The sequence below is a fragment of the Zophobas morio genome, unplaced genomic scaffold (assembly GCF_036711695.1).
Source record: "Zophobas morio isolate AGI-343-1 ecotype UQ-CSIRO unplaced genomic scaffold, CSIRO_AGI_Zmor_V1 ptg000031l, whole genome shotgun sequence".
Classification (NCBI taxonomy): domain Eukaryota; kingdom Metazoa; phylum Arthropoda; class Insecta; order Coleoptera; family Tenebrionidae; genus Zophobas; species Zophobas morio.
The window spans coordinates 5,631,494-5,773,508 of record NW_026972136.1 but is presented as its reverse complement, the minus strand read 5'-3'; the positions used below and the strand labels follow the sequence as shown (position 1 = coordinate 5,773,508).

Below are 142,015 nucleotides of genomic sequence, written 5' to 3'. Positions count from 1 at the left end.
AGGAGACTAATGTTAAAACATGTAAAAAATTGGCTTCATTAGACCGAACTTCCCTAACTTCTGAAGTACAATCAAACAAATCCAGATTTTTCGAAAAAAAACCATAGATTACACCAGTTACAGTGTAAAAAAGAATATTGGCCCATAAAGATATCGAACCAGAGACTTTTGCGTTATTAGCATAATGTCCGTTCCTCAACGTTCCTCTTATATTGTTGTAAAATATTGTTATACATCACACAAATCTAGATGCCCACGGTAAAAACTCAAGACGGATTCATAAACCACTGGTACAGGAGTATGTTATTTTGTAAAATTTAAATAGCATTTGCTATGAAAATTTCGAAGTGGCATGTTGTGTTTTTGTATTCTATGAACTGTGAAATAAATTATTTGTCAAAATGTACTCCATACTGATTGTTGAAAACGAAAAAAATTATCAAAAAGTTTGAATGGACAGAAAAAGACCAAATTTTCATAAGCTTAACAAAAAAATTAAAGCAATGAAAAAACTGACTGAAAAAAAAGAGGTAATGATAGTGTAAAGAATTGGCAAACAATATTTTATGTGAATTTTTGCAGAAGAATATAAGCTTAAAGTAATGTAAAATCCAAATTTATATACTTTATATTAATAAAGAGTTATTTATTATTTAAATGTTTACCAGTTTTTCGTCTTGTTGAAAATACAACAAAATGTGACTCAGAAAAGTTGCCCAAAATAAGTGAATTTTTTGATATATGTATATTATTATCAACGTGAAATAAAACTTAAACAAAAAATTGATGAAAAAAAAACTGAAAAAACACAAAAGAATAAATGTCTTCATCTGCAACCTAGTACACTTTTTTATAAATCCTTCAAAATAACTTGAGATGAAACATCCTGTATAAAGCAATTATTAAAAATGAAAACGAAAAAAGTTGAACGAACTGGAGACATCTCACTAGTTATTGAAAAATTAATTTCGCTAAAAGTGCGTATCATGCGTATATCAATTTTGTCCCTAAAGACATAAATCATCCTAGATCTCATCTCCATTAGTAGATCGCATGTGCATGTTTCTGTGTAGACATCAAGTTCAAAAAGCGTCAAAAATGTCTCCTCTGAAATTTATTTCGTCCAAATCTTGAGGTTGTTAAAACAGCATTTGATTCAGAATTTTTCGTTTTCGTGTCTTTCACGTTACTCATGTTGAGTGCCCTGTTTTATAAATAAGAGAAACACTACATACCATTTCCCCGACACAAGAAGTAATAAATTCGCTACAAACAAGCCGTTTCTTTCTTTTGTATAGAGAATAGTACATTTTAAAAATCGTTACAGCACTTGTGGGAAATGTTACTGGCTCTAAATAAAAGAAAACTATTTTTACAGCACACTTTGCTCATTTTTAGAGCGTGACTTACGCCTACGGAAAGTGGATGAACAATTACTAGAAGAAAAGCGATTGTTAATGTGATGGATGACCCCTTTATGTGTAGGTTTTAAAAAAAATGTTCATTCCAGGAATGATAACTATTCATTTCTAGATCAAACAGTCACTGTTGATAAATTTTTAATTTAATTGTTGTTGATAAATATGAAAATCATTATAATGTTAAAGCAAATCTCTATTATTTCGTCGTAAATGCAGGGAGTTAAATTCGGGCGTGAGTTCAACCTGTATTTTCATAATTACATGCAAATTTATATTACTACATGATTTTGTTATGTCAGAGTCCATCCACAATATCCACAATGATGATACGGATGCTAAATCTCGTATGCATAATTAACCAGTTAAGTATTAAAAATTAATGTATGAATCTATTTATTTTATCGATTATCTCAGGGAAGGTTCATTTAGTTGCTCTAAAATTCAGGATATACACCTACGTTTTCACTAGCGTTACTTTGTAGTTAAATTACGCGTTTATTCCCACCAAAAAACTGATGACGTCACTTCAAAAATTTACAAGTGTATTACTATTTTCAAATAATTGCCACGACGTATACAGATTAAACCTACGTAAAATAAACGATTTTCGATAGTCAATAATTGCGCCAGCGGCGAACATTATTAATATTTTACACGTTTGTTGTGATAAATTATGTATGATAAATGTTGTTCTAGATACAATTCGAAATATATTTATTGCAAAACCCGTTTCTGTAACGTTACAATGTTGTCGCATATTTCACTACACATATGTTAAAATTAAATGAAATCAGGCAATTAATTTATTATATGTATGTTGTTTAAAATTGGTAAACATAAAAGACGTGTACAGTTTTTCAACAATTTCATGTTATTGCATGAAGTTTTGCTGTTTATGGTTCCGTGTTTGAAAAAGTGAACACTGGCCAAATAGTTTCTGATGTGGTTTATTATTGGTATTGTAATCAAATAAACCCATAATGAGTCATTTCGTTGGGTTCACTAGTTCGAAACCGGCACAATACATGTGAATTTTGAAGGTAAAATTAAATGTAATTCATTTGGTTATTTTACTGCAGGGGTACGGCTGTATTTGACAATAAGGATGTTCAACTTTCATAAATATTCTAAAAGATGGCGCTCGACTTGACAACAATTACTCCGAAGAAAGTAAGCGGCTTAAACACGCTTAAGCGGCTTAAAACACATCGATATAAACGCAAACGGATTCAACTGAATCGGCTTAAACGCTCTAGTCCAAGCCAAAATTCTAGAATAATTGGACTAAACGAAGCTAAACTAAACTAAACATGAGTGAAGTTAGAGCTGACAAAGAAAGTTACGGTAACCCAAATATCCCGCCTTGGAATGTGATCGTCAACTAACTGGAAACTTACGTTGTCTGATTCACTTGGGTTAAATAATCCACTGCAGATAAACATTGACATGAAAACGGCAAGGAGAGAAAAATTTTCAATTCGAGTCATTCCACCTCACCTCCGCCATGTGAAATTGAGTACTATAATTACAATACAGGACACAAGAAAAATTAAATAGTGCCACATATGAAATAAACACAACAAGGCACAAATTAATTGCTGTCAAAGTCAAAATAATAATTCCGGAATAAATGCTCAAATTCAAGCTGTCGAAAAGAATTAGAATCTAAAAACATTAAGCACGCCTCTCATTTCTGGCCATAATGATACTAATTTAACTGATGATAATTCCCAAGGTCCTTTGTTTCAAGCAGTGGAGCAACGTTTAAGATCAATTTAAATGCCATTAATGAACTATTTTAACTTTCCAGTGAGAGGTAATAAAATGTAGATCATATGATAACTTTGAGTAAAACAACAAGAACTGTGTGATGGAATGATGATGTCATCTTACAATTTTGTGGAATAAATGTTATTTAAATGTTAAAAGGTAACATAGTCCTGAACTTGTGGTTTATGAATTCATGTTGAATTTTTATCCTAGACGTTGAGATTTTTGGGAAAAAATCAAAATTGTAGATTGTAGAAATAAAATGTTTTCCATGTATCAATTTTTCGGTTTTTCGATGTCTCAATTTTTTATTTTTGATTTTTCACTTTTTCGATATTTCAATTTTGGGATTTTTCAGTTTTGAGTCTTCAATTCTTCGATTTTTCAGTTTTTCAGTTTCTCCATTTTCAACATTTCGATTACACAATTTTTCGATATTTCAGTTTACGGGTTTTTCAATTTTTCGATTCTTCAAATTTTTGATTTCCAGATATTTTCGATTTTTCAATTTTTCGAGTTTTTAATGTTTAGATTTGTCGATTTTTCAGTTTTTCGATATTTTAATTTTTCAATTTTGGTTGGTTTTCAGTTTTTAGATTTTTCAGTTTAGAGATTTGTCAATTTTTCTATTCTTCAAATTTCCGATTTCTCGATATTTTTGTAATTTTCGATTTCTGACATTTCCGATATTTCAGTTGCCCTGTTTTTAATTTTTCGATTTAATTTTTCAATTTTTGACATTTCCAAATTTCGATATATCAGTTTTAGGATTTTTCAATATTTCGATTCTTCAATTTTTCTATTTTTCGTTTCCTCGATTTTTTACTTTTTCGATTATTCTGTTTTGGATTTTTCATTCTCGATTTTTTATTTTTTGGGTTCTTCGATATTTCTATTTCTCAATTTTTCGATTTTTTTAATTTTAGATTTTCTCGTTTTTTGATGTTTCGATTTTTCGACTTTTCGATTTTTCGACTGCTTGGTTTTAGGTATTGAGGTTTTTTAATTTTTCGATCTTTAAAATTTTTGATTTTTCGATTTTCTAATATTTCAATCTTTTTTATGTTTCGTTTTTCCATTTTTCTGATATTCCAGATTTACGATTTTTCAACAGTTGGATTCAATTTTTCAATGAAATTTTAGATTATCCTATTTTTTGATGTTTCGATTTTCCGTTTTTCTGATATTCCAGATTTACGATTTATCAATTGTTGGATTCAATTTTTCAATTTTTGGCATTTCTAAATTTTCGATTTTTCGATTTCCCAATGTTTCGATCTCAGTTTCGGGATTTTTCAATATTTCGATTCTTCAATTTTTCGATTTCGAAACTTTTTAATTTTTCGTTTTCTCAATTTTTTACTTTTTCGATTATTCAATTTTAGATTTTTCAATTTTTCAATTTCTCGAATTTTTTATGTCGATTTGCCGATTTTCCAATTTTTCAATTCTCCAATTTTCTGATACTTTAATTTTTAAAATTTTTTCGATTTTATACTTTTCGATTTCTCGATTTTCTTATTTTTCAGTTCTTCGATATTTCTATTTTCAATGAAATTTTAGATTATCCTATTTTTTGATGTTTCGATTTTCCGTTTTTCTGATATTCCAGATTAACGATTTATCAATTGTTGGATTCAATTTTTCAATTTTTGACATTTCTAATTTACGAATTTTTGATTTTTCAATTTTTCAATTTTTTTATTTCAATTCCTTTCTGAATTTTCATTTTTTCGATTTTTTACTTTTTCGATTATTTAATTTGAGATCATTAAATTTTTCGACTTTTTGATGTTTCGATTCATGGATTTTTCGATTTTTCGATATTTTCATTTTTGAATTTTTTTTCAATTTTACATTTTTCAATTTCTTGATTTTCGATTTTTCAGTTTAGAGATTTTTAGATTTTTTAAATCATTCAAATTTTCGATTTCTCGATGTTTCTGTATTTTTCGATTTCTCACTTTTCCGATTTTTTAATTTGTTCCATTTAATATTTGTAATTTTGACATTTCTAAATTTTCGATTTTTGGATTTCCCAATGTTTCGATCTCAGTTTCGGGATTTTTCAATATTTCGATTCTTCAATTTTTCGATTTCGAAACTTTTTAATTTTTCGTTTTCTCAATTTTTTACTTTTTCGATTATTCAATTTTGGATTTTTCAATTTTTCAATTTCTCGAATTTTTTATGTCGATTTGCCGATTTTCCGATTTTTCAATTCTCCAGTTTTCCGATATTTTAATTTTTCAATTTTTTTCGATTTTAGACTTTTCGATTTTTCGATTTTTTTATTTTTTAGTTCTTCGATATTTCTATTTTTAACTGAAATTTTAGATTATCCTATTTTTTGATGTTTCGATTTTTTGACATTTCGATTGTTCTACTTCTTGGTGGATTATATTCGGTTTTTTAATTTCTCAGTTTTTAAAATTTTTGATTTTTCGATTTTCCAATTTTTTAATTTTAAAAATTTTTAGTTTTCTATTTTTGAAATTTTTCTATTAATGGAGATTTCAATATTTCTGTTTTTTGATTGTTCAATTTCCCAATGTTTCAGTGTTCCGATTTTTTTTAAATTTTAAATTTTCGAATTTTTCAATTTTTCAATTTTGGGTTATTTCAATTTTTCAATTTTTAGAATTTTCGACTTCTCGACTTTTCGATTTCTCGATCTTTTGATATTTCGATTTTTCGATGTTTCAGTTTTTAATTTTTTTGATTTCCCAGTTTTTCGATATTTCGACTTTTGAGCTTTTCGATTTTTCGATTTTCCAATTTTTCAATGTTTTGATTTTTCAATTCTCCGATTTGCCAGATTTTCGAAATTTTAGTTTTGATTTTTCAGTTTTTCGATTCTTCAATTCTTCGATTTTTGAAATTTACGTTTTTCGATTTTACGATCTTTTTATATTTCGATTTCCCGATTTGAAATTTTTTAATGTGTTTGTCAATTCTTCGTGTTTTCAAATTTTTGATTTTTAGATTTCGCAAATTTTTCGATATCTCAGTTCGGGGATTTCTCAATAATTCGATTTTTTGATGTTTCGATTTGTTAATTTTTCAGTTTTCCGATTTTTCAGTTTATGGATTTTTCAATTTTTCAATTTTTCGATTCAATTTTCCAATTTTTGACATTTCTAAATTTTCGATTTTTCGATTCTTCAATTTTTCGATCCCTCAACTGTTCGATTTTTCGTTTTCTCGATTTTTTACTTTCTCGGTTATTCAATTTTGGATTTTTCAATTTTTCAATTTCTCGATTTGTTGATGTTTCGATTTGCCGATTTTCCATATTTTCAATTCTCCAGTTTTTCGGTATTCTAATCTTTCAATTTTTTTCATCTTTCGATTTTTCGATTAATCGTTTTTTGATTTTTCAGTCCTTCGATAATTCGATTTTCCATTTTTCGAATTTTTAAACTTCAGATTTTCCCGTTTTTTGATGTTTCGATTTTTCGATATTTCGTTTATCCGACTTCTTGGATTTAGATTTTTTGGTCTTTTAATGTTTCAGTTTTTAAAGTTTTATTTGATTTTCCAATTTTTCAATTTTAAAAATTTTTGATTTCCATTTTTGTAATTTTTCTATTAATGTCCAAATTGTCCAATTTCTTAATGCTTCAGTTTTTCGATTTTAAATTTTCGAACTTTTCAATTTATCGATTTTGGGTTATTTCGATTTCTCAATTTTTAGAATTTTCGACTTCTCGACTTTTCGATTTCTCGATCTTTTGATATTTCGATTTTTCGATGTTTCAGTTTTTAATTTTTTTGATTTCCCAGTTTTTCGATATTTCGACTTTTGAGCTTTTCAATTTTTCGATTTTCCAATTTTTCAATGTTTTGATTTGTCAATTCTCCGATTTGCCAGATTTCGACATTTTAGTTTTGATTTTTCAGGTTTTCGATTCTTCGATTTTTGAAATTTACGTTTTTCGATTTTACGATTTTTTGATATTTCGATTTCCCGATTTGAAATTTTTTAATGTGTTTGTCAATTTTTCGCGTTTTCGAATTGTTCGATATCTCAGTTTTGGGATTTTTCAATATTTCGTTTCTTCAATTTTAAAAATTTTTGATTTTCAATTTTTGCAATTGTTGTATTAATATCCAAATTGTCCAATTTCCCAATGTTTCAGTTTTTCGATTTTAAATTTACATTTTAAATTTTCGAATTTTTCAATTTTTCGATTTTGGATTATTTCGATTTCTCAATTTTTAGAATTTTCGGGTTCCCGATCTTTTGATATTTCAATTTCTCGATGTTTCAGTTTTGCGATTTTCTAATTCGTCGATGTTTCGATTTTTCATTGTCTCGAGGTGTCAGGTTTTCATTTTTTGAAATTCACGTTTTTCGATTTCCCGATTTGAAATTTTTTAATGCGCTTCTTCGAATTTTCAATTTCCCAACATTTCGGTTTTTCGATTTTTAAAATTTTTCGACTTTTCATTTTTTTTGCAATTGTGGGAATTTTTGAATTTCTGGTTTTTTCAATTTTTTGATTTTTTAAATTGCGCTCCTCATACCAATTTTAACTAAAAATCCAAGTTTGCCAACAAACTCAGTCATGTCTAATCACGCGGTAGATTCTTCGATTTTTTGAGTATTCGGATTTCGATTTTTCAGTTTTTCAATTTTTAAAATTTTGGATTTTTCGATGACGCAAACATAATATGCAAAGTAAAGAAATTTTCAAGTTTCAAATGCTCAGCACGATAGTGATTTTAAGCGCTCAAGGAAGTTCGGTTATGACCATGTTATCACATTTTAATAATTATTATCAATGACAAATTTTAGGTAAATTAAATGTCACTTGTTCTGTGACGTCACTGGCACGTCAGGTTTAACAAGTAGGTGGAGCAACAGGTTTACCAAAATCAAAATTCATTGATACCAACTGAAACAGTCTTGTTAATCACGCTGTATTTGTTTAAATAATACGATTCTTCAATTAAAACACATTTTTCCATTTATTTAAGAAAAATTGAATTTTTATTTTTAGAAATCGGCAACTTATTTGGTGTAATCAGTGACACCAACGTAACGATTGACGTCATTTGACAGCACGTTACTGGGTGGTGGTGGTGGTGTGTTGTTTTGCGATGGTTATGTTTTGATTGTTATTTCTGCTTTATACGTTATTGTTATTGATTTATTAGAAGATTTCGCAACCTGCGTTGACTCGAATTATTTATTGCGTAGTTAAATATAGTCAGAAATATGAGCCAAGATAAGGTGTCTTTGTTACGGGATCCAGCCGTTGGGGTTTCCACGTCTTTGGAGGGTGCTAGAACATACGATTCAGTGGTAAACCGTAAAATAACATACGTAGTTGTTTGATAACAGTAACAATATTGTTATAGGAACCTCAGCCAGCGCAAGAGCACAACAGTCAGATTAACTCTGGCCCTCGAAGGCTTCCTCAATATGTGGCAACTGTAACAGGTAACGGAGTTTTTTAAGTAACGTATGTACGTAAAATAAAGGTTTTGTTTTTTGTAGCAACTCTGTCAGCACTGTCAGCTGGAGCTGTTCTTGGCTGGACTTCACCCATCCAAAGCGACATCGAGCATGGCCAATTCCACAATATTACGGTAAATAGCGACCAGATGGGCTGGATTGGATCCTTCGTAACGCTGGGGGGCATGATCATGTGCGTCCCCACGGGTTTTCTCTGTGATTTAATAGGCCGCAAAAAAACACTCCTCCTCCTCATAGTTCCTTTTGCAATAGGTTGGTCCTTAATTTTATTTGCCAAGACTATTGTAATGTTGTATTTGGGGCGTTTTTTCACTGGAATGGCGGCGGGAGCGTCATGCGTTGCCGCCCCTTTATACACCAGTGAAATCTCCCAAAAAGAAATCCGGGGTACTGTAGGCAGCTACTTTCAATTAATGGTAACAATAGGAATTTTCCTGGCTTATTTCTTTGGGAAGTTTTTAACACCTATGAACTACACGATTTTTTGCGCCTGTCTTCCCCTAGTATTTTTAGTTACTTTTGCTTTTCAACCAGAAACCCCCGCTTATTGTTTAAGTAAAGGCCTGTACGACGACGCTTTGAAATCTTTAGTAAGGTTAAGAGGGACCAGTCATAACAACGAAGCCGAACTAGCGGAAATCGAAGGCGCGCTAAAAGAAAGCCTTGAAAACACAATTTCGATGTCACAAACTCTGCGAAAAAAGGCAAACTTGATGGCTTTTCTCATCGCTTTCGCGTTAATGTTTTTCCAACAGTTTAGCGGAATTAACGCCGTTATTTTGTACACGAGCGACATCTTCACGTCGGCTGGTGCCAACCTGGATGCCAAAACAGCGGCAATTATAGTCGGAGCATTCCAAGCTGTAGCCACTTTTGTATCGTCTTTAGTTATTGATAAACTCGGCCGAAAAATCCTACTTTTCGTGTCATCTCTAGTCATGGCACTGTCGAGTTTCATTTTAGCTATTTTTTTCACTTTGAAAAGTCGCTCGTCGATAGATGACGATGTTTTAAACGAAATCGGTTTCATTCCTATCGTGTCTTTGTGTGTTTTCGTTGTGGTGTTTTCGATCGGTTTGGGTCCGATTCCCTGGATGATCTCTTCAGAAATTTTCACGCCGGAGATTAAGAGCGTAGCGAGCTCAGCTGCGGGAACTTTTAACTGGTTTTTGGCGTTTCTGGTCACGAAGTTCTACCTCCAGGTGAACGAAGCCGTAGGGGAGGATTCTACGTTTTACGCGTTTTCGGTGATGTCGTTGTTCAGCGGGTTGTTCGTTTATTGGGTGGTCCCTGAAACGAAGGGGAAAACTGTCGAACAAGTCCAGGAGGAACTCGAGCGTTAGGATCTTATTCACTGATCTGTATGTTGTTTCACAATATACCCACGTTTGTCAGTGTTTAGATTAGTAATACAGACGTATTTAGTACTTAAGTGGCCCTAAAAACTTTTTTTGTATACGAGAAGTGCAATGAAGCTGGGTCGGATGTGCGCGAAACTCGCGTTTTTGTGCACTGCGCAACTCGTAATAAAGTCTTTAAAAAAATTCTATTGATTGTATGAAAAACGGAACGGAGTTTTGCTGACGTCCGAACCGAGCTTTCCAACAATGAAAGTCTGACTAAATTACTCTAAGCCAGGGTATCGTTAGCATTTTTGTGATTTGTATGTGTTAAGGAAATCAAAGTATTTTTGGACCGTCGTTAAATAATTTTATTAAGTCGAGTTGAAGTGTTTTGAAGCCGGGATCGAAGTACCTTAAATATGTTATTAATATGCATTTAAGACAGTTTGTTTTTGTTGACGTATTTTTATTAAGTCCGCTTGACTGCTGCTGTCAAAATAAAAAATACTTTTTTTTTTTTTTAATTAATAAAATATTACGTAGAACTGCCAACAATGGTGGAATGGTTTGACAATAGAGAAAAAAATAAAATCTAGGGAAATAAATCTCGAGTTTTAATCAAAGTTATGCCGTTTTTAAAGTTGTAGATATTGCGTAAAATACCGAGAGGGGTATTGTTTATAGAACTTTAGCACTATCTATAACTGGAATTTTACGTGAGATTAAATGGATTAAATGATTGAACAGATGTTTGCTACAAAGCGATAAGAACGTGTAACAAAATAATATCATAAAGTAATGAAGTATTTAAAATGAAGTGGCTGGAGATCAAACTTGGCACTAAATACCCATGACTTATTTATAATTTTTAGTCACAATTTTGTGTATTTAAAAAAAAGTGGTTCGATTTCATATTACTGTTGACAAAAAATTCAAACAACGAGTAACTAAGATATAATCAAATGCAAAATTACGTTGGACTTTTTTGAGTTATTATTTATATATTTTTTTAGTAGCATTAAACCCAGTGTAATACGAATAATACGATAAATATAACTGATATTGTACGGATGTTCTAATCCTGAAAATCCGACACAATCATTGACTGTTAATTTGATTGACAGGAGTTTATCTTCAATTTTTTTTTTTTGCTCTACAACATAAAAACAAGTTTGTTGAGTATATGTCATAATAATTAACATCTCAGTGTGTGTTGGAAATTCAAATTTATGTTGGCAAAATCGTCAAAAAACGAGTCAAATATACAGACTTTCTCAAATTTGAATTCATTCATAACCTCAAAATGTTAGGGGTAGTTTATATAAGCATGGCCACCAGAAATGTCAAAAACTCTGAAATGTACTGCAGATGAGTTGCAGAGATTTTAAATAATTTTGGCATATTTTCGACTTCTTCGTAACATTTTACTGTTTAAATTATAGTAGATTTCAGATGAATCTGCATCGCGGGTGGCCTTGACAAGTTGGAGTTTACGTTGGTATCCCTCTTCGTCTGTCAGATTTAGGGTTGCTACAGTTTGCTGTCATTTTGAAATATTAGTACCACACCAACTGTCAAAATCGCATTGTTATCTTTAGGGTTGAGATTTATTTAGGAACTAAATTAAAGTGCGTTCACACGTTTAAAGCCAACTTGATGCAGATTCATTGTATATTTCAAAATCGTGATCAATGCAGATGGCTGTGAAAATTCGAAGTAAAGTTCATCATCAGTCACTCTTATCTTAGCAGGTACTAGCCCCGCTCACTCGCCCGCTCTTTTTTTAGAGGGTATGTGATTTGCCAAAATCAGTTTTATCTTAGCAGGTTCTAGCCCCACCCACCCACCCTCTCTTTTCTTACAGAATGTGTTATTTGCCAAAATCAGTTTTATCTAAGCAGCTTCTAGCCCCGCCCACTAACTCTTTTTTTTTCTTAGAGGGTATGTAATTTGCCAAAATCAGTTTTATCTTAGCAAGTACTGATGTTCATATTAATGTTGACAAAAAAGTAAAAAAACTGGGTTGTTATTTATTAATTTTTTTAGTAGTGTTAATCCAAGTGTAATAGTAATAATACGATAAATATAACTGATATTGTATGGATCTTCTGATCCTAAAAATCCGGTACAATCATTATTGACTGCTAATTTGGTTGACAGACGTTTATCTAAAATCTCTTGTTTTTCAGATTTTTTTTTGCGCTGTAACATAAAAACAAATTTGTGGAGTATATTTCATAATAATTAACATTTCAGTCTACGTTGGAAGTTCAAATTTATGTTTGCAAAATCGTCAAAAAACGAGTCTAGTGTTTTAAAATTTACAGTGGTTCAGTATATAAAAACATAAAATGACGACCATAACCGTCAACTTGTCAGATATTCAAACTTTCTCAAATTTCAATTCATTCATAACCTCAAAATGGGCATTGACAGTTTGATAACCAAAACATAGGATAGTTTTTTTTTAAACAACTTTAAATTTTCTCTCTTTTATTTCCGTAAGTTTTTATGAATTTTGATATGATTTACCTATGATAGAATTAAACTATTTTTGTTTCTTCAATCAAATTACGAGTTTTAACTATTTTTATTAAAATTGGTATAACTTTCAAAAAAGGGTTCGTCTTTATGGATGAGTCAATTAAAACTTTGTAGACTTATAAAAACAAAAAACGTGTTTTAAAACATAAAAACAGATTTTTTTTAAAACCATTTTTTTACATCTCTGTGACCAACCGAGATGTCAAAAATTCTGAAACGTATTCCACATAAGTTGAAGAGACTTTAAATAATCCATTTTGGCATATTTTTGACTTCTTCGTAACATTTTTACTGCGTAAATTATAGTAGACTTCAGATGAATATGCATCGCGGGTGGCCTTGTCAAATTGGAGTTTACGTTGGTATGAACGAAATGTCCCTTCTCGTCTGTCAGATTTAGGATTGCTGCACCTTGCTGTCATTTAGAAAGAGTTTTAACATCTCAAAATCCCTATTGGTATTACAGCAACTGTCAAAATCGTGATTTATTTGGAACTATATTAAAGTGCGGTCACAGTTTAAAGCCAGTTTGATGCAGATTTATTGTTTATTTATTGTGGATGCAGATGGCTGTGAAAATTCGAAATACAGTTAACCCTACGTCAAGTATAGTAACTTTGAAATTATGAAATTCTTTGTTGACATTTCAATTATCTTGTCAAAAACAAGTGTGTATAGAGACGTTGAAAAGCTGGTGTTTATTAAATGGGTTCGTTTTTTGTTTTAAAACCTGTGTTTTTGTTAAAAACATTTATCAGTTAGAATTAAATAAGCAGTTAAAATATAGGAGTACTTTTTAACGTAAACTAGCAAATATTTGTTATCTAATGGTCTCAAAAAAATTAAATTTGACCTACTTGGATGACAACAAATACTTCGAAAATATGCTTGTTCAACACCATGCTATCATAACCTCAAAATTTTAAATACAGATTAATAGGAGAAATAATTTTGTTGTTTTATGGCACGGTTTTATATATTTTATAATATAAGAAATTTATAAAAAATATTTTTTCTAAAATTAAAAAATTTCAGATCTTTCTCATGGTACAAGAGGGCATGGTATGATATTGCGCATTTTATATTTGTATCTATATGTTATTAGGATCTGATTTGAACTTAGCACCTTCGAAGATAAGTTAACCATGATTAAAAACTTAACCGAATCTCAACCTCCGTTATAACCTCACATATCATATCCACTTTCAATTTTTCAATTTTTAATTTTTCCCTGCTTCAATTTTTAGGTACTAAAGTTTTTCATTTTGAATAATATTTCAATTTTTCATGTATTGATTTTTTTTACTTGGCCTAAGTACGAAAAAAATAGTCTCCCGTTTCCGTCTGTCTGTCTGTATCCATTTTTATTAGACACGTAATCTCGGAAACTGCTGGACCGATTGTTGTCAAATTTTGTATGTATGTTAGAAATATCATGCTATGGTTATCTTTGTTTTTTTTAATATACCTATAGATTTCTTTCAACAACAGGAAAGTTAAACATGTTTTCAGTTCTTGTTGGGAAAAAAAGATTTCGTATATTAAGAAAAAATGGACAAAATATAAGCCCCACCCACCCACCCCTTTTCAATTGTGATGAATGTTTTTTCATTAATTTTTGTTTTTTTGTTTTTTTTTTTTTTAATATATAGAGTTTTCTTTCAACAATAGGATAGTTAAACATGTTGTCCGTTTCTTGTTGGGAAAAGATTTCGTATATTAAGATAAAATGGACAAAATGTGAGCCCCGCCCACCCACCCTTTCTCAATTGTGATGAATGCTTTATTCATCGTAAGCTGGAGGGCGGAGTTTTGTTGCAAAATTCTCATTTCTCTACAAGAAATTATCATAGGAAATATGTTTTTGAAAGGGTAGAATTTTTTAGAGAAATAAGTATTGATGTTACAATTAAACTCCGCCCTTCAGTCTAACAACGAATGAAAAATTCACTACAATTGAGATCGGGACGGGTGGGTGGGGCTTAATCTTTTTTTTTCTTTTCTTTATATACGTAGTTTTCTTTCAACAATTTTTTGGCGCCAAGAACAAGAGATATTATAATAAAAAACATAAAGTCAATCTATTATTCAATAATTTTGGGCTGTACTCCTAATGTAAGTCACGTAGAATAACTTTTTTTTCGAAAAACTGAAAAATCGAAAAATTCAAAATTAAAAATTGCAAAGTCTAAACATTTTACGAGTTACATATGTATAAAATTGAAGAAAGAAAAAAGAAAACTTGAAATATTGAAACATTTAAACTTAGAAACTAGAAAAAATGCAAATCGAAAAAATGAAGAAAAAATTCAAAGTCAACTAAGCTGCGGGAATGTTATCTACGCCATTGGTTTTTACTTTATAGAGGTTATCAGAAAACAAAAATCGCCAAAAAAATTATAATTTTCATTCGACCAGTTTTTTATTTTTCGCTCAGTATTTTAATTGTTGGTTTTTTCAATTTTTGAATATTTCAACTTTCAAGTTCACGATTAACAACTTTTGGTTTTCAGCTTCTCAACTTTTGATTTCTGGATTTCTCAATTTTTGGATACTTTTATTTTGTTTTCACTTTTTCGATTTTTCAGTTTTTCAATTTTTTTCCTCTTTTTGTTAATGGAATTTTTTGATTTGTAATTTTTAGATCTTACAGTTTTTCAATTTTTCGTTTTATCAATATTTCCAATTTTCAGTTTCTTGATTTTTCAATTTTTCGATATTTCACCTTTCAGTTTTTCAAATTACAACATCTGGTTCTCGAGTTTTAATTTTTCGATTTTAAGTTTCTTATTTTTTGATTTATAATTTTTTCGTTTCTTCCATTTTTTGATTTACAACTTTTAGTTCTTACAGTTTTTATAGTTTTCGATTTTATAATTTTTGGATCTTTCAGATACTTACTTTGAATTTTTTTAATACTTCGATTGTGTTGTTTCTCAATTTGTCTATTTTCCATTTTTCGTACATGATTTTTCAACTTTAACATTTTTAATTTTTCACTTTTTCAGTTTTTGTGGTATTGTATACAGATGTTTTTTGGGTAGTATTACTATTATTATTTTCAGTTTTGACGGTAACATTGGCATTTTGAAAAAATTATCTTGTTTTTGGAATTTTGGTGACGCTACCATAAAAACAAAGCTAGTAAAAAACTGTGGAAGGGAAGGTTATTTTGACAGAAACAAAAAATTATAAATTTAGATTTTGCGATTTTCGTTTTGTGATAACTGTTAACCTCCATTAAATTGCATAATTAACATCTCCGTAACTTCTGCGTCTTTAAATATGAAATATACTTAAAGCAGATAACTAACGGGAAAAAATATAGACATTCTCAGTTTCTCAGTATATGCTTAACTTCGACTGTTTATGTTTATACTTCGACCGAATTCGAGGTTAGCACGTTCAGATTACAAGATCAGCGGTTAAAAGAAAATGAAATTTCATTGATTTTGTATCCTCGCTTTTGCAATTTTAAAGTTACATTGTAAAATACATTTTTTTATACCAGGCCAATTTTGACGTTGAAGAGTTTTTCTTTTTTTTCGTAAACATCTCGAAGTCGGCGGTTCCTATATGGATCCATTGGAATCATGGTCAAAATCTTCGTGAATTTTCAATCATTTTGACAAATCAAGTGTAGGCCAGAGTCCACTTCAAATTCTGGGTGATTGTTTTGAAGCAAATTTTTGTGTTGGCAATTCTGGATTATTGGCAGGAGTGCTAGTATGTCAGTACAGTTGTCAATTCGACACGCAGGTATGCCAACTTAAAATTTTAAATATGTTCCCAACCTGATAAAAAAAATCACAAACATTTAATGATCCCTCACTATTTATCCAGACTTGTAACATTTGTATTATTAATTTGAAAGTGATAGTTTTTTTGATAGCAGCAGTCAAAATACGAGATCGTAATTAAGTTAGTTTTTTTTATTACAAAACAAATCGTTGTAACATGTTTTTTGTTTTATTAATCAACTTAATACCTCACGTACAAACTCATCAGTTCCTTTACGTAATAAAACGTGTTCATTTCATCCAAAAACCAGTTTAACATAAAAGATTTATTGAGACACTTAGGTACATTTAAAGCTTAACAACATGTGAACATTTTATATCTAGTCATATGTATATTTATGTATGTTTCCTGTACAAAAGTTTGGTCTCTATACAAATAAAATATATATAAAACGTTAATTATTACCGACTCTTAAACCGGAATGGACCCCCTCCTGGAACATTCAGCGGCCAAACTGCCATGGGACAACGTTGAATACGACTTGTGCAATTTACTACAGGTGCAACAACATAAATCCTTCATTATCCCCCCTAGACTGTCGTTAGAGGCAGTCCGAAAAATCCCACTAGAAACATCCTCGAAGTTGGTATCACCGATAAAAATCTGCAAATCGCTACGAGGGAAACCCTCAGTGTAGTACACCTTAATGGTATCATAGGCGTCCATTATCACAGAAATAAATAAACTTAGAATTATGTAAATGTACAAACTGATGAAGGTATACAGGTAGATTTTACTGAACCACCACAACATGGTCGATTTACTGGACATTATCGAGAAAGTGGCAAACATGTCGTCACCGTTGATTAACGAAAACAGACACTCTGAAGTAGTCGACAGAGAGCGGAACTTCAAGTGGTAAGGCCCCAAAATCAGCCAACCAGAGAAAGTAAAACCTGCATAAATAAGTAGAGCACAAAGTAGAAACCTCGCTACTTGTGGAGCCGCCTTTTCTAGAGTTAATATCACAACGTTGTAGTTTTTGAAAAAAGTTAGGTATCTAAGAACCCCAAACCACACCAACATATTACCTAAACCCAAAAACAGACTACAGACATTCCATTGGTCGCTTGTGAATTCCTCACGTTCGATTTGTTCTTTGATCGATGACCCAATCATGATCAAAACGTCGTTAATTATAATCATTATGTACCACAAATTTAAAAATTTGTTCCTGTCGTGTTGACTCAAAGGCCGGCCGAAATTCGCGATGAAGAACGTGTTGGTGACGTTTTTGAGCTGCTGGGCCCGCCAGACAGCCCTACTACACAAAACGAACGACATTATGCAGATGATTATAACGAAATAGTTGAGAACGCTTTGTAAGAGTGAATCGATTTCGTCATCGGTGACGTACTTGACGTCCCCTTTACACATCAATCGCACTGGTTGAGCATCCAACCATAACAACATCTGCCCGTCGTGGTCTTCGTTATCAAAATTAATACTAATGTCAAAGCGGTAACAATTCGGGGGCGAGATTCGACCTGCGGTTTTAAAATTAACAGTTTTAAGGGAAAACTTAAGACTAGCTTGGACTAAAGCGGAGAAGTTGATTTCTAGATTTTCCAAATACTGTCTGGAATTGAGTAAATGCTCTGGGGATTTCGTGGCGTTGCGCGAGATGTTCAAACACGTTTCCACGATTTCGGAATCGAACACGTACGACTCGTTAAAGCCGAAAATGATCCCCTTTTTGTACTGGGACAAACACATCACCATGTCAGTCATCGTATTGTCTTCATTTGCGTATGAATACGAACCCACAGCTTGGCTTAAATTGGCGTAATTGTTATATGCGTAGTTGATGGTCTCGTAGAATTCTTCCACTTTGTAGACGGCCAGAGGCCCCACTCCGGGAGGATACGCGCTCACCTCCCTGCTGGCGTCCCATCCTCGGAGAAACAAATGCGAGAACGAGATCCGGTTGTCCCAGGTGTAGTTCACGTGGTTGTATCGGTTGTAGGCAAACAAACAAAGCTGGATTGTCACTAGTATGATCTTGATCAACTGCACTGTGAACTTGTACGGGAAGCGTTTCTTGGCTTGCCACTTCTCGATGGGGTTCATGAAGAAGAATTGTAGTTTGCGGCGCATTTTCTCCTCGGTGAGGAGGCCTCTGGAGCCTTGACAGGAGGGCTGGTGGGCGATGGCGCAGCGCTCGTCGTCGCTGGCACACACGGAGATGTGGCATTCTGGGGAATGGCCCTCCATGTTCTCCATTTTTGATTATTTTCGCGGCATGCGACTGATAAAACGAAAGTGGACTGAGATTTAACCTAATTGTTAACACTTGACATTGACATTTGAAAAGCCTTTTGTCTGCGACGTACGCATGCGCGCTGGGGTCGTGGACTTTCTTTTATCGTTATCATTCTTTTATGTTTCCGATTATGTTACGGAAAAAATTGGAGCAATCGGGAGATAAGGGGATTTATCGGGGGCAAAAAACTCTGCGACTGACATATCGTCTGGAATAATTAAATCATTGATTAGAGAAATTGCTGCGGCAAATGTCAAGCAGTGACGTACGCAAGGATTTAATCGTGGGTGCCAATGATTCGACAAAAATGACAACGTTGACGACTCTCAGAGTGTTGATAATTTTGACGTTACCGAGAACAATGTGGGCGATTACAGTTCTTAACAAGAAGAACATAAAGGTGAAAACTGTTTTAGGCCCAATAAAAAAAGTAAATAACTGTTCAGATGTATTGAAATAAAAAAGACTTTTAAATGCTTGATTAATTAAAACTGTTAAATGTTTATAACAACAAAAAACACCAAAAACAATTTGCTAAAAAATTAATTTGTAAAAATTGTAGAATTGGAACTAGAAACAGTTATAGAGTTATACACCACTTAACACACAATGTAAATTTTATGTTACATATTTCTCCATACAGAATTTTAATTATGATATAATTTGATATCCATCCATGTGCATTTATTGTCACAGAAAAAAAATTAGTCGAAAGTTATTTCGACAGAACTTCCCTCGCTCCTGAAGCCCAACAAATACCGCTTTTCTGAAAAATTATAAAATTTGGTTTTGCGGACTTTTACTTTTTCATGATAACCTCTATGGGAGCTCCGAGAAGCTGTAATATTCTTAGAAAAAAGACACTTGGGGCCCCAAGAAGGTTTCGCTTGCGTTAAAAAAGGACAGGTTTCACATTTTTAAAACAAGACATGTGGCGCCTCCAAGAAGGTTTTACATTGTTAAAAAAACAGTTGGTACCCCCGAGAAGGTTTCACATTCTTAAAAAATGCATTTGGGGTCCCCGAGAAGGTTTCACATTTTTAAAAAAGACAGTTGGAACCCCTGAGAAGGTTTCACATTAAAAAAAAGATATTTCGGGTTGGGGCCCCCGAGAAGGTTTCACATTTTTAACAAGACAATTGTGGCCCTCGAGAAGGTTTCACATTAAAAAAAAGATATTTGAAATTGGGGTCCCCAGAAGGTCTTACATTTTTAAAAAAGACAGTTGGAATCCCTGAGAAGGTTTCACATTTTTAAAAAAGACAATTGGAAGCCCTGAGAATGTTTCACATTAAAACAAAAATATTTGGGGCCTCCGAGAAGCTTTTACATTTTTAAAAATAAAATTGGGGCCCCCGAGAAGGTTTCACATTAAAAGAAAAGATATTTTGAATTGGGGCCCCTGAGAAGGTTTTACATTTTTTAAAAAGACAGTTGGAATCCCTGAGAAGGTTTCACATTAAAACAAAGATATTTTGGGGCCCCCGAGAAGGTTTTACATTTTTAAAAAAGACAATTGGAACCCCTGAGAAGATTTCACAAAAAAAAAAGATATTTGGAGTTGGGGCCCCCGAGAAGGTTTTACATTTTTAAAAAGACAATTGGAACCCCCGAGAAGGTTTCACATTAAAAAAAAGATGTTTGGAATTGGGGTCCCCGAGAAGGTTTTACATTAAAAAAAAGATATTTGGGGTCCCCGAGAAGGTTTTACATTTTTAAAAAAGACAGTTGGGACCCCCGAGAAGGTTTCACATAAAAAAAGACGATTGGGGTTCCCGAGAAAGTTTTACATTTTTAAAAAACCAGTTGAGACCCCCGAGAAAGTTTTACATAAAAAAAACATTTGGGGCCCTCGAGAAAGTTTCACCTTCTAAAAAAAAACATTTGTGCGCCCCTCGGGACGATTTACATTTTTAAAAAAGACAGTTGGGACCCCTGAGAAGGTTTCACATTAAAAAAAAGACAGTTGGGACTTCTGAGAAGGTTTCTCATAAAAAAAAGATAATTGGGGCCCCCGAGGTTTTACATTTTAAAAAAAGACAGTTGGAGCCCCTGAGACGGTTTTACATTTTTAAGGACAGTTGGGACTCCCGAGAAGATTTCACATAAAAAAAAGATATTTGGAATTGGGGTCTCCGAGAAGGTTTTACATTAAAAAAAAAGATATTTGGAGTACCTTAGAAGGATTGACATTTTTAAAAACGACAGCTGAGACTTACGAGAAGGTTTCCCATTAAAAAAAAGATATTTGGGGTCCCCGAGAAGGTTTTACATAAAAAAAAAGATATTTGGGGTTCCCGAGAAGGTTTTACGTTTTAAAAATCGACAGTTGGGACTTACGAGAAGGTTTCCCATTAAAAAAAAAAGATATTTCGGGTCCCCGAGAAGGTTTTATATTTTTAAAAAGACAGTTGGGGCCCCCGAGAAGGTTTCACATAAGAAAAAGACGATTGGGGTTCCTGAGAAGGTTTTACATTTAAAAAAAACCAGTTGGGACTCCCGAGAAAATTTTACATTAAAAAAACATGTGGGACCCTCGAGAAGGTTTCACATTCTAAAAAAAAATATTTGGCGCCCATCAGGAGGTTTTACATTTTTATAAAAGACAGTTGAGACCTCAGAGAAGGTTTCACATTAAGAAAATAGATATTTGGGGTCCCTGAGAAGGTTTTACATTTTTAAAAACGACAGCTGGAACTTACGAGAAGGTTTTCCATTAAAAAAAAGATATTTGGGGTCCCCGAGAAGGTTTTAGATTTTTAAAAACGACAGTTGGGACTTACGAGAAGGTTTCCCATTAAAAGATATTTGGGGTCCCCGAGAAGGTTTTATATTTTTAAAAAAGATAGTTGGGACCCCCGAGAAGGTTTCACATAAAGAAAAGATATTTGGGGTTGGGGTCCCCGAGAAGGTTTTACATAAAAAAAAAGATATTTGGGGTCCCCGAGAAGGTTTTACATTTTTAAAAACGACAGTTGGGACTTATGAGAAGGTTTTCCATAAAAAAAAGATATTTGGGGTCCCCGAGAAGGTTTTATATTTTTAAAAAACACAGTTGGGACCCCCGAGAAGGTTTCACATAAAAAAAAAAACATTTGGGTCCCTCGAGAAAGTTTCACCTTCTAAAAAAAAACATTTGTGCGCCCCTCAGGACGTTTTACATTTTTAAAAAAGACAGTTGGGACCCCTGAGAAGGTTTCACATTAAAAAAAAGACAGTTGGGACTTCTGAGAAGGTTTCACATAAAAAAAAGATAATTGGGGCCCGCGAGGTTTTACATTTTAAAAAAAGACAGTTGGAGCCCCTGAGACGGTTTTACATTTTTTAAGGACAGTTGGGACTCCCGAGAAGATTTCACATAAAAAAAAGATATTTGGAGTTGGGGCCCCCGAGAAGGTTTAACATTAAAAAAAAAAGATATTTGGGGTCCCTGAGAAGGTTTTACATTTTTAAAAACGACAGCTGAGACTTACGAGAAGGTTTCCCCTTGAAAAAAAAACGATATTTGGGGTCCCCGAGAAGGTTTTATATTAAAAAAAAAACAGTTGGGACCCCCGAGAAGGTTTCACATAAAAAAAGACGATTGGGGTTCCCGAGAAGGTTTTACATTTTTAAAAAACCAGTTGGGACCCCCGAGAAAGTTTTACATAAAAAAAAACATTTGGGGCCCTCGAGAAAGTTTCACCTTCTAAAAAAAAAAAAAAAACATTTGTGCGCCCCTCAGGACGTTGTACATTTTTAAAAAAGATAGTTGGGACCCCTGAGAAGGTTTCACATTAAAAAAAAGACAGTTGGGACTTCTGAGAAGGTTTCACATAAAAAAAAGATAATTGGGGCCCGCGAGGTTTTACATTTTAAAAAAAGACAGTTGGAGCCCCTGAGACGGTTTTACATTTTTTAAGGACAGTTGGGACTCCCGAGAAGATTTCACATAAAAAAAAGATATTTGGAGTTGGGGCCCCCGAGAAGGTTTAACATTAAAAAAAAAAGATATTTGGGGTCCCTGAGAAGGTTTTACATTTTTAAAAACGACAGCTGAGACTTACGAGAAGGTTTCCCCTTGAAAAAAAAACGATATTTGGGGTCCCCGAGAAGGTTTTATATTAAAAAAAAAACAGTTGGGACCCCCGAGAAGGTTTCACATAAAAAAAGACGATTGGGGTTCCCGAGAAGGTTTTACATTTTTAAAAAACCAGTTGGGACCCCCGAGAAAGTTTTACATAAAAAAAAACATTTGGGGCCCTCGAGAAAGTTTCACCTTCTAAAAAAAAAAAAAAAACATTTGTGCGCCCCTCAGGACGTTGTACATTTTTAAAAAAGATAGTTGGGACCTCTGAGAAGGTTTCACATTAAAAAAAAAAAGACAGTTGGGACTTCTGAGAAGGTTTCACATAAAAAAAAGATAATTAGGGCCCCCGAGGTTTTACATTTTAAAAAAAGACAGTTGGAGCCCCTGAGACGGTTTTACATTTTTAAGAACAGTTGAGACTCTCGAGAAGATTTCACATAAAAAAAAGAAATTTGGCGCCCCTCAGGAGGTTTTACATTTTTAAAAAAGACAGTTGGGACCCCTGAGGAGGTTTCACATAAAAAAAAGACAGTTGGGACTTCTGGGAAGGTTTCACATTAAAAAAAAGATATTTGAGGTCGCTGAGAAGGTTTTATATTAAAAAAAAAGACAGTTGGGACACCCTAGAAGGTTTCGCATGAAAAAAAGATAATTCGGGCCCCCGAGGTTTCACATTTTAAAAAAAGACAGTTGGAGCCCCCGAGACGGTTTTACATTTTTAAAGACAGTTGGGACTCCCGAGAAGGTTTCACATAAAAAAAAGATATTTGGGTTTCCCGAGAAGGTTTTACATTTTTTAAAAAGACAGTTGGGACCCCCGAGAACGTTTCACATTAAAAAAAAGATATTTGGGGTTTCCGAGAAGGTTTTATATTAAAAAAAGACAGTTGGAATTTCTGAGAAGGTTTGACATAAAAAAAGATATTTGAGGTCCTTGGCAAGGTTTTACATTTTTAAAAAAGACAATTGGGACCTCTGAGAAAGTTTCACGCGTGTTCGTACATTTCATTTATAGGACTACATTTTTGTATAACAGTTAAATCAAATAAATATAGAACTCTTTGAAATGACGTCATCAAATTGTTGGTGGGGTTGATTAGCAAAATTTTGGTTCGCATTTAACCGTCTACATGATATTAATAATATACATACAAAATTTAACAACAGTCGGTGCAGCAGTTTCGGAGATCACGTGTGTAATATAAATGGACACAGAAATCAGACAGATAGACAGACAGACGGAAACGGGAAACTTCTTTTTCGTACTCAAGGGGTCATGAAACGTCGAGAAAATATAAAAGTGGCCATTGTTCCGATAGACTCGGATTACCTTAGCTTACTTTCCTGGCCCCTGAAATACAATTAAATACAATGATTTTGATTGCTAAACCACCGGTAAAAAGCATTCTGTGAGTATTTTTCAAGTTTTTAGCATAGTTTTTATAATAAAGTCTTGTGATGACGTCATCAACTTTTTACCAGGGATAAGAAAAACCACAAAAAAACAAAAAAGCGACAAGAAACGTAAAAAAGGGATAGACAGCAAACAAGCAAACGCCAACAAAGTTACAAAAAAGAACAAGAAGAATGCAACAAAACATCAACTATAAGTTACTAAGAAATCTCTGGTACCGAATGATTATTATTAATGTTTGTGATTTTTTTGTTGTCAGGTTGGCTACATATTAAAAATACGTTGACGGCATACCTGATGAAGTTGAAATTTTCGGCGCCAATTCAGAAGCTGCTGTCTTCCCACTGCTGCCAATAATTCAGAATTGCTAACTCAAAAATTTGCTTCAATCATTAACCCAAAGTGTTTGACACCAACTGTCAAAATCGTATAGTCATTTTTAGTGATTTATTTAATAACTACAATATAAGACACCACGGCAAATGTGACAAAAAAGCACCGTAAACAGAGGCGGCAAAAACGCGATAAAAATCAGCCACGTTTGGATTAAGATTGCTATTTGATGGGTTAATATGACAATTTGAATTTGATTTGATGATTTTAAAATTGTTGGTCAGAATTCCTCAGGCGCCGCCGCTGTCTTCCCAAACGTCATATGTCAAACACGTCAATCCCCAATGACGTCACGAACCTAACCTTCTGTTATGTTATTTTGCATAAAAACGTAAGAAATTATTTTTTTGTTATGTGAAAATGCCAAGTAATATAGAAGTTAAGCATCTGTTTAAATACAAAAGGTAACCCACGCTTTTAATACGACCAGTAACTCGAAAATAATGCATTTTCAGGCTTCCTGACAATGAGTTGAAATTTTTGTGTTTGGTGCTTTACTTACCTGTTGGATTAGTCCTTTTTATTTTAAGAACAATCTTAGCATTGAGTGTCATTTTAATAGGATGCAGTTTGTCAGACACTCGGATCATTCAAAATGTTGTCAATAAAGTCGCTTGTTTAACTTTAGGTATAACTGTAACGGTAGAGAATCCTGAAAAAAAAGAGAATGTAGAAGTATACGTTAGCAATAACTTGTCGATTTTCGATCACTTAGCTGTCCACACGGCGACGGGATCAGTTTCGGTAAGTCACTTTTCAAACTTTGATACTCTCCAGTTAACACGACGTATTGCAGCCAGGCGCTCAAATGCACCCAGCCTTGTCGAAAGGCTTAGGACTTCACTACTTTGGTAGCCAAAGTAATGCGGATGCGTTCAAGAAAAACGTGACGGATTTTTTGGCAGACCAGCAAACGCCTGTACATTTCATGCCTGAGGACAAAATCACCAATGGCAAAGCACTGCTGAAATTTAAAACTTACCCTTTTTCTGTGACTAACAGAGTACAACCTATTTGTATTAGCATCGAGAGACCTTTTCTTGACTTGTCGGTTACCACCTTAGGGTCTGGGTATTGGATCGATGTTATGTTCTACATGTTTTCACCTTTAACTAACTATAAACTAAAATTTTTACCTTCACTGGAGCGGAAAAGCTTGGCAGAGGCGGAATTTTCAGAAATCGTGCGCCAAAATATCGCCACGACTATGAAGGTGGGTTGATTTTTTTTGGTTTTTTTATTTTGTGTTGTGTACTGTAGGTGGAAACTCCCGAGTTGTCGGCTTCTGATCTTTTGGAGTTCGAGAAGCGACACTTGGTGGAGCGCCAGAGGCCGCCACCGATGCCTCGCCCCACCATAGATATTGAAATGCGGAGAATGGCAACTCAGGTGAAGGAAGTACTGCCACACGTGCCATTAAACGCGATCTATAAGGATTTGAGTAAGTTGGAGTGTTGTGAGTTCGAGTTAATAGCAGTTTGATGGCAGGCAAAACGAGAAATGTAGACTCCACCATTACCAATATCTTAGAAGGGCGTGTACTTTTCGTGCCAGAACAAATTAGTTCTACTTCTGCTAATCCACAGCCTTCCACTTCAGTGGCGACAGCCACCAATGTTACACCTTCTACTTCTACAAGTGATAGGGAATTGTTCAATACAGCCGCTTCTACTTTTGCCAAGTCTGCACAAGAGAGGAATAAATCGTTCCAAGAGAGGAAAGAACAACTCATCGCCAACGCTCGAAGGCGTTATATCGAGAAACATAATTTGAATATACCGTTTTAGTGCTGGTTTTTGATAAATTGTTTTTACGTAGTCGCTAAGTTCTTCTATGGCACTCAGTTTTATGCACTTGAGAATTTTCAGATACTTTTTTACTTTAGGTTCAGTTTTGTTGCGGTTTCTTTCTACTTAAATTGTACATAACGCCGAGTTGTTATTTATTTTTGGTTGCAATAAATATTTTTGAATGAGTCGAAAAGGGCGTTTAATTTTTTTGCTAAATCAAAAAATTGCAAGTTTCGAAAAATTAACTAAAAATAAACAAAATTGTGGGCTACTGAAAGCCAATTTTCTCTGCGTAATTTCACAATTTTTTTAACTTCCAGAAATTGAGAAACCTCGATTAAGTAGGAAATAAGACATTAAATTGTTATTAGATTGTAATTACTTAATAATAAATAATTGAAATGGTTGCTATTCAAATATTTTTCGTAATAAGCGGTTTTTGTATTAAATTAAATAGCCAGGGGAAGTACTGTAGAAAAAATAAAATCACTGTTACGAATGCCATCTAGTGTTTTTTTATCGTTCGACTTGAACAATACGAACAGAGTGTGCGCAAGATTTAAAACTTTTATTAACTGTCAAAAATATATGGTATTGTGAAAACAATGTGGCGAACTGTGTTCTTCAGGATGTACAAAGATGACGTAAAAAATTGAAATATCGATTAGTTGAAGACAGTGCTGCTAGGCAAGCACATGAAGATTTTTATGTTGGTAATATTGAATTATTGGTAGCAATGCTAGTAGTCAAAGTCAATAGCGGTCTTGCGGTAGTGTACAGTGCTGTCAATGAAGGAAAATCCCCTGAAGTAAGAGGGACATTTTTCTGGTTGACAGCACTAATTCCACGAAAATAAAATTTTGATAGTGATAATGAAGTCCACTAATATTAAACTATTTATTCACCTGTTCACCGAAACTCTCATATTCAACATTCTGTCAGTAGGTACTTATGCATTGTTAAAGATAGTTCTCAACGTTTAAATCAACAAGATTTATTGCTATTCATTTCAAAAAAAGATTAGGTATTTTAACTACAAGGGCTTAAATTTTGCCCTTTTTTTTTAATATGTGTCGTGTAGTCTTTTCTTCACAACAAGAAAGCTAAAACATGTTTAAAGTGGTAAATTTTGTGGGAAAGTATCGATTTTGCAATTAGGCTCCGCCCCTCCGTCTGACAACGAATGAAAAATTCATCACAATTGAGCTTGAGATGGATATGGGTGGAGCTTAATTTCTGTCATTTTTTTCTAAATATACGTAGTATTCTTTGAACAACACGATACTCGAAAACATGTTTTTTATTTCTTGTAGAGAAATAAGGATTTTGCAAGGCTTCTGTTTTGGTTTTCTTTTTTAATTAATACATTTAGTTTTTTTTGCATAACACGATTACTTAAAAACAAATTTCATATGATAATTTCTCGTAGAAAAATAAGAATTTTAGAAATAAGCTCCTCCCCTCCGCCCACGACGAATAAAAAAATCATCAGAATTGAGATAGGGTGGGTGGGCGGGGCTTATATTTTGCCTTTTTTCTCTTAATGTACATAGCCATCTTTTCACAACAAGAAACTTAAAACATGGCTAAAGTGGTACATATTTACAAGGAAATATGGTTTTTGTAATTATGGGGCGGAGCCTAATTGCAAAATCGATATTGTCTCATACAAATTTATCATTTTTAACATGTTTTAAGTTTCTTGTTGTGAAAAGAAGTCTACACATATTAAAACAAAAAGGCAAAATGGAAGCCCGCCCACCCGCCCTTTCTCGATTGTGATGATTTTTTTTATTCGGCGAGAACCAAGGGGGCGGAGTTTAACTGCAAATACTTATTTCTTTACAAGAAATTAAAAACATGTTTTTGAGTATCCTGTTGTTCAAAGAATACTATGTATATTAAGAAAAAGAGGCAAAATATAAACCCCGCCCACCCACCCCATCTCAATTGTGATGAATATTTTTATTCTTATTAGAAACTTAAAACATGTTTAAAATGGTTAATTTTAGTTAAGGATTTTACAATTAACGTCCATCCGTCGGTTCACGACGAATAAAAAAAATCATCAGAATTGAGATAGGGCGGATGGGCGGGGATTATATTTTTCCTTTTTTTTCTTAATATACTAATATACTAATTCTTAATAGCTATCTTTTCACAACTTAAAAGATGGTTAAAATGGTACACTTTTGCCAGGAAATATGGATTTTGAAATTATGGGGCAAAATCGATATTTCCTTTTACAAATTTTCAATTTTAAACATGTTTTAAGTTTCATTGTGAAAAGAAGTCTACACATATTAAAACAAAAAGGCAAAATGGAAGCCCGCCCACCCGCCCTTTCTCGATTGCTATGATTTTTTTTATTCGGCGAGAACCAAGACGGCGAAGTTTAACTGCAAATACTTATTTCTTGACAAGAAATTAAAAATATGTTTTTGAGTATCCTGTTGTTCAAAGAATACTAGGTATATTAAGAAAAAAAGGCAAAATATAAACCTCGCCCACCTACCCTATGTCAATTGTGATGATTTTTTTATTGTTAGAATTTTAAAACACGTTTAAAATGGCAAATTTTGTAAGGAAATATGGATTTTGCAATTAAATTTCGCCCGTTTGGCCCTCGACGATTAAAAAAAATCATCAGAATTTAGGAAGGGCGGGTGGGTGGGGCTTATATTTTGCTTTTTTTAACATACGCAGTCGTTTTTTCAGAACGAGAACCTTAAAACTTGTTTCAAATGGTAAATTCTTGTAGACAAATACAGATCTTGCAATTAAGCCCCTCCCTTCGATCTGACAACGAATGAAAAATTCATGACGATTGAAATCGAGACGGATGGGTGGAGCTTCTCTTTTAGTTTTCTTTTTTAATTAATACATTCAGTTTTCTTTGTATAACTTAAGAACATATTTCATATAATAATTTCTCGTAAAGAAATAAGGATTTTACAATTAACTTCCATCCCTCGGTTCACGACGAATAAGAAAAATCATCAGAATTGAGATAGGGTGGGTGGGCGGGGCTTGTATTTTGCCTTTTTTTTTTCTTAATATACATAGCCATCTTTTCACAACAAGAAACTTAGAACATGGTTAAAATGGTACATTTTTGAGAGGAAATATGGATTTTGCAATAATGGGGCGGAGCCTAATTGCGAAATGGATATTTCCTTACACAAATTTTCCATTTTAAACATGTTTTAAGTTTCTTGTTGTGAAAAAAAGTCTACACATATTAAAACAAAAAGGCAAAATGTAAGCCCGCCCATCCACCCTATCTCAATTCTGATGATTTTTTTTTATTCGCCGAGAACCAAGAGGGCGGAGTTCAACTGCAAATACTCTTTCTTTACAAGAAATTAAAAACATGTGTTTGAGTATCGTGTTGTTCATTAGAACATACTCTGTATATCAAGAAAAAAGGCAAAATATAAAACCCCGCCCACCCACCCAATATTAATTATGATGATTTTCTTTATTCTTAGTAACCTAAAACACGTTTAAAATGATACATTTTTTGGAGGAAATATGTGTTTTGCAATTAGGCTCCGCCCTCTTAGCTTAGGACGAATAAAAAAATCATCACAATTGAGATCGAGACGGATGGGTGGGGCTTCTCTTTTACTTCTGTTTTTTAATTAATACATTTAGTTTTCTTTGTATAACACGATTACTTAAAAACATATTTCACATGGTAATTTCTCGTAGAAAAATAAGGATTTTACAATTAAGCTTCGCCCCTCGGCTCACGACGAGTAAAAAAAATCATCAGAATTGAGATAGGGCGGGTGGGCGGGGCTTATATTTTGCCTTTTTTTCTTAATATACATAGCCATCTTTTCACAACAAGAAACTTAGAACATGGTTAAAATGGTACATTTTTTCAAGGAAATATGGATTTTGTAATTATGAGGCGGAGTTTAATTGCGAAATCGATATTTCTTTTCATAACAAGAAACTTAAAATGTGGTTAAATTGGTACACTGTTGTCAGGAAATATGGACTTTTAAATTATGGAGCGGAGCCTAATTGCAAAATCGATATTTCCCTATACAAATTTTAAATATGTTTTAAGTTTCTTATTGTGAAAAGAAGTCTACACATATTAAAACAAAAAGGCAAAATGGTAGCCCGCCCACCCGCCCTTTCTCGATTTTGATGATTTTTTTATTCGGCGAGAACCAAGAGGGCGGAATTTAACTGCAAATACTTATTTCTTTACAAGAAATTAAAAACATGTTTTTGAGTATCCTGTTGTTCAAAGAATATTATGTATATTAAGAAAAAAAGGCAAAATATAAACTCCGCCCACCCACCCCGTCTCACTTGTGGTGATTATTTGTATTCAAAGAAATTTAAAACAGGTTTAAAATGGCAAATTTTGTAAGGAAATGTGAATTTTGCAATTAAATTTCGCCCCTTTGGCTCTCGACGATTAAAGGCGGGTGGGCGGGGCTTATATTTCGCTTTTTTTAACATACGTAGTCATTTTTTCAGAACAAGAACCTTAAAACAAACTTCAAATGATAAATTCTTATAGACAAATGTGGATCTTGCAATTAAGCCCCGCCCCTCGATCTGACAGTGAATGAAAAATTCATCACAATTGAGAATTGAGATCGGGGTGGGTATGGATGGGGCCTCATCTTTGGCGATACTCAAAGACATGTTTGTAATTTTGTAGAGAAATAAGGATTTTGCAGTTAAGCCCCGCCCTCGTGGCTCACGACGAATAAAAAAATCATCACAATTGAGATAGGGCGGGTGGGCGGGGCTATATTTTGCCTTTTTTTCTTAATATGTGTAGACTTATTTCGACAATAAGAAAGACTTAATACTTAATTAGTTTAACGTCATTTGTGGCAATGACAGTGACATTTATTTAAAATATAATTAAACTATTCCGTACGTCTTTCACATCTTTAGTTTCCAGAGCCTCCCCTTATGTCAAATTAAAAAAAAATCATACCGTACAATCACTACTATTTCGCAAAAAATTCTGTTTGAAATATCGTGAAATTATAAGGAAACAATTCAAAGTCAAGAATAACAATTATGTATTCAGATGTATGTAATTTTGCGATGTTATAAACGAAAATACTTACTTATGATATAGCTGTAGCATTTATTAAACCGTGTGTTTAAAACTTTGTTATTTACAATGTATTGTCTTACACATACACACTATACATACATATTAACAATTATGACATTTTCAGTATTTCAAGAACTTACTTGCTGGAGTAGTGCGAAGTAAGACCACGACGTTTTTAAAATCTAAAAAAAATATTGCCACAACCAACTTTATAGTGTTTGTGAAATTTTCACCATCATGAAGGATTCCAAGGATAAGTAGAACACATTTGATGCTGACACTTTCACAGGTTTCTGGGACCTCAGAATAAAGAAAAAAATATTCTTTTGAGTCTTAACAGAGAAATTCGTCCATTTACATTCGTAAACTGCGAAGGGTAAGTTGTTACTCTATACAAAGAATTGTAAATATAAGTATTGAGATTTTTTTTAAATGTTAAACGTAACTGATTACCTTAATTTGCACTTCGTTGCCAAACCAGCAGTACATGAATATTTGTGTTACCGCTGCCATTCCATACGACACGAAAGAGAAAAATTCAGTCGTGAGGGGTTCAACCTAAAAAAACATAAATATTTAGTTAAATAAACGACTAATTTCCAATAAAACTTACAATAGTTAGTTGAAACAGTGTCATTGCTGTAATCGTGGCGCTAACGCAAAATTGTAAAAGAATAATCCAGTTAAAAAATTTGTTCGAGTTGTAGGCGAAACTGAAACAATTAATTATGACACAGTTTTTTTTAATTGAATTAAATTTACTTTAAAATCATCCAGTGGTGTCTAACACATTTGGCAAAATTCGCTCCCACATTGTTACTCAAATGAAGATTCTTCAAGTTATCACACAAAATGTCAAACTGACTAGCAGTGTACACATTTATGGCAGCTATAAACGTGTCGACGTTAATATGAGTAAAGCACGTGTAAGTGTAGCTTAACACTTGATGACCATACGTTATTTCATACATCGGAAAAATTTTCGTGTTGTATGGATACCAAGCTAAAAATGGCAATCTATTACCTTCGCTAGATTTATCCAACAGTGGAAAAACCGCCCAAAACAAGTTAGCCCCGCAACACATCGTCATAAACGCTTTGTAAATCATCTTCCAGACGTCTAAATTTGGTTGAACCAAAGCAACCTGACCGACGTCTCGTGGTTGAAACAAGTCATCGTCTAACATCCTCATCAGTTTTTTCACAATTGACATATTTCTAGCAAGGTAGTAAATTTTCAAAGCGAAGAGAATCTCTGTTAGGAGAATGTAGATTGTTCCAGTGAGGGCGATTAAGTCGTCGAGGATGAAGAAGAGATTGATCAGTTGTGAGAGTAGTCCTACTAGGAGGAAAACCGTGACGAGAATTATGGTGCGTGATGTGTATAAATCTAGCTTGAAAGTATCGTCATTTCTGGGCCAAAATCCAGACATTTTTAGAAACAGAACGTTGAGTTCTATTGTCGCTTTCCAGCTGAATTTTCTACGACTGTCCATGTTTCTGAGAGTTGGTTACTCTTGTCGAAGTGGTTGCTCGACTAGACGACACGGGTTATCAACTTCGAAAATATTGTTCATCAGCTCATGGTTATTTAATTGGAACTTTCGTGTTTTTACTAATTACAAGTCGGAAAGTACTTATTATCTTATTTTTTTTTAAATGACAAGTGCTTCGTAATAATTAGTAGATTTAGTGAAATTGTCTTTCGTTTAAACCCTTAATTATAACATTTATTAATTAGTTCAAAGCAACGTTTTCCTATCGTCTGTAATTATTTTCATGGGTAAACAGTCCGAAGGAGAATATTTAACTCATGAATAAGTGATTAGACTAAAAATTGTTCTAAAAATCGTAAAGTAAGTAAAGTACCTTCTGTCACAGTTTGAAGAAATTCGAACCACGAAATTTAAAAACTACTTTAGGATCTGCTTTGGTTGGGATTTATAATTTCTGAAATATTTCTAAGAACCAATCAAGAAGTGCAACTTGCTTGCAACTGCGCAAGAAAAGCAAGTTTTTAGCTACTCAATTATAAAACAATAGGGAGTAATTATATTCTATTAAACATTTTTATTACAATTGAAGGATACTTACATTCTGTGGTCAAGCTCTTCTAATTACTTTTTCAGGTTCATCTAATAAATAGCCACGTGTATCTTCGTCCGATTCCCACGTGAAAATAATAATTATTACTTAGAAATTCCGATGAATGGGCGTTTTTACGTTTCATACTTGCAGGAAGAGTCCGTAACAGTCTCGATTCCACTCGTAGAATTGCAACTCTGAAGTGCATTAATACTTAAAACCTTAATTGCACGTTTTCGATCAGAGTCGATGTAAACTTAGCTGCAGTAGGTGAAAAGTTCAGTGAAAATATTGTTGTGTGTGTTTTTGTGGGCGTGCTGGTTTTAGTTAAAAAACAAGAAGTGTGGCTTTCGCTTTCAGGTAAGATGAAGTTTAGAACTGTTTTCGTTTTTGTTTAGGGTATTTTGTTAATTTAAATAAAGCGCGATTTTTGTTGAATGATATACAGGATGTTCATTTTATCTGTTCACGCCTGAATATTTCTCCATAGGCAACCCATTTTACGTTTCATAAACAGCTTTGATTAATTATTATTTTTAAATAATAATGAACGCATAGATATTATCCATTCACGATCTTTATATAGTAAAGTGGCAAGCAAACAAATGTTTTAATTTTGTCAGCATATATAATTTGTCATTGTGCCAGATTCAAGGATCATGGCGACATTATTTAAAAAGAAAATGCCTAAAATAGTTTTACTGCAACAAAAAGATGTTTTTTGCAGTTTCGAAAATACAGGCCCGATCTTTCTTTCGAAGAAGTAACTATGAGGGTCTCGAACATATTTTCTATAATGTAAAAATACGTTGTAATATATATATATATATATATATTTTTTCTTATGGGTGGGAACATCAAGTGTGGCGAAAATTTTATCAACAGGGGACCAAAATTTAAAAACATTACTATCTGGCAAGCGAAAACCAACGGATTTATTTACAAATTATATGTTTCGGAAAGACCTACAATGACAAATTTGGCAACTTAATGAAAACAACGAATATTTCACTGTAGATACTCTTTTGGCATATTCTAGGGAACAGTTGCAATTTAAAGGGGGGCGAACCACATTATACAAAATTGTTACGTCAATGGGTTATAAACACAGGGAAGTAAATGGTGGCAAAATTCTATGTGAACAAAAACATGTCGTTGCAGCCAAAATTACTTTTTTGAGAACATATTTACAGTTTCTAAATTCTTAAGAAAATTTGACTTTCGTGTATTTGGATGAAACATGGATCTATCAAAATGGTTCGTCCATTCGTCGCTGGGTGCACGATACTGATCTAAAAAGCAATCCCACCAAAATTAAAAGTGAAGGATCAAGGTTTACTCTTCCCCACGCGGGTTCTTCAACGGGGTTTTTGGATGGTTGTAACAATTTTTTAAATTCAAAAAATAACGATAGAGACTATCATAAAACGATGGACGGGACAATTTTTCAAAATTGGGTGGTTAATCAGCTCATTCCTGTTTTGGCAAAATTGAACCTAAAATGTGTGGTGGTTTTAGACAATACACCGTATCATTCGGTTCAGTTGGATAAACCACCCACTTTTTCTAGTAAAAAATGTGATATTCAGGAATGGCTCTTTAAACATAGTGTTGAATTTGACAAAAAAATTTCGAAGAAACAGTTGTGGGATTTAATTAAACCCTTCAGAAACAATAGAAAAAAAAGATATTTGGTAGACGAGACATTAAGAAAAAGTGGCCATGAAGTTCTTAGATTACCTCCGTACCATTGTCAATATAATCCAATTGAAATGGCGTGGGGATTTTGTAAGAACTATTACAACAAGCATATAAATTCTCAAACTTCATTAAAAAATAGGGTGGAGAATTTATGTCTTGAGGCATTTTCTAAATGTACTCCAAGCATGTGGCAAAATTTTTGTAAACATTGTGAAAAACTTATTTTGGCAGATTGGGAAAAAATATGGGAAATCTTTCGTACGAATCTATACCTCCTTTCATTATTTGGCTAGGTGAATCTGATTCAGAATCTGAATTTGAAAATTATGGTGATGATACAGATTTTCATAGCGAAATAATGGAAATGGAGTGAATTGTAGCTTGTCGGGGGGTGATATTTTTACGCATCTTTCGTTCTAAATTTACCAAGGTCGTATGTGAAAAACTACGTGACGTACAACAAAATAAGTATAATTTTAGTTAGATCATCCACGTTGTTACTTTGCACCAAATTTTAAACATTTTCATTTTTTTTTGTAACTCTTCATGGACCTGGAGAAGGCGTATAGTAACGTTCTTATTAATAAACGTTTGGAAGGACTTAGTAAAAGCAAATAAAGAGCACTTACGTAAGCATTAGTAATAGCTATATGTATAGATAAATCATTCAATTTAAGGCTGGAAAAATGTTTCAGAAGAGCTAAACCCATCAAAGCACTAGAGCAAGGTTGTTGTCTTTTACCAACCCTTTTAGTAATCTTAGAAAAGTGAAAAAAGAAGTTGAAAGATATGGAAATAGGCACTTCACAAAGGTCGAAATTTCCATTTCTAAGAAAAGTGGGCGAGCAGAACGAACTGATGATTGAGAATTAAAGATGAGATGCTAAATGTGGCATGCGACAATAGTCGTATGTAGAACCTTCAATTATATAAAAACAATGTTTAAGTGAAATTTTAGTGTTTGTTCCTTACATATGAAATAAACACTTACAAAAAGCCGAATAACTCTTTTAAATAGCGTAAAGTTTTATGCTTTCTAAGAAATGGATACCGTTAACTTGGTCATTGCTACTGAAAACTGAAAGTATCGGCAACAATGGATATATTTCTGGCATATTTTTTGACTTTTAATTTAATAAAACATTTCAGGGAATTTTTATTCTTCTGCATCGAATACCAACAAACTCACTAGATTTTCATGGCCAACCCTACTATATAAAGATCGTGAACGGATAATACGTGAAAGGATAATAGCATTGTTTAAGTATATTATAGTTGGACAACCTAATACAAACTGACAGAAACTTTCCAAGGGTTTTTAAGCTGGTATAATTGTTTAGTTTTACAAGATTTAGTAAAATTTAGATTCGTGGTGTTACAAAAATATTAACACAAAATGAAAATATATATTCAAAGTAAATAACAGAATGACATAAACTTTCGGCGTTGACATTACAAATAATTACAAGACAGAAGAAAACGCATTAAGAACTTAAGAGGCATGTTTCTAATATCGGGTTGTTAAAGGCTGCTTTGAAGACTGTTTGTTTCTATGAAAAACAATTGCTGTTATCCGACGTTTTGGTAGATTTTGTTCCAAAAATACGAGATAACTAATTGTTTCTTGAACTAGTTTCCGTAACTTCTAAAATTTAAAAAGGATACTTAAAATTTCCTTTCTGCACAGGTCAACCAATTTTTCGTAAACCGCATTTTAAAATCTTTGTTATTGTATTTTTTACATTTTAATTTTCTAAGCCATGAAAAAATCCCATATAGGTTTCTATGAATTTGTTAACGAAATCAACTAATAACTTGCGTGCCATTTTGTGTTAATTAATATCAATAGTGATGATAATTTTATAATTAACATTTTAATGAAATTGTGTTTTTCACTTCGTGAACGACAACAAACAAATTAAAATTACTGCTAGTCCCGCACCTGAAAATCCATCTCTCCCAAATATTTTACACCGATATAAGTTTATTACTTTCTTGGCACGATTTGTAATTCGAAGTCTCCCTCAACATGCAACTTTTCGTCGCCTGAGAACTTGTTTGATCTACAGACCAAAGCACACTCAGGCCAATATCGGCTTTAAGCGATTTATCTATAAGCCGACATTCGTTAGAGTTGACCTGATACACATCCACTACGAAGAACTAACCCGTTTCGACCATTGGACTTTACAATGAATAAGTGAACAAAGTTCTTGAACATCTTAACGATTTAATATATAATGTTCCCGAATGACAAAATTTACATTTCAAATTGTATTATCAAATGGTAAAACACTCACCAAAATTTGTCACCAACAATGAAATGACGCATTCTCCAAATTTTACAATAGTATATCCTCCGTTTACGGTTTATGCATCCGTGTCGAGTTTTCACCTTAGACGTCAAGATTTTTGGAAAAAAAATAACATTTTCCAATTTATAATGTTATTTAAATTTTAAAAAGTAGCATAGTCCTGATGTTGTGATTTATAAATACGCTATTGAGATTTTTCGGCTTTTCGATTTCTCGATTTTTCAACTTTAAATGTCTCAATTTTTCAATATTTCAATTTTGGGCTTTTCCAATTCTTCCATTATTCAAATTTTCCATTTCTCGATTTTTTTATTTTTGGATGTTTCAATGATACGATTTCTCAATTTTTGTTCTCTTCAATTTTACGGTTTTTAAATATTTTGATTTTTCAATTTTTCAAATTTTCACGTTTCTAAATTTTCAGTTTTCCGATTTCTAAAGTATTTTTTCTTATTTATCCATTTCTGGACTTCGATTTTTCACATCTTCAATTCTTCAATTTTTCGATTTTTTAAGCTTACGATTTTTCGATTTTGCTTTTTTAGATTTTCGATTTCTCAATTTTCCAATTTTTTAATTTCTCAATTTTTTGAATATTTCTTTCAGTTATGAGATTTTCAAAATTTATTTTTGATTTTTCCACTTCACATAGTTTCGATTTTTCAGTTCTTCAATTCTTCGATTTTTCGACTTCGCCTTATTGGTTTTTCGATTTCTCAATTTTTGGATATTTCTTTCAGTTTTGCTATTTTTCAATACTTCGATTCTTTGATTTTTCGACTTCTAGATTTTTCGATTTTTTATTTTTGGATTTTCAGTTTTTCGTTTTCTATACTTTCGATTTTTCAATTTTATATAATATATGTAACTTTTCCATATTTTAATTTTTAAATTTCTAGATTTTTGGGTTTCTCGAGTTTCCAATTCTATATTTTATTTTCTCAAATTTCCGAATTTTTAAATTTTTTGAGATCCCAATTTATTGAGATTCGAATGTTTCGATGTTTTGATTGTTGAATCTCTCGCTTTATCAATTTTTCCATATTTAAGTTTTCGATTTTGGCCTATTTCAGTTTCTCAATTTTTCGATTTTTCGACTTCTTTTTTGGTCTTTTGATTTTTCGATTTGTTGGTTTTTCGATTTTTGCTTTTCGGTTTCTCGATTTTTCGATGTTTCGATTTTTGATTTATCCGATTTTTCAATTTTCCAATTTTTTAAATTTTCGACTTCTCAATTCGTTGATTTTTCAGTTTTTCGATTTTTAAATTTTAGATTTACGAATTTTTATTTTTTTGATTTTTTGATGTTTGGATTTCTCCATTTTTAAGTTTTAGGATATTTTAACTTTTCAATGTTTTAAATTTTAGATTTTTCGATTTTTCAGTTCTTCAATATTTTTTTATTTTTCAAATTTTGACGCTTCTGAATTTTTAGTTTTCGGATTTCTCAATTAATCTATTTTTTTATATTCCCATTTCTTCACTTCCCAAAGTTTCGATTTTTCAGTTCTTCAGTTCTTCAATTTTTCGATTATTCAGGTTTTTGATTTTTCAATTTTTCGATTTTTTAAGTTTGCCATTCTTCGACTCTGCTTTTTTGACTTTTCTGTTTCTCAATTTTTTAATTTCCTATTTTGTGCTTTTAAAGTGGAAGTGAAAGGGACGCATATTTGTTAGCCATGCAGTTCGTGGATAATATACCGCGATAATATTAAATTTTTGTTACCTTAACCTTTATTTGTTTTTGTGCAAACATACGTGCTACCACACACATGAAACAGGTATGCACTACATATAAATATATTACATATATGTAAAGTCCTCAACACGTTACGTTTGGTTACTTTGTGACTGCTCCCCGTACAACGTACTGACTAATACGTCCGTTTACTACCTTATCGACATCATGTACTTACAGACTATTTTTACTCCCTTTCGTAAGGTACCGCCACTTCTAGTGAAGCGAGTGAGATGTAAAATATATGTTCATTCTTTTCTACATGGGAAAGTGATTGTCCGTATAGGTTGTCCAACTATAATATACTTAAACAATGATAATAGCGTCATGCAGATCTATAACTCCCGACATGTTAGATAGAGTTCGTAGAAATTTTGAACGTAGGATAGGACTTTGTGGAGATAGTAGAGGCAGGCATTTTGAACATTTATTATAAATTCGTTTTCGTTATAATCTGATTCATTAATAAATTGAGTATAAATTTTTTGTCATTATGTGGATTTGACATATTTGCCATTTTTTTCTGTGAGTGCTATGATTGCTTATTAAGAAATATTGGGCGTGTTTTAAAATCTATCTAAACTTATTTCCTAGAACTCATTTGTTGGAGTAACGTAAAATAGGACCAAGAAGTTCGAAGAATCTGGAAAAATACAAAATTAGTCGTTTCAGGAGTAGGCAACCAGTAATACTCCAATAAATTTTACGACAATTTTGTAAAAGTTATACCAACAATTTTTAATTACCTTCATAAAAACTTGTAGCGACAAGTCGAACAAATTCAAGGGAGATATTTTTAGCGGCCTTTGACATCTTATTATAAAAATTATCATACTTTTCTTTGCTTCCAGAGGCGCATTTATCCATTCAGACTCAAACAAAGCATATGGAATTTTCATGCTCTAAAATACATGAATGTCAATGTAAATCCGTGCTAGTAAAGTGTGATAAATATTAAACTTTTTCCATGACTTCATTAGCAAACCAACAGTACATGAAAATTTCGACAACGATGGCCAACTCAAATGACACAAGCGACATAAACTCTCCACTCATCGGAACAACCTATACCTTAAAATAGTTCCATTACTTAGAACAAATAGTATCACTTACCACAGTCATTTGAAACATCGTTATTCCAATAGAAGTCGCACTTATAAAAAATTGAAAAAACACAATCCAGTTAAAAAATTTAGTAGCGTTATCTGCAAACCTACAACAACTAAAATACACAAAAACCAAAATTTCTGTACCCACTCTAGCATTTGTTTGTGGTGTTCGATGCACTTGAAAAATTCCGCTTCGAAATTTTTACTTCGCAGATGCTTCAAATTGTCGCACAGAAGATCCAACTGTGCCCCTATATACATAGTAAGTGCGGCAATTAAAGTATCCACACCCAGTGTCGAAATGGCCACAAAAATAACCCCAATCGCTTGATACAAATACGTAATTTCATAATTCGGTGAAACTTTGGTATCAAATGGGTACCAAGCGGAAAATGGCAGCTGCCAATTTTTGACCGACTTATCCAAAACGGGCACTGCTATCCAGAAAAAGACAGCCCCTAAACTCATACCCCAATACACGACGTAATTAAGCCTCCATAATTTGAGATTCGGTTCAATGAGTTCTTGCTGTTGTTGGTTTTTCGGTTGAAATATGTCACTGTTCAGAGTTAGCATGAGTTGTTTTAGAATTGCCATGTTTCGAAAAAGGTAGTAGGCTTTCAGCATCCCTAGTAGTTCTGATAAGTTGAGAAAGATTATTGACGTTACTGCTTTAAGGTCGTCTAGAAGAAAAATTATGTTGATTGCTTGAAAGATGTTATGGGCTGAGATGATGCAGATGAACGATATGGCGGCCCAGAGGGTGTACAAGTTTAGTTTGTAGGTTTTATGGGGCCAAAGCCCGACAGCTTTTAGTTTTAAGATGTTGATTTTTATTGGAGTTTTCCAGTCGAACTTCTCCATTTATTTTAATTTAAATTGTATGGTGAGAGTGTGTTTATTACGCGGACTAATATTTGTTCTGAGTTCGTGTACTAGAATTGCGGCTTTTATACTCGACAGTGATTTATAATTTAAGAAATATAAAATTACTTAAGTGTAGTGTGGATGAACTTGATTGTCACGTATTTGCACGCTGATCGTGTTGGTGGATAGATTTTATCAATATTGCAAAGTGTAATTAATGTTTAGTAGGTTTATGTACATTATTTTAGTAAATTACTTATATCTAAACAACTTAAATGGTGTCGTGTTTTCTTTATAAATAGGTTTCATTAAAGCGAGAATTACTGTAATGACAGATTTGGTGGAGGCGCCGGGTTGGGAGACTTGAATCATCGATTTTTGCAGTCAGTTATAAGTATGACGTTAATAAGAATGTTAATAATGAAGTAGCAATAAATTTTACAAAAAAGGTTTATTCAATCAATGAATCAATCAATTAATTAAGTTTTACTTGTACCCATTGGGCTTTAAATGGGAATACTGCACTTATTTTCTTTTTAAGGCGTAAGATTCTTCAGTGCATCAGTATTTTTTCGTTTATCCTTTCTAACACTTTGAACTACCATGCTTTTTCACTGTTGAATAATCTATTATTGATTGTTCTCTCGGTGTTCAACTCAGAAAGTACATTTCTTAAAATAAAAGTGAATTAATGGAGTTTAAACAAGTAACGTCTACATCTGTACAAACCATTATTTTCTAACAAAAATTTATCATGGGTAGATTTTAAATGGGAAGTTGTGTTTTTTTAACAACCTGACTTAATCAGGAATCGAATAAACTGACGAATTTTGACAACTCGAAAATAAAACAAGACGAAACCTCGGTATGAAATATACAAAAATTATCTTCTATTTATGTTAAGTATATTTATTTCAATTTTGGGACTTTTAAATACTTCGATTTTTGAAATTTTCAATTTTTTGAATTTTTAAATTTTAGATTTTTTCACTTTTTTTGTTGTTTAGATTTCTCAATCTTTCGATTTTTTGCCTTCGCGTTTTAAGATTTTTTGATTTTTCAATTTTCGATTTAACGGTGTTCTTTCGATTTGCCTCTCGTTTTTATATCATCACATTTTATACTAATATACGAGCACTGGGTTGTGGAGGACGCCGGGGCTCGAAATTTTAGAATACAGTAATGTTGCGCCCGCCTATATTAATAATGATAAAATAAAAATTGTCTAGTACTTGCCAAGATAAGATTGATTTTGGTAAATAACATACTCTTTGAGAAAATAAAGGGTGAATGGGCGGGGCTAGTATCTGCTAAGATAAGACTGATTTTGCGAAATCGAGAAATCGAAATCGAAACATCAAAAGATCGATAAGTCGAGAAGTTGAAAAATCGAAAAATTGGAAAGTTCAAAATCGAAAAAACTTAAAAACTCGAAAAATTGAAAAATCCAAAAATCAAAAAATATCGAATAGATGAAAATGTTGAAAAATGTAAGATTTAGAAACTCGCAAAATTTTAAAAATCGAGTAAGTAAAAAATCAATCAACACCAAAGTCCAAAAATCTAAAAATTTAAATATCGAAATTTTGAAAAATCGGAAAATTTATAGACGCCAAAATTTGAAAAATTGAAAAATCGAAAAATTTAAATAGGAACATAAATCCAAAAGTTGAAAGGTCGAAATTGGAAACTCGATTATTCGAGAAGACGAATAATCTAATCGAAAAACTGAGATATCGAAATATTTAGCTAAAGATCGAAAAATGGGGAAATTCAAAATCGAAAAATTTAAACATAAAATACCCGATAAATCGAAAAATTAAAAAATCGAAATAACGAAAAACTGAAAAATTAAATCCGAAAGCAAAAAATCATAAGACTGAGATATCGAAACAACAAGAAAGTGAAAAATATGAAATTCAAGAATTTCGAAAAATTGAAAATTTATAAAATCGATAAATCAAAACATCGACGAATCAAAAAATCAAAAAATGGAAGATTTGAAAAGTTGCAAAATTTTGAAAAATTGAAAAATAAAAAATAAAAAAACAAAGCCGAAAGATCTAAAAATTTAAAAATCGAAATACATAGTCAAAAATTTCAAAACGTAAACAATGAAAATGCGAGAAATCGAAAAATTGAGAGATCGAAAAATCGAAAAAACGAAATTCGAAAAGTCAAAAAAATCCATTAATCGGGAAATTGAGAATTCGAAAAAGCCGAAAATTTAGAAACGCCAAAAACTGAAAAATTGAAGAATCAAAAAATTTAAACGTATAAATCCCAAAACTGAATCAACGTTTCCGTTTAATTCCGAAAAATTGGAAAATCGGAAAATCTAAAGAGGAGAAGGCAAAAAATCGAAAAACCGAGAACTCGAAACAACAAAAAAGTGAAAAATCTAAAATTTAAAAATCCGAAAAATGAAAAAACTGAAAAATCAAAAAATGGAAGATTTAAAAAGTCGCAAAATTTTGAAAAATTGAATAAGTAAAAAATCACAAAAAAATAGAAAGTCGAAAAAGCTAAAAACTTAAAAATCGAAATATATATTGAAAAATCTCAAAACGTAAACATTGAAAAATTGAGAAATCGAGAAATTGAGACTTCGAGAAATTGGAAGGACGAAAAATCGAAAAGTCAAAAAATTAAAAAATCCATTCATCGAGAAGTTAAAAAAATCCAAAAATTTAGAAACGCCAAAAATTGAAAAATCGAAAAATTAAACACATAAATCCCAAAACGGAATGAACGTTTCAGTTTAATTCCGAAAAACTGAAAAATCGAAGAATCTAAAACGGAGAAGACAAAAAGTCGAAAGATTGAGAAATCGAAATAACAAAAACGTGAAAAATTTGAAATTTAAAAATTCGAAAAATTTAAAATTTACGAAATCGAGAAATCAAAACATTATCAACGAATCGAAAAATAAAAACAATTGAAAAACTGAAAAATGGAAAATTTAAAAATTCACAAGATTTTGAAAAATTGAATAAGTAAAAAATCACAAAAACAGAAAGTCGAAAAATCTGAAACTTTAAAAATCGAAATACATATTGAAACATCCTAAAATTGAAAAATCGCGAAATGTAAAATTTGAAAATTTGAGAAATCGAGAAATCGGAATGTCAAAAAATTAAAAAATCCATTAATCGAGAAATTAAGGAATGGAAAAATCCAAAAATTTAGAAACGTCAAAAATTGAAAAATTGAAAAAACGAAAAATTTAAACACATAAATGTCAAAACTTAAAAATCGCGAAATCGAGACATCAAAAGATAAGTCGAGAAGTCGAAAAATTGAAAAATCGAGATATCGTAATAGCTGAAGATCGGAAAATGCGAAAATTCAAAATTGAAAAATTTAAACTTAAAAACCCGATAAATTGAAAAATTGAAAAATCGAAATAGCGAAAAATTGAAAAAGTAATTTGGAAAAATTGAAAAATCGAAAAATCGGAAAATGAGAAGGTAAAAATCAAAAGACTGAGAAATCGAAACAACAAAAAAATGAAAAATATGAAATTAAGAAATTTCGAAAAATTGAAAATTTATAAAATCGAGAAATCAAAACATCAACGAATCAAAAAATCAAAAAATTGAAAGATCGAAAAATGGAAAATTTGAAAAGTTGCAAAATTTTGAAAAATTGAAAACTAAAAAATAAAAAAAACAGAAAGTCGAAAAATCTAAAAATTTAAAAATCGAAATACGTGTTCAAAAATTTCAAAACGTAAGCAATGAACATTCGAGAAATCGAAAAATCGAGAAATCGAGAAATCGATAAGACGATAAATCGAAAAGTCAAAAAATTTAAAAATCCATTAATCGGGAAATTGAGAAATCGAAAAATCCAAAAATTTAGAAACGCCAAAAACTGAAAAATTGAAGAATTGAAAAATTTAAATGATAAATCCCAAAACTGAACCAACGTTTCCGTTTAATTCCGAAAAATTGGAAAACCGAAAAATCTAAAAAGGAGAAGACAAAAAATCGAAAGACTGAGAATTTGAAACAACAAAAAAGTGAAAAACCCAAAATTTAAAAATTCGAATAATAAAGAAACTGAAAAATCAAAAATCAAAGATTTAAAAAGTCGCAAAAGTTTGAAAAATTGAATAATTAAAAAATCACAAAAAATAGAATGTCGAAAAAGCTAAAAACTAAAGAATCGAAATACATATTGAAAAATCCCAAAACGTAAACATTGAAAGTTTGAGAAATCGAAAAATTGAGACATCGAGAAATTGGAAAGAGGAAAAATCGAAAAATTAAAAAATCCATTAAGAGAGAAATTCACAAATCGAAAAATCTAAAACTTTAGAATCGCCAAAAATTGAAAAATCGAAAAATTTAAACACATAAATCCCAAAACTGAATCAACGTTTCAGTTCAATTCCGAAAAATTGAAAAATCGAAAGATCTAAAAATCAAAAGATTGAGAAATCGAAACAACAAAAAAGTGAAAAATCTAAAATTTAAAAATTCGAAAAATTGAAAATTACAAAATCGAGAAATCAAAATATCAACGAATCGAAAAATAAAAACAATTGAGAAATCGAAAAATGGAAAATTTAAAAAGTCGCATGATTTTGGAAAATTGAATAAGTAAAAATTAAAAAAAACAGGAAGTTAAAAAGCCTAAAAATTTAAAAATCGAAATACATATTGAAAAATCCCAAAACTGAAAAATCCCAAAACGTAAACACTGATGATTTGAAAAATCGAGAAATCGGAAAGATGAAAAATTGAAAAGTCAAAAAATGAAAAAAATCCATAAATCGAGAAATTGAGAAATCGAAAAATCTAAAAATTTAGAAGCGTCAAAAATTGAAAAATTGAAAAATAGAAAAAATTAAACACATGAATCCTAAAACTAAAATGTTGAAAAATTGTAAAATCGAAAAGTCGAAAAGATGAATTATTGAAAAACTGAGAAATCGTGAAATCGAGATCGGAAAATTTAAAAATCGCGAAATCGAAACATTAAAAGATCGATAAGTCGAAAAATCGAAAAAAATGAGATACCGAAATAGCTAAAGATCGAAAAATGGGAAAATTCAAAATTAAAATATTTAAACTTAAAAATCTCGATAAATTAAAAAATTGAAAAAACAAAATATCTTAAAACTGAAAAAATTAGTTCCCAAAAATTGAAAAATCCAAAAATCGAAAAATGAGAAGGCAAAAAGTCGAAAGACTGAGAAATCCAAACAATAAAAAAGTGAAAAATCTAAAATTTAAAAATTCGAAAAACTGAAAATTTACAAAATCGACAAATCAAAACATCAGCGAATCGAAAAATAAAAAAAATGAAAAATCGAAAAATGGAAGATTTAAAAATTCGCAAAATTTTGAAAAATCACAAAACAAAGTCGATAAATCCAAAATTTAAAAATCGAAATACATATTCAAAAATTTCAGAACGTAAACATTGAAAATTGGAGAAGTTGAAAAATTGAGAAATCGAAAAATTGACAAATCGAGAAATCGGAAAGACGAAAAATCGAAAGGTCAAAAAATTAAAAAACCCATTAATCCAGAAATTGATTAACCGAAAAACGCAAAAATTTAGAAACGCCAAAAGCTGAAAAATTGAAGAATCGAAAAATCTAGAAAGGAGAAAGCTAATATTGAAAGATTGAGAAATCGAAACAACAGAAGAGTGAAAAATCTAAAATTTAAAAATACGAAGAATTGAAAATTTACAAAATCGACAAATCAAAACATTAACGAATCAAAAAATGAAAATAATTGAAAAATCGAAAAGCCTAAAAATTTAAAAATCACATATTGAAAAATCCCAATACGTAAACATTGATAATTTAAGGAATCGAGAAATCGGAAAGATGAAAAATTGAAAAGTCAAAAAATGAAAAAATCCATTAATCGAGAAATTGAGAAATCGAAAAATCCAAAAATTTAGAAACGCCAAAAATTGAAAAATTGAAAAATCGGAAAAATTAAACACGTATCCCAAAACTGAAATGTTGAAAAATTGTAAAATCGAAAAGTCGAAAAGATGAATTATCGAAAAACTGAAAAATCGGGAAATTGAGATCGGAAAATTGAAAAATCGCGAAATGGAAATGGCTAAAAATCGAAAAATGGGAAAATTCAAAAATTGAAAAATTATAACTTAAAAAACCGATAAACCGAAAAAATGAAGAATCGAAACATCGAAAAACTGAGAAATTAATTCCGAAAATTTGAAAAATCGGAAAATCTGGAAACCAGAAAGCGCAAAATCGAAAGAAAACCGTTACATCGAAAACTGAAAAATTAATTCCGAACAATTGAAAAATCGAAAGATTGAGAAATCGAAACAACAAGAAAGTGAAAAATCTCAAATTTAAAAATTCGAAAAAAAATGAAAATTTCAAAAATCGAAGTAAGAAAAGTCCCAAAATTGAAATAGAAATAGAATACAAGTAGAAGATAAGGGGTTAAAGGTTGAATAAACCAATAAAAAAAAAAATCTGGCCCAAAAAATCTTCATTGCTAAAATTACTAGAACCTTGGCTCGGAAACAAAAAACAAAATAATAAACAAACAGAGATAATTTCTGAAGTAACAAAGTACGACCTACACGTAAAGGCAGCGGGAACGAAAAAATAAACAGAACATAATTTTTATATACTTATTTCATTCCGAGGTTTAGTCTACACAGTTTCTACCTGAAGAAGGGATTGTGTAATCAATTTCTGTAATAATTTAATTAGGATAAAAGTGTGTACAATTTACAACTAACAGGAGACTTAATCCTCTTAATATATTCCAGAAAGAGGAAAATGTTTGAGGTTTACGATTTATTGTTTTCCATATTACATCAAAATTAACATAACAGTTTTCGTAGCCTTGGACCACCTAAGAGGACAGATAAATGTGTTTTTCTTCTTACGTATTTACTTGTTGAAGAAGTGCGAAATATGACCATGAAGTTTTCAAAATCTAAAAAATCATTTACTCATGGTAAATTCTTCACTCTTTTGAGAGTTCTTACCGACATAAAAGATTCCAAAGATAAGTAAAAAACATTTAGTGCTGACATTTTAAGAGGTGTCTGTAACCTGAACATGAAAAACCAGATATTTTTTTGGATCTTTATAGAGAAATCGAGCCATTTAGATTCGTACATTGCAAAGGATACATTGTTACTCTAAAACAAAAAACTGAGTTATTTAGACAGAACTTACCTCGCCCCTGAAGCACAGGCACAATTTTGATTTTTTCAGGAAAGCGCATGTGTGACGTTAGATTACTAGATATAATAATTTCCTTGTGATATTGTTTTTATTGTTTTATTTACTAAAATTGATGGTGCTGATTTTTACTTACCTTCACTTGCACTTCGTTGCCAAACCAACAATACATAAAAATTTGCGTCACTATTGCTACTCCGTAAGCTGCAATAAACAAAAATTCCGTTGAGAAGGGTACAACCTAAAAAAGTTTATTACTATTGGTAAGTCAGATTCGTTACCACTACAATTTACAATAGTTATCTGGAATAGAGTTACTCCTACTATGACAACACTAATAAAAAATTGTATCAGAATGATCGACTCAAAAAACTGGTTGGCCTTTTCAGCAAACCTAAGACAATGTATTGAGTTACCTTGTTATATTTATCAAAATTTTACCTTAAAATCAGCCAATGGTGTTTGATACACTTAACCAAATTAGCTTTCACGTTGTCACCAAAGTGAAGTTTCCTCAAGTTATCACACAAAATATCAAACTGACAAGAAATGTACATATTGAAGGCAGCTATCAAAGTATCAATGTTGATATGAGTAAAACAAACATAAGTGTAGGTCAGCACTTGATGGATGTAAGTTATTTCATAAAAAGGCGAAATGTTCGTGTCGTATGGATACCAAGCCAAAAATGGTAACCTATTTTTTTCTTTATCAAGTAAGGGAAAAGCTGCCCAAAATAAGTTACCACCGACAGACATGATCATAAACACTTTGTAGGTGGTCTTCCAAAGGTCCAAATTTGGTTGAACCATGACAACCTGATTTATATCTCGTGGTTGAAACAAGTCATCGTTTAACATTGTCATCACTGTTTTCACCATGGACATGTTTTTGGCAATGTAGTAAATTTTAAAAGTACACAAAATCTCTGTTAATAGCAAGTAGATAATTCCCGTGAGAGCCACTAAGTCGTCAAGAACGAAGAACAGATTTGTTGCTTGCGTAAACAATGGTACTGGAAAAAATATTGTAACGAGAATTATGGTACGTACTGCGTAAAAATCTAGTTTAAAGGCTTCATCATCTTTAGGCCAAAATCCAAAGGTTTTCAGAAGGAGGATGTTGGGTTGGATTGTTATTTCCCAGCAGAATTTCTTGCGAACGTTCATGACTTAACTGTTGGAAGAAAAATTAATTTCAGGTAATTTTCTCCACACATTTTGCTAAAATGAACTAAACTTTACTTTTTTGTTGTGGTGGATAGAAACGTACTGACACTTTCACACCCTAAAACTGAAAAAATATCATTCCACAGGAAACCTAACGAAAAACTTACGAGTGTCAAATTTAAAAATACCAACAAAGCGAGTAAAATACGTACCTCAAGCTCATTCACGGATCAAATAGAAAATTACGCTAACACTTCTTGTTGCGACACAGAATTAAAACATTTTTAGAAGATCTTCAATAGTTGTAACTTTTAAGACATTTTAAAGAATTAACTACGATGTGAATCTTGTTGCCTCTGCGCAAGAAATGCCAGTGGTCTCTTACAAAGTCAGTATTATAATGAAGTTGGTTTAAATTAATAATGAACATTTTTAAAATTTCCCTGTTAAAGAGCTACGTATATCTTTATTAATTTTCTATGTGACGGTAATTATTACTTTTTTGCTTGACATTTGCAAAAAGATCTCGTGAGAGTTTCACTGAACTGCAACTCCAAGGTGCATTAATATTTAAGGCGTTAATTGCACGTTTTCGACTGAATCGATTAAATTTTCTAGAATGAAATGTATTTACGCGAAATATTTATGGACGATACAAAATTTTATTGGGGCAAATAGTAACAAAAATGGTCGACACGACAACGAAAAAACAACAACGAAGAATTTCAAACCTCAGTTTGTCAACAAAACGTTTATAAAACAGAAAGTTGTCTTTGTAAATTAAATTAAAATCGAATAATTAAAAAATCCCGTAGCTTATTTGACTCGATTTTTTTTCACTTTTTCATTTTTTTGTTCCTTCTTTTTTTCGAGTTTTGAAGTTTAAATTTAATTTTTCAATTTTTCAACTTTTCAGTTCAATTTGTAGATTTTGCAAATTTTCGATTTGAGTTTCTCGAGTTTTCAGTTTTTAATTTTTCCATTTGCAAAGTTTTGTTTCAGTTTTTTATTTTCGTTATTTTTACAATTTTTCAATTTTTCAATGTTCCGATTTTATAATTTTTGTTTTTACAGTTTCACTTTTTTCAGTTTTTCAATTTGCAATTTTTTAATTTTTTGTTTTTTTTTCTCTTCTAGTTTCCATTTTTAAATTTTCCAGTTTTCCGACTTTCCAACTTTTGGACGTTTCAATTTTTTTATTGTGCAGTTTTCGATTTGAAATTTCACGAGTTTTCAATTTTTAATTTTTCAAATTCTAGATTTTTTCAGTTTTCGTTTCTTCAGTTTTTCGAGAAAAACGAGGAAATATTCTATCTGACTTACATTAGGAGTACAGTCCAAAATTATTGAATTATGGATTGACTTTATATTTTTTATTATAATATCTCTTGTTCTTTGCGGCAAAAAATTGTTGAAAAAGACATATTCCATATGGTAATTTTTTGTAGAGACATGAGGATTTTGCAACTAAACTCCGCCCCCTTCAGCTCACGATGAATAAAATATTCATCACAATTGAGAATGGGTGGGTGGGCGGGGCTTATATTTGGTCCATTGTTTCTTAATAAACGAAGTTTTCTTTTCCCAACAAGAAACTGACAATATGTTTAACTATCCTGATTTCAAAGAAAACTCTATATATTAAAAAAAAACAAACAAACAAAAATTAAGCCTCACCCACCCGACCGATCTCAATTGTGATAGTTTTTCATTTCTAATCAGACCGAAGGGCGGAGTTTAATTGTAACATCAATATTTCTCTAAGAAATTCTATCCTTTTAAAAACATATTTCATATGGTAATTTCTTGTAGAGAAATGAGGGTTTTGCAGCTAAACTCCACCCTTTAACTCACGATGAATAAAATATTCATCACAATTGAGAAGGAATGGGTGGGCGGGGCTTAAATTTTGTTTTTCTTAATATACGAAGTCTTCTTTTCCCAACAAGAAACTGAAAACATGTGTATCTATCCTGTTGTTGAAAGAAAATTCTCGTATTAAAGAAAAAACAAAGATTAAGCCCCACCCACCCGCCCCGATCTCAATTGTGATGAATTTTTCATTCGTTGTTAGTTCGAGGGGCGGAGCGTAATTACAAAACAGACGACTAAAATTATTAATTAAACCACAATCGAACAAAATGTTATGAACATTATAATTCTTACTTTATGATTATTATATATATGTATATAAAGACGTGCGTTTTCTCATATTCTCGAGCAAATGGGGTAACTGATTCGTTTTTAATTTGACCAATAAAAAATTTGTGATGACGCCATCAACATGGATAATATTAGTCACAGCACAAGAAAAAAGTTGTCACAGCGCATTATCAGGACAAACCCAACCTTAATGATTGCTGAAAAAGGATGGTTATAGATAGAGTAAGAGATGGGCTATACATTTTCAAAAAGTAAGTTGGTATTCCATCCGGTCCCGGATTGAAATTATTTTTTAAAGATACATGTTTTTGGAAAGCAGCATCAAACTTTTTTTCAAGATTGTTCATCAGCTGGAGAATTTCAGAATCATTCGTGATCGAATTCCGGGTATTGTCATTTGGTGTCTGGAAACGTTGTACATAAACCAAAAAAGTCGGCAAACAAGTTACAGATTTGCTGGGGATCATTAGAGCTTACATTATTGTAGGTTACAAAATTAGGAACAGAAACTGATTTATTAACTGATTTAACAAATTTCGAAAAAATTATTAGTGCTGATGATATTATTTTTTTTCTTCACGAGCATTTTTGTAGCTCTAGAAAATCAGGTTGGAAAATTGTTATTTTTTATCATATTTAGATTTACTAATAATAAAAACAGAACAGGTGTTGCTTATCGCATCATAAAAATGATTAAAATTTGTTTCAAGATCCGTTGTACTCAGAAGGCGTTCCAGTCTACGGAACAAAAATAATCATTAATAGAATCGTAAGGTGCATTTTTAAAGTTAAATTTATACAATGGTGGAGATTCGATTCCGCAAAGATCTGAATAGTCTCGTGGTAAAAATCGATTACTTTAGTTCTGAGACCCCTTAATTTTGGTAAAAAATTTGTCGAGTTACTTGTATTTTCGGATGTTTTTTGATATGTCTACAATTTCGGTAGACATTTGCGATAAGTAATTTTTAACAACTTCTAAATCGTTCTGAGATTGCTCTTGCGATGTCGTTTTATCTCATTCCTTGATGTTGAAAAAAATAACATTATTTTCTCTACGTTGTGTATCCAAAATCTTCGTGACGATCGAATTATAAACGAGACCTTCGCTATTATTATCATTAGTAAAAATGTTTTCCACCTTATCAGAAATGACTCGTCGACCTTATAATGATTTTATACGTAAATACTACATTATTTTTGTCAAATAAGTAAAATAAGCTAATTAACAGGCGATTTTTTTCTGATTTAGCGAATTTAATATTTCCAAAGGATAACAAAAAAATATTTTTTGTACAAGCAATGAAATAATAGGTTATGAAGTCGAAACATTTCTGAGGATGCTTATGAATTATATGATATAGTGTCTTATATACGAGTATATACATCAACAATCAGACAAATGAGTTTTTCTTTTTAGGAATTTACTTGTTGAAGTAGTGCGAAATATGACCATGAAGTTTTTAAAATCTAAAAAATGATTTGCTCCTGGTGAATTCTTCACACTTTTGAGAGTTCTTACCGCCATAAAAGATTCCAAAGATAAGTAAAACACATTTAGTGCTGACATTTTAACAGGGGTCTGTGACCTGAACATGAAAAACCAGACATACTTTTGGATTTCTTTCGAAAAATCGGGCCATTTAGATTCGTAGATTGCGAAGGAAACAATATTACTCTAAAACAAGAACTGGTTTAGATTTGTTTACACAGAACTTACCTTGCCCCAGAAGCACAGACACAACTGGTGTGTGATTTTTAATTACTTACCTTAACTTGCACTTCGTTGCCAAACCAACAATACATAAATATTTGCGTCACTACTGCCACGCCATAAGCTATAAGAAACAAAAATTCCGTTGAAAACGGTGCAACCTGAAAAAGTTTATTAGTGTTGGGAAGTCAGATTCGTTATCACTACAATTTACAATAGTTATCTGGAACAGAGTTATCCCCACTATGATGACACTAATAAAAAATTGTATCAGAATGATCCACTCAAAAAACTGGTTGGCCTTTTCAGCAAACCTGAAACAATATATTGAGTGACAGTGTTTTATTTGCCAAAATTTTACCTTAAAATCAGCCAATGGTGTTTGATACACTTGACCAAATTGGCTTTCACGTTGTCACTAAAGTGTAGTTTTCTCAAATTGTCACACAAAATATCAAACTGACTAGTAATGTACATATTTAAGGCAGCTATCAAAGTATCAATGTTGATATGCGTAAAACAAATATAAGTGTAGGTAAGCACTTGATGGGTGTAAGTTATTTCATAATAAGGTGAAATGTTCGTGTTGTATGGATACCAAGCCAAAAATGGTAATCTATTTGCTTCATTAGCTTTATCAAGCAGGGGAAAAGCTGCCCAAAATAAGTTACCACCAAGAGCCATGACCATAAACGTTTTATATATGGTCTTCCAGAAGTCCAAATTTGGTTGTACCAAGACAACTTGATTGACGTCTCGTGGTTGAAACAAGTCATGGTTTAACATTCTCATCAGTGTTTTGACTATGGACATGTTTTTCGTAATGTAGTATATTTTAAAAGCACACAAAATCTCTGTTAGTAGCAAGTAGATAGTTCCAGTGAGGGCGACTAAGTCATCAAGAACGAAGAACAAATTTGTTGCTTGGGAAAACAGTGATACTGGAAAGAAAATTGTAACGAGAATTATGGTGCGCACTGCGTAAAAATCTAGTTTGAAAGCTTCGTAATCTTTAGGCCAAAATCCAAAAGTTTTCAGAACGAGGATGTTAGGTTGGATTGTTAATTTCCAATTGAAGTTTTTGAGAACCACCATAACTGGAAGAAAAATTAATTTCTAGTAATTTTCTTCCCTGTATTTCGCTAAAATGAACCAAACTTAGACGATTGTGGTCAACTAGACAATTTGGGTCTCTAACGTCTGATATACTGTCTGAGTTCATGCTTATTTAATTAAAACCTTCCCGGTTTCATTAATTACATGATGAAGTACTTATTAAGTATCTTAGCTTGTTTAAATTTATAAGTGTTTCATTATTATTGCATTCACTGAAATTATGGTGATATTATTTTTATGTTCAACCCTCAATTATAACATTTATTAATTACAATTTAAGCAACTACTTCTCTATCGTCTGTAATTATTTTCATGGGTAAAGAATCAGGGGAGGATATTTGACTCGTGAATAAGTGATTGAATTAGTTTTTGTTGATTTAAACATGGCTTTTTCTTTCTTGTTGTTGTGGATAAAAACGCACTGAAAGTTTTTCATATCTAAAAAGTGTATTTATGGTGTATGTATTTAATTTAAAGTCATAAGTTGCTGTCAAAATGTGTGAAAGTTCAAGTAAAATATTTTTTTTAGAAAATACGGTTTAGTAAATTTTTGGGTAAAGTGTAATTGGAAAACAAGTTTGGAATAATCACCTGTTCAAGAATAATCGGTTTGCAAGGCAACATTGTTGCAAACATTGCTTAATATATCACATTTAAACCGTAGAACCAATTGACAAGAAATTAAGAAAGAAACGAAGGTCATCATTTTTGGTTAAAAATACGCAAAAACGAGATTTTTATCTGCATAAGAAAAATGGAAAATTGTGGAGGAGGTTTGTAAAGAAAAAATCTTGTTTCCTCCAAACTTTGCACGTTTTCGACTTAAGTCGATAAAAAAATTCTTACATCAAATAGAAATAAGAAGGTTGCCAGGACAACGAAAAAGAAAACGACCAAGAATTTCAAAAGTCTATCTGTTAATAAAAATTTCAGAAAATTGAGAACTCGTCTTTGTAAATCACTTCACTTAAGGACGGTTAATGGTAGGTGAATTAAATAGGAGTATGTATTTACTTCAAATTGAAAGTTATGTGCGATTGGCTCGTCAATCTTGGATTCTGAATGGTTGAATTTTATCATGTGACCGGTATAATTATTATTGTTTTAGATATGACATTTAAATATTTCAATTTTTTATTTTAATAATTAAGTAAATATTTCGTTTAAAATAAATCTTAATTTTAATTTAATTACTTAATTCCATTTAAATATGTTCTCACATAGTATCTAACCACACGCTGTTTTTTATTATTGATAATGACCAAACAATTAACAATAATAATAATTCATTTCAAACAATGAAGAGATCATAATTAATACAATTTTAGTATTATTTTATCATATATTTCAAGAAGCTCAGATTATCTAAAAAAAAAAGAAATGATTTATACCGGGCGATGCTTTCATCTTTTCTTACTCTTTAAGGGCGTTCCAACGCTAAAATCTACAAGAAATTCAGTTATTTTCATCTGCATAAGATATAATGGTAAAGTGTGCCACGTAGTATTCACGTAGCAAATTAATAGCGACTTTATTTTACATTACTTTTTAAATGTGTTTTGTCAACCATAAAGACTAAAAATGAAACTATGTAGGTTTACATAGAACAAAAAGTGTCATAGTCTTTGACATAATGTTATAATTTCATCTTAAATTTTCAAGTGACGTTTTTGTAAATTTATGAAATTATTAAAAAAAAAGTAGCTCTATAGAAACATGCTTTAATCCTTCGGCAACGAGAATCAATGAACAGATAACAAAGTCAGCGAAAGATCTTTGTGCAGTTATTTTTTTCCTGTAAACGTACACGACGAAAATTTAAGCTGGATCAAGTGGCGCGTTCCGCAATTTGCGAGTACGAGTGGAGTCTACAGTACGTATTAAAGAATTTTAGATGTGGGCTCAAAAACAAATGATGTCTCAGTTACGGTTTCTGTGAATGACAATCTGTAAAGTTTTAAGAATATAAAACTTTCTCAGGGCCCCCAACTGTGTCTTTTTACAGAATGTGAAACCTTCTTGGGGCCCCAACTGTCTCTTTTATAAAATTGAAACTTTCTCAGAGGTCCCAACTGTTTTTCTTTTAAAGAAGGTCAAACCTTCAAGGGGACTCCAACTGTTTTTTTTAATGTGAAACGTTCTCGTGGGCGCCAACTATCTTTTTTTCAAGAATCTAAAACCTTCTCAGTGGTCCCAACTGTCTTTTTTTAAAGATGCTGAAACCTTCTCGGGGCTCCCAACTATCTCTTTTTTTTTGAAGAATTTGAAATCTTCTCGGGAGTTTATACTGTCTTTTTTTTCAAGCAGGTGAAACTTTCTCTGGGGCCTCATCTGTCTCTTTTAAAGAAGCTACAACCTTCTCGGGGACCTCAAGTGTCTTTTTTTAAGAATTTAAAACCTTCTCAAGACCTCCAACTGTTTCGTTTTTTGAAGAAGATGAAACCTTCTCAGAGGCTCTAACTGTCTTTATTTTTAAGAAGTAAAAATGTGAAACCTTACCGGCTGTACATATTGATTTCTTTTTTAAGAAAGTGAAACCTTCTCGAGTACCCCAACTGTCTTTTTTTAAAGAAGCTTAAACCTTCTTAGGTGCTCCAAGTGTTTTTGTTTTTTAAGAATTTAAAACCTACTCAGAGCCTTCAACTGTCTCTTTTTTTGAAGAAGGTGAAATATTCTTAGGCGCTCGAATTGTCTTCAGTTTTAAGAAGCAAATATGTGAAACTTCCTCGGGGGCTCCAACTGTCTTTCTTTATGAATTGAAAACCTTCTCAAGGCTCCCAACTGTCTCTTTTTTTGAAGAGGCTGAAACCTTCTCCTGGGCCCCAAGAGTATTTTTAAGAATTTAAAACCTTCTCGGGGCCTCCAACTGTTTCGATTTTTGAAGAAGGTGAAGCCTTCTCAGGGGCTCTAATTGTCTTTAGTTTTAAGAAGTAGAAGTGTAAAACCTTCTCGAGAGCTCCAACTGTCTTCCTTTAAGAATTTAAAACCTTATCAGGGCTCCAAACTGTCTCTTTTTTTGAAGAGGGTGAAATCTTCTCATGGGCCCCAAGTGTGTTTTTAAGAATTTAAAACCTTCTCAGGGCCCCTAACTGTTTAGTATTAAGAACTAGAAATGTGAAACCTTCCCGGCAGTTCGAACTGTCTTTCTTTAAGAAGCTAAAACCTTCTCGACGGTCCCAACTGATTTTCTTTTAAGCTGATTGAAATTTCTCGGGGGCTCTAGCTGTTTTCTTTTAAGGATTTAAAACTTTCTCGGGGCCCCCTACTGTCTCTTTTTTTTTGAAGAAGGTGAAACCTTCTCGGGGGGCAAAAGTGTTTTTTCAGAATTTAAAATCTTCTCAGGGCTCCTAACCGTTTCTTTTTAGAAGAAGGTGAAACCTTCTTAACGGCTCCAACTGTCTTTAGTTTTAAGAAGTAGAAATGTGAAACCTTCTCGGGGGCTACGACTGTCTTTCTTTAAGAATTAAAAACTTTCTCAAGGCTCCTAAGTGTCTCTTTTTTTGAAGAGGGTGAAATTTTCTCGTGGGCCCCAAGTGTGTTTTTAAGAATTTAAAAGCTTCTCAGGGCCCCTAACTGTTTCTTTTTTTGAAGAAGATGAAAACTTCTTAGGGCCTCTAACTGTTTTTATTTTTAAGAAGTAGAAATGTGAAACCTTCTCGGAGGCTCCAACTGTCTATCTTTAAGAATTTTAAACTTTCTCAGGGCTCCCAAGGGTCTCTTTTTTTGAAGAGGGTGAAATTTTCGTCGGGGGCCCCAAGTGTCTTTTTAAGAATTTAAAACTTTCTCAGGGCCCCTAGCTGTATCTATTTGTGAAGAAGGTCAAACCTCCTCAGGGGCTCTAACTGTCTTCTTTTTTAAGAAAGTGAAAGCTTCTTGAGAGCCCCAACTGTCCTTAGTTTTAAGAAGCAGAAATATGAAACCTTGTCGTGGGCTCCAACTGTCTTTCTTTAATAATTTAAAACCTTCTTAGGGCTCCCAACTTTCTCTTTTTTTGAAGAGGGTAAAATCTTCTCATGGGCCCCAAGTGTCTTTTTAAGGATTTAAAACCTTCTGAGGGCCCCTAACTGTTTGTTTTTTTGAAGAAGGTGAAACCTTCTCATGGGCTCTAACTCTCTTTATTTTTAAGAAGTAGAAACGTGAAACTTTCTCGGGGGTTTTTATTGTCTTCTTTTTTAAAATGTGAAACCTTCTCTAGGGTCCCAACTGCCTTTTCTTTTAAGCGGGTGAAACCTTCTCGGGGGCTCAAACTGTCTTTCTTTAAGAATGTAAAACCTTCTCGGTGGCCCCAACTGTCTCTTTTTTTGAAGAGGGTGAAAACTTCTCCTAGGCCTCAAGTGTCTTTTTAAGAATTTAAAACCTTCTCAGGGCCCCTAAATGTTTCTTTTTTTGAAGAAGGTGAAACATTTTCATGGTCTATAACTCTCTTTATTTTTAAGAAATAGAAATGTGAAACCTTCTCGGATGTACTTATTATCTTCTTTTTTAAGAGGTAAAAATTTCTGGAGGGACCCAACTGCCTTTTCTTTTAAGCAGGTGAACCCTTCTCCAGGGCTCAAACTCTCTTCCTTCAAGAATTTAAAACCTACTCGGGGCCCTCAACTGTCTCTTTTTTTGAAGAAGGTGAAACCTTCTCGGGGGGCCCAATTGTCTTTTTAAGAATTTAAAACCTTCTCAGGGCTGCTAACTTTTTTTTTTTGTGAAGAAGGTGAAACCTTCTCAAGGGCTCTAACTGTTTTTATTTTTAAGAAGTAGAAATGTGAAACCTTGTCGGGGGTTCTTATTGTCTTCTTTCTTAAGAAGGTGAAACCTTCTCGAGGGCTCTAACTGCATTTTCTTTTAAACAGGTGAAACCTTCTCGGGGGATCGAACTAATTTCTTTCGTATCTGAAGCACAAGAAATACTGAATATCATTTCGCGATTTAAAAGAACATTTACTTAACTTGCCGTGTTTTGTGATTATGCCATTAATTTACCGAAGAATATGATAATAACAATTATTTTTTTAGGAGTTTCTAATCACCGCGTTTTAAAACATAGTGTGACTATTGCATCCAAATTCTATTTTAATTTAAAGTTTATCAAAGCAATTTGAAATTGTATTCTGAATAATATAGCTATAATGTTAGTATTGTAATTATTACTCCTTAATTAATAAAAATTGCAATTTTAGCGCAAATTGAAACAACAGTCAGTTGCTACATTTTTATTACTGATACATATTATGTAGTGTTTTTTTTTATGAATGTATCATAGGGATTTGCATGGTATTTAAGGGATGGTAAATTGAAATTAAAAAAAAAACAAACAATTTTTATATAATCTAGAGTATCTACAACCTGTTTTAATACTTAACTTATATATGTCGATATAAATAAAAAATTGGTCCAAGGTTACTTCGACAGAACTTCCCTCGCCCTTGAAGTTCAGTTCAGTAAATCCCGCTTCTTCGAAAAATTATACAATTTTTTTTCTGATAATCTTTATATAGTAAAACCAGTGGTGTAAATGACACCTCGAACTTTGTGGATATCCACATATGGACAACATGAAATATATTCAAAGCAAATAACCAACGGAAAAGAGTGTATTATTATCAGTGTACATGCTTAACTTCGATTGTTTATGTTTATCCATCGAAAAAATGTCATGTAGAAATTTGTTTGATTTGAATGGGTTATCTCCTCAAAACAGAGTACTAAAATGGCACAATATTTGGCATTCTTGATCAGTGATGGGGAAGCGGCAAAATAATTGCCGGTATAGTAAGGGTTAAGGAATAGTTATGCGGCACTTATTGCAGATGGTGCCGTGTATATGGAATATCTCTATAGTCACGCATATAAAAAAATGTGATATGTTTGTTTCATAAATAAATTCTCTTAAAGTGGGAATTGCTGCATAATAATAATCTGGTGGATGCGTCGGGTTAATAAATTTATTTTTTTACAAAATGGTTTATTTTAATGTTAAGAATGTGCACATAATTTCATGAAGTGTGAAGATTTTCATTTCAATTTTTTTTTAATTATTTAATTGAGATGAATGTGTCTGAAATTTTAAAACTGGAAGATATATATTTTAGAAAAATGTAATGGTTTTATACGTAAACATTTCAATTTTTTATTAAAATAGGCAAGTAAGTAAGTGTTTCGCTTTAGGAATTGACTTGCTGAAGTAGCGCGAAATAGGACCAAGAAGTTTTCAATATCTAAAAAATTATTTACTAATGATAAATTCTCTACCCTTACGAAAGCTTACCGACATAAAAGATTCCAAAGATAAGTAAAAAACATTCAGTGTTGACATTCTAAGAGGCGTCTGTGACCTGAACATGAAAAACCAGATATCCTTTTGGATCTCTTTAGAAAAATCGGGCCATTTAGATTCGTAGATTGCGAAGGACACATTGTTACTCTAAAACAAAGAACTGGTAAAAACTTATCTAAACCGAACTTACCTCGTCCCTGAAGAGGTCCCGGTTTTTAATTACCTTAACTTGCACTTCGTTGCCAAACCAACAATACATAAATATTTGCGTCACTATTGCCACTCCGTAAGATACAAGAAACAAAAATTCAGTTGAGAATGGTACAACCTAAAAAAGTTTCTTAGTATTGGTTTGTCAAATTCGTTACCACTACAATTTACAATAGTTATCTGGAATAGAGTTATTCCCACTATGATAACACTAATAAAAAACTGTATCAGTATGATCCACTCAAAAAAGTGGTTGGTTTCTTCGGCAAATCTGAAACAATTAGTTCAGTTAGTATGTTTAACTTATCAAAATTTTACCTTAAAATCAGCCAGTGGTGTTTGATACACTTAACCAAATTGGCTTTCACGTTGCCACCCAAGTGTAGTTTCCTCAAATTATCACACAAAATATCAAACTGACTATAAATGTACGTATTTAAGGCAGCTATGAAAGTATCAATATTGATATGCGTAAAACAAATATAAGTGTAGGTAAGCACTTGATGGGTGTAAGTTATTTCATAAAAAGGCGACACGTTCGTGTTGTATGGATACCAAGCTAAAGATGGTAATCTATTTTCTTCATTAGCTTTATCAAGTAGAGGAAAAGCAGCCCAAAATAAGTTAGCACCGAGAGCCATGATCATAAACGCTATGTAGGTGGTCTTCCAGAAGTCCAAATTTGGTTGAACCAAGACAACCTGACTGACGTCTCGTGGTTGAAAAAGGTCCTCATTTAACATTGTCATCAGTGTTTTCACAATGGACATGTTTTTGGCAATGTAGTAAACTTTAAAAGCACACAAAATCTCTATTAGGAGCATGTAGATGGTTCCAGTGAGGGCGATTAAGTCGTCCAGAACGAAGAACAAATTTGTTGCTTGCGTAAACAGGGCTACTGGAAAAAAGATTGTAACGAGGATTATGGTGCGTATTGTGTAAAAATCTAATTTGAAAGTTTCATCATCCTTAGGCCAAAATCCAAAACTTTTCAGAACGAGTAGATTAAGTTGGATTGTTGTTTTCCAGCAGAATTTCTTGCGGACGTTCATGATTTAACTGTTGGAAGAAAAACTAATTTCAAGCAATTCAACTAAATTTTTGTTGTTGTAAAATACGTACCTCAAGCTCATTCTCAAACCAAATAAAAAAATACAATAACACTTCTTGGTTAGGCACAGAATTTAAAAATCGTTACTATCTTCAATAGTTGCAACTTTTAAGATATTATAAAGGATTAATTAGGATGTGCGTCTTGCCGCTTCCGCGGAAAATATGCCAGTATTACTCTCGCCACTTACAAGTAGTTTTTATATTAAAAAGCCACTTGTATCTTTATTAATTTTCTATGTGAAGTAATTATTACTTACGGTTTTGCTTGATATTCGCAAGAAGACTCCGTAAAAGTTTCATAGAACTGCAACTCCATCGTGCATTAATACTTAAAGCGTTAATTACACGTTTTCGATTTGAGTCGATTAAATTTTGCTACAGTGGATTCCGCATTTATGAAATGTGGTAGCTGCATTTACGTCAAATGTTTATGGATAACAGAAAAATTGTATTGATTTAAATGGAAACAAACAATGCTCGACAGGACAAACACTGTATAATAATCAAATAATTTAATGCCAATTAGTTCTAAGGAATGGAAAGATCAGAATTAATATAATAACTAGAGAGCGGATTTATAAGCACAAAAAAATTAAGAATAAGCGCTTAAATAAGCACAACATTTTCAATAAAAAAGTTTTATTTTAAGCAAAAAAGCATTAAAAGCATAATCATATTACAAATCAAAGAACACTTCTTAGAACTTTGGATAAAATATTGTTACAATAATCCTAGACTTTATATTTTACACACGTAATATTCCAGTTTTCTTTAAAACAATTTATGATTGTAATATGTTCCAAGTTGTCCACTGTAAAATTTTTTCGCCGATCATTTAAAATGTGTTTAAAATTGGAGAATGTGCGTTCAACATCCACACTCGTTGTTGGCGCAAATTTGAATTTTGCAACTAATGTTGAATCTAACTCCAAATTTTCCACCTTCTGGCCATGTAAAACACGAGCAACGTCGGAAAGAACACCGAAACCTGCATTTTTATTTAACACTTCTCAAGTTTTTGAGATACTCTATTACCAATATCACCCCTTACTGCGTTTGCTTGGTGTTTAAATTCTTTCACTGAGTTTATGGCATCTACCAACAACATGTTGGGTTTTTCTAACTTTTCTATTACCTCACATACGAATTGGTAATTGCTTTTTAGAAAAGCTAGATCTTGTCGCAAATCTTTGTTTTCTAAAATATTTATGCAATCTTTAACCGATTGAGAAGAATCTTCACTAAACTCCGTAACTACTTCCTCCAATTCATTGATATATTTATCATAATAAAATGTTGCCTGTAACCATGTTCCCCACCTCGTTATAATCGGCTCTGGGGGCAATGGTATGTTTGGAAATTTTTCCTTAAAATGTTGCACTCTTATTGGGGCTTTAACAAAAATCTTTTTACCATTTGCCACTAATTTATTAACAGTAGGAAACTGCAAACGTATTTCTTCAGCCACTCTGTTTAAACCGTGGGCAATGCAAGTAGAGTGAATTAAATTGGGGTACAATATTTTTAGATTATTCCCTGCTTTCAACATATAACGAGCTGTATGCGAGATCATCAATAAAATTTTAATGGCAAAAATAGTGACATAAGACTGTCATTTACAAATCTGGTAATCGTATTGCCATTTTTTTTATCTAACATTTTTAAACTTACCCCCGCTTAGGGAAATTTTCATTTAAGATTCCAACAATTAAACTTTGCCACGTATCTTCCACAACTATCGGTTGCTTCATCGACAGCGAACCATAAATAATTATCTCCAATGCGATGTTTAATTTCGTTGTAAACTTGCTGAAACACTGGGCCTACATAATTTTTTTGGAGAGTACTTTCAACCGGAATATGTCGATTGAAGTGTTTTTCAAGGAATTCTTGAAGAGGGCCTTTCTCCAATTTCTTTAAAGGTATATTGGACTGGATCATCATTTTACATAAATCGAAATTAAACTGAAACGGCTCATCTTTTGTGGAAGTAGATGCAACAGATTCATGTATGGTCTGCTGTTTAATTTTAGAAACTTCAAACATTTTCTTCCTTTCTACATGAAGAGTCGTTCTGACATGTTGCGTCACGTTATATTTTTTATCACTTTGAATCTAAAACAACGTACATATACAGGATTAACAAACGAAAATAGATAAAAAAAATAGTGGGCTTACGGTTTTCACACAAACTCTGCAGAATATTTTGTTGTTTTTTAATTTTAATTCTGGAAAATCCCTTATCCACTCATCCGGCGTCGATTTTACTTTCGGCATTCTTTTAAAATATTAGTAATATTACCAAAAAGAACTCAACATGTAACAAGGGAGAACCACGTATAACACTGTATTACGACAGATGCGATAGACTGATGGTTGTGAAATAAACGGTTCATTTACTTAAAAGTTTCCATTAGAAAAATTTTAAGGTAGGTAGTTGGGTACAATAATCCTTTTTTCTAGAAAATCTTCAACGGTCTTGCCGCAAAATGCCGAAAAAGAACATCTGGTTAAAAGCTTTAATTCATTATCAACGGAAGTAAGGATTTAAAGTCATAAAGTCTATGGAGTATTTTTCCAATCCTATAATAAAATTTTATTACCCAAACGACCGGAACCTATTCACAGAAAGGGTCTTGGGTAAGTGTACTTCAATGGTCAAGTCCAGGTAAAATGCATACGATACGATACGCCTAACTAACAAGTATTTGTCATCCCGACAAGGCCGGCATTTGAACAAAATATGCATTAAAACTCATATTCGTCGAAAAAAGCATTAAATAAGCATATAAGTTTTAATATGCATAAAATTGAAAAAAGCAAATAAGCATAAAAAAAATGTGTCAAATGACTCCAAATTGTATCATAGTTACAGATATAAAAAAGTTTTGAAGTGCTTATTTTTTTCACAAAAAGCATTAAACCTAGAAATCCGCTCTCTAATAATGACAATTTTAGGAAATCTTGATTAATGAACAAGAAGCGGCAAAACAATTGCCGCTGCAGTAAGAGTTTAGGGACAGTTATGCGGCACTTATTGATGATTGCGCTGTGCATATATGGAATATCTACAGTCACCCATGGTCATAAATATTTGCATACGATTTATTGTTTTATTTAAGAGTATATAGATATTAGATGAACAATTATTTAACAGTTTTTCATAGACTTGAACCACCTAAGACCATCACTAAAATGTTTTTCTTTTGTTAGGAATTGACTTGCTGAAGGAGTGCAAAATAAGACCACGAAGTTTTCAAAATCTAAGAAATTATGTATTTACGGTAAATTCTCTACACTTATGACAGCTCTTACCGCCATAAAAGATTCCAAAGATAAGTAAAAAACATTTAGTGCTGACATTCTAAGAGGCGTCTGTGATCTGGACATAAAAAACCAGATATGTTTTTGGATCTTTTTTGAAAAATCGGGCCATTTAGATTCGTAGATTGCGAAGGATAAATTGTTACTCTAAAAGAAAGAACTGGTTAGAAATTATTTGGACAGAATTTACCTAGTCCCTGAAGCACAGACACAACAATACTGTTTCTTACACAATTTTTAAAGCATTAAATAATTTCCTTGTGATTTTTTCTTATCTTTTTATTTACTAAAAATTTTAATTACCTTAACTTGCACTTCGTTACCAAACCAACAATACATAAAAATTTGCGTCACTATCGCCACCCCATACGATATAAGAAACAAAAATTCCGTTGAGAACGGTACAACCTGGAAAAATTTATTAGTGTTGGTAAATCAGATTCGTTACCGCTACAATTTACAATAGTTATCTGGAATAGAGTTACTCCCATTATGATAACACTAATTAAAAATTGTATCATAATGATCGACTCAAAAAACCGGTTGGTCTTTTCAGCAAACCTAAAAGAATATATTGAGTTACCCTGTTATATGTACTATAATTTTACCTTAAAATCAGCCAATGGTGTTTGATACACTTAACCAAATTGGCTTTCACGTTGTCACCAAAGTGAAGTTTCCTCAAGTTATCACATAAAATATCAAACTGACTATAAATGTACGTATTTAAGGCAGCTATGAAAGTATCAATATTGATATGCGTAAAACAAATATAAGTGTAGGTAAGCACTTGATGGGTGTAAGTTATTTCATAAAATGGCGACACGTTCGTGTTGTATGGATACCAAGCTAAAGATGGTAATCTATTTTCTTCATTAGCTTTATCAAGTAGAGGAAAAGCTGCCCAAAATAAGTTGCCACCGAGAGCCATGATCATAAACACTATGTAGGTAGTCTTCCACAAGTCCAAATTTGGTTGAACCAAGGCAACCTGATTAACGTCTCGTGGTTGAAAAAGGTCATCGTTTAACATTCTCATCAGGGTTTTCACAATGGACATGTGTTTGGAAAGGTAGTAAATTTTAAAAGCACACAAGATCTCTATTAGCAGCATGTAGATGGTTCCAGTGAGGGCGATTAAGTCGTCCAGAACGAAGAATAAATTTGTTGCTTGCGTAAGCAGTGCTACTGGAAAAAATATTATAACCAGAATTATGGTGCGTACTGCGTAAAAATTTAGTTTGAAAGCTTCATAATCTTTAGGCCAAAATCCAAACGTTTGCAGAACGAGAATGTTAGGTTGGATTGTTATTTTCCAGCAGAATTTTTTTTGAACCTCCATGACGGCAAAAAAATGAATTGCAAGTAAGTAAGTTTTACTTTATCGACGACTGTTGTCAACTAGACAATTTGGGTCTCCAACGTCGGATATACTGTGTTTGAGTTCATGCTTAATTAATTATAACTTTCCCGGTTTTATTAATTGCAAGGGGAAGTACTTATTATCTTAATTTCTTTAAACTATGTAAGTTAGTGTTTCATAATTATAGCAGTGAAATTATGGTGAAATTATTTTTATGCAAAACCCCCAATTATAACATTCATTAATTAGAATTAAGGCAACAATTTCTTTGTCGTCTGTAATTATTTTCATGGGTAAAGAATCAAGGGAGGAAATTTAACTCGTGAATAAGTGATTATATTAGTTTATGATGATTTAAAAATTATTTTTCTTCTTTGTCGTTGTGAATAGAAACGCACTGACACTTTTTCTGATCTAAAAAATGCATTTGTTGTCTATGTATTTAATTTAAATTAACAAGTTGCTGTCAAAATGTGTGAAAGATAGAGTAAAATATTTCTTTTAGCAAATATATTTATTTTTGGGTAAATATAATCTGAAAACGATTTTGGAATAATCACCTGTTCAATAATAATCGGCTTGGAGGTTTGCAAAGAAAAAGTCCTGTTTAGGTAAAATACCAACTCCAAACTTTGAACATTTTAGACTTAAGTGGACAAAAAAAAATTTCTTGGATCAAATAGAAATAAGAAGTTGGCAGGGCAACGAAAAACTAAATGACGAAGAATTTTGGACCCCAGTTTGTTAATAAAATTTGATAAAATTGGGAATTCGTCTTTGTAAACCACTTCACTTAAGGACGGTTTATGGTAGGTGAATTAAAGATTTCATTCAAATTAAAAGTAATGTGCGATTAGTCCGTCAAGCTTCGATTCTGAATGGTTGAATTTTATCATGTGACCTGAGTAATTGTTTTATATATTGTTGAGTTTTTACCCGAAACGTCTAGATTTTTGGAAAAAAATTCAAAATCATCAAACAAAATTTTGCAATTTAATTTTGAACCTGCAAAACTGAATGCTTTAAAAACTTGCAGATGTTTTAAGGTTATGATAGTTTTTTTATCAAAATATATTTAGTCATCTCCTCCAAAAAATTGATGACGTCAACTCAAAATTTTGACGAATACAACCTATCTAAAATGTAAAATATATGATGAGTCTGTATTTGTGATTTATCATTCTATTCACATTTTTTGGATTCGTTTATATAGGGTGTTTCAAAAAAATTAATAAATGTGTGAATTTATTTTATTGGTTTAATCAGGAACTGCAAAATCGAATGCTTTGAAACTTTGCAGATATTTTAAAGTTATCATAGGCATGCTAAATTTTCGATCAAAGTGTATTTGCTCATCTTTCTAAAAAATTGATGACGTCACCTCAAAATTTTGTTGAACAAATTCTATCTTGAATGTGCAAAGTATGCACTGCATTAATATTTTTTTAGATTTGCTTATACAGTGTGTCTTAAAAAAATTAATGACTTAGTCAATCCCTTTATTTTTTAAATCAAAAAATGCAAAACTGAATACTTTGAAATTTTGCAGACGTTTTGAAGTTATTGTAAGTGTGGTAGCTTTTTAATCAAAATGTATCTGTTTATCAAAAATTGACATTATCTCAAAATTTTGCGCCGAATAAATCCTAACTAAAATGTGATGAGTCTGTACTTGTACAGATGTAGTTTACGACTCCGAATTGAATTTTTACCCCAAACGTCCAGATTTTTGGAAAAAAATCAAAATTATAAAACAACATTTTGCAATTTAATTTTCAATCTGCAAAACCGAATGCTTTGAAATGTTGCAGATGTTTTAAGGCTATAAAGAGTGTCATAAATCTTTAGTCAAAATATATTTGGTTATCCCCTCCAAAAATTTGATGTCGTCAGCTCAAAAGTTTGCCGAATAAATCCTATCTAAAATGTACAAAATATGATGAGTCTCTTTTTGTGATTAATCATTCGATTCAAATTTTTTGGATTTGCGTATACAGGGTGATTAAAAATAATTATCATTGTATTTCAGGAGCGAGGGAAGTTCTGTCGAAACAAGTTTCGACCAATTTTTTATTGATCAAATGAAAAACAAGTCACCACCATTTTCCCGAAAATGTGAAAATACAAGCGTCTGTATTTAATAAAATTATAACAATGATATTTAGAACATTTTGTCCTTTGTAGCACACTACTTAATCCTCTGTTTTAAAAGGACGAACTCAAACCAAACTAATTTCTAAGTGACATTCTTCCGATATATAAACATAAACACTTTCAAGTTGTTTTTCTTTTCGAGGATAACATAAGGACGTACAGTAATGGAGTTCATCGGGCAATTTAGTACTTTTATGTTTTCTCGATATTTCATAACCCCTAGACAAGGCCGTAGTTAGGGTGAGGCTAAGAGATGCTGAGCCTCCCCTAGATCTAGACAAATTACAATTAACCAAATGTGAATTACAACATCGAAAATCAAAATAAAATGTAGTGTTTTATTCAAGAAGCGGAACTTAGAGCAATAAAAAAGTCTGGACCGTCGGCATTGTGATCCGGTTATTGAAATTCCTAAAAAATATTTATTCAAGGATAACAATAATACAATACTTTTATTATTAGTATTACAATGTATCTATCCAAACTGATATATGCGTTTTGCAAAAATTTGGATGACATCAACACAAAATTTTGTAATAGAAAAACTCACTTGTAACAAACGGTTAGCACGTTTCTTTACCTTTATTCAAACATTATATACATATTTTTATTTTAACTTGTAATAGTTGTCATAAAAAAAATAAAATTCTCAAAATCAAATCTTTTAATTTTTCGAAATTGCTGGATTTGACAAGCTGAACTTTATCGGCGAGGGAAGTTCTGTCGACGCAATCTTCGACTAATGTTTTTATGATATATTTCATGGCCAAGAAGGTCAGAGAATCTAAAAAAATAACTTATTTATACCTTGATCAGTCATGAGGAAGCGGCAAAATAATTGCAGCTGTAGTAAGGGTTTAGTAACAGTTATGTGACACTTATCGCAGATAGTGCTGTTTATATGAAATGATGTGTTTATAAATAAAATCGCTTAAAATGTGAATTGCCGTATAATAATAATCGGGTTAATAAATTTATTTTTTAATAAAATGGTTTATTTTAATGTTAAGATGTGCACATAATTTAATAGTATGAAATTAAAGTTAGATATTTTAAAGTATTTTAGAAAAACGTAAATGTTTTTATACGTAAACATTTTATTTTTTATAAAATAAGTAAATGTTTTTCATAACCTTGAAGCATCTAAGGCGACGTATAAAATGTGTTTTCCCTTTAGGAATTGACCTGCTGAAGTAGTGCGAAATAAGACCAAGAGGTTTTCAAAATCTAAAAAATTCATTGTTCATGATAAATTCTCTACCCTTATGAAAGCTTACCGACATAAAAGATTCCAAAGATAAGTAAAAAACATTCAGTGTTGACATTCTAAGAGGTGTCTGTGACCTGAACATGAAAAACCAGATATCCTTTTGAATCTTTTTAGAAAAATCGGGCCATTTAGATTCGTAGATTGCAAAGGAGACATTGTTACTCTAAAACAAAGACTGGATAAAAGTTATTTCGACAGAACTTACCTCGTCCCTGAAGCACAGACACAACAAGTTTTTTACACAATTTTGATTTTTTTTCAAAAGCTTTCAAAATATTGAAGTAAGTATACTACCTTATTTTTTATTTACTAAAATTTTACTGTGTTGGTTTTCAATTACCTTAACTTGCACTTCATTGCCAAACCAACAATACATAAATATTTGCGTCACTATTGTCACTCCATAAAATACAAGAAACAAAAATTCCGTTGAGAACGGTACAACCTGAAAAAGTTGATTAGTAGAGGTAAGTCAGATTCGTTAGCACTACAATTTACAATAGTTATCTGGAATAAAGTTATTCCCACTATGACAACACTAATAAAAAATTGTATCAGAATGATCCACTCAAAAAACTGGTTGGCCTTTTCAGCAAACCTGAAACAATATATTAAATTAGCTTGTTTTATTTATCAAAATTTTACCTTAGAATCAGCCAATGGTGTTTGATACACTTTACTAAATTAAGTTTCACGTTGTCACTAAAGTGAAGTTTCTTCAAATTGTCACATAAAATATCAAACTGACTAGTAATGTACGTATTTAAAGCAGCTAAGAAAGTATCAATATTGATATGCGTAAAACAAATATAAATATAGGTGAGCACTTGATGGGTGTAAGTTATTTCATAAAAAGGCGAAATATTCGTGTTGTATGGATACCAAGCCAAAAATGGTAATCGATTTTCTTCACTAGCTTTATCAAGTAGGGGAAAAGCTGTCCAAAATAAGTTAGCACCAAGAGCAATGACCATAAATGTTACGTAGGTGTTCTTCCACAAGTCCAAATTTGGTTGAACCAAGGCAACCTGACTGACGTCTCGTGGTTGAAAAAGGTCATCGTTTAACATTGTCATCAGTGTTTTCACAATGGACATATTTTTGGCAATGTAGTAAACTTTAAAAGCACACAAACTCTCTATTAGAAGCATGCAGATGGTTCCAGTGAAGGCGATTAAGTCGTCCAGAACGAAGAACAAATTTGTTGCTTGCGTAAATAGTGCTACTGGAAAAAATATTGTAACGAGGATTATGGTGCGTATTGTGTAAAAATCTAGTTTGAAAGCTTCATCATCTTTAGGCCAAAATCCAAAAGTTTTCAGAAAGAATAGATTAGGTTGGATTGTTGTTTTCCAGCAGAATTTATTGCGGACGTCCATGACTTAACTGTTGATCGACAAATTAATTTCTTTTTTGTTGTTGTAAATTCACTAAAAATTAAAAACGGCGGAGGTAATTTCTAAAGGGTAAATTCTGTTGACGTAAAATACGTACCTCAAGCTCATTCATAAACCAAATAAATCTTATAAAGGATTAATCAGGATGTGCATCTTGCCGCTTCCGCGGAAGATATGCCAATATTACTCTGGTCGCTTACAATTAGTTTTCCTACTGAAAAGTCACTTGTATTAATTTTGTATGCGAAGGTAATTATTACTTACGTTTTTTGCTTGAGATTTGCAAGAAGACTCCGTAAAAGTTTCATAGAACTGCAACTCCACCGTGCATTAATACTTAAAGCGTTAATTACACGTTTTCGATTTGAGTCGATTAAATTTTGCTACACCGGGTTCCGCGTTTATGAAATGTTGTAGCTGTATTTACGTGGAACGTTTATGGATAATATAAAAATTGTATTGATTTAAAGGGAAACAAACAATGCTCGACAGGGTAAAAACTATATAACAATCAAATAATTTAAGGTCAATTAGTCCTAAGGAATGGAGAGATCAGAATTAATATAATAAGAATTTTAGGAAATATTGATCAATGAACAAGAAGCGGCAAAATAATTGCGCCTGTAGTAATGGTTTACGGACAGCTATGCGGCACTTATTGCAGATGGCGTTGTGCATATGGAATATCTCTACAGTCACCCACGGTCATAAATATTTGCATACGATTTATTGTTTTATATAAGAGTACATAAATATTAGATCAACAATTATTTAACAGTTTTTCATAGATTTGAACCACCTAAGACCATTAGTAAAGTGTTTTTCTCTTGTTAGGAGTTGACTTGCTGAAGGAGTGCAAAATAAGACCACGAAGTTTTCAAAATCTAAAAAATTATTTACTTATGACAATTTCTCTAAGCTTATGAGAACTCTTACCGCCATAAAAGATTCCAAAGATAAGTAAAAAACATTTAGTGCTGACATTCTAAGGGGCGTCTGTGACCTGAACATAAAAAACCAGATATTTTTTTGTATCTTTTTGGAAAATTCGGGCCATTTAGATTCGTAGATTGCGAAGGATACATTGTTACTCTGCAACAAAAAACGTTTTTAGAGTTATTTGAGGTAAAGTAAGTCTGGATTAATATTTTGAGCATTTACTTTTCCACATTCTTGGAGCTACGAGACATCAAAAGAATTTTTCTTGATACTTATGCCTTCTGACAATTTTCTTTACTGTTTAATTTTTTTTTTTAATTTATGGGGTATGGTTTCTAATTACCTTAACTTGTACTTCGTTGCCAAACCAGCAGTATATAAATATTTGCGCCACTACTGCCATTTCATAGGATACAAGAAATAAAAATTCCACTGAGAATGGTGCAACCTGAAAAAGTTGATTAGTGTTGCTTAATTAAATTCACCATCACTATAGTTGTTAATTTACAATAGTTATCTGGAAAAGTGTTATTCCCATTATGATGACACTAATAAAAAACTGTAAAAGGATGATCGACTTTAAGAACTGACTTTCCTTCTTAGCAAAACTGAAAAAATAAAGTAAGTTACTGGAATTTATTTATCAAATTTTACCTTAGAATCAGCCAATGGTGTTTGATACACTTAGCCAAATTGTCTTTCACGTTATCGCTAAAGTGCAGGTCCCTCAAGTTATCACACAAAATATCAAACTGACAAGAAATGTACATATTGAAGGCCGCTATCAAAGTATCAATGTTGATGTGTGTAAAACCAATATAAGTGTAGGTGAGCACTTGATGGACGTACGTAATTTCATAAAAAGGTGAAATGCTCGTATCGTATGGATACCAAGCAAAAAATGGTAATCTATTTTCTCCGTTAGCTCTATCAAACAGGGGAAAAGCTGCCCAAAATAAGTTACCACCCAAAGCCGTCACCATAAACATTTGGTAGATGGTCTTCCAGAAGTCCAAGTTTGGTTGAACCAAGACAACTTGACTGGCGTCTCGTGGTTGAAACAGGTCATGGTTTAACATTTTCATCAGTGTTTTGACTATGGATATGTTTTTGACAAAGTAGTACATTTTTAAAGCCCACATAATCTCTGTCAGTAGCAAGTAGATAGTTCCAGTAAGCCCGACTAAATCGTCAAGAACGAAGAACAAATTTGTTGCTTGGGAAAACAGTGATACTGGAAAAAATATTGTAACGAGGATTATGGTGCGTGCTGTGTAAAAATCTAGCTTGAAAGCTTCGTCATCTTTAGGCCAAAATCCAAAGGTTTTCAGAAGGAGGATGTTAGGTTGGATTGTTATTTTCCAGCAGAATTTCTTGCGAACGTTCATGACTTAACTGTTAAGTAATTTTACTTTGTCGATGATTGTGGTCAACTAAACAAATTGGGTCTTCAACGCTGGATATACTCTGTTTGAGTTCATGCTTATTTAATTGAAAGTTTCCGGGTTTATTAATTACATAGAGAAGTACTAATTATCTTAATTTTTTTAAATTTATAAATGTTTCATACTTATTGCATTCATTGAAATTATTGTGATAGTATTTTTATGTTCAACCCTCAATTATAACATTTATTAATTAGGATTAAAGCAACAATTTGTCTATCGTCTGTAATTATTTTCATGGGTAAAGAATCAGGGGAGAATACTTAATTAATGAATAAATTATTGGATTAGCAAATTACCGATTTTAACATGACTATTTCTCTGTTGTTGTTGACGATCGAAACGTACGGACACGTTTTTAGTCAAGAAAAGTTCATTTATTATCCACGTATTTAATTTAAACTCATAAGTTGTTGCCAAAATGTGTGGAGGTAAAGTAAAATATTTCTTGTAGAAAATATGGCTTTGGAAATTTTTAGGTAAAGTACAATAATTAGAAGACGAGTTTGGAATAATCACCTTCCTGTTCAACAATAATCGATTTACAAGGCAACAGTATTGCAACATTACTTAAGAAATCATATTCACACCACAAAACTTATCTAAACTGAGAAAAAGGGAGTGTCATCTTTTTTGGTTAAAATTACCCAATTTTTTTGATATTTTTGACTTTATAGGAACAAAACAAGAAAAATTGCGGAGATGGTTTGTAAAAAAAAAACTATGACGGTTGTTTAAATTGTGAGAATTTTTACTTCCTGAGCGTGTGTAAAGGAAGTATTGTAATCGAGTCCGTCAACTTTTACGTTTTTTTGCTCTTTCATGACCCCCAGAGTACGAAGAAATAGGTCTCCCGTTTCCGTCTGTCTGTCTGTCCGTCCACCGTCTCGCATTTTTATTAGAGAGATAAGGACTGGGCCGATTGTTGTCAAATTTTGTATTTATATTAGGAATATCATGTACATGGTAAAACGCAAACCAAAATTTGTCTAATCAGTCCCACCAACATTTTGATGACGTCATTTCAAAGAATTCTATGTTTATTTGATTTAAGTGTTACACAATAATACGTATACGAATTCACTTTGAGTTTTTCCCTAATCGTCCAAATTTTTGAAAAAATATGAGGTACGCTGTAATAGTAGTTTACTATTAGCATAAGGTATCGCGGTTGTGGTCTAATGACGAAGACTCAGGACTGCGAACCGGATGTCGCGCGTGCGATTCCAAACTTGGTCTTCCGTTTTTTCCTTTTTTTTTTCTTTTTCTCTCGAATTGTGTATTATCTATGTTTATTTTTTATCGGTCAAATTAAGAACGAGTAACCCCATTTAATAATGATAAAATAAGAATTGTAACATTCAGAACATTTTGTCGGATTGTGTTAATGTAGCTACATTTCTGAGTGTAATTTTCGGTTTATTTTCAGAATATAATATCTCCATTATTAACAGACTTACGGTTTTGAAATTTTAAATATATGTTGTCCATAACTTTTTTTATATAACGGAAGAGCAATTTTGTTAAAAACAAAATGTGATCATACTTTTATTTTAATTTTAGTGGAATTTTTGCACCACGTATTTCAAAAAATCAATATTTCAGTTATTTATGGAAATTTTGAAACGGGGTTTTCACCACTGTTTTCAGTTTGGAAAACTTTAGAAATCGCACCAGGTCTATTTTTGACTTTATTTGTTGCGACTTAGATATAGTAAAAATAATAGTGAACAACTTCTACGGCACAATTTTTTTTTACTGTGTATCGTTTCTAACAAAAAAAGTCGACGATATATCTGGTACGACTTCTAGAGTTGTGTGAGGTGAAAAGAGTGTTGAAAACTGTGTTCTGAAATTTCCTTTAATAATTGAGATATTGATTTTTAAATAAACGTTAAGCAAAAATTTCACTAAAATTAAAAGAAAAGTATGATAACAAATCGTTTTTAACAAAATTGCCCTTCCGTTATATAAAGAAAGTTATGGACAACATATATTTAAAATTTCAAAACCATAAGGCCGAAAATTCCACTCAGAAAGCGTAGCGACCGGCCTTAATGTGTTGTGTTGATAGATAGATAGATTTTAGTCCCCTGTTTTTAGAACTAACTCATCCAAATCAAACTAATTTCTACGTGACATTATTTCGATGTATAAACATAAATGAACACTTGAGCTTCAGACTGCTATTACCTAGTGCTGAAGGACATTTTATCCCATTAGTTAAGTATTTTAAATATAAGTTACATTGTCTGTACGGCGCAGGACTGCGGGGGTGTTATTTATGCTGCTGGTGTTTACTTCACAAGGTTATTTCAAGGCGAAAATCGTAAAATCAAATTTTAAGATTTTTTTAAGAGCTGGATTTGTCGGATTATACTTCAAAGGCCAGAGGAGTTCGGTCGAAATAGCCTTCGACCATTTTTTTTATAAGGTTGCAGGAAAAATTCCTTTTCGTATAGTTGAAATTTAGTGTTTTCAAAAATTTGGAAATTATTTTAATGAACAAAATAAATTGTTGTGTTTTTTTCTCAATTTCTTGGAACGATTCAAAATATTTAACTATACTAAAATCTCTGTTTTCGCTGTCTCCTCGTTTCATGATTGAACTTGCTGAATTGTTGCTGTACTCCATTGTTTGGATTCCCTCGTCTGTCTCCATTTCCAAAATTTGCATCGTCCGACGAAACAAACAAGTGTTTTTCCTTTTCATTATGACTTAACACTTCAAAAGAAAGAAAATGGCCATTTTTATGTTTTTTCAACGTTTCATGACCTCTACAGTCCGAGAAAAGTAGTCACTCGTTTCCGCCTGTCTCTCTGTTTATATCTAGTGTCCGAAACTGCTGGACCGATTGTTGTCAAATTTTGTATATATATTTGATGACGTTATTTCAATGAATTGTATTTAAAATGATTTGAATGTTATACAAAAATATACCTCTGTACTTGTAGTGTACGATCAATTTTTTCGCAAAAACATTTGCAAGGTATAATAATATCGGAGAAAACGGCGACCTGCGGTCGTGGGTTCGATGCCGAATTTAGTCCTTCCTTTTTTTTTCACATTGGTAAGCCGCTGTGACCACTTTTCTTTTGTGCTGTGACTAGTATTGTTCATAGCACAATGCTGTGACTAGTATTGTTCATAGCGTAGAGATGTACCGACACATAGCTGTGTCGGTACATCTCTACGAGTACACACGCATATTTTTGTCGCTGACATTTTTATCGATATCATTGAAATTATTATTGATTTTTACTGGTATTGTTGTGATTGAAGTAATAAATATGTCTATGTGTACGGTTTGTGGAAAGAAAACAAGAAACACGGATTGTGTGGCATGTGACATCTGCAGAAAATTGGTCCATACTGGATGTTCTGGATTAGCAGCGATTGAAATTGAATGTGTACGTTCTAATTCTCGAAAAATCCATTATTTCTGTGATAATTGTGATGTAGTAACAACAATTAATAAATTGAAAACCGAGTTGGATTCACTAAAAACTCAGCTAGAGGAAGTGAAAAATAACCAAGGTAAGGTGCCATTACCTGATAAAGACATTTTATCGACTGAAGAAGTAATCAATGAGGTTGAGGAAAGAAATCGTCGATCATACAATTTAATTCTTTTTAATTTACCAGAATCAGAGGAAAACACTCAAATTAAACGAGATGAAGATGACATGAGTCGTGTTAAGAAAACGATCTTTTCCAATGGTAATGAGAATGAAAATAATATAAAAATTATGTCTTGTGGTCGATTAGGTATGTTTAGGAATGATAAAATACGCCCAATGAGAATCTCGTTTGCAACTCCTCAGCATGCATATGAAGTCCTAAGAACTTATAATCGTAAAAATCAGTTGTACCTTAATAGAGATTTAACGAAGCGTCAGCAGAATCAATGCTTTTTAATAAGAAATGAATTTAGAAATCGCAAAAAAGATGGTGAAACTGGCATAATTTTAAAATATTCAAACGGAGTGCCGAAAATTCAAAAGATTGAGATAAAAAACGCTTAGGATCCCAACAGACTTCTACGACACCTCTGCAAAAATCAAGTTATATATTCAATATATTTTATCAAAATGTTAGGGGTCTAAATACTAAAATAAGTAACTTCTATACTAATGTATGTACCATTGATGAAGAAATTGTAGTCTTAACAGAGACATGGTTAACCAGTGGCGTGTTGTCTAGTGAACTATTTCCAAGTTATTTTAATGTAGTTCGAGATGACAGATTATGTGGAAGAGGTGGCGGGGTTTTGATTGCAGTAAACGACAAATTTGCTATTAAGAAACTAGATGTTATATCACCTAGTCCACAAATTGAAATAGTGGCAGCCAAAATTTCAATCAAAAAATCAAATATAACGGTGGTCGCAATTTATATTCCGCCATCACAGCAAACTGGGAACTACATACAAATTTTTGAACACCTTGAGAATCACTTGGATTTCTCGAACCCGTTAATTATTTTGGGCGATTTCAATATCTCTGAATACGCTGAATGTGTGAGAGAAATGAAGACATCTAATTTATTCAACCTTTATAGTAACTTTATTTCTTTAAATAGTATTAGGCAACACAACAGAATTACTAATACATATACAAGGATATTAGATCTTTTTTTGTCAACTGATCATTTCAATGTTGTTTGCCAGCAAAGTCAGTTTCCTTTAGTACCAGAGGATCCACATCATCCTGCATTAAATTCGTCTGTTTCACTAAGTCTTCAAGAAAATATTTCTGTAAAGCAAAAATCAGAAGTCATCAAATTTAACTTCTATAAAGCCAACTTGCAAGATCTATATGCGGCTGTATCGTCAGTTCAATGGTCATTTATTGAAAGCATCGAGGATGTGGATGTTGCGTGTGATTATCTTTATAAAATAATCTTTGATTTATTCGATCAACATGTACCCAAATGTAGTGTTAATACCAAACGTGCTAAATACCCTGCGTGGTTCACTAAATCTATCATTGATAAAATAAATGAAAAGAAGAAACACTGGAATTTGTATAGGAAAAACAAAGAGTTGTATCATATTAATAAAGTAAAAAATCTTAGACGTGCCATCTGTAGTGAAAGTCGTAATGAATATTTGCGATTTGTAAACAACAGTGAAAACTCCATCAAATATGATCCAAAAAAGTTTTGGTCGTTTGTGAAAACTAAAACAAAATCTCACGTGATTTTAAACGAAATGACATATGGTGACGATGTTGTGACCTCTCCACAAGAGATTGTCAACGCTTTCGCTTACAATTTTTCCACCGTTTTCTGTGATAACAACGTTCCTGGATGTGATAATAATAGTGATATGAATACTAACATTTGTGATATTTGTGGTGATAACAACTGTGTCTCTATCTCGCTTCAAAAAGTTTGTAATATTACCTCTGTTTTGCATTTATTTTCTATTAATGACGATGACATTCTGTAAGCAGCAAAAAAACTTAAACCTAATTTAGTATCTGGCCCTGATGGTATACCTGCGTTTTTTGTAGTTGATTGTATTAGATGTTTGTTAATACCCCTTAAATATATTTTTAATTTAGTGTTAAAATCATCCACATATCCGTACAAGTGGAAATTGTCAAAAGTGTGTCCAATTTTTAAGTCAGGCAATAAATCAAGTGTTAAAAATTATAGACCCATAACGCTTTTGTCAAACTTTTCCAAATTATTTGAAACTATATTTTCTAATGTAATATATTCACATGTTATAAATTACATTGTCCCACAACAACATGGTTTTGTCAAAGGGAAGTCAACCACCACTAATTTATATGAATTCACGCAATTTGTGTCATCAGCTTTAGATAATAACTTCCAAGTAGATGTGATATATACTGATTTGACAAAAGCGTTTGATAGGGTGAATCATTGCGTGCTTTTAAAAAAACTTGAAATGTTTGGATTTTGTAATGATTTGTTGTTATTATTGAGGTCAATGATTATTGGGAGAAAACAATATGTTGAGTATGGTGGATGTAAGTCTTTTGAAATAGAAGTAGATAGTGGAGTGGCACAAGGCTCCAATTTAGGTCCTCTGCTTTTTACCATATTTTTTAATGATGTCGTAACGAATCTTCAAACAAAAAGCTTTATTTATGCAGATGATCTAAAGATAGTAAATATAATAAAGTCTGTTCATGATTGTCTGAAGTTGCAATCAAGTTTAGATAGTTTCATTACTTGGTGTCATAATAATAAATTTGATGTTAACATTGACAAGTGCAAAATTATGAGAATAACAAGAAAGGTAGATAAATTGAACTTTTATTATAACATAAATGGCTTGCCGCTACAAGTGTGTAATGAATTTAAGGATTTAGGTGTAATATTTGATTCTGCGTTGTCTTTTGTACCGCACATCGAACATATCGTGAACAGTTCTCTTAAAAATTTAGGTTTTATATTTAGAAATGGAGCGGATTTTAAAGATATATTTAGTTTTAAACTGTTGTTTTATGCGTTAGTTCGAAGTAAGCTTGAGTATTGTTGTGTAGTTTGGGCACCACATTATAAAATTTATATTAATCTTAGGGTAAATGTGTACAAGAGTACGCACTTAGTGTAAAACTGTCAACAACTTTTTAATTTTTTTGGATAGACAAATTTTATGATATGGGTTCGTTATATACATGTTTAGAGATCAGATATATTTAATTGTACGCCCCAACACCACTATATTTTAAGAGTAATTTCAATTTTTGTCAAGATGTGTAAATGCGCACTGTTAGACAGTTCATTGCACAAGAGTGCGCATTTGAACGCTTATGAGTACGCATTACATTTTATGAAAAAATATTTGTTTCTAAGGTGAAAATAAATGGGAATAAGTGACTACAGACTACACATAAAACGGGAGACCTATTTCTTCGTACTCTAGGGGTCTTGAAAAGACGAGAAAACGTAAAAATAGAGAGTCGGTCGACGGACTCGATTACAACACGCTCAGGAAGTAAAAATAAAAAAAAAATCACCATAACCACCACCCCACAACTTGAGAAGCAGTACAAAGTAGTAGAGTTAAATAATTCATTACCGTATGATATGTATCTCCAAGACTATTAGACTACATATTGCAAGCAATGCGCACGCTTATACAATACCTCGCTGCGCACTCTTGTACATTTGTACATAACCTAATGTTTTCAAAGTTAAAAGCTTTTGATGGACAGAAAGTGTAAAACTGTTAGTGTATAACGACACTTTAAAAGTTACAACTAATGAAAATTATTACTGTAAAATAAAAGAAGTGGTACGTACCTTACAAAAAACTAAAACTATGAGCGGTAAAAATTACATCCACACAACGTGTGAACATAAAATCGTCAGTACGACCAAACTATAAACTATATTCAGGTCACTTTTGCACCTTTATCTCAGGTTTAACATTAAATTCTGAATGGTATAACTTCATCTTACCCAGATGGCACTAATAAGCAGAAATCATCAGTGCGTACTCTTATACATATGCGCACTCTTGTACACATTTACCCTATTGAAAATGTGTTGCGAAAATTTTGTAAATTTATTTATTTTAAGATGTATGGTTCATATCCGCCTCAACACTGTGCATCAGAAGCGTTATATAATATAGTTGACGAATGTTTCCTCTATGCGCGGAGAAATGTAGCCTGTGTAACCTTTATGCAAAAATTAATAAGTGGCAAAATTTTCTGTCCATCAATATTACAAAATATTCAGTTTATTTGCCCCCGTGTAAACTGTCGTACGCCCACAACATTTTATTATCAGGTGCCTAGTACATTCCATCATTTCAATAGCCCGCTTATGAGATGTTTGAGATTGTGTAATTGTTTAATAAATCATAATGTAGACATATTTTATGATAATTTTAGTAACACAAAATATAAAGCAAAACTAACTGCTATTTGTTACAACTTTAATACGATTTAAGGTTCGCTGTGATCTAATTTGCTTTCCCTTTTCATTTATATTTTTCTATTTTGTTAGGTTCTTTTAGATACAATTTTAATAATGTTAGTGTATTAAGTTTCCACCATAGACAATGTAGTCTGTTGGAAATAAATCCTTATTATTATTATTATTATTATTATTATGTTGATGACGTCATAAAAAATTTTCTTGAAAATATGCAGAATACGCACGTCTTTACATAAAAATAAGAATTATAATATTCAGAACATTTTGTTCGATTGTGGTTCATTTTGGTCGTCTGTTTTGAGAACATAAACTCATTCCAATCAAACTAATTTTTACATGACATTCTTTCGATGTATAAACATAAATAAACACTTGAGCTTCAGATTGCTATTACCTAGTGCTGAAGGACATTTTATCCCGTTAGTCATGTGCTTTAAATATATTTTACATTGTGTCCGTACGATGCAGGGGCTGCGAGGGTATTATTTATGCCGCTGGTTTTTATTTTACAGAAGTTTTTTATTGATCAAATTAAGAATCTTATTTTCTAGAAAATGTGACTTACGGCTTAATTCATTGTGGCTTAATTAATAATTTTAGTCGTCTGTTTTGAGGAGACAATTTACCCAAATTAAACAAATCTACACGTAACTTAAACAATCGATGTACATGTACAGTGATAATAATACACTCTTTTCCGTTGGCTAATTGTTTTGACTATATTTCATATCATCCGTATTCTGAGGACGGCACCTCAAAGCAATTTTTTTTTTCAAAGAAGTAAACTTGAACCATTTTTTTGTTTTTAATGAAGCAGTGATTCACTAGGATTTGAAGAGTATTTTTTTTGGTCTAGAAAAATATACTTAGTTAATTTTCATTAAAAATTACCTAGAGATGTGATGGGTTACTTTTATACACAGATTCTATTAAAGTGGTTTGTAATGACAGATTTCGTATAACTAAAAGTAGAATTAATTCTGTTTTAATAGAAAATTTACTAATTCCAAAAAAGTACAAAAAATATGCATACTAAGAGCACTAAAGTCGTTTGACACTTGGTTGAATTATTGATTAGATCATGCATCCAAAATTTTTGGGAGGAGTTAAAAATCTTACGATTTATTGTTAGACATACTACATCAACAACTATTATAACAGATTTTGATAGCCTTGAACCACCTAAAACTACAAATAAAAGTGTTTCTCTCTTTAGGAATTGACTTGCTGAAGTAGTGCGAAATAAGACCAAGAAGTTTTCACAATCTAAAAAATTATTACTGATGGTAAATTATCTACACTTATCGGAGCTCTTACGGCCATAAAAGATTCCAAAGATAAGTAAAAAACATTTAGTGATGACATTCTAACAGGCGTCTGTGACCTGAACATGAAAAACCAGACATTCTTTTGGACCTCTTTAGAGAAATCGGGCCATTTAGATCCGTAGATTGCAAAGGACACATTGTTACTCTAAAACAAAAAACTTTGAAAGTTATTTAGACAGAACTTACCTGGCCCGTGAAGTATACACAAGTTGGAATAAACAGTGTTAATTATACCTTAACTTCTACTTCGTTGCCGAACCAACAATATATAAATATTTGAGCCACTATTCCCATTTCATAGGATACCAGAAACAAAAATTCCGCTGAAAAAGGCGCAACCTGAAAAAATTTATTAGTGTTGGTTGTCAGATTCATTATCACTACAATCTACAATAGTTATCTGGAAAAGTGTTATTCCCATTATGATGACACTAATAAAAAACTGCAAAAGAATGATTGACTTCAAGAACTGGCTGGTCTTTTCCGCAAAACTGAAACAATATAATAATTAATAAGTAATTAGGTTTCATTTATAAAAATTTTACCTTAGAATTAGCCAGTGGTGCTTGATACACTTAACCAAATTCGCTTTCACGTTGTTACTAAAGTGAAGATTCTTTAAGTTATCACACAAAATATCAAACTGACTAGAAATATACATATTTAAGGCAGCTATGAAAGTATCAGTGTTGATGTGTGTAAAACCAATATAAGTGTAGGTGAGCACTTGATGGACGTACGTAATTTGATAAAAAGGCGAAATGCTCGTATCGTATGGATACCAAGCTAAAAATGGTAATCTCTTTTCTCCATTAGCTGTATCAAATAGGGGAAAAGCTGCCCAAAATAAGTTACCACCCAAAGCCGTCACCATAAACATTTGGTAGATGGTCTTCCAGGAGTCCAAGTTTGGTTGAACCAAGACAACTTGACCGACGTCTCGTGGTTGAAACAACTCATGGTTTAACATTTTCATCAATGTTTTGACTAAGGATATGTTTTTGACAAAGTAGTACATTTTTAAAGCCCACATAATCTCTGTTAGTAGCAAATAAATAGTTCCAGTGAGGGCGACTAAGTCGTCAAGAACGAAGAACAAATTTGCTGCTTGGGAAATCAGTGATACTGGAAAGAATATTATGATGAGAATTACGGTGCGTGCGGTGTAAAAATCTAGTTTGAAAGCTTCTTCGGGCCAAAATCCACAGGTTTTCAGAAGGAGGATGTTAGGTTGGATTGTTATTGTCCAGCAGAATTTTTTCTGAACGCCCATGACTGGAAGAAAATTTAATTTTACTTTTTCGACGATTCTAGTCAACTAGACAATTTCGGTCTCCAACGTCTAATATACTGTGTTTGAGTTCATGTTTATTTAATTGAAATTTTTCCCGTTTTATTAATTACAAAGGAAGCACCTATTATTTTAATTTCTTTAAATTTATAAAGCTTCATAATTATTGCATTCGGTGAAATTATGGCGATGTTGTTTTATGTTAAACCCCTAATTATAACATTTATTAATTAGAATTAAAGCAAATATTGCTTTATCGTCTGTAGTTATTATTTTCATGGGTAAAGAATTAGGGGAGGATACTTAATTTATGAGTAATTTATTAGATTAACGTTTTTGCTGATTCTGAGACGACGCTTTCTTCTTTGTTGTTTTTTCTTTCATTATAATACACTAACTATCTTGTGCTTATATGTTAATAAAAAAAATTAGTGAAAAATAGGTGGTTAAAAATAGTCTAAAATTGAAAAAAGAAAAAAAATTGCGTGTATTGATGATATAAGGTACGTACCAGAATTCCACTTACGTATCACATACAGAAATAACACAACACTTCTTGCTAAAGCAATTCACCGTATTTAAAATCTACTACACGATCTGAAATAATAATAATTTTTTTGGAAGTAGGTATTCTTAAGGACTCAGGAAGAGTCCTTGCCACCTCCGAGCAAGATCTGCAGTGTTGCACTCGCCACATCGAAGTTTAACTGTGACGATGGTTTGAATTAAAAATGAGCTTCAAGTTTTTCTGTTAAAAAGCCACCTGTATCTTTATTAATTTTCCATGTGAAACTAATTATTACTTGCGTTTTTTGCTTGGTATTTGCAAGAAGATTCCATAAAAGTTTCACAGAACTGCAATTCCACAGTGCATTAATACTTAAAACGTTAATTGCCCGTTTTCGATTTGGGTCGATTTAAATTTTGTTACAGTGCTTTTCGCATTCGTGGAATGTTTCAGCTGGAATTAGGTCACAAGTTCAGGAATAATAGTTTTCTGACAGCAAATAGAACAGTAATAACAAAAAGGAATGATAGTGTGTTGGAAAAAGAAAAGTAAAACAATAACGAATTTCATACTTTAATAATGTAATAATTAATAAAATATATCAGAACATTGAAAATTGGCCTCAGTTCTACAAAACTGGTCAAAAGTTGTTTTGACAGAACTTCCCTCGCACCTAAGTACAATGAAACGTATCCAGCATTTTCGAGTTTTTCCTTGACACAATTTTCTGAAGATGTCATCAACATTTTTCCAAGGACACGTATATCAACCTGGATTGGTGCACTGTAATACTAAAAATAACAGTATCGTATTCCCAAAATTTTCTGGGAAAATGGAGCCCTGATTTGATCAATAAAATAAATTGACTCATTTATTAATTTTCTTGAGCCACCTGTCTCAGCAAATCCATAAAATATGATAAATGATAGTGATAAATCACAAGTAAAAATTCATCATATTCGGTAACATTTTGATCAAAAAATTATTATGCTTACAGCACGGCTGTAGAATAGATAGGTTGAGTATCTTTCATTCATTCACGTTCCGGTAGGTGGAATAATTTCTTTCCGTACCAGTTGGCCATGACGCGCGTTATCGAATGGGTCCCTCTTACGGTATTTAGAGGCATTAACTTTTGCCACATCAAAAGGACACAATTATACCGACATAAATGACAACTTTGACATTTAATCAAAGCATTTAATAATAATTTTTATGTTAAACGTTCAATCTTTTGGAAGCGTCTTTGACCATTGTTTACACTAGCTACTATGCGACTTCTCTGAAACCGTTTTTGCAGAACCCTCATACAACGCCCCTGCCCTGATCGCGTTCCTACTCTTCAAATGTTATGAGAAATATTTGTACAACATTTGAAGGTTAGGTAGGAACGTGATCAGGGGTGTTGTATGAGGTTTTTGTGGGGGCGGATTCGGCAAAATCGCGGTGGCTAATGTAATCAATTACCGAAAAGTTCTTAACCAGTACATTGTCAACTTGTTTTTCGAAGGAATCTGTGTTTATCTGGTCATCGCACATGCTTGTTTAATGATTGTTTACATGAAACAATAGTGCTAGAAATATCGAACAAACCTGCGGTTGCCGAGGTTTGTTATGTATAAAATGTACTCTCTGAGTTGGCGATCTCGTTAAACCAATTTAAACAGTAATTTCTATCATAATACATCAACTAGAAGTAGAATGACAGTTTTGGCAGCCTGTCAGTTGTCAATTTGCCATTGCAGTAGTGGAAAATTTCATTCATAAAGATGTTAGTGTGTAATCGTAATTCACAGATGGCGAAACGATCTAAAGCGCGCCAAAGCCGCCTAGGACAGCCAAATTTTATTCCACCAAATTTACCTTAGTGTACCAACCTTATATTCTACAGCCGTGGCTTACAGTAACTTCAAAACTTCTTTCAAAGTATTCAGTTTTGCAATTCTTGATTTAATTAATAAAATAAATTGACTCAGTGCTTAATTTTTTCGGACACTCTTCGGAAAGTAAAGACTCATCATATTTTGCACATTTAAGATAGGATTTATTCAGCAATATTTTGAGGTTACGTCATCAGGGATGAGCAATTATATCAGGATCAAAAGATAAAGCAAACATCAGAGAAGGGAAAATATTGTGGCAGATAATAGAAGAAATGGGATGGGAAATTTTGAATGGAAACAAGGAAGGAGATGAAGAATAAGAATCAGACCACATGCCACTAGAAATAAAAATCAAAGGAAAAGAGCAAGAGTACGAAAAAAAAGAGAGAAGAAACGAAAGAAAAGAAATAGAAAAAAGAATATGGGATGAAGAGGGAATTCAAAGATACAGAAGTAGACTAGAAAAAAAGAAATTCGAAGTGAAAGAAGAAATAGAAGCTATGATAGCGGAACTGAGCAACTTAATTGTAGAACCTACGGAAAAAAGAAAGATATACATATGGCAAGGGAGGCATAATGGATGGAACGGAGAATGTAGTGAGTTGAAGAGAAAAGCAAGGGAAAAATTAAAAAAATCGAAGAATAACAAGGGAAGGAAAGAAGAGTACCTAAAAGCAAGAGAAAATTATAGGAGTTAGTGTTAAGAAAGAAAAAGAGAAAAACGAGAAGAAGAAGAGAAGACAATAAAGTCCCTGAAAACAGAAGAAGAAGAATGGTGATATATAAACAAGGAACGGAGAAGGAAGACTGAAGTCTGTAGCAAAATCAAAATACATGAATGGAAAAGACATTTTACGGAATTATTGGGACGTTGTGAGGAAAAATGCTGCAAAATAAATAAAGGAATCACAACGACGGAGGAAATGTGGAGACAGATTGAAAGACTGAAAAGAGGAAAGGCACCAGGAGGGTTGGAATCCAGAACGAAACGTGGATGTTCGGGACAGAAGGAGTGAAAGAAAGGATATGGGAAGTGGTAGATGGAGTTTGGAAAGGAAAAGATTTTCCTCGGCATTGGAGAGAAGGTATAATAATCCCATTATTTAAAAAGGGGCAAAAAAGTGATGTGAAGAACTACCGAGGGATCACCTTGCTCAATACGGCGTACAAGATATATGCAATGATACTAGATGAGAGGTTACGAAATGAGATGGAAGCAAGACCAGACTGTTAGGCAGGGTTTAGGAAAGGAAGAGGTACTATGGACAATGTGTGCATCCTGCGGCATTTAGTGGGAAGAGAAATAAGGAAAGAGGGTGGACGAATGTACGCATTGTTCATAGATTTCAAAGCAGCGTTTGATAGCGTGAATAGAGAAAAAATATGGGAGTATTTAAGGAGAAAGAGAGTATTTGGTAACGAAAATGGAAGAAATATATGAAGAAATAGTAAATACGGTGAGAGTGAATAGAATAGAGAGCGAGATGTGGTCGTTGGCGTAAGCAGATGATTTGGTGATTGTGGCAAAGAAAAGAGAAGAAATGAAAACAATGATTAAAAGTTTTGAGAAGTATGTAAAAGAAAGGAATTGGAAGTGAATGTGGAAAAACAAAAATGGTGGTGTTTGGGAAGAAAGTAAGAAAGGAGAAGGAAGAGTGGGCATGGAGAGAGAAGAACATTGAACAAGTAAAAGTATTCCAGTACTTGGGATATACATTAAAGGGCAATAACTCAGATAGAGCGCATATTCTAGAAATGGTCCAAAAAGCGAACAAAGTGATAGGAATAGTATGGGGAATAGGAGAGAGAAAATTTGGACATGATTATAAGAGAAGAATGATGATGTTTGATAGTTTCATTAAAAGTGTATTTATGTACGCAGCTGAGATTTGGGGATGGAGGGAATATGAAGAAATAGAGAGAGTGCAAGAAAAATACTTGAAATGGACATTGGGATTGGAAAAGTGTACGCCAGGATATGTAATGAGTACGAAACAAAAAGGGAGAAAATGAGAGCGGAAGCGTGTAAAAGGGTGATTGGATTTGAAGAGAAGTTCAGTGAGAGAGGTGATTGCAAAATATTGCAAGAATGTTGGAAAGAAATAAGAAAGGAAGGGGGAAAACATGTTTGGAACGAAAGAGACAAGTATTATGAAGGAAAGGGATATGCATGTGAAGAAATAGAGAGAATGAGAGAAATGGAAAGGTGTATGAAAGAAGAACTGAGTGTAAGAGATAAGGATATAGATAAGCAAGAACGCAGATCGAGAATATCGGAGTCTAGATATAATGCAGAGTATAGAAAAATAGTAAAGGATGAAGTACCAAAGTACACACACAGAGAGAGTATAAAGGAGAAAAGAATGATGGCGAGATTTAGGTGTGGAAATAAAGAGAAAGAGAACAATTTTTGGATGGATGAAACTGACAGAAGGTGCAGGATATTTGGAGAGAGGCAGAAACTATACAGCATATTCTGGAAGGATGTGAAGGATTGAGAGAATCGGGGGAAAGTAGAGAAGAAGTGCTAAACGAGGATGGAAGAGGACTGGACTGGATGAAAGAAGTATCGAAGATAAAGGAACTATGGCAAGGGGTGGACAAGCAGAAAGAATAGAACATTTATTATATAAAACTCGAATATTTTTTTTATTTTATTTATTTTTATTTAGATAGATTAAGTTAATTTGTACCCCTACTGGGAATATTATTAAGCCTGTAAGATAAATAATAAATTAATACTACTGCAAAAATGTTGATGACGTCATCGCAATTTTTTTTGCCCCGCTACAAAAATATAATGAGGAAAAAAAACATAATAGGCGTACGACAGCAAGGGAAGTACCGTCTAAACTCTTTAGACCAAGTTTTGTTGTTCTGAGACAGCCTATCCTGGAAATGTGCATTGCGATATTATAGAAATTGATAACAATAAAATACTGTTAATAAGACGCTTGCGTAATTGCTTTAAAGTACATGTGTTTAATCTGACCTTGATAATTGCAGAGACTCTTTAACAAAAACATTAATAATGTAAACGACTACAAAAACATGATCTTTTTTAAGCTCTTGACGCACAAACCACCAGAACACTATAGAACATGACAACTTTTTCTCCATCACCGCTACCCTTTATGGACAGCTTGTCAGCTTTCTTCACCTCGTCTCTAAAATCTTCAATAAATTCCACTTGTTTATTTTGCGAAGCCACGTTCAATGTAGGTACTATCGCCAACGCAAAATCTACCAAACTCTTGATCAGACCACAAAACAACCCAAAACTCTTAACCTACCCAAAAAATGCCTAAACCCATCGAAAGTGTAAGTTCTTTCCTCATACATGCAAAATTGAACGTCAAAACCAGCTTGCTCCAAAAAAGATCTCAGCTTTTTTTCAGGATTGTCCACACCTCGGTACGGATTTTTTTTGAAAGGTACCATAGCCGCGGGCCAATTTTGCTTCTTGATCATGTTGTCGCAGGTTTCAAATAGAGCCGAATCGACTATAAGCGTGGCAAACAAATTTCCTCCAGGCTTTAACATTGTGAAAATGTTGCGCATGGCTTGTGGACTCCTACAAACCTCATGATATTTAAGTACTAAAGTAAAACAATTTTTTTACCACTCTTCTGGGACTAAATTCAAACAATAAAACGACAAGACATGATCGAAGTGATTTTTGTAAACGTCGTCGTGGTTGTCGCTGATGTCCATCCTGATGACTTCGATCCGCTGGTCGTTGAATCTCGCTTTGGCGAAGTTTACCATTTTTTCGGATTTGTCGGAAACTACGAGTTTAGTGAAGGGTGGTAAGGTGGGGATTATCACTTCAAGGGTGACTGTGCCGTCGCCAGCACCCACGTCCAAAATTGAGGCGTCGTCTTTCAGGTTCAACTTGTTTAAATGAGTGTGGAAGAAATGGGTGGCGTCAAATTTTTGTATTTGGCAGTTTTTTGAGTACAGAGCTGGGTCTTCGTTCATTTTTTGTGGTTCTGAGACAGCGTGAGAGTGTGCATTGCGTTTTATAAACAACTGACAACAATGCAAATACTGACAATGTATTTTCGTGTTTGTTTCAAATTGCGTATGTGTTTAACCTGACCCTGATGATCGTGGATAATTTTTAACAAAAACGGAGTGGGGTATATCTTTAGAAGTATAAAAATAACGCGTTTAATAACCCGGACGACTACAAACACTTGATGTTTACTCCCCGAGCGTAAGCGAAGAAATAGGCATCCCGTTTCCGTCTGTCTGTCTGCCGTCCCGGATTTTTATTAGATAGATAATCTACGAAAGGACTGAGAAGAATATTATCGAATTTTGTATTTATATTAGGAATATCATGTAGGTGGTAAAACGCTAACCAAAATTTGTCTAATCATCGTCATCAATAATGTGATGACGTCACTTCAAAATTTTACATAGTTTTAAATTGTGTGAAATAACATAGTCCCAGAAAGGTAGTTTAAGTTAAGTTTTTACCCGAAACGTCTAGATTTTTGAAAAAAATCAAAATTATAAAACAACATTTTACAATTTAATTTTGAATCTCCCAAACTGAATGCTTTGAAATCTTGCAGATGTCAATTTATTGTAAGCATAATAATTTTTTAATCAAAATATATTCGCTTATGCCCTCTAAAAATTGATGATGTCATCCAAAAATTTTGGCGGATAAATATTATCTAAAATATGCAAAACATGATCAGTCTATACTTGTGATTTTTTAGATTTGCTTAAACAGGGCGATTTAAAAAAATGATTGAATTGTTAAAAAATAAACATCCAATCAGATTTAGGAATTTAACTCGTCACTAGGCAAAATGGCAATTTAACACCTTTTAAATTTAACAAGTTTTTACAGGTTTAATAGGGGCAAAATTAAAAATCAAACGAACTTACCTTAGGTGATGTTCGATTGTAATTATATAAGAGTCTCGTTCGAGGTGATTACATCGTAGTACCGCTACTTTGACTAGATCCAACCACAAGCTTTAGAGAATAAATTTAAAATTTCGGCTTCCCGCCGCCTGCTCCTACGCCGCACCCTAGCGGCTAATCGTCATACAGTTTAAAGCTCATTCCAAAATTATGGAATTAAGCTGTAACCAAACTCACAACTTTAGGGGTGGGAAAAAATTTTTTCAGGATAAAAGTTTTTTGGGAGGGCTGTAATCATCTCGAACGAGACTCTTATATAATTACAATCGAACATCACCTAAGGTAAGTTCGTTTGATTTTTAATTATATTACGAGTCTCGTTCTTCGAGATTACATCGTAGATGTTTAGAGCAAACCAACTTAGTCCTTATTCCTTAATACCTGTTACAGAGCTTAATGCCATAATCACCTTTTTCAAGCTAAACTTAATTTAAGACTTACTTAGACTTATTTTAGACTTATTCACCCTGTTGATTGAATAACACCTCTACAAACGATTCTTTTCTTGGTTCTATCGGGCGTTTGTAGAACTTTGCGAACACCTGAGAGCTGGCTGACCATCCAGCTGTACTCTTTATGATGTTTACATCTAAACCTCTCGCCTCTGCAGCAGACGTGGCTGCGTGTCTCGTGCTGTGAGCAGTGTATTTGGGATCTATTCCGGCTTCCACGAGACAGCACCTTATCCAGCGGCTTATTGATTGCGCAGTTGCCCTATAGTAGGGCCTCTTAAATGTAATAAACAGGTAGTCTTCATTCCCTCTTAGAACTTTGGTTCTTTTTACGTATTTCAACAACACCCTGGCGACGCAAGTGCCCTTTCGCTCTTTAAACAATGGTAGACTGAACGAGGGTTGTGCAACTCCGACTCTAGATGTTTTAATTTGCTCCGATATCTTTATGATCACATTGCTCTTCGAAACTGTCATGTCACTTATTTTGATTAGGGACAATGTCTGAACCCTATGGCTGTAGCTAAGGCTAGTAAAGATACCAACTTAAAGGTGAGAGATTTTAGGTCCAGGACTTTCAGCGGTCCCAGTGCTTCTGCCCAGTTTAGAAACTGCCTCTGTGTTCCAGGTGGTGTCATATTTAGGCGTCGGTGGTCTGTTTTTAAAGACTCCCAAGTCTATCGTGCTTATCAGATTAATCGCTGATCTCTCTGAATTAAGTGTGCCGTATGATGCCTCCTGATTGAATCGAAATGTTAAGTATTTTAAAACTAGGTAAATATCTGGTTGTAGGGGGTCTCTCTTTTCACTCTGGCAGTCTCCACCAGTTTCTAAGGGCTGTGTTGTATTGTTTCAGAGTAGAATCCGTTAGTGAAGAGATTAGAATCTCTACAGCTTCTGCTGGCACTAGTTTCTGTTGATACGATCGCCGGAGAGCCTCCCTGCAACCAGGGAAAAATGATCCGCTAACGGGTGAATTAGAGACCTGCAAGGAGATAACAGAAGCTTAGGTGAGGGCGAATAATCTTCTAATAGCATTGATTTAAATAAGGGAAACCAAGGCTGGGTAGGCCAGTGAGGGACTACCACTATTCCCTGAGCCTTATCTGAATTGATTTTTTGTAGCACCTTATCAACCATCGCGAAGAGAGGGAATGCATAAAAAAGGTATTTACTCCAATTAACTGTAACAGCGTCAATGTAACGAGCTTCTGGGTCTCGTTTCCAGGAGCAGAACACATCGGTCTTAGCATTACTCCTTGATGCGAACAAGTCTATTTCTGGAAACCCCCACCTTTCTACTATGGTCTGAAAGAAGGGGGCTCCTAACTCCCATTCAGTATCTACATTGACTCTTCTAGATTCCCTGTCTGCGTCTGTGTTTTCCCGCGAGGGGATGTAGGAAGCAAAGATCCAGATTCTTCTTTTCTCACACCAGGTCCAAATATCTTTAGCCCTTTGATTAAGTTCTACGTATTGTATACCCCCCATACGATTGATATACGAAATTCTAAGTAAGATTTCGCAATTTTGGACTTCCCTAGCAAAGCACTTAAGCGCCAAAAACGCTGCTATAATCTCCAGCTGGTTTATATGTAACCTCTTCTCCTCCTGAGACCAAAATCCGTGAGTATTTTCTCCGTTGCAGTGCGCACCCCACCCTCTGAGCGATGCATCCGAGAAAATCTCTAACCTATAATTTAATGACCTAATCGGATTCTTTGCTACTGGAATATTCTTCAGCCCCCCTCCAGATCTTTCTTTACATATGAATGAATGATCATCCTTCGATCAAAATTTTGATCGTTTAGGATTAGCGCCTTCATTTTTTCTCTTTCCAACATTTTTGTATACAGCATCCCATACGGTACGCCTGGGCATGATTTGTAATCTGGCTCGTCTTTACTTTTCTCTTCATTTATAATGAACCCAAGCTCAGTTAGAGTTTTCCTCCTGACTGCTACATTTTTCTTGCACACGGCCCGAGATTTGCCGATGCAAAGTGTATCATCTATGTACGCTGTCGATAACCATCCCCTTTCTCTAAGAAAGTTCAGGACTGGCTTTAGTAACTTTGTAAATACATACGGACTTGTACAAAGTCCAAAGGGCAAGCATTGAAATTCAAATATTTGACCCCTGAATTTAAATCTTAAAAATTTTCGACTACCCGGACCAATTTTTACCAAGAAATATGCATCTTTCGAGTCTAAAATACATAGAAACTAATTTTTATTTCTTTGCATCCCTCAGTGGCCGCGGCTTGCTGGTTGACTTCGAGACATTGCTGTATGTACTCTTGCTGACCGGCTGAGATGGGGGGAATTTCGTCTGATACTGTTTTAGGCCCTGATACGAGCCCCGCCAGTTTAAAGTGCGTCTAGGGGCTGGCCTGCTTAGTTTCTTGCTAGTACCAGAGGTCGATGGAAGAGGAGAGGCTTTAATCTCTTTGCCGATCTTCTCCATTGACTTTGCAGTTTTTATCTTTTCCGTCAGCTTCTCTCCAAACAACAGAGACCCAGGCTTGGTTGTCTGTAACAGATTTTTCGTTGACTTGGTCAATATTGGAGAGATAAACGCTCTTCTAGCTGAAAAGACCTGGAAATGTAGCTGCGTAATTAGTTTTCCTGCATCCGCTAATTTTTCTAGTAACTCCAGATGATCTAGGGGTTCTTCCTCATCTTTTAAAATCATCGTGATGCCTTGTCCTAATGCTGATAAGGCTGAACCAGCTAAGTTCTGTTCTTGGTTAAATAGCTGATCCCTCCTGACACCCGTTTCGTTCAGAGTATCTGCTATTTCTTCATTTAATTCTGGGGCCTCGAGAGAAATATTCCCCTTTCGAGGATATTTGTCCACTACTTGGACTTTAATCTCTTTCGGCAATCCGTCAGACAACCAAGATGCCCAACGCGACACCAAGCTCTCATGCAGCTCTACTTGATCTTTTTTCTTAGCCCCTGGATCCTCTCCTAGAAGCAGTTCCACCTCGTTATCTAGCTTCTTAGACTCAGCTGCCTCAGTAGACTGGGCATCATCCTTTACTACTAGGCCCTCTTCCTCAGCCTGCATCTGATCTCCTCGAGGATCTTGTCTGAGTCCGAGGTACACCTGACTGACTCTTTGAACCCGGGATCCCCAACTAGAGGATTGACGGATTCATTTTCTTTACCAGGGTCAAACTGATTTCCATCTGCAAGGAAAAATAATTACTTAATTTTTCCCCTAATGCCAGATGAAAATTTTATGCACTGGTTGTTATTGCCTCCTACGTGCAAAATTCACCAGCCTGGACGCCCGTCAAGGTCTCAAATCATTAATTAATTTTTCCCCTAGTGTCGGATGAAAATTTTATGCACTGGTTGTTATTGCCTCCTACGTGCAAAATTCACCAGCCTGGACGCCCGTCAAGGTCTCAAATCATTAATTAATTTTTCCCCTAGTGTCGGATGAAAATTTTATGCACTGGTTGTTATTGCCTCCTACGTGCAAAATTCACCAGCCTGGACGCCCGTCAAGGTCTCAAATCATTAATTCATTTTTCCCCTAGTGTCGGATGAAAATTTTATGCACTGGTTGTTATTGCCTCCTACGTGCAAAATTCACCAGCCTGGACGCCCGTCAAGGTCTCAAATCATTAATTAATTTTTCCCCTAGTGTCGGATGAAAATTTTATGCACTGGTTGTTATTGCCTCCTACGTGCAAAATTCACCAGCCTGGACGCCCGTCAAGGTCTCAAATCATTAATTAATTTTTCCCCTAGTGTCGGATGAAAATTTTATGCACTGGTTGTTATTGCCTCCTACGTGCAAAATTCACCAGCCTGGACGCCCGTCAAGGTCTCAAATCATTAATTCATTTTTCCCCTAGTGTCGGATGAAAATTTTATGCACTGGTTGTTATTGCCTCCTACGTGCAAAATTCACCAGCCTGGACGCCCGTCAAGGTCTCAAATCATTAATTCATTTTTCCCCTAGTGTCGGATGAAAATTTTATGCACTGGTTGTTATTGCCTCCTACGTGCAAAATTCACCAGCCTGGACGCCTGTCAAGGTCTCAAATCATTAATTCATTTTTCCCCTAGTGTCGGATGAAAATTTTATGCACTGGTTGTTATTGCCTCCTACGTGCAAAATTCACCAGCCTGGACGCCCGTCAAGGTCTCAAATCATTAATTCATTTTTCCCCTAGTGTCGGATGAAAATTTTATGCACTGGTTGTTATTGCCTCCTACGTGCAAAATTCACCAGCCTGGACGCCCGTCAAGGTCTCAAATCATTAATTAATTTTTCCCCTAGTGTCGGATGAAAATTTTATGCACTGGTTGTTATTGCCTCCTACGTGCAAAATTCACCAGCCTGGACGCCCGTCAAGGTCTCAAATCATTAATTAATTTTTCCCCTAGTGTCGGATGAAAATTTTATGCACTGGTTGTTATTGCCTCCTACGTGCAAAATTCACCAGCCTGGACGCCCGTCAAGGTCTCAAATCATTAATTCATTTTTCCCCTAGTGTCGGATGAAAATTTTATGCACTGGTTGTTATTGCCTCCTACGTGCAAAATTCACCAGCCTGGACGCCCGTCAAGGTCTCAAATCATTAATTAATTTTTCCCCTAGTGTCGGATGAAAATTTTATGCACTGGTTGTTATTGCCTCCTACGTGCAAAATTCACCAGCCTGGACGCCCGTCAAGGTCTCAAATCATTAATTAATTTTTCCCCTAGTGTCGGATGAAAATTTTATGCACTGGTTGTTATTGCCTCCTACGTGCAAAATTCACCAGCCTGGACGCCCGTCAAGGTCTCAAATCATTAATTCATTTTTCCCCTAGTGTCGGATGAAAATTTTATGCACTGGTTGTTATTGCCTCCTACGTGCAAAATTCACCAGCCTGGACGCCCGTCAAGGTCTCAAATCATTAATTCATTTTTCCCCTAGTGTCGGATGAAAATTTTATGCACTGGTTGTTATTGCCTCCTACGTGCAAAATTCACCAGCCTGGACGCCTGTCAAGGTCTCAAATCATTAATTCATTTTTCCCCTAGTGTCGGATGAAAATTTTATGCACTGGTTGTTATTGCCTCCTACGTGCAAAATTCACCAGCCTGGACGCCTGTCAAGGTCTCAAATCATTAATTCATTTTTCCCCTAATGTCGGATGAAAATTTTATGCACTGGTTGTTATTGCCTCCTACGTGCAAAATTCACCAGCCTAGACGCCCGTCAAGGTCTCATCCTATAGAGTCCTGACGTCGTGTTATTTTTATCGAGTGATTTTATAAATGTGTCCGTCAGACACTGCACCACTCTTTCTAACCTCTTAATCCGCTTCTCGCCATTGCTCTCCTCCTCTTTCTCTGCTGCGTTCCCCCTGATCTTACTGTAATTTTCGTCTGAAAGACAATAAAGGACAATAATTCTTGAATAAACAATTAATTTCTTGATAGACTTAAATCCTCAAACATGTGGTTTATTCTAGCACAAAAAACGTTATGACCATAGAAAACCCTAGTGAGGGTATTCTATGGTTATGACGATTAGCCGCTAGGGTGCGGCGTAGGAGCAGGCGGCGGGAAGCCGAAATTTTAAATTTATTCTCTAAAGCTTGTGGTTGGATCTAGTCAAAGTAGCGGTACTACGATGTAATCTCGAAGAACGAGACTCGTAATATAATCAGTCTTACCTTAGCAAGTGCTAGCCCCGACCACCTGCCCCTATTTTCGCAGAGGATATGTCATTTGCCAAAATCAGTCTTATCTTACCAGGGACTAGCCCCTCCCACGGTTCCTCTACTTTTTAGAGAAAGTCATTTGCGAAAATTAGTTTTATCTTAACAAGTACTAGCCCCACCCACCCGCCCTTTATTTTCTTATGGGATTTGTCATTTGCCAAAATCAGTTTTATCTTACCAGCTTCTATCCCCGCCCACCAGCGCACTTCTCCTTATAACGATTTCATTCTCTTCAGTGTAAGAGTGGCAATGGGAAAATCACGAATCGTTTTGTTATACTAATTGCTATTAAATTTGTTTTTTTCTAGAACTGAATAACTTGAATAGTGTTTATAGAGATGTGACGGGTTTCTTTTATATACAGATTCTATAGTGATAGTTTGTATTGACAGATTTGGTATAACCACAAAGAACAAAAAATATGCATACTAAGAGTTAATTTCTGGGACTAGTTAAAAAACTTACGATTTATTGTTACACATACTACATCAAGAATTGTTATAACAGATTTTAATAGTGGTGAAGCACAAGTACAAATAAAAGTGTTTATCTCTTTAGGAATTGACTTGCTGAAGTAGTGCGAAATAAGACCAAGAAGTTTTCACAATCTAAAAAATTATTACGCATGGTACATTATCTACACTTGTCAGAGCTCTTACGGCCATAAATGATTCCAAAGATAAGTAAAACACATTTAGTGATGACAATCTAAGAGGCGTCTGTGACGTGAACATGAAAAACCAGATATTCTTTTGGATCTCTTTAGAGAAATCGGGCCATTTAGATCCGTAAATTGCAAAGGACACATTGTTACTCTAAAACAAAAAATTGTTAAAAGTTATTTAGACAGAACTTACCTGCCCTTGAAGCACTCACAAGTTGCTGTAAACAGTTTTAATTACCTTAACTTCTACTTCGTTGCCGAACCAACAATATATAAAAATTTGAGCTACTACTGCCATTTCATAGGATACCAGAAACAAAAATTCCGCTGAAAATGGCGCAACCTGAAAAAGTTTGTTAGTGTTGGTTGGTCAGATTCGTTATCACTACAATCTACAATAGTTATCTGGAAGAGTGTTATTCCCATTATGATGACACTAATAAAAAACTGCAAAAGAATGATCGATTCCAAGAACTGGCTGGTTTTTTCAGCAAAACTGAAACAATATAATAATTAATAAATTACTGGGTTTTATTTATCAACATTTTACCTTAGAATCAGCCAATGGTGTTTGATGCACTTTACCAAATTCGCTTTCACGTTGTTACTAAAGTGAAGGTTCTTTAAGTTATCACACAAAATATCAAACTGACTAGAAATATACATATTTAAGGCAGATACGAAAGTATCAGTGTTGATGTGTGAAAAGCCAATATAAGCGAAGGTGAGAATTTGATGAATATAAGTTATTTCGTAAAAAGGTGAAATGCTGGTGTCGTATGGATACCAAGCTAAAAATGGTAATCCATTTTCTCCATTAGCTTTACCAAATAGGGGAAAAGCTGCCCAAAATAAGTTGCCACCTACAGCCGTCACCATAAACATTTGGTACATGATCTTCCAGGAGTCCAAGTTTGGTTGAACCAAAACAACTTGATTGGCGTCTCGTGGTTGAAACAAGTCGTGGTTTAACATTCTCATCAGTGTTTTGACGGTGGACATGTTTTTGATAAAGTAGTACATTTTTAAAGCCCACATAACCTCTGTTAGTAGCAAGTAAATATTTCCAGTGAGGGCGACTAAGTCGTCAAGAACGAAGAACAAATTTGTTGCTTGGGAAATCAGTGATACTGGAAAGAATATTATGATGAGAATTACGGTGCGTGCGGTGTAAAAATCTAGTTTGAAAGCTTCATAATCTTTAGGCCAAAATCCACAGGTTTTCAGAAGGAGAATGTTAGGTTGGATTGTTATTGTCCAGCAGAATTTTTTCTGAACGCCCATGACTGGAAGAAAACTGAATTTTACTTTTTCGACGATTCTAGTCAACTAGACAATTTCGGTCTCCAACGTCTGATATACTGTGTTTGAGTTCATGTTTATTTAATTGAAATTTTTCCCGTTTTATTAATTACAAAAGAAGCACTTATTATTTTAATTTCTTTAAATTTATAAAGCTTCATAATTATTGCATTCGGTGAAATTATGGTGATGTTGTTTTATGTTAAACCCCTAATTATAACATTTATTAATTAGAATTAAAGCAAATATTTCTTTATCGTCTGTGGTTATTATTTTCATGGGTAAAGAATTAGGGGAGAATACTTAACTTATGAATAATTTGTTAGATTAACGTTTTTGCCGAGTCTGAAACGACAGTTTCTTTTTTGTTGTTGTTTTTTCTCATTATAACACACTAACCCTATCTTGTGCTTATAAATACAAAAATTTAGTGAATAAGGGTGTTGCATTTTTGGCTAAAAATAGTCTCAAATTGAAAAAAGAAAAAAAAAAAAGGAACATTGCTTGATTTGATCATATAAGGTACGTACCAGAAGTCCACTTATGGATCACATACAGAAATACCACAACACTTCTTGCCAAGGCAATGCACCGAATTTAAAAGCTACTACACGATTTGAACTAATAATTGTTTTTGAAGTAGGTATTCTAAAGGACTAATCAGGATGTGCATCTTGCCACCTCCGAGCAAGATCTGCAGTGTTGCACTCGCCACATCGAAGTTTAACTGTGACGATGGTTTGAATTAAAAATGAGCTTCAAGCTTTTCTTTTAAAAAGCCACCTGTATCTTTATTAATTTTCCATGTGAACTAATTATTACTTGCGTTTTTTGCTTGGTATTTGCAAGAAGATTCCATAAAAGTTTCACAGAACTGCAATTCCATAGTGCATTAATACTTAAAACGTTAATTGCCCGTTTTCGAATTGGGTCGATTTAAATTTTGTTACAGAGCTTTTCGCATTCGTGGAATGTTTCAGCTGGAATTAGGTGAAAAGTTCAGGAACGATACAAAGTTTTCTTATAGTAAATAGAACAGTAATAACAAAAAGGAATGAGAGTGTGTTGGGAAAAGAAAAGGAAAACAATAACGAATTTCACACTTTAATAATGTAATAATTAATAAAATATATCAGAACATTGAAAATTGGCCTCAGTTCTACAAAACTGATCAAAAGTTGTTTTGACAGAACTTCCCTCGCACCTAAGTACAATGAAACGTATCCAGCATTTTCGAGTTGAGTTTTTCCTTGACACAATTTTCTGATGACATCATCAACATTTTTTCAAGGACACGTATATGAACTTGGATTGGTGCACTGTTATACTAAAAATAACAGTATCGTATTCCCAAATTTTTCTGGGTAAAATGGAGCCCTGATTTAATCAATAAAATAAATTGACTCATTCATTAATTTTTTCAGACACTCTGTACAAGGAAATGTAAAAATGCAGTGATAAATCGAAAGTATAGACTCATCATATTTTGCACATTTAAGATAGGATTTATTCAGCAATATTTTGAGGTTACGTCATCAATTTTTTAGGAGGGATGAGCAATTACATTTTGGTCAAAAATTTATCATGATTATCATAAATTTAAAACATCTTCAAGATTTCAAAGCAAATGCAAAAATGTTAATGAAAAAATAGTTATAGGAGGGGATTTTAACGCAAGATTGGCCGATAAGGGGACAAAAATAATAGATAAAGAAAAGGGAGAGAAAAGAGGATCAAAAGATAAGGCAAATAACAAAGAAGGGAAAATATTATGGCAGATAATAGAAGAAATGGGATGGGAAATTTTGAATGGAAACAAGGAAGGAGATGAAGAAGGAGAATCAGACCACATGCCACTAGAAATAAAAATCAAAGGAAAAGAACAAGAGTACGAAAAACAAGAGAGAAGAAACGAAAGAAAAGAAATAGAAAAAAGAATATGAGATGAAGAGGGAATTCAAAGATACAGAAGTAGACTATTAAAAAAGAAATTCGAAGTGAAAGAAGATATAGAAGCTATGATAGCGGAATTGAGGAACCTAATTGTAGAAGCTACGGAAAAAAGAAAGATATACATATGGCAAGGGTGGAATAATGGATGGAACGGAGAATGTAGTGAGTTGAAGAGAAAAGCAAGGGAAAAGTTAAGAAAATGGAAGAATAACAAGGGAAGGAAAGAAGAGTACCTAAAAGCAAAAGAGAATTATAGGAGAAAATGGGAAAAAAGAAAAACAGAAAAACGAGAAGAAGAAGAGAACACAATAAAGTCCCTGAAAACAGAAGAAGAAGTATGGAGATATATAAACAAGGAACGGAGAAGAAAGACTGAAATCAGCGGGAAAATCAAAATACATGAATGGAAAAGACACTTTATGGAATTATTGGGAAGTTGTGAGGAAAAATGTTGCAAAATAAATAGAGGAATCACAAGGACGGAGGAAATGTCGAGAGGTTCGGAAATAACAGAAGATGAAATAGGAAGACAGATTGAAAGACTGAAAAGAGGAAAGGCACCAGGATGCGATGGAATCCAGAACGAAGCGTGGATGTTCGGGACAGAAGGAGGGAAAGACAGGATATGGGAAGTGGTGGAGGGAGTTTGGAAGGGAAAAGGGTTTCCTCGGCGGTGGAGAGAGGGTATAATAATCCCATTATTTAAAAAGGGGCAAAAAAGCGATGTGAAGAACTACCAAGGGATCACCTTGCTCAATACGGCGTACAAGATATACTCAATGATACTAGATGAGAGGTTACGAAAGGAGATGGAAGCAAGGGGTATGTTACCAGACGGTCAGGCAGGGCTTAGGAAAGGAAGAGGTACTATGGACAATGTGTACATCCTGCGGTATTTAGTGGGAAGAGAAATAAGGAAAGAGGGTGGACGAATGTACGCATTGTTCATAGATTTCAAAGCAGCGTTTGATAGCGTAAATGGAGAGAAAATGTAGGAGTATTTGACGATAAAGGGAATATGTGTGTACTTGGTAACGAAAATGGAAGAAATATATGAAAAAACAGTAAATACGGTGAGAGTGAATGGAATAGAGAGCGAGAGTTTTTATACAAATAGAGGAGTGAGACAAGAATGCCCACTCAGCCCCGCATCGTTTGCAGCTTATCTAGGAGATTTGGATGAAATGTTCAGAAAAGCACAGACAAGAGGGGTCATAGTCGGCATAGAGAAGAATTGAAAACAATGATTAAAAGTTTCGAGAAGTATGTAAAAAAAAAGGAATTGGAAGTGAATGTGGAAACAACAAAAATGGTGGTGTTTGGGAAGAAAGTAAGAAAGGAGAAGGAAGAGTGGGCATGGAGAAGGAAGAACATTCAACAGGTGAAATAATTCCAGTACTTAGGATATACATTAAAGAGCAATAACTCAGATAGAGCGCATATTCAAGAAATGGTCCAAAAAGCGAACAAAATGATAGGAATAGTATGGGGAATAGGCGAGAGAAAATTTGGACATGATTATAAGAGAAGAATGATGATGTTTGATAGTTTGATCAAAAGTGTATTTATGTACGGAGCTGAGATTTGGGGATGGAGGAAATATGAAGAAATAGAGAGAGTGCAAGAAAAATACTTGAAATGGACATTGGGATTGGAAAAGTATAAGCCGGGGTATATAGTGAGAGCAGAAACAAAAATGGAGAAAATGAGAGTGGAAGCGGGTAAAAGGGCGGTTGGATTTGAAGAGAAGTTCAGTGAGAGAGCTGATTGCAAAATATTGCAAGAATGTTGGAAATTATTATGAAGGAAAGGGATATGCATGTGAAAAAGTAGAGAGAATGAGAGAAATGGGAAGGAGTATGAAAGAAGAACTGAGTGTAAGAGATAAGGATATAGATAAGCAAGAACGCAGATCGAGAATATCGGAGTCTAGATATAAAGCAGAATATAGAAAAATAGTAAAGGATGAAGTACCAAAGTCTACACACAGAGAGAGTATAAAGGAGAAAAGAATGATGGCGATATTTAGGTGTGGAAATGAAGAGAAAGAGAATAATATTTGGATGGATGAAACTGACAGAAGTTGTAGGATATGTTGGAGAGAGGGAGAAACAATACAGCATATGCTGGAAGGATGTGAAGGATTGAGAGAATCGGAGGAAAGTAGGGAAGAAATGCTAAACGAGGACTGGATGAAAGAAGTATGGAAGATAAGGGAACTATGGCAAGGGGTGGACAAGCAGAAATTATAGAACATTTATTATATAAAACTCGAATATTTATTTTATTTTATTTATTTTAATTTTTATTGATTTACATGATGTAGATTAAGTTAATTTGTACCCCTACTGGGAATATTATTAAGCCTGTAAGGCAAATAATAAATTAATACTTCTGTAAAAATGTTGATGACGTTTTCGACAGCGAGGGAAGTACTGTCTAAAGTCTTTAGACCAATTTTTGTTGTTCTGAGACAGCTTATCTTGGGAATGTGCATTGCGATATTACAGGAATTGATAACAACAAAATACTGATAACAAGACGCTTGCGTAATTGCTTTAAAGTGCATGTGTTTAATCTGACCTTGATAATTGCAGACATTCTTTAACAAAAACATTAATAATGTAAACGACTACAAAAACATGATCTTTTTTAAGCTCTTGACGCACAAACCACCAGAACACTATAAAACATGACAACTTTTTCCCCATCACCGCTACCCTTTATAGACAGCTTGTCAGCTTTCTTCACCTCTTCTGTAAAATCTTCAATAAATTCCACTTGTTTATTTTGCGAAGCCACGTTCAATACAGGTACTATCGCCAACGCAAAATCTACCAAACTCTTGATCAGACCACAAAACAACCCAAAACTCTTAACCTACCCAAAAAATGCCTAAACCCATCGAAAGTGTAAGTTCTTTCCTCAAACATGCAAAATTGAACATCAAAACCAGCTTGCTCCAAAAAAAATCTCAGCTTCTTTTCAGGATTGTCGACACCTCGATATGGATTTTTTTTGAAAGGTACCATAGCCGCGGGCCAGTTTTGCTTCTTGATCATGTTGTCGCAGGTTTCAAACAGAGCCGAATCGACTATGACAGTGGCAAACAGATTTCCTCCAGGCTTTAACATTGTGAAAATGTTGCGCATGGCTTGTGGGCTCCTACAAACCTCATAATATTTAAGTACTAAACAAAAACAATTTTTTTACCTCTCTTCTGGGACTAAATTCAAACAATAAAACGACAAGACGTGATCGAAGTGATTTTTGTAAACGTTGTCGTGGTTGTCGCTGATGTCCATCCTGACGACTTCGATCCGCTGGTCGTTGAATCTCGCTCTGGCGAAGTTGGCCATTTTTTCGGATTTGTCGGAAACCACGAGTTTAGTGAAGGGTGGTAAGTTGGGGATTATCACTTCGAGGGTGACTGTGCCGTCGCCAGCACCCACGTCCAAAATTGAGGCGTCGTCTTTCAGGTTCAACTGGTTTAAATAAGTGTGGAGGAAGTGGGTGGCGTCAAATTTTTGTATTTGGCAGTTTTTTGAGTACAGAGCTGGGTCTTCGTTCATTTTTTGTGGTTCTGAGACACCGTGAGAGTATGCATTGCGTTTTATAAACAACTGATAACAATGAAAATACTGACAATGTATTTTCGTGATTGTTTCAAATTGCGTATGTGTTTAACCTGACCCTGATGATCGTGGATAATTTTTAACAAAAACGGAGTGCGGTATATCTTTAGAAGTATAAAAATAACCCAGACGACTATAAACACTTGATTTTTACTTCCCGAGCGTAAGCGAAGAAATGGGTTTACCGTTTCCGTCTGTCTGTCTGCCGTTCCGGATTTTTATTAGATAGATAATCTCCGAAATTTGTCTAATCATCGTCATCAATAATGTGATGACGTCACTTCAAAATTTTACATAGTAAATGGGTTTTAAATTGTATGAAATAGCATAGTCCTATACATGTAGTTTATGACTCCGTGTTGAGTTTTTACCCGAAACGTCCAGATTTTTGGAAAAAAATCGAAATTATAAAACAACATTTTGCAATTTAATTTTGAACCTGCCAAACTGAATGCTTTGAAATCTTGCAGATGTTGTCAATTTATGGTAAGTATAATCATTTTTTTTTTCAAAACATATTCGCTTATCACCTCCAAAAAATTGATGATGTCATCCAAAAATTTTGGCGGATAAATATTATCTAAAATGTGTAAAACATGATCAGTCTATACTTGTGATTTATCACTGCATTCATATTTTTTAGATTTGCTTAAATAGGGCGATTAAAAAAATGATTGAATTGTTAAAAAATAAACATCCTATCAGATTAAGGAATTTAATTCGTTATTATGGAAATTTGGAATTTAACACCTTTTAAATTTAACAAGTTTTTACAGATTTAATGAGGGCAGAATCACTCTTATCTTAGCAAGTGCTAGCCCCGCCCACCCGCCCCCTATTTTTTCAGAGGATATGTCCCTTGCCAAAATAAGTTTTACCTTAGCAAGTACTAACCCTGCGCACCCGCCTTCTATTTTCTCAGAGAGTAGGGCATTTGCCAAAATTAGTCTTATCCCAGCAAGTACTAGCCCCGCCCACCCGCCCTTATTTTCTCAGAGGATATGTCATTTGCCAAAATCAGTCTTATCTTACCAGGTACTAGCGCCTCCCACCCGCCCTCAATTTTTTTAGAGGATGTCATTTGCCAAAATTAGTTTCATCTTAACAAGTACTAGCCCCGCCCACCCGCCCTTTATTTTCTTATGGGATATGTCATTTGCCAAAATCAGTTTTATCTTACCAGCTTCTACCCCCGCCCACCAGCGCACTTCTCCTTGTAACGATTTCATTCTCTTCAGTGTAAGATTCACCTTTGATTCGGACCATATAAAATAAATCACTGAAATGGAGGGGGGGGGGGGGTGGGGGGTGTGGGGGGGGGTTAATCATATGTTCTTTGGTAGAGTGGCAATGAGAAAATCACGAATCGTTTTTGTTATACTAATTGATATTAAATTTGTGCTTATTTCAAAAGAAAAAAATGATAAGAAGGGTGGGTGGGCGGAGCGAAGATTAAATTTTTCCTACAGAGACTTTTATAAGCAAACAATAGCCCCACCCACCCGCCCCTTTCTCCTTCATTCTAGTAACAACTTTTTATATTGCTCTGTCTTATCTTAGCAAATCTCTAACCCCACCCACCCGCCCTACATTTTCTTAGAGTATATGTCTACCAAAATTAGTCTCATCTTAGCAAGTACGAGCCCCGCCCACCCGCCCCTGTTTTCTCAGAGGATATGTCATTTTCCAAAATCAGTCTTATCTTACCAGGTACTAGCCCCGCCCACCCGCCCTCTATTTTTTCAGAAGATATGTCATTTGCCAAAATCAGTTTTATCTGAGCAAGTACTAACCTCGCCCGTCCGCCCCTATGTTTTCAGAGGAAATGTAATTTGCCAAAATAAGACTTATCTTAGCAAGTACTACGCTCTGAGAAAATAAAGGGTGGGTGGGCGGGGCTAGTACTTGCCAGGATAAAAGTGATTTTGGCAAATGAGAGACCCTCTAAGAAAAGAGAGGGAGGGTGGGTGGGCGGGGCTAGTACCTGGTAAGATAAGACTTATTTCGGCAAATGACATATCTTCCGAGAAAATAGGCGGCGGGTGGGCGGGCCTAGTACTTTTTAAGATAAAAAACCCGAAATGTGCAAAATATCATGAGTTTTTTTTACTTGAGAGTTATCACTGCATTCATATTTTTTAGATTTGCTTATACAGGTGACTCAAAAAAATTAATGACTGTATCAATTTATTTTATTAATTAAATCAAGAATGGAACTTAATTAATATCTAATAATTGAAGCAAATTTTTCGGTTGGTAATTCTGAATTATTGGTTAACTTGTCAGTTGAGAGAATAATAAAATAAAAATTTAAATATGTTGCCAACCTGTAAAAAAATCAGAAACATTATCACTCGATTCAAGTAAGATAAATTAAATTTATTTAACTAATTTGGGTTAAACAGAATTTTTTGTTATTACCAGATAATAAAATAACCAAGATCTTCAATTTTATCATTAATAAATTGACGAATTTAATTACGATAATTACCGCTGTTAATGTAATTTGGTATTAATTTGTATATATTCTGTGAATAAAAAAAAATGATGTATAGTTGTTTAAACAGATTCATAAACCACAAGTACAGTAGTATCTTATTTTATAAATCTAAGTAGCATTTACTATGCAAAATTTTGAGGTGAATTCATAAAATTTTTGGTGGGGATAATTAAAAAAATTTCTCGTTAACGTTTTACAAAATATATATCTAACATACATTTAAAATTTGACAACAATCGTAGTTTTAGAGCATATCTCAAATAAAAATCGACATAGACGACAGACGACAGACAGGTGGAAACGGGAGACCTATTTTGCCTTACTCTAGAAATCATGAAACGTCGAGAAAGAACGTTCTGTTTCTTTGACACATTATAAAACTAAAAATGTATGATAATCTCCATACAGGTGTCCCAGATAAGAGGCTGTTGTTTTTAGTTTGAAGGGAAAAGCTAAATTTAGTAGATTGTAAACACATATGGCGTCATATTTACCTTTTTTTTTTTAATGCAAAGAATGTGGGTTTTATCTGGTACACCTGTATATCAAAATAAAATGGGGGTGGATTAATAAACTAATTATTATTAATTTTTACTATCAGAAGAGAAACACTAGACAAACGAATACGGAGTACCTACTTTTTCAACTTCTAGGAGCTATGATATGTTGAGACAAAATGAAATTAGTTCTTTAACCAAAATTTCTTAAGTTTAGTTATAGATGTTGTTGCCATCAAATGTTTTTATTTTTTTTTTTTATAAATTCGTCTTACTATAGACAGAAATTACGCTAGAACTATAGAACTAATACTATTAATGATGATTTTATTTATACAAAAATATACATTACTGCTTTGTTTGGTAAACGTTTTTCGTGTTAATTTTACAGTTTGCGAAAAATCTCGAATTACGAGTTTTTCAAAATTAAAATTTTTACCGAAATACCTGGGTTTTGTAGAGTTAGCCATTTTCTTCTTTTCCGGGTATTATGTCGCGTATGGGCATTAGAATTCTTACATGACATAATACCCAAAATTTGAAGAAATGAATTTTCCACTATTTGAATGGACGAATCACCCTCCTGAAAATATTACTTTCAAACTGATCTACTTGTTATAAATACAGAAACTGGAAAAATTTTATGTAAACAATTACAAGATGTAGACCGTACATATATTTATGATTTCTGAAAAGTTTGTTTAGAACTAAATATTTCTATAACATATATTTTTCATTTTCAAAACACTGACAATTTATTTTCTCAAATTCTTATACAAGAGACTAAAGTGTGCACTGAAAAATTATACTAAAATTCTGCACTGTGGTGATCAAATCAATTTCTTATTGTCATTTGATGTAACAAAGCGAAGTATGACCAAGAAGCTCGGAGAATCTATAACAAAAAAATTGTTAACTTATATTAGATCTAATTAACAACATTGGTAAATTTTGAACAATGAGTAGGAAGCGGCAAAATAATTACCGGTGTAGTAAGAAATTAGGCATTAGTATGCGGCACTTGCTGACTTACCGTCATGAATGTTTGCAGTGTTAAATTAAAATAATTTAGAGCAGATACTTGTATGGGTGTTTGGCACTTTAAAAGAAAGAAAATTATGCTTTTTTTCGCGTTTAACGACGCAGTGGTCCACTCGGATTCGAAAAGCGCATATCCAATTTTTTTGCTCTAGAAAAAAAAGCTAATTAACGTAGACACTTTGCCTTACAGATTTACTTTCTCTTGGACTTCATTACCGAACCAACAGTACATAAAAATTTCGACGATGATTGCCAATTCGAACGACATTATGGACAAAAATTCACTACTTAAAGGAACCACCTGGTAAATAAAAATATAAGTGAAACTCAGTCAAAGTTCTAGGTTAACATTTCAACACTTACCACAGTCATCTGGAACATTGTGATTCCAATAGAAGTCGCACTAATAAAGAACTGAAAAAATACAATCCAGTTGAAAAATTTATTCGAGTCGTCGCAGAATCTGCAAATTATTCGTGTTATTCTAAACCTACAAATCCCACAGTGTTTACCTCAAAATTTCTTTGTGATGTCTCACACACTTCATAAAATTTTTGTTAAAATCTGCTAAACCAAGATGCCTCAAGTCATCGCACAAAATATCCAATTGGGCCCCTGTGTACATGTTCAAAGCAGCAATTAAAGTGTCAACACCTAAAGTCGACGTGGCTACAAAAAGAATGCCGATTACTTGATGCATGTAGGCGATTTCATAGTTCGGAGACGTCCGAGTGTCGAAAGGATACCAAGCCATAAATGGCAGCCTGTAGTCTTTAACCGAATTATCCAGAATCGGGAACGTTATCCAGAAAAAAATCGCTCCACCGCTCATCCCCCAATACAGGATATAATTATACCTCCAAATTTTTAAATTGGGTTCTATGAGTTGCCGCTGTCTGACATTCTTCGGTTGAAACAAATCGCTGTTAAGAGTGACCATAAGTTTCTTCAACAACCCCATATTTTGAAAGACGTGGTAACCCTTCAGCATTCCAAGTAGTTCAGACAAATTTAAGTAGATTGTCGCTGTGACAGCCTGTAGGTCATCCATGTGAAAAATTATATTAACTACTTGGAAGAAGTTGTGTGCAAATATGATGCAAGTGAAGGATACGGCTGCCCATAGTGTGTACACGTTGAACTCGTACGTTTTGTCACCTTTTGGCCAGAGACCCACCACCTTCAGTTTCAGAATGTTGATTTTGATAGTGGCTTTCCAGTCAAATTTTTCCATGACTGAACGCACTGGGAGGTTTTGCTTCTAACGTAATGTTTTAGAGCTTTTATAGACTTTTAAGCTGCGGATAACCAATCAACAATGAGGCTGGAGTTATTAATAATTGAGCTTGAAGAATAGCGTGTATATCTAATTAGAGTTCAGTGAAAAATTCTTTCGAAATATGGAAAACAAAACGTTTTTAACCCCTCTAATTATACCTTTTGTTAATTACATTGTATCAACCTCGTTATTATAATTTTCTTAAAGGTAAGTATTGTGGGAGGAGTTCTTTGTCTATGCGGTTTCCTTATGGTTTATTAATTGATATTTGGGTACTATTATTTTGATAATCTGGTGGACAGGAAGGTTTACACGTGGATTATTAACAGTGGAAAGTAAATGAGGATGATTAAATAATGAGCGTAATTTGATTTTTCAGGCGTGGTGTTAAACTAAACGCTGGTTTAGTAGTATTTCTGACTAAGAAGTGTATAGATGAATATGGTGTATTGGGTAAGTAAGTATTTACTTACAATTTGTGTTTAAGAATAAATAATAGAATCCACACATTTGTTTTTAAAGATTACACGTAACCTTATTATATTTTACTAATTTTTTTTGTAATAAAATCTTTGCTGAAATAATTATGGCGGTTAGGTAGGTTTGAAAATTAATTAAATTAATTTTTTGAATTCTTTTGTTGGAAAAAATAATAATTCATGAAAAATCATTGTCAGTTTTAATTTAATTATTTATTATTTTATGTAACACTGTACTAGAATTCTGATAAAATTTTTGTCGTTTTGGAATGATTATAATTTTTAAATTTAATAATTTACATGTTTAGTCACCATTGTTTCGTAGTAGATATACAGGGTGATTCAGAGCACTGCTGCATTATTTCAAAGGGTGAATTATATGGTAAACAATTATTTTAGTAATATACTGTAGATGGTAAAACATCAAGTACTTTTGTAGTTTTGGTTTATGAATCCGCTTTGATTTTCTACCGTAGCTTTCGAGATTATCGAAAATTCGATCCTCCCATAAGCCATTTTTTTCTTGCAGTGTGACGGTTGTTATTTTCTTTCTTTCTAAAAAACTGGATTTGCTTGATTGTACTTAAAGGGTGAAACTACTGGACTGATTGTCGTCTAGTCGTCCTCTTCAAAAATTTGATGACGTCATTTTAAACTATTAAAGAATAATTCCTATTTCAAATATGAAAAATGATACATTCCTGTACCTGTGATTTATTAATCTACCTGTAATTTTATCTCTTTTATTTCTGATTTAACAATGTCTCCATATTTTTTTGAATTGTTGATGCATGTTGACTCAAAAAAAATAGTTTACCTAATTTTCCCCAAATTTTGGGTACATAATTCTATTGTCGTTAGTGTTGTACTGTACATATTTGTCGTTTTGTTTGTCTTTTTTTTTATGTTTTTATTGTTTTTTATGAGATTTTTTATGGCTTTTTTGTCTTTTTTCCCCAAATTTTTATTGTTTTGTGGCCTTTTAACCTCCCGAGCCTAAGCTAAGAAAGTAAAATCGAGCCGATTGGACGAATTGCCACTTTTATGTTTTCTCGACGTTTCATGACCTCTACAGTACGAAAAAAGTAGTCCCCGGGTTCCGTCTGTCTGTCTGTCTGTCTGGTGTCTGAATCCATTTGGATAATTGTCCTCACCAACAATTTGATGACGTCATCTCAATAAACCGTATTTTAAAATGATTTTTGAATGTTATACAAAAATATACTGCTATACTTGTAGTGTACGAATCCGTTTTCAGTTTCTTATCTAAACGTTCATAAGTTTTTAGAAAATTTTTGAAAATTTTGATTGAATTTACTTTTCGTTTCTATTTGAACAGATATCGTGACAGCGGTTTCAGATTTGTAACTGATGGAAGGTTATCTACAATTTGACATCGATTTTAGTCCGTTTTAATCATATTTTTGGAAAATTTCTGAAAATTTTGAATTCACATTTCGTGTTTGTTAGAACAGATATCGGTACGGCGATTTCAGACTTATAATTAGCGGAGGAATATCTACTACTATTCGACACCAATTTTCGGTCGATTGAACCGGGAATTTTAACCATTCTTTGGAAAATTTTTGAAATTTTGAATTCAATTTTCGTGTTTATTTGAGCAGAAATCGTGACGGCATTTCCAGATTCGTAACTGGCGGAGGATTAGCCACAATTTAACATCAATTCTCGGTTGATTGGACCAATTTTAACCATTTTTTGGTAAGTTTTTGAAAATTTTGGAATTATATTTTGCTTTTATTGCAATAGAGGTCGTGAAGGTGATTTCGGATTTGTAACTGGAGGAAAATTATCCACAATTTGACACCAATTTTCAGTCGATTGAACCAATTTTAACCAATTTTTGGAAAATTTTTGAAAAATCGAAAAACTAAAGAATGATAAATCGAAAAATTGAAAACTCGACAAACTGAAGTAAAGAAAATAGCAAAATCGAAAACTTGAAAATGGAAGAAGTGAAGAAAGGAAGAATTGAGACACTGAAAAACTAAAAATCGAGAAAGTTAAAAATCGAAAAAAAATCATGAATCAAAAAATTAGAAAGAACAAAAAATGAACCTAATCGAAAAACTGGAAAATCCAAAAATTGTAAAATCGGAATATTTTGGGATCTTCGAAGTCGTAATATCGAAAAACAACATTGAAACTTCGAAAATTTGAAAAATGAAATGTCGAGAAATTGAAAAATTAACTTGAATAAATGAAGTAGTTTTAAAATCCAATAATTGAAAAATGGAAAAATTTTAATTATTATTACATATTTAAAGCTAAAACTAGAAAAATTACAATTAAAAATTAAAGACATGAAAAATCGAGATACTGAGAAATCTAAAATTGAAAAAACCAAAAATTAGAGAATCTAAAAGTTGAAAAACCGAAAAATCGCAAATCGAAAAATTTCACACTGAAAAAAAAGAAAAATTAAAAATCAAAACATTGAAAAACTGATAATTCAAATAGACAAAGAAAATAAAAAACTGAAACTCAAGATTCAAATAGAAAATTCAATTCGGAACACTGGAAAATCCAAAAATGTAAAAATAATGAAAATAAACTGAAACGAACAATTGCAAATAGAAAATTTGAAGAATTAAAAAATTGCAGATTCGAAAAATTGAAAAATTAAAAACTAGAGAAATTTTAAGTAGAGAAATTCAAAAATATAAACTTGAAAATTCAAAAATTGCAAATCGAGAAACTCGAGAAACAAAAAAATTATAAGAATTGAAGAATTGAAAAGTCCAAAAACTCTGCAGCAGTGTTATTACGCCACTGGTTTTAGCTTTATAGACGTTATTAAAAACAAAAATTGCAAATTTTTTTAACCATTTTTTTTTTAAATTATTGAAAATTTTGAATGCACTTTTTGTGTTTGTTGGAACAGATATCGTGATTTTAGACTTAGACTTAGAATTAGCGGAGGATTATCTACAATTTGACACCAATTTTCGGTCGATTGAAGCACTTTTAGCCATTTTTTTGGAAATTTTTAGATAAGTTTGACTTCAATTTTCTTATTTGTTGGAGTAGATATTCTGACGGCGATTTCAACTGGCGGAAGATTAACTAGAATTTGGCATCAATTTTCGCTCGATTGAACCGGGGATTTTAACCATTTTTTTTTGAAAAGTTTTTGAAATTTTGAATTCGCTTTTCGTGTTTATTGGAGGAGATATCGTGACTGGGTTTCCAGATTCGTAACTGGCGGAAGACTATTTATAATCTGACATCAATTCTCGGTCGATTGAACCAATTTTCACTAATTTTTGGGAAACTTTTGAAAAATCGAAAAATGAAGAATTGAAAAATCGAAAAATTACAAATCGACAAACTGAACGATCGGAAAAAATTGGAATATCGAAAAACTGAAGAAAAGAAAAATAGCAAAATCGAAAAATTGAAAATGGAAGAACTGAAGAAACGAAAAATTGTAACACTGAAAAACTAAAAATGGAGAAAGTTAAAAATTAATGAATCAAAAAATTAGAAAGAACAAAAAAAACCGAATCGAAAAATTGGAACATCAAAAAATTGTAAAATCGGAAAATTATGGAATCTTCAAAGTCGTAATGTTGAAAAACAACATTGAAACATCAAAAATTTGAAAAATGAAATGTCGAGAAATTGAAAAATTAACTTGAATAAATGAACAAGTTTTAAAATCCAATAATTGAAAAATGGATGAATTCCAAAATCGCTAAATTGAAAAATTGAAAAATTGTAATTATTATTAGTACATATTGTACAATCCAAACAAATCACAAAAACGTCTGAATTTTTAATTCTAAATGTTTCAACTGAAATTCCGTCACAAAACTTTTGAAAATTTCGGCATAATTTGGAGAAAGTTGAAAATATTTTGGACCAGAAAAGCAGAAATAACACTCTAAAAATTTAAACATAAACGTCACAAAAATGCTAAATTCTGACAGTTGAAAAAAGTTGAAAATATTTTGCATCAGAAAGGCTGAAACAGTCTAAAAAAATTAACAAAAAATCTCACAGATCTCAAAAATTAGTTTGTGAACAAAATGTAATTATTTTAACTGAAACCTGTAGTACTTGCTAAGATAAGTCTTATTTTGGCAAATGACATATCCTATGAGAAAATAGGGGCGGGTGGGCGGGGCTAATAGTTGGTCAGATAAGACTGATTTTGGCAAACGCCATACCCTTTGAGAAAATAGAGGGTGGGTGGGCGGGGATAGTACCTACTTGCTTACTGATTGTGGTAAAAAAAATATATAAAAATTAAAGAAATGAAAAATCCAGAAACTGACAAATCTAAAATTGAAAAAACGAAAAATTAAAAAATCTAAAAGTTGAAAAACCAAAAAATTGAAAAATCTCACACTGAAAAAAGAAAAATTAAAAATCAAAACATCGAAAAACTAAAAATTTAAATACACAAAGAAAATAAAAAACTGAAACGAAAGATTCAAATTATAAAATCGGAACATCACTTTCTCTGGTCACTTTTTTACTGCTTTTTTGTTTGTCTTTGGAGCCTTTTTTCGTCATTTCGACGTTTCATACTCCTTAGAGTGTGAAAAAGTAGATCTCCCGTTTTCATATGCCAGTCGTCTGCCTGTGTCGAGATTCTTTATACAAATTATCTCCAAAACTACTACACCGATTGTTGTTAAATTTTATGTATACTTTAGAAATATCGCGTAGGTGGTAAACCATTAATCACAATTTGTGCAATGATCTCCACAAACAAATTGATGACGTCACTTCAATTTTTCTTGTAGTAAATAGTATTTAAGTTCTATAAAATAACATATTCCTATGAATTATCTATGAATTAGCCTTGATTTTTTGCTCTAGTATTTACTGGTATATGTACCAGTATAAGGTGAATGTAGTTCAGGTGGAGAAGTGCTTGACTGTACTTAAAGGTAGTGGAAAGTTCTTCCCATTTTTTTAACACAAATATTGAACACTTGCTTGAATATATATTTGGTGGATGCGCCGGGTTAAGAAATAATAAGTCTCCAAGGAGTGAGAACCCTCCACTGTATATATATTATATTAAAAAAAAATAGAAAGACGTATAATTAATTAATTGAATAAATTTTATTTTTTGTTAATATTTCATGTGCGTAAAGTTACAAATAGGCCATTTTATTTACTTCATTTTACATAACAATTTATTTTTCTTATATACTTGATGAACTGTTTCCGCCGGTCTTGTTGAGTGCAATTATTTCGCGGTGGAGAAGGAGGTGTATTTCGGAAGAGAACACACATTTTTTTTTCTATAGTTTGTCATATTAAATTGATGGATATGGATATGTCACCAAAGTGTATCAATTTAGTTTGTACCTTAGGCAAGAAAATTCATTTTTGTCCACTCAACAAGACACCAATGAGAGAAAAAACGAAGTATTTGCAATTTTATTAATCCATATATTTATTTTTCAAATAATTTTTACCATATATTCTTTTATCGTTGATTAACTTGATTCAAAAGAGCAAAGTATGACCAAGAAGCTCGAAGTATCTGTAATCAAGAACTTCACAATTACAAACTTAGTTAAATTTTACAAACTTACAGACACAAAAGTATCCAGAGAAAGATAGAACAACTTCAAAGCGGACATTTGTACCGGTTTTTGACATCTGGCAACAAAAAATTGCATATTCTTTTGTGCAACTAAGGGTGCATCAATCCACTGTGATTGAAACAAAGCGTAGGGAACTTTGCTGCTCTGCAAGAAAAAAATTAATTTATATCACCATTGCACAGAAAAGTTTTACTTTAATCGTCACTTCATTCCCGTACCAGCAGAACATGAAAATTTCGGTCGTTATTGACGACAAGAAGGATATTTGTGAAAAAAATTCACTACTTAAGGGAGTAACCTAAAATGGGGAATATATAAAAAAATACAAAAAAAGTCAAAAATTTTACCATCGTCAACTGAAACATGGTCATGCCAATAGAAACCGCACTAATAAAGAACTGCTGCAGGATTATCCAATTCGAAAACGTGTTAGTATTTTCAGCAAATCTACAACAAAATAGTACAAAACAATAAAAATTATTTTTATTTTTATCAAATCTTTATTACCTTACTATCTCTTTGTGATGCTTCACACACTCTATTAATTTTCGATCGAAATCACCGGAATCATCGTGTAAATGTTGCACATTATCCGACAAAATGTCAAACTGTGCCCCAATACACACATGTAAAGCCGCAATCAAACAATCCACACACAAAGCAGTGGCTGCACTGCAAGTAACCCCAAAAATCTGATACAAATAAGTAATCTCAAAAGCTGGAGACACTGTAGTATCGAAAGGGTACCAAGCCATGAAGGGCAGCTGATGTTCTTTACCAGACTTATCCAAAATGGGATAAAACGATAAGAAAAAAACAGCCCCTAGGGTCACACTCCAGTACAAAATGTAGTTGGTTTTCCAAAATTTTATACTCGGTTGGACCATTTTGACTTGTTTGGCGTTTCTCGGTTGAAACAAATCACTGTTGAGAGTCACCATCAGTCCTTTGAGAATCCTCATGTTCTGTACGACGTAGTAGGCTTTAATGATTGACAGGAACTCCGACAACATCACAAATATGTTTGAAATGACAGCTTCTAAATCGTCCGAGATGAAATATATGTTGGCTGTTTGGAATATGTTGGGTCCGAGATTGAAAACGAGGAGGCAAATTGTGGCCCATACTGTGTATAGGTTGACTTTGTAGGTGTCGTCTCCGTCGGGCCACAGACCTAAAATTCGTAGTTTGAATATGTTAGCTTTGATGGGTTTCTTCCAGTCGAATTTTTTGTCCATGCTGGTGGTACATTGACTGTTTGTTTAAGCCGGCGTTGACTATATAGTTGGGGGTGTTTAATAATTTATCACGGTTGTAATTCGATTAGAAACTACTATTATAATTAGAATTTGGAAGAGTTGTAATTAAATTTCTCCATCATTGATTGTTGTAATAACTACCCAAAATCGTGGGAATTGTGGCAGATGAAGACGAAAGTGCTTATTATCCTGTTTTTCGTTAATGTTTTTACAAGAAAAATACTGCTGTGATGGGGATTAATTAGTTATGGGAATTGTTTAGGGTATCTAATTAACTTAGCTACAATTATATATTATTGAATCAACTTCGAACGAATTTTTTCTGAGATATATTTAGATTAAAAATTTGTTTTACAGTACGTAGGGGGTTGGTGTTAATGAATTTTACGTATTTTTTTGTGATTAATCGGTGACTATTTTTTGGTTACATGTTTCAATTTTAATAGCAAAGTTAAGAGTGGCAGTATTGCGAAACTTAAAAAAATATTTTAGTGAGATTTGTGAAAATGTTTCCATAAATATATGAAGGTATTTAGACAGAACTTTCTTTTATTTTTTATTTAAGTTTATATTATATTTTACTAGTTATTTCTCTCTTATATATACTTGTGTGAGTCTTTGTGTTTAATAATTTTTCTCCTAAATATTTTTCTATGTCTGTATTATTCATCTTTTCCTTTACCGAATTTTTTGTTTTTGCAGTTCCTCAAAACTCATTTTTATTTTTTTGTTGCATCTTCTTTTGTCCGTTCTTTCGTTTTTATATTCTTCGTTGATTATGCCCTTTAGTTTGTCTTGTGTTATAATTAATCATTTCTTTGATCTACATCTGAACAGAGTAGTTTCCTCTATTTCTCTCTATTTTTGTTCTACTCTTCTTTTCCTTTCCATCAATGACAATTTTTTGGTACTTAATTCTGACTTCTTCCCTTATTCTTTTCTTGTGTCGCTACTAGTCTTATTTGTTGTTGTATATCTAATTTTTCTTTTTTAATTCATTTTTTATATAGACGGTGATCAAAAAATAATGGCTAAATTCGATGGTACGTTAAGATGTCAAAAAAATGGTTAATAAAAATTCCTGAACTAAATTTTTGAAAATATTAAACTTCGAAATTGAAGAATCAACTTCGTAATTCTGATATGTTCAAATGTGAATTTAATTGACAATCTAAAATTCCGAAAAAAATGTCATTTTTGACTTTTTTTTTGAACAGTAAGTAGAGTAGTGACTCAAAATAATTAACGGATGCTTCAATTTATTTTATTGGTTTAATTATGAACATTGCTCTTCCCCCCTAAAAAATTTATCACTTCAAAATTTTCCTGAATAAATCCTATTTTAAATGCGCAAAATACGATTAGTCTTTACTTGTAATTTATCATTGCGTTCATATTTTTTAGATTTTCTTATACGTTCCATTTTTCTTCTTTCGAAGTGCTTCTGTTTTCTTTGATTTTATATTTATAATTTTTTTATATTTTTCTCTATATTTTGTCTCTTTAAGTTTATTATTTGTCATCTGTTTCATTGTAAGTATGACTTCTTTTTCTATTTTTTCTTTCTTTAAGTTCGTCTTATCTATTTTTATTAAATTACTTTTATTTCTTTCGTCTACTTGTAGGGTTTTTGTGTTTGAATTTCGTGTTACTTATTAGTAATTACTAAATAATTTTCAACACAGATTCAATAACTTTTCTTCATTATTGTTCTTCGTTTCTTCTTGTTTTCTTCCTTAATATTTTTCTCTGCCGTTTAAAATTCACCTTATTATTATTTTTATTTTTTATTGCATTTTCGTTTTCTCCATAAGTTAATTTCATTGTCCATTCTTTTATATATATTCTTCGTTAGTTATGTCCTTTAGTTTGTCTGGTGTTATTATTAGTCCTATCCTATTTCTTTCGCTCCTTTTTACATTTAATGTGTTTAGTTTATTCGCTCTTTGTTTTGTAATATATTACTATTCTTTTTCTTCTTATGTGTTTTATTTATTTTCTTGCCCACATCCATTTTCTCTGTTCCTTTTTGCTCAATTATGGCTTTCTTCTTCAATTTTTAATTTTTTGTTGTTTTTCGTTCGTGGTGTTTTTTCTTTCATAGTAGGTATTTTTTTAAATTTATTTCAACAAAATTTCAGTTTTTTTTGGATGAAAATACGTTTTTTAGCGCAATGTTTCGGAAGTGGCCAGTTTCATCATCAGAGTTTATTCATTTATATCAAATTCATTTCCCTAGTCTTGACATGACTGACATTTGTGTCACTACTTATATTTTTATTTAAGCGTTCATGGTTTTGAATTTTATTGTCGTCCATAATTATTTATTGAACTTCCTTGTTCAAGATTTCGAAATATTTTTTTTGCTTGAAGTAGAAAAAAAGTTAAATAACAAAATTGTGCGGTTTTTTAAAGACCATATAACAAAATTATTTTCAACTATACAGACTGTTCTGTTTTTAAGATGTAACAGCAACTTAGTTTTTTCAAATTACATAGCTATGCACTTTTTTTGATATCCTGATTGAGCTCTTATTAGTCTTTATAAGAGCGTTTGTTTTTGGAACTCCGGCGCGACATTGCTAGATTATTCTAATTTTCCTGAAATGATTTACAAAAAAAAATGGCAATGATATAACGAGGATGGATTCGAACTCACGCTAATATTGTATAAATATTTTTGTAAAGTAATCGTGATTAAAACTTAATACGGATTTATAAACCACAAGTGTAGGAGTATATAAATTTTACAAAATTTAAATAATGTTTAATGTACAAATTTTGAGGGGATGCTATCACATTGTTGGTGGGGATAATTAGACACATTTTGGTTAGTGTTTTACCATCTATACAATCGGAATATAATACAGATAAAATTTGTCAAGAATTTCACAGTTTGGAGATTATTATTTGTCTAAGAAAAATCGACACAGACGAAATTTTGGAAAATTGAAAAGTCGAAATCCGAAAAGGCGAAAAATCGAAAGATCAAGCAATCGAAATATCAAAAAATCGAAGAATTAAAATATCGAGAAATTGAAAAAACCAGAAATTGGAAAATCGAGGAATCTATAAATCGAAAAGTCGAAAATTTTAAAACTCGGAAAGCCAAGATGTGAATAAATCGAAAAATGTAAAATTTAAAAAATCTAAAAATTTAAAAATAAAATATGGAAGAACCGTAAAATGGAGAAATAAAAAAATCTGAAATTTAAAATAGTGAAAATTTCAAAAATCTAAAATTTAAAAATCGAAAAATTGAAAAATTGAGAATTAAAACACCAAAATTTAAAACTCAAAATATCGGATAATTGAAAAATCGATACATCGAAAATTGAACAATTAAAAAGTCGAAAAGCTGAAAAGTAAAAATCGAAAAACCGAGAAATCGAAAAATTCAAAAATGAAACACACTGAGAAATCGAAAAATCATAAGAAAAAGTAAAAATCGAGAAGCTGAAAAATAGAAATATGGAAGAAATTCTAAAATTGAGAAACTGAAATAGGCTAAAATCGAAAAATCGAAAAGTTAAAAATTGAAAAATTAAAAAAATTAAAATTAAAAAATCGAAAAATTGAAACATAAAAATATGGAAGTGAAAAATCGAAAAATCCAGAAATCGCAAAATTGAAAAATCGGGAAATCGAGAAATCACTAAATCGAAAAATCGAAAAATCTAAAATTTAAAACATTGAGAAAATGAAATAACGAAAAACCGAGAAATTGAAACTCCAAAATTTACAACATTGAAAAATTGAAAAATCGGACAATTGAAAAATCGGACAATTGAAAAATCGAACAATTGAAAAATAGAAACATTCAATAATGGAAAAACCGAAAAGTAAAAAATCGAAAAACCGAGAAATCGAAACATCGAAAAATTCAAATCCTGAAAAATAAAAATATTGAGAAATCGAGAAATCGAAAAGTAAAAAAATTAAAAAAAAAATCGAAAAATTGAAACATAAAAATATGGAAGTGAAAAATCGAAAAATCGAGAAATCACTAAATCGAGAAATCGAAAAATCTAAAATTTAAAACATTGAGAAAATGAAATAGCGAAAAATCGGGAAATTGAAACTCCAAAATTTACAAAATTGAAACATTGAAAAGTCGGACAATTGAAAAATAGAAACATTCAATAACTGATAGATCAAGAAATCGAGAAATCGAAAATTTGAGAAGTCGAAATGGGCCAAAATCGAAAAATTGAAACATTTAAAATTTAAAAAACCGCCTATTCGAAATATCGAAAAATTGAAAAATCGAGAAACTGAGCAATCAAACATTGAAACATCGAAATTTCGATAAATCGAGACATCAAAAAACCGTGAAATTGCAAGTCGAAAAATTGCAAAATCTAAAAATTGAAACATCCAAAAATTTAAGAATTTTAATGGTTATAGAAAAAATTGGTCGAAGGTTATTTAGACAGGACTTTCCTCACCCCTGCAATACAATAAATCATCTTCAGCTTTTTTAAAAAAATACAAAATTTGGTTTTGTGAAATGAAAAATTGAAAAAATAAAAAATTACAAAATTGGAACATTGAAAAATAGAAAAATTGCAAGAACAAAGAAAATATAAAACCGAAACAAAAAATTGCGAATCGGAACATTGAAAAATTGAAAAATTGAAACATTTAAAACTGAAAACTCGTGAAATTGCAAATCGAAAAATAACAAAATTTAAAAATTGAAACATCCAAAAACTGAAAATTTAAAAATGGAAACTCGAAGAGATATTGTAAAATTGAAGAAACAAATTATGAAAAATTGAAAAATTGCCAATCGAAAACTTGAAAAAATTGAAACTGAAAAAACAAGAAATTACAAAATCGAAACATTGAAAAATGGAAACATCGAAAAACTGAAGAAAGGAAACATTGCAAGAGCGAAAAATTAAAAAATTGAAAATTGAAAATTCGTGAAATTGCAAATCGAAGAATTTTAACATATAAAAATGTATTTATTTATAATAAAAATCAAAAAAAATTTAAACATAGAAAAATCGAAAGATCAAGCAATCGAAATATCAAAAAATCCAAGAATTAAAATATCGAGAAATTGAAAAAACCAGAAATTGGAAAATCGAGGAATCTATGAATCGAAAAGTCGAAAAATTTTAAAACTCGGAAAACCAAGATGTCAAGAAATCGAAATATTAAAAAATCGTAAAATCGAAAAATTAAAAAATTAAAAAATGTAAAATTTAAAAAAATCGAAAAATTGAAAACTAGAAATATCAAAGAACTGAAAAATCGAGAAATCGAAAAATCTAAAATTTAAAATATTGAAAAATTAAAATATACAAAAGTTGAAAAATCGCGATCAAAACAGCAGAAATCGAAAAAATGAAAAATTTAAAAATCTAAAATTTAAAAATCAGCAAATCGAAAAATCGAAGAATTCTAAAACTGATACATGGAGAAATCGAGAAATCAAAAATTTGAGATGTCAAATAGGCCAAAATCGAAAAATTAATTAATCGACTAATCGAAATATATCGAAAAATTGAAAAATCGAAAAACTGAACAATCAAACCATGGAAACATCCAAATCTCGATAAATCGAGAAATCAAAAAATTGAAAAATTAAAAATTAAAACCCCCGAAATTGCAAATCGGAAAATTGCAAAATCTAAAAATTGAAACATTCAAAAATTTAAGAATTTTAATGATTATTTATAGAAAAAAATTGGTCGAAGGTTATTTCGACAGCACTTTCCTCACCCGTGCAATACAATAAATCATCTTCAGCTTTTTTGAAAAATTACAAATTTTCGTTTTGTGAAATGAAAAATTGAAAAAAAAAAATATAAAATTGGAATATTGAAAAATAGAAAAATTGTAAGAACAAAGAAAATAAAAAACCGAAACAAAAAATTGCAAACCGGGAAATTGAAGAATTGAAAAAAGAAAAACTGAAAAATTTAAAACTGAAAACTCCTGAAATTACAAATCGAAAAATAACAAAATTTATAAATTGAAACATCCAAAAACTGAAAAATTTATAAAAATGGAATAATGTGATAACGTTACATTGAAGACATAAAAGCTCGGAAGAGATTAATGAGATTATTTGAAAATATATACGATGTTCTATAAAAAAAAATCTATGTACTAAAAGCTAAACAGACTGTAGGTCCAGACTAAAACAATATAGTCCACGACTTTTTTTTTATCTTTAATAATAATTAACGAGATTTCGAGAACTGCGCTCCTAGAGACTCGCCCTGTATATTTATTTTTCCAGGCAAGTAAAAACATGTACAGGGTGAGTTGGGTAAAAGGGGACAGCTCGAATAACTTTTTTATTTATGAACCTATGTTAATGGAATTTAGTTTATAAATAAAGCTTCATTAACATGAAATAATTAATAGAAAGCAAAATAATAATGAAAATAAAATTGTTTCTATTTACATGAATTTTTATTTTACCATAAAATTGAGAAAAAAAATACTTTGCAAATTTTAATTTTAGTACTTGCTAAGATAAGACTGATTTTGGCAAATCACCTACTCTCTGAAAAAGTAAAGGGCGGGTGGGCGGGGCTAGTACTTGCTAAGATAAGACTGATTTTGCCAAAGACTGAAACCAGGTATGATATCAGGTTTTGATCAGATCTCAAGCTTCATAATTAGGGATTGCAAATTCCAAATTGTTAAGCCACTCCTATTAATATATTTAATACTGTATCTAAAGTTGAAAATTGCAGATCGATTAATTTTTCTAAAATTTTCGAATTAATTCTACATTCTTATATCCATCCTGTAGTGAAAAGTTATATATCAGAAACTCAGAATGGTTTTTAAATTGTAGATCAACAATGACAAACCATTAGCAAACAAAATATTTAGCTAAATCGGTCTTATCTTAGCAAGTATTAACCCCACCCACCCGCCCTTTATTTTCATCGGGCGTATGTCTCTGTTTCTTGGGTCAATTTGTGTTCTTTCGTCATTCACTTTCCAATAGATATCTTTTTTTTCCCATGCCTATTTCTTTCTATCTATGATAATTTTTTGGTACCTAATTTTGACTTCCTTTATTATTTTTTGTGTCGATATCTGTGAACTAAATTTTTTATAATATTAATCTTCAAAATTGAAGATTTAACTACTCATATGTTCAAATGTGAATTTAATTGACAGCCTAAAATTCCAAAAAATGGTCAAAAATGACTTCTGTCATCAATAAAAAATGACGTTGTAGATCGTATTCTAGCAAATTATTATTATTAAAATATTAATAACTAATTATTTAACAGTCTATTAGACATGCAGTTAATTAAAACAAATTAGACTTACTAAGTTAAATCTTCAAATTTAATATTTCCAAAAGTTTGGTAGAAGGGATTTTTTTACCATTTTTTTTAGTTCTTCATAGTCTTTCATTTTTTGGTCAACCTATATAGCTTTTTTCCTTTTTTTTTAGTTTATTTTTTTACCAAAATCTTGCGTCTGTTTTGTATATTTTCTAGTTCAATTTTGCCCGTTTTCATTCCTCAATGTCCTAATTTCCTCTTAATATCTTTTTGGCTTTGTTTTATTTCTCTTACATTCATTACCAATTTCATCAACATTTTTTCCGACTTATCCATTTTTTCATTCTTTCTTTTTCTTATCTTGATCGGAGGTTTCCATTAAGCCTTTACTTCTTTTGAATGTTCAATTTCTCTTTTTTACTTCCCGAGCGTAATTGAGTCCACCGGCCGACTCTCTACTTTTACGTTTTTTCGACTTTTCGTGACCCATATAGTAGGAAAAAATAGGTCTTCCTTTTACGTCTGTCTGTTTGTCCGTCTGTCTGTGCGTCTCTTTGTCCGACTGTCCGTCTGTGCGTCTGTCCGTCTGTCCGGCTGTGCGTCTGTCCGTCTGTCTGTCAAATCAAAATTATTAAACAAGATTGTGCAATTTAATTTTGAATATGCAAAACTGAAAATTTTTAATCAATATTTGATTGATGATGCCAGCTCCAAATTTTGCAGAATAAATCCTATTTAAAATATATATGATAAGTCTATACTTTTGATTTACCCTGTACTCAAAAAAAATTAACGGATCAGTCAATTTATTTGATGTTCGACTGCTCGATCTTTAGATTTTTTTCACTTCGGATTTTGATGTTTAGGTTTTTTGATTTTTCGATTTTTAAAATTTTGATTTTTTTTATTTTCGGATTTAAAATTTTTCGATTTTCCAGTTTCTCGGCTTTTCAAGTTTTCAGTTTTTCGGTTTCTCGATTTATCGAGATTTCCGTGTTTCGATCCTTCAATTTTTCGATTTATCTTTTTTTTAAGTTTAAATTTTTCACTTTTGAATTTTTCGATTTTGGGCTATATGACTTCCCAATTTTTTGATTTTTCGATCTTTTGATGTTTCAATTTTTCAATTTCGGGTTCTCGATTTGTGGGTTTTTCGGCTTCTCGATTTTGAGATTTTATAATTTTTCGACATTTCCGTTTGCGGATTTTTCGGTTCCCGGATTTAATAGTTTCTGGATTCTTCGTCATCGCAATTTTTAGTTTTTTGTTTTTCAAATTTTCTCTTCCTTTTTGTCTATTTTTCGATTTTGCAATTTTTTGATGTTTCGATTTTCCGATTTTAATTTGTTTAATACGAATTTCATTGTTTCGATTTTCGGTTTCGACATCTCGATTTTTCAAGTTTTCGATTTCTCAATTTTTCAATATTTCAATTTCTGGATTTTTCGAAATTTTAAATTTTGAATTTATTCACATTTGGCCTGCTCTAACTTTCGATTTTTCGACTGTTCGGTTTTCGATTTTTTGGTTTTTCAATTTTCCGCTTTTTAAAATTTTTTCATTTCATGATTTCTAGACTATTTTTTATAGAGGTTAGCAAACAATTTTACGATTTTTCAAAGAAGCGGAATTTGTTGGCCGAGGGACGTTCTGTCGACATAACTTTCGTTCAATTTTTTCTTATAAAACATATTTTCGTCGTTGCGACAAGAACTAATTCTCAGCTTCCATATTCATTCATCGAGAGATGTGTCAAAACAGGATTTTTACTCAATGATTCTTCGCTTCTTTATCTATGACACATTTTTACTACTCATTATGTTATTAAGTATACTATAATAAAAAAAAAAATCAGGAAACCACAAGTCGATTCTGTGCCACTAAAGTTTATTGAGTGTGCAACATACAATAATTTTATTTATTTTTTTTTTTTTAAAACTTCTGACAGTCCATGACGATTCCTGAAATCTCCTATCTTGAACTAACTTGATGCAATAGAGCAAAATAAGACCACGCAGTTCTCATAATCTACAATCACCACATTTTATTACATTTTCATTCGTATTCTTTACACATTTATCTCACCCTCATAAATGTATCCAAAGACAAATAAAACAAATTTAGTGCAGACATCTTCATCGGTCTGCGACACCTCATTACGAAAAAAATCATGTTTCTTTTGACTTCTAAAGACGTGTTGAGCCAATTAGATTTGAAAATTGAGTCCACAATATTTACGCTCTGCTAGAAAAAAATTACTAAACGAATTCCAAAGATTTGTGTTTTACCTTGAGTTCTATTTCGTTACCAAACCAACAATACATGAAAATTTCCACACACATAGCGAACGTGAAAGATAGACAAGAGAAGAATTCGCCACTGAGTGGAACTGTCTGAAAAAAATCACAATAGCTGGTTTTTAATCCACACAGAAGTTTTTCAAAAATAGTAAACTTACCACAGTCATTTGAAACAGAGTTATGCCAATCGTAACAGCACTGACAAAAAATTGGGCCAGAACTATCCAATTTGCAAACTTGTTGGTGTTGAGGGCAAACCTATGCAAAAAATTAGAAAACAACAAAAATATTGTAAATCGTTTACCTGACGATTTCCCGGTGATGGTGTACACAATGTATCAATTTTTTGTTAAGATCACACCCAGTATCATCATCAAAGATATGTTTCAGATCATCACACAAGATATCAAACTGTGCTCCTATGTACACATTCAAAGCAGCAATCAAAGTATCAACACTAATCGCCGTCGTGGCGATAAAAAGCAGCCCAAAAATCTGATACAAGTATGTCAATTGATACTGTGGCCACTTTTTCGTCGACCACGGATACCACGCCAAGAACGGTAACGGAAAATCGTTGTTGGTTTTGTCCAGGACTGGATAAATCGACCAGAAAAATATAGCACCTCCACTCATCATCCAGTACATGAAGTAGTTAACTCTCCAGAAGAAGAAGCTGGGTTTTATCATAGCGAGTTGTTTGGCATTTTTCGGCTGAAATAGATCACTTCGGAGGGTGACCATCAGCCCTTTCAGAGTTTTCATGTTTCTGATGACGTAGTAGGCTTTCAGTAGACCAGCGATTTCGGAAAGTGTGACGTACGTTGTTTGGATGATTTTGTGTAAGTCGTTGAAGATGTAAATCATGTTGACCATCTGGAAGAAGTTGTGCCCGAAGTTGAGGAAAGTTATGGATAGAATTACCCATAAGGTGTACAGGTTGAATTGGTAGGTTTCGTTTCCGGATGGCCAGAGACCCACTATTTTGAGTTTGAGGATGTTGGTTTTGATTATTTTCTGCCAGTCGAACTTTTCCATTTTATCAATTATCAGTTTTGGGTAAAGGCTAAAAATAAAAATATTTCAGGAGGTTTAAGAAAATACGCAAAGACTGGTGGCTCTTAGAGTATCGACTGGTCCTTTTTATACCGTGTACCCGCTTGTATTAAAATCGTCGGCATTTTTTTAGTGCCTGAATGAAATTTTCCAATGTGGCCGAACCCCTCATTAATATATTTTTTATTAATAAGTGTAACCACCACTTACTACATTTATCTCTCGTTATTTAACAGTAATTAACTTCATCTGAATTTAATTTCGTGAGAAAATGCCATCCGGAAGATGTTCTTTTTCTCTTAGAATACATGAATTATGTTATTATGTTCGTTCCATGATGGATTTCTCTAAAATATTTACTTATTCAAAACCCTTTATTATTTTTGTTGTACTTTTGTGAGAGAAACATCAGATGCAGAATGTACAGATCATAAATAAATTATTTTAGTCCACGAAGAAATTAATTCATGTTGAATACGTACACGAGCGTAGTTCTTTCTCTGAGTGGAGTGGTTTTATTTTGTAACTAAGCGTGGCCACATCAAGAAGAAGTATTTAGATTGTTTCCCTAAAAGAGTTGGCTTAATAGAGTTTAAATTTAAATGGTGCAAGAATTTACTTACTTACTATTCCGATGATGGTCTTGTTTGTGTGAAGGTATGCACACGAATGCAGTTTCACATGCACGTTAAATTATGCACTCATTTATCTTTCGTTCCCAGAACGGAAACAAATTTTGCATGCTGTAATTATGCAACTTTAACTTTTCTAGCTGGGGTAGTTTTAATAATTAAAGGGATAATAGGTATTCATCGTACAAGTTTTTACTGTATAAAACGATTTTTATCAAAACGTAATTTATTCCAGGTTTTATTGTTGTTAGAAGTTTATAACTTTCAATTAAAGAGTACGTTTTGATAGTTAAAAAATTTTATCTTCGATGATGAAGTGGCATAAATTGTTTAAACATTTTTGGACAGACATAATAAATTACGAATAATTTTGTAACTCAATAGTGTTTTCTGACAAAACTTTGAGTCATATGTCGAAGTTTTAGCAAAATTTGGAGCTATTCCTTGGTTTTACAGTATTTTTTATTTAAAATTCTGCTCGATCCAGGCTGGATCTGATTGGGTTCTATATTCTACCTTTTATGAAATCTGTAATTGGAATCTGCATCTGCACTCACGTATGAAGTGTATTTGAAACCTAGAAATTTTCGGAAATTTTTAGGTTAAAATTATACAAGAGATTCCAGAAATCGAAAAACTCGAAGAACCCTGGACCAAAATTCTCGATTTTCGATTTCAAAGTGAAATTTTTAAAATATCCCAAAAATTAGCATATCTCATTTTGGAGAGTCTGAAAAATTCAGGAATTTTCGAAGAATTGATGCCGAAAAAACTTTTGAAGTTCAAAATTAACGAAAGAACATCTTGTAGCAATTTTTGAATGTGCTCGCGGAAAGGTCAAAATTTTCGTGCAGGGGTGTATTCAAAAATTAAGCTTTTGGCTTTTCTGAAGGAATTTTCGAAGAAATTAAAGTGAAAAAAATTCTGAAGATCAAAATTACCGAAAGAAAATCTTGTAGCGCAATTTTTGAAAGTGCTCGCGAAAAAGTCAAAATTTTCATGCAGAAGTGTATTCAAAAATTAAGCCTTTGGCGACGTCCGCAAACACATATCTCGATGAGTTGAATCGAAAAACTCGAAAAACATTGATTTTCCATTTTCGGTTTCACGGCGAAATTTTTAAAATCCCAAAAATTAGTATATTTTATTTTGAAGATTCTGAAAAAACTTCTGAAAATCGAAACTGACGAAAAAACATCCTGTAGTAATTTTAGACCAATTTTTCGGTTTTAAAAATTAGCATATTTCATTTTGAAGATTCCGAAAAAAAATCAGGTGTTTTCGAAGAAATGAGGGCGAAAAAACTTTTGATTGGCAGAATTACCGAAAGGATATCTTGTAGCAATTTTTGAAGGTGACCACGAAAAGGTCAAGGTTTTTATACCGGGGTGTACTGAAAAATTATGTTTTTCGTGGCGTTGCATAAAAATTCTAGAATACATATTTCGATAAGTTGAATGTGAAAACCAGAAAAACATTGCGTGGTGATATTTAATTGAAATTTATTTCAATTGCAGCAAAATCAAAATTTTGTTTTTTTTTCAACTTTTTCAAACAAAATTTGGAAACCCGAGATCTTTTTCAAATTTTTACAAAAAAAGCGCTAGGAGATTTCGGTTTTTCTTCAACAGATTTAATATACATTTTTTTCTTTATTTTTTGGCATAACACTCAGGGTTCCTTCTACTTTAAATTAAAAAAAAAAAATTATCCAAAATTTTTTAGATACAAAAATGTACTCGGAAACCCGCGATTTTGAAATTTATATCCAAAACATAATACCAGGGGTTTTCAAGATTTTTTTTTAATACTGCCAAAAAAAACTCGAAAACCCGAGATTGTTTTTAAATAAAAAAAAAACGCGTGGAAACCTGAAATTCTTTGCAGAAAAAAACGTATTTTTTTCAAAAACAAAAGAAATCTTGAGTTCCCAAAGTTTTCTCACGATTCTTAAAAAAAATGTTTGGAAACGCAATATCATTCTGAAGTTCAAAATTAAAAAATGAACCAAAGATTTGCAGCAATTTTTGAAGGTGTTCGTGAAAACATTCAAAATCACGTTCACGTTCAATGTTTTAAAAAATTCAGAAGAGCCCACCCCTCATAATTTAATTTTTTTTCGAAATTTCACTTAAAAATTGATTAGCATTAATCTGATTTAATTACACTGGCCGTTTTTTTTCGTTTTTTGACATATCTTTCTAAATCGATATTTTGTTTTTGTAAGTGAAAGTGAAATTGACGTAAGAAATTTTTTAATGATTTTTCTCGAACTTAGACATGTGAACTTAATAATGCACCGCCATTTTCTCAACACTCTGTATAGCTCGACGAGTTGAACCGTAAAACTCGAAAAACATTGAGTGATGATAACCCTAACACAAGATTTTCGATTTTCTCTTTGAAAGAAAAATTTTTAAAATATTTCAAAAATTAGCATATTTCATTTTAGAGATTTTGGGAACTTCCTAAGAAATGAAGTCGAAAAACCTTCTGAAGGTCAAAATTAAGGAAAGAGTATCTTTTAGCAATTTTTGAAAGAGACACAAAAAATTCCAGTGATTTTGGATTTTCGATGTCAAAGTGAAATTTTTAAAATATTGCAAAAATTAGCACATTTTTTTTGGATATTTTGAAAAATTACAAGAATTTCCGAAGAAATGAAGGCAAAAAAACTTTTGAAAGTCAAAATTATGGGAAGGATATCTTGTAGCAATTTTTGAAGGAGCTCGCATGAAGGTCATACGGGGGTGTATTGAAACATTAAGTTTTTGGCGACGTTGTATAAATCCCATAGAATTTCTAGAATATATATTGCAATTGAAAAACTCGAAAAACATTGCGTGTTGTTCAGAATTTTTGATTTTTGATTTCAAAGTGAAATTTTTAAAATGTCTCAAAATTAGCATACTTTATCTTGGAGATGCTGAAAAAGTTACAGGAATTTTCCAAGAAATGAAAGTTTATTATGTCGATGGACTCAAATGAAAAACTTGAAAAACGTTGCGTCCAAGATTTTTGATTTTTGTTTCAAAGTGAAATTTTTAAAATACTTTAAAGATAGTACACTTCATTTTGGAAATTCTGTAAAAATTAGAGAAATTTTCCAAGAAATGAAGGCGAAAGAAACTTCTGAATGTCAAAATTAACGAAATCAGACCTTGCGCCAATGTTTGAAGGGGTTCCCAAAAAGGTCAAAAATTTTATACCGGGGTGTATTGAAAAATTAAGTTTTTGGCGGCGTTGTATAAAAGTCCACAAAAGATTTTAGAATCTATAAATTTCTCGATGAACTGAAACGAAAAACTCGAAAAACATAGCGAGTTGATAACCTTAGACCAAGATCTTCGATTTTCGATTTCAACGTAAATTTTTTTAAATATCTCAAAAATTAGTATTTTTCATCTTGGAGGTTCTAAAAAAATTACAGGAATTTTCTACCAAATGGACCCGAAAAACTTTCGAAGTTTAAAACTGAAAAATCAAAGATTTGCATCAATTTTTTTTGGACAAAAGTCCACAAAAAATGTAGAATATAAGTATATCTCGATGAGCTGAATCAAAAAACTCAAAACACATTGTGAGTCGATAACCCTAGATCCAGATTTTCGAATTTCGGGGTCACAGTGAAATTTTTAAAATTTTCAAAAATTACCAGATTTCGTTTTGGAGATTCTGAAAAAATTATAGGAATTTTCGAAGAAATGAAGCTGAAAAATCTTGGAAAAGTCAAAATTATCTCAAGGATCTCTTGCAACAATTTTTGAAGGAAATCTTGCAAAGGTCGTACGGAGGTATATTGAAAAATTAAGATTTTGGCGATTTTGCATAAATGTCACAAAATTTCTAAAAACACTGCGTGTTGTCCAGGATTTGCGATTTTTGGTTTCAAAGTGAAATTTTTTAAAATATACCAAAAATTAGTGCACTTCATTTTAGAAATTCTCTAAAATTACAGGAATTTTTCAAAAAATGAAGGCGAAATAAACTTCTGAAAGTCAAAATTAACGAAAACAGATCTCGCAGCAATTTTTGAAAGTGTTCCCAAAAAAGTCACAAATATTATACCGGCGTGTATTGAAAAATAAAGTTTTTGGCGGTGTTGCATGAAAGTACACAAACAATTTTAGAATCTATTTTTCAATTTCAAAGTAAAATTTTTAAAATATCTGAAAAATTAGCATATTTCTTTTTGGAAATTCTGAAAAATTGTAGGAATTCTCGAAGAAATGTAGGCGAAAAAACTGCTGAAGGTCAAAATTGAAAAATGAACCAAAGACTTGCAGCAATTTTAGAAGGTGCTCGTGAAAAAATAAAAATTTTCGTACAGGGATGTATTCATAAAATTAATCTTTCGGTGACTTTGTATAAAAGTTCACAAAAAATTGTAAATTATAAATCTCTATGAGCTTATTCAAAAAAACTCGAAAAATTTTGCTAGTTGATAACCCTAAACCCAGATTTTCATTTTTCGGCGTCAAAATGAAATTTTTAAAATTTTACAAAAATTAGCACCTTTTATTTGAAGGCGAAATAAATTTCTGAAGGTCAAAATTAACGAAAACAGACCTCGCACCAATTTTTGAAGGTATTCCCAAAAAGGTCAAAATTTTTATACCGGAGTATATTGAAAAATAAAATTTTCGACGGCGTTGCATTAAAGTCCACAAGAATTTTAGAATCTATAAATATCTCGATGAACTAAAACAAAAAACTCGAAAAACATTTTGTATTGATAACCCTATACAAGGTGACTGCGAAATACATGCAAAAAAAAAAATGGGGAATAGCTCACAATATGATTATGTCACTGGGTAAAATTCACGGTCCTAAGTAGTAGCAGTGTCTAGAAAAAATTATTTGAAATTCAATGTAAATTGTTGTACGCGCCGCTGGACTGTTTTGTGACCTACATAATTACTACAATGAATGGAACAGAGCGAGTCGGTTAAAGAACCAAAAAAGTTACTTTATCAGGCACTTTTTTAATCGCAACGTGAAAAACACGAAAAGGGCCAGTTAGCATCGAGCGGTCGGTGAAATCGGTTTATGGTGCAGTTTTCCCATGCAGATTGTGTCGATATGGTAATGGGTGCATCAGTGGTACAGCATCTCCGAGATCATGGTACCTTCAACCTCAAACTCACGATCGTGGCCGTGATAGGACAGAAAGAAGAAGTTGGATTTTCACAGCTTGTAGTGCATCCTACATTAAAAGAATACGGCCACATCCATACCATGTTGACAAAGTACAGGGTTTGGAGCCCGCTGATTGTCCACCTTGTGTAACTCACTTTTTGTCCGATGGAACTCCACGTAGTCGTCAACAAGTACGATTTCAAGAGACGGTTTTCGATAAATGTGTATCAGTTGGATGAAACAGTTCGTTTGTGGAAATCAACAGTGTCCAGAAATTATCGAAGAGCTTCAACAAGTGAAAGTGACACCCGCTACTCCGGTGTTTTTTTACCTATCAACAAACCTCTTGCGACGCTCTGACGCCTGTATTGCTAGTCAAGGACAACATTTTCAACATTTCTTGTAAAAAGGTAGTAGCATTCTAAGTTGCTCTTATTTCTGTTCCAATAAACAACGTAAAATCGTTGTGACAAGGACCAAACATCCGTCAGAATCAAAATTACCAAAAAACTTTCACACTGACCTTTAACGATGAATGAGTAAATGAATGAACGAATGATAAGCAGCAAAAAGTCGGTTTTACTTTTAATTGAAACTGAAAGTGTTTAGGTCGTTTTTGTTCAAACGTTTTTCCAACTCTGTTTACAAGGTGGCTCAGTGCCTTCGTATCGAGGGTGGTTCATGGGGGTTTTGCCCCATTCGATTTTTAATTTCTTTTTTCTATATTTCGGCTCTACTAGGGTGGGGGATGCCGTGGTTAAAATATTTGCACTTATTTCGCAGTCACCCTGTATAAAGATTTTCGATTTTCGATTTCAAAGTAAAATTTTTAAAATATCTCAAAAATTAATATTTTTCATCTTGGAGGTTCTAAAAAAATTACAGGAATTTTCGAGCAAATGGACCCGAAAAACTTCCGAAATTTAAAATTGAAAAATTAGCGAAAGATTTGCATAATTTTTTTTGGACAATTCCACAAAAAATGTGAGTTGATAACCCTAGATCCAGATTTTCGATTTTCGCCGTTACAGTGGGTTTTTTAAAATTTTACAAAATTACCACATTTCATTTTGGAGATTCTGGAAAAATTATAGGAATTTTCGAGGAAATCAAGGTGAACAATCTTCGAAAAGTCAAAATTATCGCAAGGATCTCTTGCAACAATTTTTGAAGATCTTGCGAAGGTCATATGGGGATATATTGAAAAATTAAAATTTTGGCGACTTTGCATAAATTACACAAAATTTCTAAAAATATTGCGCGTTGTCTAGGATTTGCGATTTTTGGTTTCAAAGTGAAATTTTTAAAATATACTAAAAATTAGAACAATTCATTTTAGAAATTCTGTAAAAATTACAGGAATTTTTCAAAAAATAAAGGCGAAGTAAACTTCTGAAGGTCAAAATGAACGAAAACAGATCTTGCAACAATTTTTGAAGGTGTTTCCAAAAAAGTAAAAAATTGTATACCGGAGTGTATTGAAAAAGAAAGTTTTTGCCGAAGTTGCAATAAAGTTCACAAAAAATTTTAGAATCCTTAAATTTCTCGATGAACTAAAACAAAAAATTCGAAAAACATTTTGTATTGATAATCCTAGACCAAGATTTTCGATTTTCGATTTTCGAATTCAAAGTAAAATTTTTAAAATATACAGGGTGTCTCAGAAATAAGTACATTAATTTTAACCAGTAACAGAACTCGTGAAACGGAACAACTTTTTTATCTAGCATTTTTTCGAAAACTCAAGTCGAATTTCGAATTTTCCCACCCATATATTCACGAGCCGTCTATGTTCACCTTAAATAATAACTCAAATAATAACAACACTACAACAATGAAGAAGGTACCCTAGCAACCGTTTTGACACTGTCAATCATTTTTATGTCAATGTTTTTATTAAACGTTGTCTCTTTAAAGTTTGTTTGGCATAGATTTCTAATTTATAGACGAAATGTGTTGAAATGGCTTTGTTTTCAAATCTGGAATGCACCGATATCGTTTTAACGTACGGTGAATCTCGGGGAAACGGCACTCGCGCCCAACGAATTTTTTCAGAAAACCTCCCAAATCGTCGTCTGCCAAATGTGCGCAGTTTTAAGAACGTTACAGCATTTTCGAGAGTACGGATCTTGTAAACCTGCACCTCAGGATCGGGGTAAGTTACGCAGTAATAGAATTGCTAATATTGAAGAGGCTGTTTTGAAGAGTGTCGAAGCTCGACCGGGCACTAGTACGTATCACTCTCTAGTGTGATGTATCGGAGAGTAGTATTTGGAAGATACTCAGAGAACAAATGTACCCCTTTCAGGACCAGAAAGTTCAGTTATTGAAACTAACAGACTTACCACGTAGGCAAAACTTTTGTAAGTGGGTTAATAGAAAAATAAACGAACAAGCAAATTTTGTATCTCTTATACCATCAACTGATGAGGTCGGTTACACGAGGGAAGGTGTTCAACACTCACATTTGGGCCGATGAAATTCCGTACGCCATTAGGGAGCAGTATTTTCAATTTCTCTCTAAATGTTTGTCACATTGACACGATTAGGAAAATACGTATCCTAGTAACTGTTTTTGACCATACATTATTAATTATAATAACTATTAGTGTCCATGGGTGACTAAGGATCCATGGGCGGGTAACCTTAATTGGGATATAACTTTAACAATTTTTAACTTGATAATTAAAAAGTTCTTGACAAAACTCTACTAAAAAAAGTTGTTGAGTTCAATGAGCTCTATAACTGATTAAAATTAATGTACTTATTTCTGAGACACCCTGTATATCTGAAAAATTTGTATTTTTCGATTTGGAGAAAAAATTATAGGAATTATAGGAAGAAATGAAGCCGAAACTCGGGTTCCCAAAAATGTCAAAATTTTTATATCGGGGTGTATTGAAAAATTCTAGAATCTGACCCGAAGATGTTCGATTTTCGGTTTCAAACTGAAATTCTAAAATTGGAAATTCTGAAAAAATTACGGGAATTTTCGAAGAAATAAAGGCGAAAACAACTTCTGGATATTGAAATTAGCAAAAGAAACTCTTTTAGTACTTTTTAAAGGTGCTCGGGGAAGGCCAAATATTCTGTGTTGAAAAACTGAGCTTTTCTCCAAGTTGAAGTTTGCAAAAAATACTAAATATTGGTGGACTTAGATTTCCGAAATAATTAAAAAAAAAATCCTCATGAACCTAACATGTCTATTAATTAAAAAAAAAAACAAAACACTCAGAAATCCGAGCAAAAAAAGCCGCTTGGAAACCTGACATTCTCTGCAATAAAAAAAAACAGGCCCCAAAAACGCTAGATTCTTTTTAATAAAACACCAGGGATTTTCGAGACTTCTATAAAGAAAACAAATGTTAACGCGACATTAAAAAAAATCACTCTGAAAGCCGAAATTTATTTCAATTGTTAAAAAAAAAATCGAAACAGAGTTTTTTTTTAATTTTTTCAAGAAAAGAATATTCAGAAACTCGATATTTTTTCAAATTTTTACGAAAAAAACACTAAGAGATGCGTTTTTTTTTCAATTAAATCTATAGATTTTTTTCTTTACTTTTTAGCATAATACTGAGGATTCCCAAGACTTTAAATTAAAAATAAGTTAACCCAAGATTTTTTTACTTAAAAAAGGGTAAAGTAAAAGTAGCCATTTTTTAATTGTTTCCAAAAACAAAATATCAGGTGTTTTCAAGATTCTTTATAATTCTGTCAAAAAAGACTCTCAGAAACTCGAGATGGTTTTTTAATTTTTGCAAAAAAAAAGCGTGGAAACCCGAGACTCTTTATTTAAAAAAAAAATCTGATTTTTTTTGTTATAAAAAAAAAATCGAAAACCTGAGAATCTTTTCAATTTTTTCAAGAAAAGAACGTTGGGAAACCCGACCCTGACCTGACCAAGATTTCCGATTTTCAGTTTCAAAGTGAAATAGTAAAAAAGTGGAAGTTCTGAAACAAATTAGGGGAATTTTTGAAAAAATGAAGGCGAAAAAATTTCTGGATGTTGAAATCAACAAAGGAATCTTCTTTAATATTTTTAAAAGTGCCCGGGAAAGGCCAAAAATTTTGTGTTGAAAAACTGAGCTTTTGTCCAAGTTAATCCAAACTTTGCAAAAAATTTTAAAAGTTTAAATAGACGAGCTGAATGGAAAAATATGATGACTCTAGAGTTAGATTCTAGAAGTAATATGCTTTAAGTTGAAATTTTTAAAATACCCCAAAACTTACCTAGGATATTGTATATTGGCCATTCTGGAAAAATAATACTCTCTTTTAAAAACTAAGTAAAGTTTCAAAACAATTCTGAAATAAAGGCGTGCCCATTTTAAAAAGAGAGATCAACATTTTTAATAATAAGAAAACTGTTTCTTTGGCAGTTCTTCGTGTATTTGACAAAAAATAATTTTTAATCACGTGTAAAAACATACGTATTTTATTTCCATGATATAAATGTGACTTACGAACTCTGCTAACATTTCACCACTATAAATTAAATCCTAACCTAAGGACATGAACTAGAACAATATAAAATATTCAAGATTTGTGAAAAAAATCTAGTAAGTATTAAGTGAAAAACTTGTATACACATACATCAGTTTTAAAATAAATATTACACAATTTTAGTAATATTACAAATACTTAGAACGATTTTTTGGCTAGTGCTAGTGTTACTAAGTACAAAATTCCTATTTAATTAATTTAAGTTGAATTAGCTTGATGTAGCACAGTAAAATACGACCACGAAGTACGAAGAATCTAAAACATATCTCACTATTTAACCTTAATTGTTACCAGCTATCACCAGAGCTGTTCAAAGTACTCAAAAAAAGTACTTGAAGTACCAAGTACAAAGTACTACTTGAAATAGTGTTCAAGTAAAGTACCAAGTACTTACTTTCAGCAAGAGTATTTCAAGTATCAAGTACTTTTCAGATGTACTTGAAGTACAAGCCAAGTACATTACTTCAAGTACTTACGAGTACTTGAAGTACTGGAGGTATACTTCAAGTACTTACAAATACTTGAAGTACTGAAAATGCTTCAAGTACTTTCTAATTATTTGAAATACTGTAGAATTAGATAACTTTTCCTGTTTTTTTAAAAAAGCTTAATATATTTTAGAACTGAATTTTTTAATACTCAGAATTTAAGTATACAATAATACATATTTCGCCACATAAAAAATTGCATAAGCATCAACTTAAATGCAGAATGGTAGCTCACTTATTAATAATACTATGTTATTTATAAACAATATTCTTTTGAAATACTTTTACATCTTTCTGTTGACACAATGCCTTCGACAAAATTAACGTATATTTCTAATTTAAAATTTAAAATAAAATACATGACGGCGTTGTCTATGTATGCTTACTATTAATTTATAACAAAAACATCGGCGCTGTATGGTATTTTCTCAGGTTCTGTTGCCTTTTTTTAATATTTTGAATTTTGGTTCATCACCAAAACGTTCTGATTTTTTAATAAAGTTGTGTTAAAAATATATGAATTTTATGAAGCAGTTCCGTGTTTAAGTTTGTGGGTAGTTTACAGCACCCTTAATCATTACCCATTGTGAAAGTGCACAGGGCCGGATTTGTGAAACTGAAATTTTTCAGAAAAAAATTTTAAGAGCAGTGCGATACATATACATGCTCGTGACATAAAAATGTTTAAGTCACTATGTTGCATTTTCAAAAAAAAACGTATGAATTTTTTAAATAAAAAATAAAATGCCTAAAACGAGAGTCCATTTTCAGCGAAAACCATAACTCTTGAAAAATATCAAGGTGATCAAAGTAATTAGTCGTTTTTTACTTTTGCGGTTACCAAAAATGCTGAGAATTTTCTTGGAATGAATGCCCCATATTCCTGAATATATCTGTCTAGCACTTACGTATTTACTATTCTAAAAATTATTAAATTAACCTAAATACTACAGTGACTAAATAGTAAACACTAATCACTACGATGTTTGTCTAACTAAGTATGTAACTTTACACTGACAAATCACAAATAATAGGTTCGTAATGCTGTTCCGTCCATTTATAGAAAATTTTGTTCCTCTAATGCCACAATACTTTCAGAATTTTCCTTTACATTTTCGATTGGCTTATTTTTTATTTTTACCTGAAAACCCAAAGAAGATGACATTAGTAACTGATAGCTACAATGACTTCAGGGAATGCCTAACAACGGGTTTTGCGAAAATTCAGGTAAATATGTACTAAATTTATTATTGTTAAAATATTTCGTAGGGGTGTATTTATCTAGGCAATTATATTAACTAATTGCGAATTTCATTAACTTTGTATTTTTTAATAATGTGAATATGTATTTTGTTCCATTTCCGGAAGCGGCCACTGATCCTTTTGGATATCTTTACCTGATATTGTAAATACAAATGTAAATTCAGTACTTCTGTAACCGTCCTGTATTTAAATATCGAAACTGAAGGCTGTCTATTATTTCGCACACAACAAAACAAAGGTCCTTCGAGCAATATCAAAGTACAATTCGGTACTCATCAAAACCATACAATCATGGTCGTATCAAATGGATTACAAAAAACATTAGTAGGTAAACTACGAGCCGAGTTTCACAAAACATATTTCATTTTAAACAATATTGGGTTTTAAGCGATGCAATGTAATACGTAAAGTTGTTGTACGGTAATAAATAAAATCTGCACAGGAAAGATAAATGACACTAATTAGTGTGACTTTTAAAATCATTGTTTTTCTGCATTACGTCTTTTTAAATTGTTGGTGTTCAAATAATTCATACAATTTAACAGATTATTTGAAACTGTAATGTGAGAAAATATAAGTAGTAATAACAAACTAAGTTTATATGGCTGAACCATGTATAAACAAAAAAAGAAAATTTGGTAAAAAACGAGTGACTAACATGATAAAGAAAATTAAATTGCAAAATATTTAACATAAAATTGTGTTTAAATTCTACGAGGAAGAGGCGAATATGAAAGTCTGTACCTGCCATCAGCTATTGCTATTATAATAAAAGGGATAATCCCCTGCCGAGTTCTCCGCCTTGACCAGGCTTCTTACTGACAAATACACGACGGGGTTAATAAACTAATGAAAGAATAAATATCTTTTTGAACGAGTACTGAATCATTTCTCAAATATTTTCAAATCCGACCTTACACTTTAGCAGGTAAGGTACGTCAACAAACCCGATTCCCTTTGGGGTACCGGGAAGGTACTGAAAAACTACCCGCAAAGTTAAGTTCCAGACCAAAATACAAAAAAGACAAAATTCATATATTC

At 32.5% G+C, this 142,015-nt stretch overlaps 15 protein-coding genes across 18 annotated transcripts in view; 2 read left to right on the top strand and 13 right to left on the bottom strand.

Moving 5' to 3' along the window:
• Window positions 1–8,253: 8,253 nt before the first annotated feature.
• LOC135139539 (facilitated trehalose transporter Tret1-like) lies at window positions 8,254–10,624 on the top strand. The gene is made up of 3 exons (XM_064069812.1): window positions 8,254–8,502; window positions 8,559–8,640; window positions 8,698–10,624. The coding sequence occupies exons 1-3, from the start codon at window positions 8,416–8,418 to the stop codon at window positions 10,017–10,019; spliced, it is 1,491 nt and encodes a 496-aa protein (XP_063925882.1). The 5' UTR covers window positions 8,254–8,415; the 3' UTR covers window positions 10,020–10,624.
• A 5,990-nt stretch (window positions 10,625–16,614) lies between these two features.
• LOC135139538 (mucolipin-3-like) lies at window positions 16,615–18,715 on the bottom strand. The gene has a single exon (XM_064069811.1). It carries the CDS (start codon window positions 18,585–18,587, stop codon window positions 16,776–16,778), a length of 1,812 nt encoding a protein of 603 aa, XP_063925881.1. The 5' UTR covers window positions 18,588–18,715; the 3' UTR covers window positions 16,615–16,775.
• Window positions 18,716–24,769: 6,054 nt separating this feature from the next.
• Window positions 24,770–26,486, top strand: LOC135139431 (lipid droplet-regulating VLDL assembly factor AUP1-like). Its single transcript, XM_064069662.1, has 5 exons — window positions 24,770–24,907; window positions 24,959–25,247; window positions 25,300–25,716; window positions 25,764–25,944; window positions 25,992–26,486. Exons 1-5 carry the CDS (start codon window positions 24,864–24,866, stop codon window positions 26,288–26,290), a joined length of 1,230 nt encoding a protein of 409 aa, XP_063925732.1. The 5' UTR covers window positions 24,770–24,863; the 3' UTR covers window positions 26,291–26,486.
• A 5,036-nt stretch (window positions 26,487–31,522) lies between these two features.
• Window positions 31,523–32,890, bottom strand: LOC135139633 (odorant receptor Or1-like). Its single transcript, XM_064069933.1, has 5 exons — window positions 32,157–32,890; window positions 32,008–32,107; window positions 31,848–31,952; window positions 31,628–31,783; window positions 31,523–31,576 (listed from the first exon to the last, which is right to left on the bottom strand). The coding sequence occupies exons 1-5, from the start codon at window positions 32,888–32,890 to the stop codon at window positions 31,523–31,525; spliced, it is 1,149 nt and encodes a 382-aa protein (XP_063926003.1).
• A 6,926-nt stretch (window positions 32,891–39,816) lies between these two features.
• Window positions 39,817–49,579, bottom strand: LOC135139632 (odorant receptor Or1-like). Its single transcript, XM_064069932.1, has 5 exons — window positions 48,852–49,579; window positions 48,705–48,804; window positions 48,547–48,651; window positions 48,212–48,271; window positions 39,817–39,876 (listed from the first exon to the last, which is right to left on the bottom strand). Exons 1-5 carry the CDS (start codon window positions 49,577–49,579, stop codon window positions 39,817–39,819), a joined length of 1,053 nt encoding a protein of 350 aa, XP_063926002.1.
• Window positions 40,188–41,206, bottom strand: LOC135139570 (odorant receptor 94a-like). Its single transcript, XM_064069866.1, has 3 exons — window positions 40,491–41,206; window positions 40,347–40,446; window positions 40,188–40,298 (listed from the first exon to the last, which is right to left on the bottom strand). Exons 1-3 carry the CDS (start codon window positions 41,204–41,206, stop codon window positions 40,188–40,190), a joined length of 927 nt encoding a protein of 308 aa, XP_063925936.1.
• Window positions 49,580–65,372: 15,793 nt separating the features above from the next.
• On the bottom strand, window positions 65,373–66,829 carry LOC135139631 (odorant receptor 46a-like). The gene is made up of 5 exons (XM_064069931.1): window positions 66,096–66,829; window positions 65,949–66,048; window positions 65,791–65,895; window positions 65,479–65,634; window positions 65,373–65,426 (listed from the first exon to the last, which is right to left on the bottom strand). The coding sequence occupies exons 1-5, from the start codon at window positions 66,827–66,829 to the stop codon at window positions 65,373–65,375; spliced, it is 1,149 nt and encodes a 382-aa protein (XP_063926001.1).
• Window positions 66,830–70,177: 3,348 nt separating this feature from the next.
• Window positions 70,178–73,998, bottom strand: LOC135139630 (odorant receptor 46a-like). The gene is made up of 5 exons (XM_064069930.1): window positions 73,265–73,998; window positions 73,119–73,218; window positions 72,954–73,058; window positions 72,608–72,763; window positions 70,178–70,231 (listed from the first exon to the last, which is right to left on the bottom strand). Exons 1-5 carry the CDS (start codon window positions 73,996–73,998, stop codon window positions 70,178–70,180), a joined length of 1,149 nt encoding a protein of 382 aa, XP_063926000.1.
• A 9,196-nt stretch (window positions 73,999–83,194) lies between these two features.
• LOC135139629 (odorant receptor Or1-like) lies at window positions 83,195–84,583 on the bottom strand. The gene is made up of 3 exons (XM_064069929.1): window positions 83,856–84,583; window positions 83,300–83,366; window positions 83,195–83,248 (listed from the first exon to the last, which is right to left on the bottom strand). Exons 1-3 carry the CDS (start codon window positions 84,581–84,583, stop codon window positions 83,195–83,197), a joined length of 849 nt encoding a protein of 282 aa, XP_063925999.1.
• Window positions 84,584–89,951: 5,368 nt separating this feature from the next.
• LOC135139234 (juvenile hormone acid O-methyltransferase-like) lies at window positions 89,952–105,683 on the bottom strand. 4 transcript variants are annotated; one of them, XM_064069391.1, is made up of 3 exons: window positions 105,255–105,683; window positions 90,286–90,566; window positions 89,952–90,235 (listed from the first exon to the last, which is right to left on the bottom strand). In XM_064069391.1, the coding sequence occupies exons 1-3, from the start codon at window positions 105,611–105,613 to the stop codon at window positions 90,054–90,056; spliced, it is 822 nt and encodes a 273-aa protein (XP_063925461.1). In that variant the 5' UTR covers window positions 105,614–105,683; the 3' UTR covers window positions 89,952–90,053. The 4 variants fall into 4 exon arrangements, with proteins under 4 accessions (XP_063925461.1, XP_063925463.1, XP_063925462.1 ...); XM_064069393.1 differs by lacking the exon at window positions 105,255–105,683 and adding an exon at window positions 90,618–91,067; XM_064069392.1 differs by lacking the exon at window positions 105,255–105,683 and adding an exon at window positions 90,615–91,066.
• Window positions 98,639–100,633, bottom strand: LOC135139233 (odorant receptor Or1-like). The gene is made up of 6 exons (XM_064069389.1): window positions 100,619–100,633; window positions 99,337–99,916; window positions 99,183–99,282; window positions 99,025–99,129; window positions 98,782–98,937; window positions 98,639–98,730 (listed from the first exon to the last, which is right to left on the bottom strand). Exons 2-6 carry the CDS (start codon window positions 99,822–99,824, stop codon window positions 98,677–98,679), a joined length of 903 nt encoding a protein of 300 aa, XP_063925459.1. The 5' UTR covers window positions 99,825–99,916; window positions 100,619–100,633; the 3' UTR covers window positions 98,639–98,676.
• Window positions 105,684–109,898: 4,215 nt separating the features above from the next.
• Window positions 109,899–110,948, bottom strand: LOC135139628 (odorant receptor 94b-like). The gene is made up of 3 exons (XM_064069927.1): window positions 110,227–110,948; window positions 110,078–110,177; window positions 109,899–110,015 (listed from the first exon to the last, which is right to left on the bottom strand). The coding sequence occupies exons 1-3, from the start codon at window positions 110,946–110,948 to the stop codon at window positions 109,899–109,901; spliced, it is 939 nt and encodes a 312-aa protein (XP_063925997.1).
• Window positions 110,949–116,942: 5,994 nt separating this feature from the next.
• Window positions 116,943–118,301, bottom strand: LOC135139627 (odorant receptor 46a-like). Its single transcript, XM_064069926.1, has 5 exons — window positions 117,571–118,301; window positions 117,411–117,510; window positions 117,257–117,361; window positions 117,052–117,207; window positions 116,943–116,999 (listed from the first exon to the last, which is right to left on the bottom strand). The coding sequence occupies exons 1-5, from the start codon at window positions 118,299–118,301 to the stop codon at window positions 116,943–116,945; spliced, it is 1,149 nt and encodes a 382-aa protein (XP_063925996.1).
• Window positions 118,302–127,561: 9,260 nt separating this feature from the next.
• Window positions 127,562–128,928, bottom strand: LOC135139232 (odorant receptor Or1-like). Its single transcript, XM_064069388.1, has 5 exons — window positions 128,195–128,928; window positions 128,045–128,148; window positions 127,879–127,979; window positions 127,676–127,831; window positions 127,562–127,618 (listed from the first exon to the last, which is right to left on the bottom strand). Exons 1-5 carry the CDS (start codon window positions 128,926–128,928, stop codon window positions 127,562–127,564), a joined length of 1,152 nt encoding a protein of 383 aa, XP_063925458.1.
• Window positions 128,929–139,421: 10,493 nt separating this feature from the next.
• LOC135139626 (odorant receptor 46a-like) overlaps window positions 139,422–142,015 on the bottom strand; it is a 4,363-nt gene continuing 1,769 nt past the window's right edge. Inside the window, exon 4 of the mRNA XM_064069925.1 lies at window positions 139,422–139,478. Coding sequence (XP_063925995.1) covers window positions 139,422–139,478 — 57 coding nt within the window. The remainder of the gene's footprint in view (window positions 139,479–142,015) is intronic.

Bases quoted from the DNA above. Each gene is read 5' to 3' on its own strand.
- LOC135139629 (XM_064069929.1), bottom strand. From the start codon at position 84,583: ATGGGCGTTCAGAAAAAATTCTGCTGGACAATAACAATCCAACCTAAC. The intron at 83,367-83,855 runs GTAAAATTTTTA...TTTCATGTTCAG, and splicing joins CACCACTGGCTAATTCTAAG to GTCACAGACGCCTGTTAGAA. The intron at 83,249-83,299 runs GTAAGAGCTCCG...ATAATTTTTTAG, and splicing joins CTTTGGAATCTTTTATGGCC to ATTGTGAAAACTTCTTGGTC.
- LOC135139232 (XM_064069388.1), bottom strand. From the start codon at position 128,928: ATGGAAAAGTTCGACTGGCAGAAAATAATCAAAACCAACATCCTCAAA. The intron at 127,832-127,878 runs GTAAAACACAAA...TTTTTCTAGCAG, and splicing joins GTAACGAAATAGAACTCAAG to AGCGTAAATATTGTGGACTC. The intron at 127,619-127,675 runs GTGAGATAAATG...TGGTGATTGTAG, and splicing joins CTTTGGATACATTTATGAGG to ATTATGAGAACTGCGTGGTC.
- LOC135139627 (XM_064069926.1), bottom strand. From the start codon at position 118,301: ATGGACAAAAAATTCGACTGGAAGAAACCCATCAAAGCTAACATATTC. The intron at 117,511-117,570 runs GTAATAAAGATT...ATTTTGTTGTAG, and splicing joins CATCACAAAGAGATAGTAAG to ATTTGCTGAAAATACTAACA. The intron at 117,208-117,256 runs GTAAAACTTTTC...TTTTTCTTGCAG, and splicing joins GGAATGAAGTGACGATTAAA to AGCAGCAAAGTTCCCTACGC.
- LOC135139630 (XM_064069930.1), bottom strand. From the start codon at position 73,998: ATGAACGTTCGCAAGAAATTCTGCTGGAAAATAACAATCCAACCTAAC. The intron at 73,059-73,118 runs GTAAATTAACAA...CAACTTTTTCAG, and splicing joins CACTTTTCCAGATAACTATT to GTTGCACCATTCTCAGTGGA. The intron at 72,764-72,953 runs GTAATTAGAAAC...TTTTTGTTGCAG, and splicing joins GCAACGAAGTACAAGTTAAG to AGTAACAATGTATCCTTCGC.
- LOC135139628 (XM_064069927.1), bottom strand. From the start codon at position 110,948: ATGGAAAAATTTGACTGGAAAGCCACTATCAAAATCAACATTCTGAAA. The intron at 110,178-110,226 runs GTAAACACTGTG...AATAATTTGCAG, and splicing joins CATCACAAAGAAATTTTGAG to ATTCTGCGACGACTCGAATA. The intron at 110,016-110,077 runs GTAAGTGTTGAA...TTTATTTACCAG, and splicing joins CAATGTTCCAGATGACTGTG to GTGGTTCCTTTAAGTAGTGA.
- LOC135139632 (XM_064069932.1), bottom strand. From the start codon at position 49,579: ATGAACGTTCGCAAGAAATTCTGCTGGGAAATAACAATCCAACCCAAC. The intron at 48,652-48,704 runs GTAAATTGTAGT...AAACTTTTTTAG, and splicing joins CTCTATTCCAGATAACTATT to GTTGTACCCTTCTCAACGGA. The intron at 48,272-48,546 runs GTAAGTAAAAAT...TTCAGGTTACAG, and splicing joins GCAACGAAGTGCAAGTGAAG to ACACCTCTTAAAATGTCAGC.
- LOC135139539 (XM_064069812.1), top strand. From the start codon at position 8,416: ATGAGCCAAGATAAGGTGTCTTTGTTACGGGATCCAGCCGTTGGGGTT. The intron at 8,503-8,558 runs GTAAACCGTAAA...ATATTGTTATAG, and splicing joins CTAGAACATACGATTCAGTG to GAACCTCAGCCAGCGCAAGA. The intron at 8,641-8,697 runs GTAACGGAGTTT...TGTTTTTTGTAG, and splicing joins ATATGTGGCAACTGTAACAG to CAACTCTGTCAGCACTGTCA.
- LOC135139233 (XM_064069389.1), bottom strand. From the start codon at position 99,824: ATGTGGGCTTTAAAAATGTACTACTTTATCAAAAACATGTCCACCGTC. The intron at 99,130-99,182 runs GTAGATTGTAGT...AAACTTTTTCAG, and splicing joins CACTCTTCCAGATAACTATT to GTTGCGCCATTTTCAGCGGA. The intron at 98,731-98,781 runs GTAAGAGCTCTG...ATAATTTTTTAG, and splicing joins CTTTGGAATCATTTATGGCC to ATTGTGAAAACTTCTTGGTC.
- LOC135139570 (XM_064069866.1), bottom strand. From the start codon at position 41,206: ATGGAGAAGTTCGACTGGAAAACTCCAATAAAAATCAACATCTTAAAA. The intron at 40,447-40,490 runs GTGGGTACAGAA...TAGTTGTTGTAG, and splicing joins CACCACAAACAAATGCTAGA to GTTTGCAGATAACGCTACTA. The intron at 40,299-40,346 runs GTAAGTGATACT...TTTAAGGTATAG, and splicing joins CGATGTTTCAAATGACTGTG to GTTGTTCCGATGAGTGGAGA.
- LOC135139633 (XM_064069933.1), bottom strand. From the start codon at position 32,890: ATGGACAGTCGTAGAAAATTCAGCTGGAAAGCGACAATAGAACTCAAC. The intron at 32,108-32,156 runs GTAAATTTAATT...TAATTGTTTCAG, and splicing joins CACCACTGGATGATTTTAAA to TTTCGCCTACAACTCGAACA. The intron at 31,577-31,627 runs GTGAAAATTTCA...TATTTTTTTTAG, and splicing joins CCTTGGAATCCTTCATGATG to ATTTTAAAAACGTCGTGGTC.
- LOC135139631 (XM_064069931.1), bottom strand. From the start codon at position 66,829: ATGGAGGTTCAAAAAAAATTCTGCTGGAAAATAACAATCCAACCTAAC. The intron at 65,896-65,948 runs GTAAATTGTAGC...AAATTTTTCCAG, and splicing joins CTCTATTCCAGATAACTATT to GTTGTACCGTTCTCAACGGA. The intron at 65,635-65,790 runs GTAATTAAAATT...TCTTTCTTTTAG, and splicing joins GTAACGAAGTGCAAGTTAAG to AGTAACAATTTATCCTTCGC.
- LOC135139234 (XM_064069391.1), bottom strand. From the start codon at position 105,613: ATGAACGAAGACCCAGCTCTGTACTCAAAAAACTGCCAAATACAAAAA. The intron at 90,567-105,254 runs GTAAAAAAATTG...TGAGGTTTGTAG, and splicing joins AATTTAGTCCCAGAAGAGAG to GAGTCCACAAGCCATGCGCA. The intron at 90,236-90,285 runs GTAGGTTAAGAG...AGAGTTTGGTAG, and splicing joins TGGGTTTAGGCATTTTTTGG to ATTTTGCGTTGGCGATAGTA.
- LOC135139538 (XM_064069811.1), bottom strand. From the start codon at position 18,587: ATGGAGAACATGGAGGGCCATTCCCCAGAATGCCACATCTCCGTGTGT.
- LOC135139431 (XM_064069662.1), top strand. From the start codon at position 24,864: ATGCCAAGTAATATAGAAGTTAAGCATCTGTTTAAATACAAAAG. The intron at 24,908-24,958 runs GTAACCCACGCT...ATGCATTTTCAG, and splicing joins CATCTGTTTAAATACAAAAG to GCTTCCTGACAATGAGTTGA. The intron at 25,248-25,299 runs GTAAGTCACTTT...GACGTATTGCAG, and splicing joins CGGCGACGGGATCAGTTTCG to CCAGGCGCTCAAATGCACCC.